The 144,179-nt window shown below is 37.3% G+C and overlaps 6 protein-coding genes, 3 long non-coding RNA genes and 1 pseudogene across 22 annotated transcripts; 2 read left to right on the top strand and 8 right to left on the bottom strand.

Annotated features, from left to right (window-relative positions):
• Window positions 1–35,758: 35,758 nt before the first annotated feature.
• On the bottom strand, window positions 35,759–36,999 carry LOC147493168 (uncharacterized). Its single transcript, XR_015199680.1, has 2 exons — window positions 36,793–36,999; window positions 35,759–36,071 (listed from the first exon to the last, which is right to left on the bottom strand). It is a non-coding gene; the product is annotated as an uncharacterized LOC147493168 (long non-coding RNA).
• A 3,033-nt stretch (window positions 37,000–40,032) lies between these two features.
• On the bottom strand, window positions 40,033–42,230 carry LOC147493169 (protein HEAT INTOLERANT 4-like). The gene is made up of 7 exons (XM_086567770.1): window positions 42,033–42,230; window positions 41,866–41,904; window positions 41,727–41,771; window positions 41,528–41,624; window positions 41,359–41,417; window positions 40,243–40,367; window positions 40,033–40,075 (listed from the first exon to the last, which is right to left on the bottom strand). The coding sequence occupies exons 1-7, from the start codon at window positions 42,228–42,230 to the stop codon at window positions 40,033–40,035; spliced, it is 606 nt and encodes a 201-aa protein (XP_086423896.1).
• An 11,412-nt stretch (window positions 42,231–53,642) lies between these two features.
• On the bottom strand, window positions 53,643–55,287 carry LOC147493170 (uncharacterized). Its single transcript, XM_086566695.1, has 2 exons — window positions 54,485–55,287; window positions 53,643–54,421 (listed from the first exon to the last, which is right to left on the bottom strand). Exons 1-2 carry the CDS (start codon window positions 54,503–54,505, stop codon window positions 54,032–54,034), a joined length of 411 nt encoding a protein of 136 aa, XP_086422821.1. The 5' UTR covers window positions 54,506–55,287; the 3' UTR covers window positions 53,643–54,031.
• A 1,669-nt stretch (window positions 55,288–56,956) lies between these two features.
• On the bottom strand, window positions 56,957–62,421 carry LOC147493171 (receptor-interacting protein). The gene is made up of 3 exons (XM_086566694.1): window positions 62,189–62,421; window positions 61,933–62,084; window positions 56,957–57,537 (listed from the first exon to the last, which is right to left on the bottom strand). Exons 1-3 carry the CDS (start codon window positions 62,289–62,291, stop codon window positions 57,370–57,372), a joined length of 423 nt encoding a protein of 140 aa, XP_086422820.1. The 5' UTR covers window positions 62,292–62,421; the 3' UTR covers window positions 56,957–57,369.
• Window positions 62,422–63,320: 899 nt separating this feature from the next.
• On the bottom strand, window positions 63,321–93,705 carry LOC147493172 (histidine--tRNA ligase, cytoplasmic-like). Of its 12 annotated transcripts, XR_015197629.1 has the most exons (7): window positions 93,575–93,704; window positions 92,314–92,575; window positions 92,045–92,179; window positions 91,487–91,591; window positions 74,622–74,682; window positions 74,467–74,548; window positions 63,321–63,768 (listed from the first exon to the last, which is right to left on the bottom strand). XR_015197629.1 is itself a non-coding variant. In XM_086564273.1 (6 exons), the coding sequence occupies exons 1-6, from the start codon at window positions 92,509–92,511 to the stop codon at window positions 63,736–63,738; spliced, it is 585 nt and encodes a 194-aa protein (XP_086420399.1). In that variant the 5' UTR covers window positions 92,512–92,884; the 3' UTR covers window positions 63,321–63,735. The 12 variants fall into 12 exon arrangements, 10 of the variants coding, with proteins under 10 accessions (XP_086420399.1, XP_086420395.1, XP_086420397.1 ...); XR_015197628.1 differs by lacking the exon at window positions 93,575–93,704 and having other exon boundaries at window positions 92,314–92,880; XM_086564273.1 differs by lacking the exon at window positions 93,575–93,704 and having other exon boundaries at window positions 91,487–91,562; window positions 92,314–92,884.
• Window positions 80,205–81,874, top strand: LOC147493173 (uncharacterized). Of its 2 annotated transcripts, XR_015197631.1 has the most exons (4): window positions 80,205–80,358; window positions 80,435–81,269; window positions 81,360–81,411; window positions 81,559–81,874. It is a non-coding gene; the product is annotated as an uncharacterized LOC147493173 (long non-coding RNA). The 2 variants fall into 2 exon arrangements; XR_015197630.1 differs by having other exon boundaries at window positions 81,360–81,874.
• On the top strand, window positions 84,071–91,172 carry LOC147493174 (uncharacterized; annotated as a pseudogene). Its single transcript, XR_015198227.1, has 6 exons — window positions 84,071–84,184; window positions 84,343–85,632; window positions 85,814–85,895; window positions 86,049–86,247; window positions 86,709–86,777; window positions 86,926–91,172. The product of XR_015198227.1 is annotated as an uncharacterized LOC147493174 (transcript).
• Window positions 93,706–95,276: 1,571 nt separating the features above from the next.
• LOC147493175 (uncharacterized) lies at window positions 95,277–101,087 on the bottom strand. The gene is made up of 3 exons (XR_015197632.1): window positions 100,906–101,087; window positions 95,885–96,121; window positions 95,277–95,779 (listed from the first exon to the last, which is right to left on the bottom strand). It is a non-coding gene; the product is annotated as an uncharacterized LOC147493175 (long non-coding RNA).
• Window positions 101,088–104,751: 3,664 nt separating this feature from the next.
• LOC147493176 (uncharacterized) lies at window positions 104,752–105,234 on the bottom strand. Its single transcript, XM_086567771.1, has one exon. It carries the CDS (start codon window positions 105,232–105,234, stop codon window positions 104,752–104,754), a length of 483 nt encoding a protein of 160 aa, XP_086423897.1.
• A 12,204-nt stretch (window positions 105,235–117,438) lies between these two features.
• Window positions 117,439–117,855, bottom strand: LOC147493177 (uncharacterized). Its single transcript, XM_086567772.1, has one exon. The coding sequence runs from the start codon at window positions 117,853–117,855 to the stop codon at window positions 117,439–117,441; it is 417 nt and encodes a 138-aa protein (XP_086423898.1).
• Between the last annotated feature and the right edge of the window lie 26,324 nt (window positions 117,856–144,179).

The raw sequence follows: 144,179 nt of genomic DNA on the forward strand, positions 1-144,179 counted from the left end.
GTAGGTGTCAAGCACAAATTACAATTAAATGAGCTTGAAGAAATCCATAGCGATTCTTTTGATCTCACGAAGGATTATAAAGCTAACATGGAACGTGTTCATGATAAACAGATTTTGCGTAAAGAGTTTGTGGTTAGTCAAAAGGTTTTGTTTTACAACTCTCGTTTGCATATTTTCCCAGGAAAATTAAAAACCCATTGGTCTAGTCCCTTTCTAGTTACTGAAGTCACCCTTTACGGGGCAATCACCTTGGTCAATCCCAAGGACAACAGTACATTACAAGTTAATGGCCAACATTTAAAACATTTTCATGAGTTAATGTCCCCAGATGTGGAGGATGTCCTTTTACAGGACCCTATTTATGAGGACTGACCTTTGATGTTTGGTGTACTTTCTTTCATTTCTAGATATTGGTAAGTGTACCATTAAGGTAACCGGGCCCTCCCTTTGGAGTATGTGGCTGTAAGTACCGGATCCTAAGTCCATGTTTAATGTAATTCACGCTTTCCACTCTTGCATGTTTTCTCAGTTTTTGAGTCATGTTTCTCTATGGAGTGATTTATGTCTTTATTGTTTTATTATTTTCCTTTGTATTAAACCTTATTCATAAACAAAAATAAAAAATATTAAAACCTTATAAACAATAATCTAGCAAGTATCATGAATTTGACTTTAAAACACCCACGTTTTTAAACAAATTTTCTAAATCATGTTTTCAAAAATTCGTTTGGGGGTGGGGTGTTTAGTCTTTCCATTCTTGATCGCTCAACTTCCTATTCCTGTTGTTTATACCGTTTAGTCGTACTTTGATATGGGTTGACACTGTCTATGAATTTAGATTTCTTTTAATCATATAACTTATGTCATTCATACATTTTGAGGCATTTTCCATCTTCTTATATGTCAACCACGGTTAGATTTGAGTTTTCTATAGATCGTTGGATTGTACTTTCTCTGCTGATCATTTTCATAGCTCATTCGCCAAAATCGGTCTGTTAACAAATAGGGAATTTTAGTTTTAAGTTTTACGAGGCATAGGACATGATGGGCATTACAGGATTTGTTTTGGGTTTGGGCCCAAACGAATTAAACCCTACGCGGCCCGCATGATCCCCTTTAAAAAACCAAACGTGATTTTTCTTCTTCTCTTTCTCGCCTCTATACTCAAGAACAAGCCTGAACCCAGAAAACCTTGAGCTCGCATGCCTTTGTTCCTAGACCAACTTGAGCGCGCCCGTGCCTAACCTCCACACAAACCCTATCCAAATTTTGATCGAGTGTTTAATTCACTCTCCCCCACTTTACATTCACCCCAATTTTCAAATCCAAAACCCAATGGCTCCTCAAACCCCAAAGATTCTTTCGGAACAAGTTTTTAATCAAACACAATTTTCACCTTTTTGGTATCGAAATGGTTATTAGGAAGTGGGAAAGGTTGTGGTATTCTACGGAGGATTTTTATCACACTGATTTGGTGTATGATTTTTATAAGAAAAGGGAGATTGATGGGCGTAGGATTTTTGTTAAGGTGAATGGTAGTCGGAGGGAATTGACTATAGCCGTGTTGTCTGAGATTACTGGCATTAACCAAAGACCCATCGTAGTCACAATACATGAATCTCAGCTTGGTGGAATCAGTCCTTTGATGACGGAGATTGTATTGGAAGGAATTTACAATCCGAACTCGCATTGTGTTCGTCAGACGTCTCTGAAAACCAACTAGCTGTAGCTCCGTGGGTTAGTAGGAATGTTATTGCCACCATGAAAGCCAATGACATCAATTTGAGTTGTCTGCACGTTCTCTGGACCCTTTAGAACAGGAGGTATGGGTTTTGTATCCTTGAATTTTTGTTAAATGAGATTAAGGCAGTTGGTAAATTGACTGCAGCCTTCCCTACATTGATTGCAAAGGTTATGTTGTATTGGGGATGTGTTCCGAAGACTGATAGGGTTAAGTTGAAGTGGCATGAAAATGCACGTATTTATTAGGAGTGTATTCAAAGGAATTGGCATTTGCCTGAGGTTAGGGATGCTGAGATGGTATCGAATGAGGAATATGAGGAAGACACATCATGTTTTGATGCAAACGCTTTAGAAAAGGCTACTACGGATATAGCCCGCGTCTCATTACTTTATCGTGGCCTGCAAACTCTCCATAACAAGTATGAGACGATTCGTTCAAGCCAACGTTCTCTGAGTGACCTCTGTGAGGCTATTCAGACTAGGCAAGGTACTATTGTCTGTAGCCAAGCAAACTTCTAGGCTAACATGGAGACTCTCGTCCAGAGTAATAATGCGTGTTGGGAAGCCATGGATGTTTTTATGGAGCAACAGTGCACGTTTCAAGTATAATAACTACGATGCCTGCCACCTCATGAGGGTGGGTTCTTCTTCTGCAGACTCTGGAAGGAATGAGCGTTGTAGACGTAGGACAGATGGTTCTGGCCCATCCTCATCTCGTGGCTAGTTCGTTGATTATATTATTGTTGTTTTAGGAAATTTCCCTATTTTTAGTAGAATAATTTTTTATTTCCAGTTGTTGAGTTAAGTAGGTAATTTTGGATTATATATTTGGTTGTTATTTGAATTTCAAGTTAGTTTAAATTTTGTCCGAGCATGCTATCTATTTTTAATGAATCCCACCTTCCCGACTTGTTTGGGGGTGGTATTATTTGTTTAGCATTGTATTTTACCCTATCCACCTGTATTTGGAATTTAATATTGCAAGGTTTTTAGAATATGGTTTGTGTGAGCATGTTGCTAATATGGTGTAGCTAGAATTAGCTGCTCTTAGTTTGTGCAGCCTCAAGGATTAGAAATTTGGATGATTGCTATTTTTAATTCCAGTCTAAAAGCTATAGGTTTGATTTTCGAACCTGTTTCTATTTTGGTTTTAGAAGCCTTTTCTTATTCCATCTCTTTCTGTATCAATTAGGGAACCTTGAGGACCTTAGATTAAGAAACTTGGGTTATATAAATACATGGGATGCTCTAAACTTCCCACAGCATCTCTCAAGTTCACCTCTCACTTCATACCACATATAGCACTCGAAGCGCGCACGCCGTCTCTATTGCCTTATAACAGAGCACGCTGGCAGCCAAGGACCTAGAACACAGAGTCAGAGTAGAGCGCACACGCCCTCTTCCATAGGCTATTCTGAGCGCACCCGTGCCCTTACCTCAACAAGACCTCCAGTTTTTAAATTTTCTGGGGTTTTCTACATTGACATCAAGGAGTTCAGTAGTGTATTTGTTTGCTATGAAATCTCCTCAAATCATACCGGAGCAGTCCTTTGAAGAATTGCTCGAGAGTGACACTTATGGATACTAGTTCCGCGATAGGATTGTGTAGTCAGGATGGCAGACTCTACTGGTAAGTACTGATAACTCTTATTCTCCTAAACTTACCACTTATTTCTATGATCATGGTAAGTTCTTTTATCGACCAGATGGGGAACAAGTGTTCTCTCTCACCATTGATGATATAACAATGGATTTCAGCAAGTTTTTGGTAGCCTTTGCTGTTGGGATGCATATGCCTACTCCCCAAAACTCATGGGGCTATATGTCTGATAATATATACCTATATAACTATGGGTATTTCCAAGAGACTTATGGGGCGGGAATTTTTCGTGTAGAGGACCAAAGGCATCTTAACGTAGCCCTTGGTAGCCTGTCCCTTAACGTAGACACTATCATGTTCTTTATCATGTTGAATATCTTAGGGGAATGGTGGTTTTCTTCTATGAATAACGCCGCTAGTGACGTCTTCCTTGCTTTAGCTGAGGAACGTATACTATATGACATCCCCCAGACCTTAGTGTCCAATTTAGCACGAGCTCATAGTATGAAGCATAAGTACCTTCTTATGCCTATCTTGGTTTGCTGCATCATGGTATGTTTCTTTCCTGATTTCGCATTCCACTACACGGATTGGGTTGGGTTAACATTATGCGACCCACAAATTGCATTGTACGTTATTTTCATGCTATGACTTGGCCGAGGTGAAGGCTACAACCTCATTGGGTTGCCCTTTACACCCCATCAGACCGAGTAACGCTTAACATGTTAGCATGGATTGATGATAAATGGCGTGAGGCCTGGCAAATTATCATGGCTTGGTAGGATGCAAAGGAACCTCACTTCTTTATAGAAGAGGAAGACAACGCTTAAACGATGGATATAAGGTAAGTTTTACTTTTTGTTAGTGTTTATGATAATCTCATGATTCATAGCTAAACCTCCATTAGAGGGGTTTGATTAAAGCCTTGATGAAGATTTGATGTGTTAGTATAGAATAGTTGTAGTAATATATTCCACTCTAAAAGGTAGTTAATTCACCATGAGAATGGGTTTCAATTACCTCACATGCTAATTATTAGTTGGTAGAGATATCATGAATAATTAGGGATAAAAAGACCTAACCTTTATGTGAAAACATAAAGATTAGGGTTGCAAAAAAATCTACACTAGCATATTAAGAATTAATCAAGGTGGAATCAAATCCCCCTAATCTCTTCTTCTCATTCACATCTTCTCATTAAATTGTCATAGTATAATTTAGCATATCTTAATTAGTTATTTTCACCATATTAATATAATTAAACCATTGCTCTCATTGATATTGTAGAATTGTTTAAGTTAGAGAAATTGCTACGTTTAAACAACTAAGAATGGAACGAATTCTGACTCCACGTTATTGCATGATAATAATTGAGAGTAGAACTTTGATAACAGCTAGTGTTAATTCATGTTTTTACTTTTGCCGAGTTTAATTAGTTAAGTAGGAGTAAGAGCGTGTATTTACAATTATCACATTTGTTTGTATATAGCAATTAGTTTCCAAAGCCAATGTTAGAACAATTAAGTTCCATATCCTATGAGAATCTAGCCAAAAGCCTCATCTGAATGATTATTGAGTGATGACATAAAGGATGTCCGGATAAAAAGATCACACGTCCACTTGCTTGATCACCACGCCATATCCTATGCATTGTCACCAAATACGGCGTTTTTTTGAAAAAAAACGCGTTTAAAACCCGAGATATTGGCAAGGCGTCTAGTTCCAGTTTAAAACCCGAGTTTTTAAAAAAAAAACGCGTTTTAAACGTTTAAAACCCGAGATTTTGAAAATCTCCCGTTTAAAACCTTTTTTTTTTCCTAAAAGAAAACGCTAGAAAAGAAAAGGGTTTTGGAGTTTACCTTTTTGAAGAGTGGGCGTTAGATTGACTTATTGAGACTGTTCTATTTTGCTTTGGACTATTAATAATTAATTGAAAATTTTAAAGTTATTAACTTATTTGTAGTACTTAATTATGCCATTATGGTTGGTAATTAGTAGTATCTTATTTTGAGTCGTGTTTTGGCACTGAATCTAAAACTTCTAGTATTTGGATGAGTAATGATAATTTGATACTTTCATGTATTTGAATTTTCTTTCATTTGTATTATTATTATTTTTATTTTATGTGTCTATTCTTTTTTCCACTCTTATAAAAAATCAAACTCCTTATCTATTATATTATTTATCATCAGTTTTTACTGTTTCTTTTACGTATTATACGTTTTAAACCTGTTTGACCATTTTAAACCCGTTTTTTATGCCCCACGTTTTTTTATGCTTTTTTCCGTTTTTTTCCTGAGACATTCCGTTTAAAACACGAACTAAGTTTTTTTCAAGTACACCGTTTTAAACCCGTACCGTACTTGGTGACAATGATCCTATGAGAGAATTTAGACCCTTTTTTTATCGATACAGCCAAATAAACGTTAAAAACCCAAAAAGATAGTTTTCCTAGCCTCTAGTTACCCCTCTTGAGCTTTCACCCTTTTTAAAAGCCTTTTTATTCTTCACCAAATTTCTAACCCGTTACAACACACAATAAAAAGCTTACCCAACTGACAAGTTGAGAACTAGATGGATATCAGAGAAAGAGATGAGAAGACCTTGTACAAAAACAGAGCAGCTATTTGCTTCAAAAAGAAAATAAAAGAAAGAAAAGAAAAGAAAGACCCATCAAAAACCAAAAACTCCGAAAAAATCAAAGGAGTCAAAAAATCAAATCTCCCAAAAGTTCAAAATAAAAGAGAGACGATATCAGAAACAAAAACAAAGTTAGAACTCCAAAATATTCAAAATCATATGGAGTCACAAAACCAAAGGGCTAAAAGAATGTATCATAATTCGAAAGTAAAAGAACAAAATGAGGTTCTTCTCTGGTTACATGTATCTTGAAGAACCAGTTCTCGACGTATCATATTTTATTTTTTCCCTTCCTTTTTCTTTCTAAACCATCACACTAGCCCCATAACTCCTAATAAAAGACCTCTAGCTTGATTAGGAATAGGATGGTGTGATAGTAAGTGGCAAGCGTGATCAATCGACCCTGGTTTCTTTGGACGTCATTTGAGTATGTGAGGAATTTAAGTGCCTGCTGAACTTTAGAGAATGAACCTTGAGTGAATCTATTAGAGAGTTGTGATTGCAATACACCCCTATGAGAACCCACCTTAAGAAAGCTCTCCAAAAGCCTTGGAAACAACACTGCTTTTGCATTTCATTGCTTATGTTTGTATATTTATCTTTAGATAACTAAATTACTGTACATATGTTATTCTATGTATGAACTTCTGAGAATAAATAAGGAAACAAGCCCCTTTGTACTAAATGGAAGAAGTTTGTGAGTACCTTCACTAGAAAACTCTCACGAGGTTTAAAGCTCATCCACTAGGAAATTCCTAGTGGTTTAAGGCCTTGTTGTATATGGTCAATGCAATCGCACTCTGCGAAACGAGATTAGTATAACTTATAATAAATCACTCAGTTGTGATCTTTGTTTTTTCTCTCATCCTTGCTTGATGACAAGTAATATGTTATTTGGGGGTGGTGATTAGCTCCCAAATGTGTGTTTTATTACCCGTATATTGTTACATTACAGTCCCTCTTATGCTTAATGAAAAGACAACTCATAGCTTTTATTGAATTTTTTCAGGTTAAGGAGTATTTCAGACCACTTATCATAAAAGCTACATCTTAGCACCAAAAAGAGCCTTAATCACGCTTATTATGAAGACCAGTAGCTACTATGGAAAAGTGCTAAAAATGTCAAAGTCAATGGTCAAAGTTAAAAGTCAAAGCCCTCAAATCAGAAGACCAGAGATGGAGGCCCTTATCTCAAAATATGATGATTTTCTCCCTAAACCTACCTTGGTTAAGAAGAAACCAAAAAGCAAAAGAAAAAGTGAAGTGTGAGGTGTCTAGTTTGTAATGGAAAAGGGCAAATCTGTAAAAGGCAAAAGTAGGGGTATATAAGCTAAAAGCAGGGGAGAGATAAACCATCCATTTTCTTAGGATCCAAACCATTTGGTTTGTTTAATTTCTTGTCTAGTTTTTAATTTATTGTTGTTTTATTTCCTTTCTATCACTTGTTATTTACTTATTCTTATTTCAATCAAACTTGTTATTTACTTGTTCTTGTTTTCAATCTTCAATCTTTTTTACTAATTCTTGTTTCAAGTTTTAATTAATCTTTACTTCCATGTTTTCCAGTCATTTCAATACAACAACCAAGGCTTTCAATGTTTTCATTAGCTTAGAACTATTCTAATCCATACAAGAGTTTACCTTTCTTCTTCACATCTCCCTCACTCAAACTCTAAACAATTTAGAATGAACCTCAATCTTAAACAAACTTTTTAAAGTATACGGACCACTAGCTAAAGCTTCAGCGACCCAGAAACTAAGTTCTTGCGAATATCAGGCACATATAACACATCATTCATAGTTAGTTCATTCCCATAAGTCAACCTCATCACCACTTTTCCTTTGCCTTCAACCTTTGACGTAGAAGTGTTTCCCATAAAGAAATGTTCTTCATTTTCCAGAGCATGATAAGTGGTGAACATCGACTTGTTGGAGCATATGTGGTGAGTATCACCAGTATCCACCCACCATTCCTTTTCAATTCCAACTAATAGAAATTTAGAAACCACAATAGATAGGTTCATGTCATTAACATTGTCAGAAAACTTCTCCATTGTCACATTTGTTTCAGTCTTTTGTTTCTTGTACTTCTTTGGCTTGTGATAAGAGAAGAAAAGTAGATATGAAAACAGGTTGTTTAACATGCTAAATTTATTCTATCAATCAATAATAATACTCTCTAAACATGTGTTGAAGAGGAAAGTAATCGTTTTCGATCCACTCTTACTTGCACGTACTTGACACGAACTTAGACTAAACAACCATTCAATAACTAGAGAGCAATTTATAATATGAAAACAGTAGATAATTATGCTAAAATAGTATATTTAATGATGATAAGAGATTAGAGAGGAGTTAATTCACCATGCAATTCGATTGACCATTAGGTTAGTTATCAAATTGCTTGTTTGATCCCTAGTGAACAACATACATCTTTATAGTTATTATCTAACTAGCATGAGAGATTAGCACCACCACAAATCTTTTTGATGGGTTTCTAATCTCTAGCCTTTTGTTATGAGTTCTATCTCTAGAAACTCACAACAAATGACTTGAAACTCTATTGCAAAAACAATGAAAAACTAATAACTAATCATCCTCACATGGCTTCATAAACCCTCCTCTAATGGAGGTTTAGCCTTGATTCATTGGAATCATACTAACTAAATAATAAACTAAAGATATAATATAAAAGACAAGAAATGAATTAATAACTAAAGCTTTTATTGATAAGATGTTCTAATGGAGGCTACACTACAAACTAATTAATTAAACCTAAACTAAGCTAAAGAGGGGGAGAGAGAGAAAACCCTAAATTACAACTAAACTAAAGTGGGAGTAGTTAGCCTTAACCCTCTTTTATATAGGAGAGGGTTATGGTTACATTTTCGTGCATGGGCTAAAAAGAGAGATTTGGGGCCTCTAATGTGAGCCAAAAGTCCATTAGGTTAAGTCTAAAGATGCCACAGCTACTGAAAACTACTTCAGTGCCCTTTTCATCCACTTTGACAGCTCTGATTGGGGCAAGTCTAGGTCCATTGGAAAGATTATTCCGAGCCGGTCATTTTGACATAAAGTAGGCCCAATTCTGAGGCCTATTTGAAGTTCTGTTAACTTTTTTACTCTTTTTCTACCCGAATTGACTTTGACTTTCCATCTTTGATTGGGCTTGAAAAAGCTTTTTCTTCTTGATTCTTGGGCTTTAAACATAGAACTCTTCTAGCAATCATCTTGACTCGTTTTCCACGCAAAATAGCATCTTTAAGCACATAATCAGCTTCAAGACCTGAAATACACAAAAACATGTAAACAATACTAATTATTATTTATTATAAATATAATTGGCCTAAATATAATACTATTAAAGGGTTTAAATTACACTTGTGGGTGCTTATCAACTTGCGACATTCACTTACCATATGTCCAACTTTACCGCAGTTGAAGCACTTGCCTTTGAACTTGTTAGGCACACTCCTTTTGCCTTGATTAATGTCATCTTGGCGCTTCCTCTTTCATTTAGCACTTGTGCCTTACACAATATTGACTTTCTCCACCATAGGATCTTTCCCCTTCGTCTCAGATAAATGATTATCTTTCTCTATCTTTAGACAGACGATCAATTCTTCAAGGTTCATCTCTTTGCATTTATGCTTGAGATAGTTCTTAAAATCCTTCCAAGATGGTGGTAACTTCTCCACCACAACAGCCACTTGGAATGATTCACTCATTCTCATTCCTTAAGCAATAACATCATGTAGGATTACTTGAAGTTCTTGAACTTGGCTTATAAGAGTCTTAGAATCCGTCATTTTGAAATCAAAAAATCTGCCAACTATGAATTTCTTCATGCCAGCATCTTCACTCTTGTATTTCTTATCCAAAGAATCCCAAAGTTTCTTGGCCATCTTGAACGCACTATACGCACACATTGTATAATGAGTCAGCCAACCCGCTAAGGATATAATTTCTACAAAATAAATCAACATGAAACCAAGCATCTTTTACTAACACCTTTTCCTTGTATGTTTCATCATGACTTATTTTGGGAGCATTATCCCACATAAACCTTGCCAAGTTAAGGGTGGTCAGATAGAAGAGCATCTTCTGTTGCCAGCGCTTGAAATCAGTTCCAGTGAACTTTTCAGGTTTCTCCCCATGAGGAACAGAATGGGGAACAGGAACAACAGTAGGAACAGGAACAGGAGTAATTGATGGTGTATCTATTTCTGAAATGGAAACAGACTTTGTTAATATTCGAAAATATAAAACACACTAAAACTTAAACAAATTTTGTTGATAACAAAAATTGCAGTTGAACTTGATTAGTAAGTATAATCGAAAAGAAAAGAATTTGTCTTAAGTTGTTAGGAACCACAACTCAAATATACTCACTTTTTACCAATTACCAACAATAGTACAAACCTTTCTCTCAAATGTACCAAGTACAAAAATATCAATCCAAGCCTAGTGAAGATTCACTATGTCCTTAAGATAGATTTTCCCCCTCACGGTGCTTCAAGGTTGGATGGGAAACTGTCTCCCAAGATAGAACATATTTTACCTTCTATTAAAAGCAGCATTTCAATTCCACAGAATCAACGAACTCAACATTGTGTTTTGACTAAGAACAGAGAGGAGAAGAGATGTTGAAAGGGATATCTCTTCTTGCAAAAACGTCCGATATTTATAGAACAATAGTATTTTTTAGAAACAACACAGCAACTGTTAGAACAGTCACACTTTTTTGGCATAATACAATGTTTCGAACCACTGCATCTTTTGGAAGGTCACACATTTTTGGCATAATGCAACGTTACGAACCGTTGCACCATTTCAGAAAGGTATTCTCTCTTTATTGTTTCAAGTGAAACTGTTAAGCCTTATGGGCCCAAACGGATTGGGCCTTGTCAAGAAATTGGTTGTCCAAAAAGAATATACACTGCACACCACCTAGCCATGCTCATGCCCAACCTGGCCGGCGATGCGTGTGTGTTTCTTGTTGAGTTTAACTACGTTCTGTCTCCACAAAAAATTAGTGGTACACCTTGAGGCCTAATAAGCACATAAATGCTACACATTTATGCCCATATTTATATTATATTGTCTAGTTAATTAGAATAAGGTCCTCTGATTAGTATGTTTCATTGATTTTACAGGAATTGACGTGAATACGACGAAAAGGGCTGAGACTGAGGACTTTACAGGGTTGTAAGATTCTCACAACTTGACTCTATAGAGAATACATGAAACAAGGTGGGGAATAGCATGAATGAGATAAAATAAAGCTACTGTGAAAAGTTGAGGTGTTGTTGTCAAGACGTCAGAGCGCGCCTGCGCCCTAAGAAGCCTATGTCAGAGTGCGACCCGCGCCCCCTTCTAAAAACGTAGAATTCCAGTGTTTTCACAACACCTTTCACAGCTTGCTTCCACCGCTTGAATTTGATTTGGATAGTTCCAAAAGGGATTAAACCACGGATAGGAAGTTGTCAAAAGGGATTCAAAGGCTTGTATGCCCTAATGGATCTCTATATAAACAAAGGAAGTAGAGAGCTCTTCCTCTCTCGCCCCCAACACACAAAATCGGAAACCTCAGGACAGAACCACTAGAGAAGAAGAAGAAGAAGACTCTATTGGAGACGAAGCCACTATACAGAATGACGGTTTTGTCATTGACTCCTCTTCTTTACTGTCTTGTTTCTTCCATCATGTCTATGAGTAGCTAGATACCAAGCTAAGGCTTTGGTGAAGCCTTAGACTTGCGTAGGATATTTTTATGTTATTGTTATTGTTCTCAAACCTATTTTAATGATTTACATATTATTTTCACACTGATGTTAGTGATTTACTTGCATTAATTATATCTTGAATGATTAAATTTCATATCTTGACTAGTTAATCGTAGGATTACTATTCCATTAGCATTATAGCATGATTTTTATTGTATATTGGATTTGTGAAGAGTTGTGCCATAATAAGACAACTCTTGCTAGGGATTCATACATTTGCATGTTGAAATTCAAATCGACTTCATGTATAGATGTAGATTAGAGCTTAACTTAACACATTTTCGAGGAAGCTAGGGTTTCCTTTCCCTCATGCTACTTGTAATTACACGAGAACTTTAAAATAGTGAATTAAGAGAACCTACAATGGTCTAGGGTGGAATCCTTAGTGTTTCCACCATTCATAGTTAATACAAGTTTCATAATTTTTTTTCATAGTATAATTAAAATAGTTAGTAGTTAAACACTCTTCAAATCAACAACCATAATATTCGGATTAGGTTAAGTAGTATTTTAGACTTCAGTTATTCCTAGATCACAATCCATGTGGGTTCGACCTTGTTCTCGCACACCTACTACAATAGACCTTGTGCGCTTGCAAGTAATAATAGTAATAGGGGTTAATTAACCTATTTATTTAGGTTAGTTAAATAGCTATCAAGTTTTTTGCACTGCTGCCAGGGATTGTAGTGGCATAATTGAACGTTAAAACACTATTTTTCGTATTTCGTAATTTTTCGTAGTTAAAATTAGTCATAGTGATAATTTAAGTGTCTGATTTGAATTTCCTGCATAAGACCATAGAAACAAGTTCCTGACCTCTGTGAAAAGTTTCTTGGAAAATTTGAAACCTACCTGTGAGAAACTTAGAGCGCGTCCGCGCCCTAGTTTGCCTTTCTAAGAGCGCGCTCTCGCCTTTCTCTTGTTTTATGCAAATTAAACACAGAGCGCGCTATTCCAATGTTTTCTGAGCACCCATGCGCCTTGACTTCTATACTGAGACATTTGATTTTTTGCAAGCTACTTCCATTTGATGGGAAGAACCTAGAACCTTGCTCGTACAAGTGTTCCAGTGCTGGCGGACATAGTGAAACTAAAGGAGGTATTCTTCTTACTCGTAGTTTAAATTTGTTTGTCTTGTGTTCCATGATAGTTAAATAAGAGTCCTAGGTTTTAGAAGTAGTTTATGGCAGAAACTCGGTCTGATAACACATTTTTTGCACCGTTTGATCCTGAGATTGAATGCACTCTCCATAGGAGAAGTAGATATCCCGAGTTAGAGGCACCTGTAACTTTTGTTGGCAATGCACATATTTTTGCTGACATGGAGGGTAATAACAATGACATGTTTGCCCAAGTACCTAGATCTATTAAGGAATATATATATCCTACTAGGATAACCCGACCATCTTGCATCATTCCCTCTGCAACCAATGCTAATCACTTTGAGTTGAAACCCATTCTGCTGGGGCTCCTTCCTAAGTTTAGGGGAACGGAGGAAGAAGATCCATATCTTCATGTAAGGGAATTTGAGGATATTTGTGGGACTATTAAGCTTCAACAATTTAGTGATGAAGCTATAAAATTAAAATTATTCCCATTTTCTCTTAAAGAAAAAGCCAAGAGTTGATTTCACACTCTCCCATTGAATTCCATAACGGGATGGGAAAAGTTATGCATTGTATTTTTATAAAACTTTTTCCCTAACCATAAGGCGACTGCTTTTAGAAAAGACTTGTCATCTTTTTACCAAAATGATAGAGAGTCATTATGGAAGTGTATGGAGAGGTTTAAGGACATGCTCTTGCAGTGTCTTAACCATGGCCTAGAGAAGGGTAAGCTAGTACAGATTCTCTATGAGGGTCTTGATTTTAGTTCTAAGGCTATAATTGAGACCATGGGTACTGGAGGTTTCTGTGATAAGACTGTAAATGAAGCGTGGACCTTTTTAGAAGAAGTCTCTAAGAAGGTCCAGCAATGGGAAACTAGTCGTGAGCCTAAGAAGGTGGCTAGTAGTACTACACAGAATTGTTTATTCCGCATTGACAAGGAATTTGACATGAACGCTAGAATGGCCGCTTTAATTAGAAGAGTTGAAGCTCTCGAGCTAGAAAAAGAGGCAAACTCTCTAGCTCCAGTTAACAATGTTGATGCCCCTGGTTATCTTTTGTGTGATAGTCTTGATCACATTATAGATAATTGCCCTGGCATAACTGCACAAGTCAATGCTTTTAATTCATACCAAAAGCCAGTCAATAATCCTTTTTCTAACACGTATAACCCTGGGTGGCGTAACCACCCCAATTTGTCTTGGTATAAAGGTATACATCAGGGAGGTCACGTCGGTAACTCAAACCCGGTGCAGTAGTATGCACCCTAACCACCAAAACCCTCACCTTTAGAGGAAACCCTTGCCCAGTTAGCACAATCGGTCACCAAGTTGGAAGTTCAAATGGGTCAGATTACTAGTAATTTAAATGAGAGGGAGAAGGGTAAGTTTCCTAGTCAATTAGTGGCTAACCCAAGGGGTCAGTTTGAAATAGGTTCTAACTTGAACCAAGCCCACCAGGAGCAAGCCAAGTCTATCACTGTTCTTAGGAGTGGTAAACATATTGATAATAGGGTTGAGATGCCTAGGGACGCTAATGTTAGATCTGATCCTATAGAGTGTGAGCAGGAGGAGAGTGATGTGAGTAAATCTGATAGTCATAATACTTCTAGGAAGGGTGTAGAACCTCCTACTTCTGTGGAGACTAGCCTTGTGCCAGCTTATATACCTAAAGCTCCTTTTCCTCAACGTTTGATTCAGGCTAAGAAAGGTTCTAATCTTAATGAGATAATGGAGATGTTTAAACAAGTTCAAATTAATATTCCATTACTTGATGCTCTAAAACAAGTTCCTTCCTATGCCAAGTTTCTTAAAGATTTGTGTACACAAAAATGTAAGTTGAATGTGCACAAGAAAGCTTTCCTTACTGAGCAAGTGAGTTCTATTATCCAAAAACCGAACCACGCCTAAGTTTAGATATCCAGGATGCCCTACTATTTCTTGTGTTATTGGTGATCATATGATTGAGAAGGCATTACTTGATTTAGGCACTAGTGTTAATTTGTTGCCTTATTCGGTTTATTTACAGCTTGGTCTTGGTCAGTTGAAACCTGCGCCAAATACTCTTCAATTGGTAGATAGGTCTATTAGGATTCCACGTGGTATTGTTGAGGGTGTTTTGATTCAAGTAGATAAATTTTATTTCCCTGTTGATTTTATTGTTCTAGATACATAACCTGTTCAAGACCCTAAACACCATATTCCGGTCATCTTAGGTCATCTCTTTTTAGCCACTTCTAATGTTATTATTAATTATCGTAATGGAGTGTTAAAACTTTCTTTTGGTAATATAACTACAGAACTTAATGTGTTTAATGTGGGTCAAGAACCTCCTGAACTTGATGATTTTTGGGATGTTAATCAAATTGATAGTATAGTTCACGAGACTTTCTTGGAGAGTTATTCTGATGACCCTCTTAAGTTTTGCTTAATTAATTCTGGTAGTGGTTGTGATGTAGATGATGTCATTTATGAAGTTAATACATTGCTTGATGCAACCCCAATTTTAGAAAATGATACGTGGAGAGCCACAATAGAGCATCTGACTCCATCTGTGTCTACCCCAGCTTCTTCCATAGAGAGTCCTCCTAAGCTAGAGTTGAAACCATTACCTGATACTCTTAAGTATGTCTTTCTAGGACCTGATGATTCTTTACCGATTATTATTACTTCTAATCTTGATAGTGAACAAGAGGGTAAATTGATTAAGGTTCTTAAATAGCATAGAGCAGCTTTAGGGTGGAATATTGCTGATATTAATGGTATAAGCCCAACTGATTGTATGCATCATATTCATCTTGAAAAGGATGCTAAACCAACCCATGAGTTTCAGAGAAGGCTTAATCCTAACATGAAAGAGGTAGTGAGATTCGAGGTTCTCAAGTTGTTAGATGCGGGTATCATTTATCCAATCTCTGATAGTAAATGGGTGAGCCCTGTTCAGCTTGTCCCTAAAAAGTTTGGGCTTATTATAGTTGAGAATTCAAAAGGCGAGTTAGTTCCCACCCGTATGACTACCGGGTGGCATTTTTGCATTGACTATCGTAAGTTGAATTTGGCCACTAGGAAAGATCATTTTCCCCTTCCGTTTATTGACCAAATGCTCAAGAGGTTAACCGGTCATAAGTACTATTGTTTTCTTGATGGTTATTCCGGTTATTACCAAATATATATTACACCTGAGGATCAAGAAAAGACTACTTTTACTTGTCCTTTTGGAACTTTTGCCTACCGTCGTATGCCTTTTGGATTATGTAATGCACCTGGTACCTTCCAACGATGCATGCTTAGTATTTTTTCTGATATGGTAGAGAGGTTTCTTGAGGTGTTTATGGATGACTTCTCCATGTTTGGTGATTCTTTTATTGAAGGTTTGCACTATTTAGAATTAGTGTTAATTAAGTGTAAGGAAAAGAATCTTGTGTTGAATTAGGAGAAGTGTCATTTTATGGTTCAACAAGGTATTGTTCTTGGTCATATTGTTTCTAGTAAAGGAATTGAGGTCGATAAGGCCAAGGTTGATGTCATTTCTAGTCTTCCACCACCTAAGACTTTGAAAGATATTAGGTCATTCTTAGGTCATGCTGGATTTTATAGGCGTTTCATTAAGGACTTTAGTAAGATTTCTCATCCCCTATGTAATTTACTTAGTAAGGATGTCGCTTTTGTCTTTGATGATAATTGTTTGAAAGCTTTTGAGAAGCTTAAGCATTTATTGACTACCGCTTCTATCATATAGCCGCCTGATTGGAGTGTGCCTTTTGAGTTAATGTGTGATACGTCTGACTATGCAGTTGGGGCTATTTTAGGTTAACGGTTTAACAAGTTTCCCCATTTTATTTATTATGCTAGTCAAACTCTTAATGATGCATAGATAAACTACACTACAACTGAGAAAGAGTTGTTAGCTGTTGTGTTTGCTTTAGACAAATTTAGGTCTTATCTCATAGGGTCATTGTCGTGTTTACTGATCATTCGGCTTTGAAATATCTTCTTACTAAGAAGGATGTTAAAGCGCGTCTGATTCATTGGGTACTCTTGTTGCAAGAGTTTGATATAGAGATTAGGGATAAGAAGGGTAGGGAAAACGTGGTAGCTGACCACTTGTCTAGACTTATAGTAGAGTCTTCTACTGATATTTTACCTGTGAATGAGTCTTTCCCTGATGAGAAACTTTTTGCTATATCCTAGTCGCCTTGGTATGCGGATATTGTTAACTATCTTGTTTGAAAATAGTTTCCCTCTCATTGGAGACAACAGGATAAATCTAAGTTTCTTGCTGAGGTTAGGAATTTTTCTGGGATGATCCATACTTTTTTAAGTCATGCCCTGATCAGATTGTTAGGAGATGTGTCCCTGAGAGTGAGTTTCATAGTATTCTTTCTTTTTTCCATGACCATGCATGTGGTGGTCACTTTGGTCCTAAAAAGACGGCTGCAAAGGTTTTGCAGTGTGGTTTTTATTGGCCTACTCTTTTTAGGGATTCACATGAGTTTTGTTTGAGTTGTGATAGATGCCAACGTACAAGTAATATTTCCCATAGGAACATGATGCCTTATTTTAGTTGTGGAGCTTTTTTATGTATGTCGTATAAACTTCATGGGTTCTTTTCCTCCTTCCTTTGGTTATCTTTATATCCTTGTTGTCGTAGACTTGTTTCTAAGTGGGTTGAGACAGTGCCATGTAAAATGAATGATCATAAAGTCATAGTTAACTTTTTAAAATATAATATATTTTCTCGTTTTGGTACTCCTCGTGCAATTATAAGTGATAATGGTACTCATTTTACACACCAAACATTTGAATCTTTAAGGAAAAAGTACTCTATTACTCATAAGCTTGCTACCCCATACCATCCTCAAACTAGTGGCCAAGTTGAAGTATCTAATAGGGAAATTAAGCGGATTTTAGAAAAGAATGTACGACCTGACCGTAAGGATTGGTCTCAACGTCTTAATGATTCTCTTTGGGCTTATAGAACTGCTTATAAGACTCCAATTGGTATGTCTCCTTATAGGCTTGTGTTTGGAAAGGCATGTTATTTGCCTGTAGAATTAGAACATCGTGCTTTTTGGGCCATTAAAACTTTTAACTTTGATATGCGTAAGGCAGGTTAACAACTTAAACTTCAGTTGAATAAGTTAGCTGAGTTAAGGAATGCGGCATATGAGAATGCCAAGATTTACAAAGAGCGGACTAAGATTTTTCATGATAAATCTATTTTTCGCAAGTCTTTTGAACCTAATAAAAAAGTCTTGCTATATAATTCTCGTTTGCGTCTTTTTCCTGGTAAGTTACGTTATAGGTGGACTGGTCTTTTCATTGTTAAAATTGTTTTTCCTCATGGTGCTATTAAGATAGAAGATCCTACGGATGGTCGTGTGTTTAAGGTAAATGGTCAACGTTTGAAACCATACCTTGACGATTTGGCCGGGCAAGATATGGAAGAGGTGAGTCTTATTGATTTTGTTTATCATGACTGATTTATTATAATTTATGTTTTATTATTTTTCGTTTCTTTTTAGGATTTGTTTATTTTCTCTTGTTAGAGTCGCTACGCATTGATTCCATGTATTTCATTTCATTCCCTAGTATACTTTAGCTTGACATAGCGCTAATCCAAGAATCGATTGTGTGAAGCAATCGTCTACTAGAGACGTTAACTATAGCGTTTGTAGGAGGCAACCCATGTTTTTTTTGTTGAGTCTTGTGTACACATATCTCATGCATTCCACTTTAACACCTTTTCTCTGTCTTTTTGGAGACGTGTAACTCTATGGAATGAGATACGTGACATATTTTAGTCGTTGTAGTAATTTTGTTCCTTATATATATTATCACTGTTATATCTTTGGTAAGGTACTAATTTCTACAAGTGACTCGAGCTTTATTTTTAGTTCATGGAGCTTTTAGTAACCTCTTTCCTTTATCTTTACTTGTCCATGTTGTTATCTTTTTAATTTGAGCATATATGTCAACATTGAGGACAATTTTCATAAGTTTGGGGGTGGGAACAAAATGTTTTGTTAGCAAAAAATAAAACTTATACTATGCACTTAAGGACAGTGGTATTGTTTCCTTTTCGGTGATGATTATATTCTAGAAGTCTCATTTAGCATTATAATTAAGAGTAGTTATTAGAAACTTAGGTTAATATGCAGGTAATAGTCATTGCATCTTTTCATAAATGTCTTGCATGAACATCATGATTCTACTTGGTAGTATTTTTCTGAGACCTAGGTTAGAGTGCTTAATTTATATATCATGTGAGAATCTAGCCTAAAAGCCTCATATGAGTTGATATCTGAGTGATGACACAAGAGAGAAGTTAATTCCGAATAGAGAAATCACACGTCCACTTGCTTGATCACCATACCATATCCTAAAAGAAAATTTAGGCCCTTTTGGGATCGGTATAGCCAGAAATTCCAACCTAAAGAATATTTTTTCCACTAGTCGCCCCATTGAGCCTTTCATTAGCCTTTTCATAAACTGCAAATTCCTTGCCCTATATATATAAAAAAAAATATAATAAAAAAAAAAAAAAATCAGCCTACCCATCTTAAATGAGTTTGAGAAATAGGATGAAATGAAGAAAAGAAAAGAGAAAGGCATGTGGAAAACCAATAATTTGTTAGTTTCTTCAAAAGAAAAATAAGAAAACTAAAAGAAAGTTTCCATCCAAAGAAAAGAAAAATAAATAGAAATAAAATAAAAAATTAGAACTCAAAAACATAATCAAAGAAGTCAAAAGCCAAAACAAAAGGGCTAAGGATGAAAACAAAGTATAGAAACAAAGTAAGAACAAGGCTTTCTCTAGTTACATAATTTGAAGACCTTATTTTCTTAGACTTGTGTATTTTGTTAATCCATTCCATATATTCTTAAACTATCACCTAAACCATCCATAACACCTAATAAAGACTTTTAGCTCAATTAGGAATAGGTTGGTGTGATAGTAAGTGGCAGATGTGTTTGATCGGCCTCGGCTCCTTTGGATGTCATTGAGATTGAGAGGAAAAGTGTGCCCACTACACAATGGAGTGAGTGAAACCTAAGTGGAAAAATCAGAGTATTTTTGTCTTGACACATTTGTGAGGACCTACTTAGGGACGCTATTCCAAAAGCTTCAGAAACAGACCTACCACTGCATTTCATAGTATTGTTCATTGCATGTATGTTTATTTTTAGATGATTTGATTATTATGCATGTATTAACTTAGGTTTTAAAATGAGTATTCTTTATTCCTTGCTAGTGAGATGTACAGAAACCTGAGATTAAATTAAGGAAACATTGTTGTTATTTTTTAGTCATTATAGTATAGATGAAGTTTGTGAGTATCTTCTCCGAAAACTCTCACGAGACTAAACTCCTCCACTAGGGTAAACCTAAAGGTTTAAAAGGCTTGTTGCACATGCTAGGTTTAATCATGATTCCTACGAAAGTGAGTTAGGATTTTCTAATTTTTGTTATTAGTTCAAAGTTAGTTTGCTCGAGGACTAGCAAAATGTAAGTTTGGGGGTATTTGATAAGCACATAAATATACACATTTATGTGCATATTTATATTATATTGTCTAGTTAATTAGGCTAAGTTTCTCTGATTAGTCTGTTTCATTGATTTTACAGGAATTGACATGAATACGACGAAAAGGGCTGAGACTGAGGACTTTACGAGGTTGTAAGATTCTCACGACTTGACTCTATAGAGAATACATGAAACAAGGTGGGGAATAGCATGAATGAGATCAAATAAAGCTACTGTGAAAAGTTGAGGTGTTGTTGTCAAGAGGTCAGAGCACGCCCACGCCCTAAGAAGCCTATGTCAGAGCGTGACCCGCGCCCCCTTCTAAAAATGTAGAATTCTAGTGTTTTCACAACACCCTTCGCAACTTGCTTCCACCGATTGAATTTGATTTGGATAGTTCCAAAATGGATTAAAACACGGAAAGGAAGTTGCCAAAAGGGATTCAAAGGCTTGTACGCCCTAATGGATCTCTATATAAACAAAGGAAGTAGAGAGCTCTTCCTCTCTCGCCCCCAACACACAAAATTGGAAACCTTAGGACAGAACCACTGGAGAAGAAGAAGAAGACTCTGTTGGAGACAAAGCCACCATACAGAACGACGGTTTTGTCAATGACTCATCTTCTTTATTGTCTTGTTTCTTCCATCATGTCTATGAGTAGCTAGATACCAAGCTAAGGCTTTGGTGAAGTCCTAGACTTGCGTAGGATATTTTTATGTTACTATTACTGTTCTCAAACCGATTTTAATGATTTACATATTATTTTCACACTGATGTTAGTGATTTACTTGCATTAATTATATCTTGAATGATTAAATTTCATATCTTAACTAATTAATCGTAGGATTACTATTCCATTAGCATTATAGCATAGCTTTTATTGTATATTGGATCTGTGAAGAGTTGTACCGTAATAAGACAACTCTTGCTAGGGATTCATACGTTTGCATGCTGAAATTCAAATCAACTTCAAGTATACATCCATATTAGGGCTTAACCGAACACATTTTCGAGGAAGCTAGGGTTTCCTTTCCCTCATGTTACTCGTAATTACAAGAGAACTTTAAAACAATGAATTAAGAGAACCTACAATGGTCTAGGGTGGAATTAAATACCTTAGTGTTTCCACCATTCATAGTTAATACAAGTTTCATAAGTTTCATAGTATAATTAAAATAGTTAGTAGTTAAACACTCTTCAAATCAACAACCAAAATATTTGGATTAGGTTAAGTAGTATTTTAGACTTTAGTTATTCCTAGATCACAATCCCTGTGGATTCGACCTTGTTCTCGTACACCTACTACAATAGACCTTGTGCGCTTGCAAGTAATAATAGTAATAGGAGTTAATTAAACTGTTTATTTAGGTTAGTTAAATCGCTATCAGGGCTAAACCCAACAGGCCTTATAAACTCAACAACTCTTTAGTGTTCTTCCCATGTGGGACTAAGTGTTTTTCACTCATTTCTCAACTTTTTCATCTCAAGTGGGATAATTTGGGAGACAAATTACTCATTCATTTCTTAATGGAATGGATTTGTACAAATTCAAGTTCCATGTGTTCACTACACTTTGAACTTTTAATTACACACCATTTTTTTTTAAATAGATTTATGAAAAATGTAAGTACCCTCCGTTCTCAGATGTTCACTACATCACACGTGTCCAACCTATCAGGTTGTATCCTCACAGCTCGTATACCACCAGATCGTACTACGCCACAAGGACGTAATCACGACCCAAACTCAGGTCGTCCCAAATATCTGATACAGCCATACATGAAAACAAATGATCTACCGCGATCCTAAAGTTCAGTCAACGCACCAATGAAGGAGACATTTACTTTGTAACAGTAGAAGTAATGACGGATCATCAAGATAGCACAAAATATGGATCTACACTTGATAACGGCCTTGAGCAAATAAGGAAGGTCAACTCAAACATCTATAAGTAGAGAGAGATGAACTACATAAGGCTCGATTCAAGTTCACCCAAGAAACTTGATACGTAGGCAACTCTTATCCCAAGAAAGAGTGCAGCCATTCCCTACCAACCTCAACATTAGGTCGTAGATACAAATCCACACCTCTACATTGGTGCCGTCTGCCGATTCGTTTCCTTAAGAAAAACACCCACACTATTTTCTCAAGCCCACGAAACTGGTTAAAAAATCACCGTGGAAGAACAACTAAAAGCTCTAGTACATCAAGTAAAGTTTCTCCACGAATCATTGACCACACTCCAGCAAGAGAACCAAGCTATGTGCGAACAAACCACCTCCAACACCAACAACCTGCCTCCAGACGCAATTGACAACAACACAGTCACAACCCTCACTATAACCACCAATCAACGACTAGAGGACTTCGCCCAACGGTTGGAGAAGTCAAGCGAAAAAGCTAGAGCAGTCCAAATCGTACAGAAAATGCTCAAAGCGTCACCATTCACTATAAAAGTAAGGGACAAATAGCCTCCCACTGATTTTATCCAACCAAAGTTCCCGTTGTACGACGGTAGCTCGTGTCCAGGCCAGCACATAGCTTGTTTCAGCCAAATCCTGGCATTTTACAGTGCTCCAGACTTTGATTATCTCAAATGCAAACTCTTTCCAGCCAGCTTGAAGGACGGAGCATTAGACTGGTTCTACACGTTAACTCCTGATTCAATCCACAACTTCGACAAGCTGGTCGAGACATTCGCAGCAGAGTTCGTCCATAACAGGAAGAAACAAGCTAACCTAGACTCGTTGTTCCAGCTGAAGCAAGCACATGGCGAGACTATTCGCGCTTTCTTAGGACATTTCAAAAAGGAACTGATATCAATGGAGCCATGCCTCAAGGACAGCTTTGCAACCTCGGCATTCACCAATGCCCTTCTAGATGACTCCGAACTAGCAGAGTCTCTCATGCGCAATAAGCCAGAATGCCTAAACGACCTGTACCACAGAGTCGATAAGTACATGAAGTATGAAGAATGGATGGCCCAGCGCAAAGGCAAAGAAGTCCTCGCAGTAAGCGACAAACGGGGGACCCAAAGAAAGCAATAAGTACTCAGGCAACAACAAGGGCAGCAACTCTCAAAAGCCATCGTACACCAAAAGAGAATTCTCCAACTTCTCCAAGAAGCCAAGCTATATCCTGAAGAAGATCTATACATCACCTTACTTCAAACCAAACATCAACAAGGTGATAGCAATACCAGGACGTCCATACTACCACTTCCACAAACTCCATCACCATGACACAGATGAATGTTGGAGCCTCAAGCACTACCTCCAAGACTTAGCCAAAGAGGGAAAGCTGAAAGAGTTTCTGCCAGAAAGCGACCTCAAGCATAAACTGAATGGCCAACCGCAACAGAAGCAGGAGCCGTAGTCATGAACGACTTGCTCGCAGAAAGAGCAGAAGCAGAACAGCCCGACGATCAAAATCTCCAAGTCGGTCGAGGCACAACAGAAGACAGCATTCCTCCGATCACGACGAGGAAAAGGTAATCCATATGTTTACAGACACTTCCAACAACGAGACTTCTAGTCGTGAAAAGCGCAGGTGCGTAGGAGCACTACAAGAAATCTACCACCTATCCCACAAAGCTGAAGTGATCACTCCTGCCAGCTCTCAAACTACAACTGCAATATCATTCACCGTGGAAGATCTCGACAAGGTGTGCCTACCCCATAATGATGCTCTGGTAGTGCACGTCAAGATCAATAGATGGACAGTCAAGCGGGTCCTAATTGATCCAGGCAGCTCCTGTGACATCCTTTTCTACCAAAGACACAAGGATATGCACCTGCTAGACTTAGTGATCATAGAGTCAAATGCACCACTCTACGGGTTCAATAGAGACCGCACAGATGCTATTGGAGACGTCATCTTACCAGTCTCCATTAGAGAAAAAAAGGACATGGTTAAGACCTCAACACGTTTCAGTGTGATTAATGTCAAGTCATCATACACTACCATCTTAGGACCCAGGTAGATTCACAAGATCCAAGTAGTTCCATCAACCTTACACCAAGTCCTACGGTTTGCCAGACCCTGATGCATCATGGAGCTTAGAAGCAACCAACTAGAAGCTCATCGATGCATTCAAGTAAGCACAACAACTAAGGCCAAAAGTCAGGTCGTCCAGACAAAAGACATCCCAAAGCTGCAAGATCCTCAAGCTTCCAACCCTCCAGCATCAGTAACAGACAAGTTCAAGAAAAAACAAGTACAAGTCAAACGTGGAGAGAAAGTAAATTTGGGCACAAATGATGACACAAAATTTGTTTATGTATGGGCTGATTTAGACCCCAAGTTCAAGAAGTGACTTCTCAATTTTCTATCTCTCAATAAAGATGTTTTTGCTTGATCGTATATCGATATGCCAAGAATCGACCCTTAAGTCGCTTGCCATAAATTAAATGTAGATCTAACTATAAAGCCTATCAAACAACGATCTAGGAAAGTAGCACTCAAACTTCAAAAAGCCATCAATGAAGAGATAGAAAAGCTTAAAAAGGTTGGATTCAACAGAGAGGTTGAGTACCCGACCTGGTTAGATAACATTGTAACCATTCCTAAGAAAAATTGATAGGTACGACTCTGCATAGACTTTACCAATGTCAACAAGCATTACCCAAATGATAGCTTCCCCCTACCCAGGATTGACTTACTGGTAGATCAAATTTGCGGTCATTGATAAAAGTAAAAACAGGTGTTTTACCTACTCTTAACTAATTATGCTAAGAATAAGTAAAACGTGGATTTATACTAGTTTGTTATCAAAGTTCTACACTCAATTATCTTATAATAAAAAGAAGTCAGAATTCGTTCCACTCCTAGTTTCGTAGACGTAATAATTTCTCTAAATTAACAATTCTATAATATCCGTGAGAGCAATGATTCTAATAGAACTAATATGGCAAAAACTATGGTTTAATATATTGTAGTTTTTAAACTTAAACAATTGAATGCTAAAATTGAATATGATAAAAAGAGATTAGGGGGATTTGATTCTATCTTGATTAATTCTTAATATGCTAGCATAGATTTGTTGTAATCCTAATCTAGATGTTTTCACATAAAGGTTAAGTCTTTTTAATCCCTAATTATTCATGGCAATCTCTACCAACTAATAATTAGCATATGAGGCAATTTAAACCCATTCTCATGGTGAATTAACTACCTTCTAAAGTGGAATATTTTACTACAATTTATTCTACACTAACACATCAAGTCTTCATCAAACTCTCTAATGGAGGTTTAACGAAGATTCATTAGACTATCATCAATAGAAAAATAAGAATAAGAATAAGGCATAATTGAAACAATATAAATAACTTGGCTTTATTAATGGTGTTTAGGATAATAAAACAATAACTAGGGGGGTTTAACTAAAGAAGAAAACTACTTTATTCTCTAAGTTATTAACTAAAAGGTTCTATATCTAAGTTATTAGGAGAGACTTAGAGTTTTGCCTTAGTTCTCTTTATATAGGAGAGGGCTAGATTTATAATTTTGTACATGGGCTTTGGAGCTATGTTTTGGGCCATTAAATCAAACCCAAAACCTAATTACTTAAGTCCAAAAAGGGTTTCTCTGTTAGAAATTACTGCAACAGCCTTTTCATCCCTATTTACTCCTCTTATTGGATCAAGGCCTGCACCATTAGAAAGCTCTTTCCGTGCCGGTCATTTTGACATATATTAGGCCCAATTCCGAGGTATGAGTCCAAAGATACGGCTTGCGGAAGTTCTGTTGACTTTTATGCTCTATTTCTACCCGCATTGACTTTGACTTTTCAGCTTTGATTGGGATTTAAAAAGGATTTTTCTCCTTAAAACTTGGGGTTTAAACATAGAACTTCTTAGCAACCAACCTTTGCTCCTTTCTCTTGCAAAAGTCACATATTTCTTCACATATTTGACTCCAATACCTGAAATACACAAAAGCACGTAAACAATACTAACTCTTATTTATTATACACATAATTGGTCTGAATGTAATATTATTAAGGGGTTAAAACTATAGTTTTGGGCTCGTATCAAACCACCCCCAAACATCATTTTGCTTGTCCTCAAACAAATATTATAAATTAAAATTAGTGACCAAAAATGGAGTTCTAACTAATGTCATTTCGCTAAGTGCGATTGTATTGACCATATGCAATAAGGACTTAAACCACTAGGAATTCCCTAGTGGACGAGTTATAGCCTCGTGAGAGTTTTCCAAAGAAGGTACTCACAAACTTGATCTATACTACAACGACTAAGAAATAAAAATTATTATTTTCTTATTTATTCTCAGATATCTATACATCTCACTAGCAATGAATACAGAATAATCAATTGGAAACCTAAGCTAATATGTGCATAATAATCAATCATCTACGGATAAACATATATATAAGGAACTATACTATGAAATGCAATAACAGGTATGTTTTTGAAACTTTGGAATAACGTCTTTAAGTAGGTCCTCACATATATGTCAAGACAAAAACACTTTGATCTTTCCACTCAAGTTTCGCTCACTCCAATGTGTAGTGGGCACACTTTACCTTACAATCTCAATGACGTACAAGGAAGCCGAAGTCGATCAAACACATCTGCCACTTACTATCACACTAACATATTCATAATTGAGCTAGAGGTCTTTATTAGGTATTGCGGGGATTAGGTGATGGTTTAAGAAAGAAGAAAATGGATATTCAAAAGGACAAGTATGAGATAATAGATTCTTCAAAATATGTAACTAGAGAAAACCTTGTTTTACTTTGCTTCTACACTTTGTTTCCATCCTTAGCCATTTTTTTCTTTTTCTTTTGGCTTTTAAGTCCTTTGATTTTGTTTTTGGAGTTCTAACTTTTTATTTTTTTTTTTCTTTTTATGAAAACTTTCTTTTCTTTTCTTATTTGAAGCAACTAACAAATTTTTGGTTTTTCACAGGTATTTTTCTTTTCTTTTCTTCATTTCATCTCTATTCTCATACTCATTCAAAAATGGGTAGGATGATTTTATTTTTATTTTTTTTTTATAAAAGGGTAAAGGATTTGTGGTTTATGAAAAGGCTAAAGAAAGACTCAGAAGGGTGACTAGCGGAAAATAATTTCATATAGGTTTGAATTTTTGGCTATATCGATCCAAAAAGGGCCTAAATTCTCATTTAAGATATGGTATATTGATCAAGCAAGTGAACGTGTGATTTCTCTATTCGGAATTTATTTATCCCTTGTGTCATTACTCAGATATTTCACTCATAAGGTATAACAACCCCAATTTTTAAACAACACAAATTACATTATTTGAATTGAAAATAACTATTATATTATGAAGCCTAGCTTGTTCTAAATTTTTTTTGGCTGTTATTGATTTTTTCAAAATTGTTTTTACTTTAATTTGTTTGTTATAACTTTTGTGGGTATTTTAGAATCATTTTTGGGCTTGAAAACATTGTTAAAATGTACTCATTTATATAAGTATGAACCTTGGGTGTTTTTAGACCCATTTGAGGCTCATAGGTTAACTTAAACATACTTAAAACCTTGAATAAAGAATACTTGCGAATTTTTCTCTGTAAAAAATCTTATTATTCAAAAACAAAACCCTAGCCTCCATTAAAAAGAATATTTTTTATTGAAAGAAATAAAAAGAAGGGGAAGAAGAAGAAAAAGGATTAGAAAAAAGAAAGCATTGGCATTCTTTTGCAAATTCAATTTCAGGTGAGTAATCTAAACCTTATTATTTTTAAATTTAATTGATTAGTTATCATATGAATTATATTAGTGATGTATTGAATTTATTTATTGGAAATTTGAAGTGAAAAATTGTTATGTTGATCAAAGCCAAAAAAGAAAATAAAAGGGCATACTGTGTTAAGTTACTGACGTTGAGATTTCTTTTGATATAAATGAGTTTATACGGCCGGTGGTGTCTGCATCACTTATTTTCTTTTGAAGTGGCTTATAGATATGAGAATAAACATTTGAAGTGTCTATGAATTAGAAATGGCTTATATATATATATATATATATATATATATATATATATATATATATATATATATATATATATATATATATATATATATATATATATATACTAAGTAGTTGAAGCGCCTATATGAATTATTTGCTACTGAAGTGTCTTATATGGTCGGTGATGATCTTAGGAATATTTTATTCTAACAACTTGTGCTAACCTTCATGATATTTTAAATATAAAATAAGTGGTGATGATTATGTAGGAATATGTGGACTTAAATTATGTAAGTCCAAGCAGGAACTGTTTTGACTACCTAGGAGGTACACCTTAACTTGTTGCTTACCTAGTTATAATAAGATTAAGCTAAACTAAGTCAGACATTAATATGCATGGGCCTTAACCTATTTATTAGTTTTGAATCTTTTTAACTATTGGTTCCTTTATGTATAATGAACCTACAAGTCAGACTTATACAAGGCTATAAGCCTACCCTTTACATCGGTTTTAAACTTATCTCTTAATTTTCTTTTAGTATAAAAGATCTACCTGAGCAATGAACCCTTCTATTAAATTAGATAAGTATTTAAATGGGCGTACACTTAGTTCCAATATTGATGTTGTTTTGTTTCTGTTCTAGTTAGGAATTTTGTCTGATTTGGAGATGATTTTCAGTGTCTTTAGAAATTGATATAGGTTTTGATTAAAACATGTTAAGTAAGTTTTAGGTGTCATATTTCAAACTCAAAAAGCCCCATAGCATTTCGGTTTACATTGAAGGAGTTACACCCTTCGGAAGTTGGCACGTCAGAATTTTCTGACTGCAAAAATCCGGTCTGTGTCTAGTTTGGAATCCAGTTTTCACATAGTTAGGGTCAGATTCAAACTCTCACCAAAACATGAAAAAGTGAGTGTTCTGAGTCTTCTTTCCAATCCAATTGACCTTATCACATTCCGAGGTCTGTGGAGATAGATATAATAATGTCTGGAAGTTTGGTTGACAGAAAATAGTGCGTCAGAAATCAGTTTCTGTCCACTGTGTTCAAGTCCAGTTTTAAAATAGTTAGGGTGAGAGTTAGAATTTTTATAAAACATAAAAGAGTAATATCTGGAAGTCTGTTTTCTATTCCAATTGGTCTCATCGCATTCGAAGGCCTATGGAATTAATTATGACGTCTGGAAGTTTGACTGGCAAAAAATAGTGCGTCAGAAATCAGTTTCTGTGCACTGTGTTCTAACCTAGTTTTCGTACACTTAAAGTAAGATTGAGTATTTTTGTAAAATATAAAAAAGTAATTTCTGTGTGCTAGCTTTTCAACACAAAAAGTCTCGATGTATTTGGATACCTGTGGAAAGAGTTGTGTCATTCGGAAGATAGTCCATCAGAAATCCAATTTGCTGAAATTAGGATTTTTACCGTTTTCAACCTAAGTTTTATTTTAGATGGGCTGAGGTTGGGACTTCGAGTTCTACATGAAAAGGTATGTATACATACCCTAGTTTCTAAATAATTAAGTTACATGTCATTTGGATGAATGTAGGAAAAACTATAGCATTGACAAGTGGGCTAGAAAACCTACCGTGTTATCCTTTATGTGTATGAACCTATTTTGGGAAATATGTCTAGTAATGAACTAAGAGTCTCTTAAAATCTTCTTGGGTGTTTTATATAGTGTTTGTAGTCTACTTTTAGACTGTGGTTTTGTTTGGAACCAACATGGTTCATAAGATCATTTTTTTTAAATCAAAAGTAGAGAAATATCCATTTGTGAGTTTTTGGATTTAAAGGTTCATAGTGTATCTCTAAGTATGAAACTTTACATATATGATAGTGGGAGTATTTGAAACTTATTTTATGTGATTCTATATAGTATAAATTGTTGTTTTGCTTAAAGGTACATACAAGGATGTTGATAGTTATTGGTTAAGAGCTACGTAAGGCTTGATTCTAATCTTGAAAGATTGGATACGTAGGCAGCCTTATGTACAGATGCAACCACTATATTATATATATTATATATTAGTATTTGTGATAACTATATGTGTATAATGTTATTATTTAATTGTGTACGTGATTGTGGCTGTTTGAATTGTATTTGATTGATAACCATTCATGTTGCATTCCATGATATTTAATACGTGATTGATTTGCATTGATGTGTGAAAATAACTATGCATGTGTGATCAATTGTTGTGTATGATTAATGTTAGTACAATGATAAGTGAGCTAAGAATAATATTTTCAACAAGTCGACCACACCTTTAGAACTCTCCACACCTCAGGATTTGGTAATGATATATTATGACTTGAAATGTCATGTGATAGGAAGGTATTCATTGAATGTGCCATGAATGACCTATTAGTGTTATGATGGGTATTCCTTGAATGTGGCGGGAATGACCCAAGGTATTTATTGAATGTATCATGAATGACATGTTAGTGTTATGATGGGTATTCCTTGAATGTGGCGGGAATGACCCAAGGTATTCATTGAATGTATCATGAATGACCTGTTAGTGTTATGATGGGTATTCCTTGAATGTGGCGGGAATGACCCAAGGTATTCATTGAATATGCCATGAATGACCTGAGATATTGAATGACCATAAAAGGCTGTGATTATGCAAATGGAAAGCCTAGAGATGGCTATGACTCACAAGTTACGAGTTTTCAAAATGTAAATATGTTCCTGGAGGCGATATCCCCGCTTGGGACATATGTATTGTAGTGGTACTTGGTGTGAGAGAGGCACACGGGTATGTGTGATTTGGCAAATATGTGAAGTGCAAATCGTGGAGTAGGAACTAAATGTGAGGTCAATAAATAAGTGATTAATAAACAAGATACATTATGGAATTGAATGAACTAAAAGTATGTGAATTTGTGTGATGTTATGGATGTGAAGTGTGACTGTGAATAATATTAGTGAATGCTGGTGATCTTTTATGTGATTGCGAAATGACTATAACTTGATATGTTATTACGAAAATATTAATGACTTGTGATAGTCTGAGATCTATGATTATGCACACAAAAACTTTATGACGTAATGATATCATGTGAATGACTACCCTTGATATAGGTATTATGATAAGTGGTATTCCCCGAATATGCGGGACGAACCAGGTTGTATCAATTAGACTTAAATGTCTTAAATGAGGTTTGATTATGAATGGAAATTTGACTGGCTGAGATAAATCATTTTATTGTGATGTCTAACTCCGTTTTGCAGGAGGGTATGATCTATTAATCTTTTATGTAGGGACGTAAATATCCTACCCTAAGACGACGTATTGGCTTAAAGGTAAGGTGTATCAAACTCATATTTAATTAGGTTATTATATATGCATTTAATAAGTGGAATGTAAGTAGTATTTATGTTGTGAGTTATTTTGGAAAGTGGGAATGATGAGTAATGTTATATGAGATTCTTGGAATTTTATATTGGGGGTGAAATCTTACTTGGGAAGAAACTACATGCTGTTTTGAGAAAATAAAACTAACTTGTCTTCCAAATTGAAATGATTGTAATATTATATTCTTTTATTTGAAATATTAAACATATTGTTTTTATATTTTTAGTCTTACACATAGCAGCAAATTCAATTTGCTGACCCATGTTTGCTTTGTTTTGCAACGTGGGTGTGTTCTTGGAAACATAGATGGTGGAGTGCAGTGGATAAGGACACGTGGTTTGAATTTGCCTTTGTAGTCTCTGGTTTAAGTTTTTCTGAAGTATACGGTTTTGTTTTGAGACAGATATAATAAAGTTGGTTAGTTTCTTTGTAGTTTAGTAATGTGATTGAAGGATTGTTCCTTTTGGTTTTAAATTTGATCTCATATTTTAATATCGTGGTTGATAATATGATAATATATAATTAGGGTTTCGTTTCATCCTGGGCTTTCAAATGATTGAATAGGGTGACGATTGAGATAATTATATCTTGGATAATTCCCTATTTTAAATTTTCTGAAAATTTGGGGTGTGACATAAGGCTTTTTATGCTATATTCTCACAAGATTTGTAGAATAAGTACTCTAGCCTAGATTTCATAAATTTACTACCAATACAAACATAGATGCTCATGCAATATATTTATGGAAAAATGCAATGATTATTACCTACATATTAACTTAAGTTTCTAAAAATTATTCTAATTTAAGAGCTAAAGTGAACCTTCTAGACTACTATCATCACAGAAAAGGAAACAATACCAATATTCCTAAGTGCAAAATATAAATACTTTTTTTTTTTTTTACTAAAAAGTAAAGTGCATATTATACATATATATCCTAAAAGGTTTAATGCCTAATTTTTGCAAATACATTTTTATCCGGAGAATCGTGCCCCCCCAACAACTTCCACAGACTTTTAACACTTTGTCCTCAAAGTGTAAAGAGATAAGGAAAGAATTTACCATAAAAAAACGACTTTGGTAAAAAATAAAGTGTTAACTCTTACTTATTATTCACATAATTTATAATAAGTAATGATTATTATTATAAAAGATAGTATGATGGAAAAACATGATTAACCACAATTAAAGTTTCTAAAAATTACTAATTTAACTAAAGTGAAACTTCTAACTAATCACAGAAAATGAAACAAATACCAATATTCCTAAGTGCAAAAATATAAATACTTTTTTTTTTTTTTTTTTTTTTTTTACTAAAAAGTAAAGTGCATATTATGGAGCCTAATTTTTGCAAAAACATGAACACTTTGTCCTCAAAGTGTAAAGAGATAAGGAAAGAATTTACCATAAAAGGTAAAATTGGCAAAAGATTTGAAATGAAATACCAAAATACTAACTAACACAAATTCCTTGGAGTATCCCCAAACAAATTTGAAAACTCTTTATAAGTTTGAAAATTTTTGTGGCCTATACTCCATTAAGGTGGTATTTTGCAAAAAAATTATATGGGTCTTTTAAAGTCAGATTCCCCTATACTTAATGTGGGGTCGTTTTAAGTCAGATTCTCCTAGACTGTGCACACCCCTAAACAAACAAAAAACTGAGGTGGCACAAAATAGATGATGCGTGGTCAACTATAAACTAATAGTCGAAAGAGTTGGGGGTATAGCCATAAAAACATGATACTAAATGCACCCTCAGACAAGATGAAGTTGTATAATTGGAAGCAATCATGTAAAAGAATGAATGAAAACTTATGCAACCCATCAAACAACATATGTAAACCATCATGTTGTAGCTGTTTTAAGGAGTTAGAATGACCCAAAAGATTAATTAGTGATATTTTAGGTGAGAAAGGAATGAAGTATGGATCCTGATGTCTTTTATGAGGCTCAGATAAGGAAAAATAAGACAAACTAGGTTTCTCACTACACTCGGTCAAAGTTTGGCTCTCAACTACAAGAATGGTGTACTCTTGGAATTGTATGATAGGCAAAAACTCTTCACCGTGAGGTTTGAAAAAATTATAGAGGGTCTCTGAGGCAATTGGCTCAAGTGCAAATTCGAGGTTCCTCCGAAATGGTGGGTGAATGGATGGCTTAGTTGTGGTAGATGGTTGGATTTTAGGAGGTGGTAACTCAGGTGGATGGTGGTCGGTTGGTGGTTCATCAGTTGGTAGATCCTCAGCTTCCAAACTAAATTGAGATTCATATCGCTCTAAAGATGTTACTTCCTCTTTTTCTTGCACATTAACTTGTTCATGCCTTAGATTATAATTGTTAATCTCTATTTCCTCACCTTCTTCCTCTAAAACACTATAAGTATCCTTAATGGAATCATTCAAATGTGTCGAGGAATTGTCCAGCCAAGTGTGGTTAGCAAACACAAAAACCTGGACATGCGCAACAGGAGGGTACATATTAAGAGAATGCCAATAGTTATCAAATTCTTCCTCCGTCACATCTTTATAAATATCTTCTAATATGCCATCATTATATTTATCTTTAGATGGATCAGTGGGAGGTTCCTCGGAGGCATCTCTCAAATTTGAGTGGTCATCCAAAACAAGTCCTAAAGAGTTGTCTTCATGAATTTCCTCATCCAGGTGGGGTGTGGAGTCAACAAAATGGTTAATGGGAGGGTCATGGAACGATAATGTTTCATGAAATTCAGGGTAGGTCTTAACTAGGTCGAATGGTTTGATTATGAAAATAGGTTGTTCTATTTGTATGTCGATCTCTGGCAAGGTTGAAAGTTCTGTGTTAGGTGAGGGGATCATGGAAATCATTTGGTCTAGATTCTGAAGCATAGTTTGGGTTTTGGCATTCTGTTCTCTAAATGATTTTTCATTGTTGGCTATTTGTTCCCTAAATGTTTGTTCAGAGTTAGTCATTTGTTGGGAAATTTGGTCTAGGAAGGGTGGTGAACTATATGGGTGGGTCATTTCTGGCATGGTAGAAGGGTCTGGCGTAGGTGAGGTTAGCATCAATCTTGTCCGTTCTAGGTCCTAAAGTATTTTTTTTTTGGGCCATTATTTTTTCAAATGTCGTTAGCGGAGGGGAAGTTTGGTGGTGTGGGTCTAGTTCTAAACAAATTGTGCGCGGAAAAGTGTTTGATTTTGTTGTACACACTCATCACGGAACTAGAAGTAGACGACACTGGTTGACTCCATGTATAGTTTGGATGACTAGAAAACTCTTGATTGTATTGGTTACTATGAAAATTTGAAAATTGAGGCTCATAATTATTATTATATCTTATAGTAGGTCCAAACTCTTGGTATGATGGGCGCTGAGAAGCCCAATGGTAAGGACTACCACAACATAAACATGGTGAAAAATTTGCATAATAACCACATGATTGTTAGTCTACATATTGATATGCCATATTGGTTTTAAAAATATATTCTAGGACAATTAATATGCAAACAAAACTCTAATTGTAAATATCTAGATAGGCGTGTGCTTTGATATTTATGATAGACAAACCTGATTATACTAAAATTACACTCCTCAGACAGAAAATGCGAGGAGTGGAAGAAAGAGTACCTGAATGTCTCCTTACTACGCGTATGAGTAGCGTCTTTGATATGCAATCTCAGTGTATACACCAAAACAACTTTTTTGTGACACCAAAATGGCGTCACAAATAATTTTAGTGACACCATTTTGGCATCACAATTTGGTGTCAATTATTTTTGTGACGTCATTTTAGCGTCACTATATTTTGTAATGCCATTTTGACGTTACAAATATTTGTGACGCCATTTTGGCATCACTAATTTGTGACGCTATTGGGCATCACAAATTTTGTGACGGCGTTTTAGTGTCACAAAATATATATTAGAAAAACATATAATAATTGGTTGCTATCCACCAGAACCAATTATTATTATTATTATTATTATTCAAGGTACAACTCTTTTAAAAATCAGTTCATTCCATAAAATACACAATCACACCGCCAATCCCATTCAAGAATAAAACATTCATTCCATCACTCAAAATTATCAAGTCACTTGTAAATACTATGTACTTCAATTTTCCAAGCGAAAAGTACAATACAAATCACTTGTAAACACCAAGTACTTCAATTTTCTAAGTGAAAACTACAATACAAATCACTTGTAAACACCAAGTACTTCAATTTTCCAAGCGAAAAAATACACTACATTATGCTTACAACTAGCTAGAAAGAAAGTCTTCTTATTAGAAAGTGTCCAAGTGGCAATATCGACTACCTCCATCCTTCAAGGTCGGCAACAAACAAATGCCACATGTATTACCTGTTTCATTTAACAAAAAAGTTTAGATAGACTTCTACTTTAAAATATAACAAGAGATAGTTTAGTTCTGATATATTTTACACTAAAGACAGTCAAGGCCTACTAAACATAAAACATGTCCCTTCTCTTCTACCCAACCCTTCCATAACATGTCTATTCTCTTTTACACTAGTTTAAAGCTAAGTTAAACTGACACAGACAAGTGTGTCCGTATCTAACACGAATACAAAGTGATGACACGGACACGGACAAGTGTTTAAATCAAAATCAGCATACATTAACAAGTGATGAAAACTGAACACTTGAAGTCCAACAGTTGAATGTGATGGAAAGTCTAGTGCGACATAGAGTGGTCTTTCTATAGAATTAGATTCACCACCACTCCCCTAATTTATTAACTTGCAGCACCAATATCTAATAGTATATGATTCTAATTTTCATTAGACAAACATCAACACTAAAAACAAGAATTCATAACAATTACATCACAAATCTTAATTGATAAAGGACCATCAGCGACGCAACGACAATTCATATCTTTGGGTGAATGAGACAGCACCAGATGTCTACATTTCTCCGGTTATTACGATTCAAAGAGTTTACAACTTTACACTGGATTTATTTTTACTATTTTGATACATCATTCTATGAACAAGATGGTCTTGTGTAAATGATATTGATTGTTAAATTAATTTTCTTCAAGTACTACCAATTTACTTACTTCTGTGACGACTTTGCACCAAAATAATGCCATTTTTCGAAGGGTCTTGAAGCTTCTTATTATTTCAGACAGTCTAACAACAAAACTATCTGGAGAGGCACCACCAATTTCTCTTGGAAGAGATGTCATCACTGAACCAGAAACATTCTTCCTTCTGGGAAAAGGTCCCTCTGCGAATATCTTGCAAATATTACAATGAAAGTGAAAGATCACCAAGGGATTATGCACGGATACTAGATGAGAAAATCAACATAGGAAACGGAAGGAGTTGTACAAAGTCATTAAGTATATCTTTACGGGATCAAATAAAGATCTGGTTTAACAGTGAGGAGCTCATCATCATCACGAAACTCGGATGTTGACTTATCCTCCTTCTCACGAAGCACTAGAGATTTCACTGCTGAAAAACTTAACTTGACCCTCTCTCGACGGTGAAGAATTTCAAGATGATGCCGGAGATCTTTCATTGAATTAGACTTCACAGATCCGTCAAACAAACGTAAACGGAAAAAACGAAACTATTAACTTACTGAGAATCAGCAGATCTCGAGACACCCTCTTTTCTTTTCTTCATAGAGATCGGTACCAAGGCAAAGATAGTATACTTTACACCAGAACATACAATAAGACACAATGGAAAATCTCCTACATATAATTAAACGGACACATGACTTGACGTCTAAAGAGGGAGAAACACTTACTCAATTGTTGTTGCCAATTGCTTAATGATAGTTGTAGAAAGTACCGTATCCATGTTTGACGCATTTAAGTCTTCTTCTACGTAGGGAAAAAATTCTCTTTTTGACCCCTGAAATCATTAATTAATGTCTACACACCATTGACTACAATTTATAATAATATTTTTTTTTTTATCGGTAAAGTATAACTTTATTAATATAATTAAAGATAGGTACAAAAGGATGAGATATCCTCCATTACATGCATATAGAAAAATAAAATAAAAGAAAAGAAAAACCATAAAGTGACAAGTCTCTTAGCTCGATCATCTCATTATGGACTCCCATCGAAACACAAACGCCTCAAAAGGTATGTCTCGTGTCTCAATATGCACTTTTGACCAGAAACATAAAAGAGCTTTGATTGCCAACACAACTTTCTCCATAGGCTTGATTGTTCCCTCAAAGTGTCTCTGATTCCTCTCCAACCAAATGCCCCACAGAATCGCAAAAGACAACATGCTCCAAAGTCGTCTCCCCTTCCCACAGTGGACTCTCAAGTCCCATGAGGCTAATAACATCGTCACTGAAACCGGACAAACCCAAAAAACCCCCGACTCTAGAATAAAATGACACGCCATGAAAAAGGACAGAGCAAAAGAGTATGATTCACAGACTCCCCATCCCTTAAACACAACGGACAAAAGTTGACAAGAACTTCTTTGACACGTCTTTTTCTGAGATTGTCAATAGTCAAGATTTTACTAAGAGATGCACACCAAACAAAAAAGACAACTTTTGACGGAACTTTAGAACCCCAGATAATATGACCAGGAAATTTAGGAAGGGCATTAAGATCATGACGGGAGATTAGAGAACAAAGCTTAAAGTAAAATGATCTAGAAGAAAACCTCCCTTTCTTGTCAATAAACCAAAGCCTCTTATCTCTGTCCGGTCTCACAGAAGGAATAGAGTCTAACATCATCGTGAGAGCAGCCACACTCACTATATCCCTGTCAGAGAGAGCACTATGAATACCCAGGTCCCAAGCAATAAAACCATTATGTTCCCTCATGAATGATCGAACTGGCAGGTTCCTTAAGTCAGAAACGGCATATAATCTAGGGAAAACGTGTGACAGAGGCCTCTCATCTAGCCATATATCCTCCCAAAAGCGGATGCTATCACCTTTGCCTAAAGCAAATCTAATATGTTTGTAGAACGCCTCTCCCACTCTCTGAACACCTTTCCAAATACCACAGCCATAAGGTATGGCCACAGGACCACTCTTCCACCACAAACCATGTTCTCCAAACCTAGACACAATCACCTTCCTCCAAAGGCTCTCCCTTTCCTCCCCGAACCTCCAAAGCCATTTGCCTAGCAAAGCAAGATTAAACTCTCGTAAGCTTCTAATACCTAAACCACCTTCCTGTCTAGAATGACACACCTTCTCCCAACTAACCAAATGAAACATATGCCTCTCCTCACTATCATCCCAAAGAAAATTTCTAATAATCGCCTCCAGTTTAGCGGCAACACTCTTAGGCATGTGGAAAAGGGACATATAATAAACAGGAAGACCGGAAAAAATGCTTTTAATCAAGATCACTCGATCACCTTTAGACAAAAAACGTCCCTTCCACCCAGCTAGCCTACGACTAAATCTCTCAATAACCAAATCCCAAATAGAACTCGATCTATAACTCGCTCCCAAAGGAAGACCCAAGTATCTAGAGGGAAGAATACCGATGTTATAACCTACAGAGGACGCCAAAGCATCCAAATTATCCCCCTCACTCACCCCAAAAATAGTACTCTTTGCCATATTCACCTTAAGACCCGATACAGCCTCAAAACAGCAGAGGATACCCCTAAGATACCTCATTTGCTCTAAGTCCTGCCCAACAAAAACCACAATATCATCCACAAACTGAAGATAAGATATCAAAACCTGGTCCTTACCAACTCTAAAACCAACTAAAAACCCTAATCTATTAGCCCTCTCAATCATTTTACCAAAAACCTCCACAACCATGAGGAAAAGAAGCGGGGATAAAGGATCCCCCTGCCTTATACCTCTAGAACTCTTAAAAAACCCCGCCGGCAACCCATTTATGAGAATAGAAAAAGAGGCCGATGAGACATATCTTCTTATCCAACCCCTCCACTTAACTCCAAAACCCATACGCATCATAACGTAATCTATAAAATCCCAGCTCACATGATCATATGCTTTAGCCAAATCGATTTTACATAAGATGCCTGGGTTGTCGCTCCTCTTCTTGTCATCAATAGCCTCATTAGCAATTAACACCCCAATCTATGATAATATTCAGTCTTACCAATAAAATCAGCATTCCCCCTCACCAGATTATGAACTTAAAACACAAATAATTAACTTTAGGAAATATGAGCCATATGAGCGATAAAATATCACAAGAAATTGTCAACTTACTTGATCTTAATCATATGTACATTACTAAATTGATAATTGATAGCACAGGAATACAAAATCCATGGCTGGGAAAAATGAAGACCATAGTACCTTCTTTGAAAAAACTTAAGATAAAAATCGAGACTTCAATCTATCCACTTGGCTATCCCTGTATGAAAAATCAATTGAAACAACATATAAATATATCTACTGGAAGGATAGACTATAGAGTATTGTAAACTCGCATCAATTCAGAAACAGCTAAGAGATAGAATAGCAATTTCAAGAAATGATAATTAAGGTCTAATAAAACAACAAAAAGTTAGGATAGAATACCTATATGCTAGTGGGATGTATGGAACCCAATCCATTTTCATTTTCTTCATGGGAAGTATTTCCTCGGCCTCCCTTTGAACCGAATTAATACCGATCTTATCGGAAGACGGCAAAGGAGACACAATCTGTCAAATAGAGGTAAATGAAGCATTGCATGAGATACAAAATGTATATTAGCTGGAACACTTTTTTTATGTGATCCTGCACTATGTCACTAGTCACTACTACATATTTATTGAATGAGTGGAACATATAAAACCAGTGTATGTTACAAGATACTTGAGTTACCCACCACGGTTATTGTCTATATATGATCCGTGAGAGAAGCACACAAGCTTCTTGTGCTCACAAGAGTTATTGTGCAATAGGAAGTTCTGCGATTAATGCTCTTAAATGTCTACAGTTCCAAGTTAGAAATGGTACTGAAGTGATCCTGAGATAAGTCATTTTGCAAGCTTCTACTTCAACTTGCTTAAGCTATAGAGATCTAACGTCAAAACAAACAAGAAAACAGACATTGGAATTTTGAAGACAAAATATATTCCAGTCTTTATAAGTAAAAAGGCCAATACTTATCAGTAAATGCCACCTCCCTCTTTTTTCATTTACCTCCCTCTTTTTTCATTTTAGGTCTTATAAATGCATTTATGAGTATGCTAATACTTACAAGCTACATAATAACGATTAAATCCCAATCAAAAAAAAAATAACGATTAAATCATCTCCGGACTTATAAGTTTATTCATAAGCAGATATCAAATTGCCTGATTTATTTCCCCATTCAACAATTTATTTCCATATTCATTATCAAAAATCATTTGAGTTGTTCTTTAATGCCAAAAAAGAAACACATAATACTATTTTAAGCGCATTTTTACTATTATAAGTTTACCCGTTTGTATTAGAAATTATAAGCGTTTCACTAGTAATTCCACAATGATCTTATCCAAATTTGACCCCAAGTAATACCAGTCCCATCACAATTTCTGAAAGTCTATTATAAGCAATAAAAGAGAAAACCGCAAACAGCAATTGTCCTATAAAACATTCACAGTTTCAAAACGAGGAGTTAACTCAATGATGTCCATAAAAAGAATGTTTGCAAAGGGAACTTACTGCCACCACCACAGGGATGCATATTACTTTATTTTCACCGTTCACAGGTACCAATTGAGCTGAAAAATAGAAACGTGAGACCATTAGTATAATATAATAATGAAGGTATTTACGATAGATAGATATCGATGTGCATATTAAAATGCATATAGATAAGTTGAGACATAACCTAAGTAGATCCGAAAGACATATGAAAACTTATGCTCGATAACTGTTGAAAAGATAAACTTTGTTGCCATGAAGCACTCCATTCTCTTCAAAGGCATCTGAACAAAATATGTTTTTATTAGCGTTAAGTTATTAAGGCAAAATAAATAATATAAACTAATCCAACAAAAAAAAATATATAAGGAATTTTTCATACTCACTTCTAAATTTGAAAAGTTCCAATTGAACCGATAGACCATATCAAACTGATCCCAATTGCATTAAAATTACATAATAACAAGTTTTTCCTTTGTAATAATAAATAAAAGGGCGAAAAATTTAACTAAAACAAAAGCGAACCTCAGTTCCAATAGGGAAAACATCTCTCCATAAATCTTCCTGCAAAATGAAAACCGAGGCTTTGATTAGATGAATTTCAATATAAAAACGTGGGTATTTGTGAATCTGAAACGTCTCACATTTCCAAGAGAAACACTAAAATTGAATATTGAAGAAAATTATTATACCATGTTACGTTTCTCTTGGAAGAATTCGTTGGGAGTAGTAGGAGCCTTAACACGCTTACGTCTACTTGGACCAGTTTGTTCTTCTGGTGGATCTTGTTCAGCCACCTTAACCTTCTTATTATTATTCTCTACCACTACTACTACTTCTGCTGCTGCTTTCCTTTTCGCAGCGGTTGTTGCCCCCCTTGCTTTTCTCATTATTATTGTTTTGTTTTCAAATCGACTCAAGATACAAACTCTATTTATTTTACCCTATTTACATTTCTACATTTCTTTCATAGTCCTTTATTTTGATTAATCAATTTAACCATTTTTTTTTCTTTGTCCTGAAAAGAGTGTTAAAAGCAGCTTCAAGAAAGAAAATCAAAACGTTTATCGATCAATGAAATAGAATGTAAGAAACAGGTAATGACAAGCAGGGTTCTAAGCTATTTTTCTAACAGAGAAAAAAACTAAATTATGTCTTACACTTTGGCAATCACGTTTACAAACACTAGCTAACTTCATATATCATCTTTTAACTGAATCTTGTATACAGCTGCTTCAAATTGATTAAATTTACTTAGCAACTGTCAAGAGCAATGTCAGTGATTTTATAGTTAAAGGACATTTTCTAGTAAAACAAAGTTGTTTAAACCATATATAGGCCTGCGAGAGAGAACATGCATCAAGCCTTGATAAAACTTATTTAAAAGCCAAGAAAAAGAAAGTCCTGACAGCTTTGAATGGGATTCCTATTGCATACTACCCCATTGCTACATGTACTAACTCATGTTCGTAGCCAATGTTTTGTTGAATGGTGTGTTTAAACTGTTGATAGCTAAATCGGTTTCTTACCCTTATGTTAAATAGTTTTTGTTAAACCTCATGCGTAGAATACCCTACATATTCTAAATCTCACTTTTCTCTTCTTCCCTAATAAAAATGTATTCAACTAAAATAAAAATTCACGCACATTTCTCCAACAAAATTCTTTCTCAATTGAAAACAACAATATTTATTGCTAATTGGAAGCCATTTTTACCAATATTAATGTTGATTCTCTCTTTCCACAGTTGAGTTGTTGTAGACCGACACTTAATTCTTAAGTTGCTACTATGAAGCAACACTGTTGTTGTTGTTGGGATGAAGGAGCAGGTTTTATATTCATCATCTTCTTTAATTCTTTTATTACCAATGACTTTTGAGGTCTAAGATAATCTATTCCACTACCTTTATATGTGGGCTTAAGGTAATCTATTCCACTGCCTTTATATGCGTTAATACAAATTGGGCTTTCATCATGCATATAGAATATTCATCCACCAGAATAGTGTTTTATTTTTGGCAATGAATTGGCCATGTTCTTTGACACCATTAATAAGATTGTGCCATTGGTCACGTACTACCCAGCCCTTTTACAGCACATTGTGGACCAAACGTAATTATTCATTTAATTAATCATTCAATGACTCTTGAATTTAGGGTGTACGTAATATATGGAGCTACTCCATGTCGTCTCACATGGAATGTATGAATTGTATATTCATATTCTATTCAAAATTGCTGAAGCAGTCATCATTCATAAATAAAAAGAGACCTCAGTATCCATAATTAGTCATTCTACGGTCTTTTTGTAGTTTAAGAGTGACATTTCATGGGTGGCCAGAGGCCATCCAATTTTGTTCAACTCTATATTGAGTCGCAATAGTAGGTTGTTAAGTAGATCTGAGTAGCCCTGGGTAAATATGCTTCTTAGTTTTATGGATAATCAAGGCAGCATAATATTTTTAAGCAATCCATTCAGGCTACTTAGTTTCTTACCACTTTCGAAATTTTCGAATGATGTTCCTCAGGGGTAACGATTGAGTTACATGAAAGAGGTGGGAGATCGGAGTTTAGGATTTGGCTCCTTCTATTGAAAAACAAGTATGGGATGCAACAACTATTGGATACTCATTAAGGTAATCTATCTTTAGTTTATTTTAATAGTTGTTACCATTTCATTTCCACTCCATCTCCCTTAGAGTTAATTACTAATTATTTTTAAGTGTTGGTAAAATATAACGAGACATGAGGTCAGGTAGTAAGATTGCATGAACACATATGTCTCAACATGGGTTGAGTTCTATATAATAAAATTGATAATTTACCATGTTCCATTGCCTTGGTTTGCAATCATCATATACATTATTTCATATATTTTTATTGCTTTCATGTGTCATTTACTTATTTCACGAAAATAGGTTTTGGCGTGTCTATTATAATGTCATACTTAAGTGCTAGCTATATAGTAGTACATCTAGATTCTAAAAAGACATTTTGTTATTGGAACACAAATCGCCTCGGACAAAGGTACTTTGCACCTGCAAGTCATATATTTACAAACTAATCTCACATTCTCATTTAGTACTATTTTTCCACCAATGCCGGGACACATGCACGCCGTTTACTTATAAAATTCTCATAAACATGTCTTTACCATTTGCATAGACTTGGGAGATCATATATGTTTATATACCATATTCTCTTATCTCTTAATCTACTTACTTGACATCTTCTCATAAGGAAACAATATCTTAATCGACATGTAATTTTTGTTTAGGCGAGTAATAGATGCACAACATGGTTGTGCATGGGGAGGAAAACCTGAGTTCATAATGACTTCACATCCTCTCCATTTCTTTTGATGCTATAAACTTCCTGTAATTATGTTACATTGAGTCACAAATGTTGTAACATATGGCAGAAATAGAAAGTTGTATTTATATTAGTTGAGTGTTGCATATTCATTTTATTCTATGGATGCAAAATCCGTGTTTCTTTATGATCGATAAATAAAAAATTGATTTTTATGATCAGTCAATAGAAAATCGGAAGACGTATAACTTACAAAACTATGTTCTTGTATAAAAATCCTGTTTAGGTAGTGTTTCATAGCTATGGTCATTAGTAAATTACCATATTGAACGGTAGAAGTTTAGAGTGAATATGAGTGGTATAAAAGTCCTATCTAGGTAGTGTTATTTCACAGTTGTGGTTAGGAAAAGTACCAAATTTTATGTTTCCTTTTATTTCATTACGTAAAAAAAAATACAAAAAGATTAATGTTTTCCTCATGTAATAATAAGATTTATATATAAATAAAAACATCATCTATCTAATAAAAAGCAATGGTGTGGAGCCCACAGAGACTCCATCCAATGGTTTCCATTGTCTTTTCTAAGTTGTGACATGGCAGATCAAGTGTTTGGAGAGTTTGTATAATTTTATTAAGTGTAATCAATACTATGGGATCTATCCAAAAATCAACCAAAAGTCAACAGACTTATAAATTGTTGGGCTAGCCCATAAACTGTTAGCGCCTCCAATTGATTTGGGCTTATAGATAATGGGTAATTGGGATGGCCTTGTGGCTGTATTTATAAATTGAGTTGTTTTGCTGGTCTTGTGCCGAATATTTTACGCCTAAGATAAGTATGGCCTTTGCGAAGTAGCGATGAGTTGTCGGGATAATGTCGCAGGAGCGTCGAGGTCTCGCTGGCCGTAGGCACGGGCATACCCTAGTCATGTATAATTAATAAATGTTCATTGGCTTTGTAAAAGCCAAATATCCCAACAATTTCCCACTTGCTTTCAAAACCACATTGAGCAACTACTCTAAGACCTATATTATCCATGTGACTCTCAAAAGAATTGATAGGCAAAACTTTAGTAAAAGGGTATGCAAGATTCTCAGTTGTAGGAATCTTTGTAACTGCAATATCACCACGCTGCACAATGTCACGTATCAAATGATACTTACGCTCCACATGCTTTGACCTCTTATGATACTTAGGCTCTTTGGATTGAGCTACTACACCACTATTGTCACAAAATAATGTTACAGGGGATCGTGGCTTGAGGCACTACTCCTAATTCCATAAAAACTTCTTAAACCGGACTACCTCTTTTTCTTTGCTTCACTAGCGCAACATACTACTGCCTCTGAAATTTGAATCTACAATACATTATTGTTTTACACTTCTCCAACTAACTGCTCCACCACCAAGTGTAAACACATATCTAGATGTAGACTTTCATCAATCGTGCTAAGATTTTACCAACTATAATTGATGTATAAATATGGTGCACATAGAACTCTTAAAAGCAATAGCCAACTAAAGTTCAAGGCCAAGTGACCATGCACAAAAAATGCAATTCTTGGATGTTACAAAGTAATATATAGTTTGGAGTAGATACATAAACTAAAGTTTATTTACCGTCTATGATATAATTTGTTTATTAAATTTTGAAAGTATACCCGGCCGACCACGTTCCAAATTATTGTTTGTTAATGGGTAATTTTTTGCAAATGTTAATTAAGATGAAATACTTCGGAACATTCAGCAACCATGATTGTATTATCATGGCTTCATGTCGATTATTTATTTTTGAGTATGTTCAATCGAGAAAAGAAAAAAAAATATATTATTAAGAAGAGATTCATTGCCGGAGAAGGGTAATCTTACTCCCATGAATGAAATTGTTTAAATTTTTGTTGTTTGAATTTTTTTAATTCATGCTATGCAGAAAATTTTAAGTAAATTCAAAATGTTTAGCAAAAAATTATTTCATTCTTGGCAGAAATTATGGCTAAGTTCAAGACGAGGAGAATATGAATAGATCAGTTAAAGAGCATCATCTCTTAAAGTATAAATGTCTTGCATAATTATTTATTGCTTATCATTTTCTTTATTGTTTGAAGTCTAGGACAAAATCTGGCAAATAATTGGCACTGGAACTTTGACCAATTAATTTACTGTATGAGTTTTTATATAGTTTGGAAATAAGATTTTTGATACATAATAATAAAATGAAAAAAAATTATATAAAAACAGTCTCCGTTCGTTGAACGGGTCCAAAAATCTAGTAAATAATACCAAAATCTAATGTGCCCAGACTATAGGTGTGTGTGTCAATCGAGGCCACTCATCAGGCAAGAGTGCGTGTGTATTGCTCCAAGATGTACTGCAATCAAATAATACAATTGTCTTATAAAAAAAAAAAAAACCATTTGTCCTTTCACAATTTCACAATTTGAATTACATCAAACAAAGCTTAAACATGATATTCAAAATTATCAGAGATGCATTTTAAATTGTTAAAGCTGTATTAAAATTAGTTGTAATCAACATACATTTTTTCCTTTTTTGAAGTTGATATTTTCCACATTGTTTTGGTCTCTCCAGAAATTCATCTCACTTTTAATTGGAATTTTGTAGATTTCGAATGAATTTTAGTTATTTTGATTAACCCACTACTCTTTTGGTAACTGATTTAGTTCGTAGCTTTTTTTTTGTTGGTAGTTGGCTCCTAGTTGGCTTCTTTAGTTAGGACTAATAAAAGAGGTCAAAATTGTAAAAGTCAGTCTGAAATTTGAGACAGATATCAAATTTCAGTTTTTATGGAGGAAAAACAAAAAATAAGTTTGTTATTTCCTCTAAACTTAAGAAATTTGCGTATGTGTACCTATACCCAATTTTTTGGAAGGGTTTCTCTCTTGAGTTGAGGTCGAGAAGAAATCCAATTCTTTGCAGACAGTTCCGAGTTTACACCTCATCTTGTTGCATATGCCCATCACGTGCATTATTATCTCACGCCTACTTGTCGTCACTATGTTTTCTAAACATTTCTAAAAATAAACAAATTAATTATTTGACTTATTGTGACTACGAAACCCATATAGTGACATTGTTATGGCGTCACAAATTTTCTGACGTCTATTTGGCGTCACAAAACAGAAAAAGCCCCTGTCAAAAAAAAAAACTGTTATGGTGTAGTATTGAAGAATTCAGAACACTTAATATAAAATAATTTGAACAAAAATAGAACATGTAACTAACCTATGTTAAAATCGAGCTATCTTCAGAGGGGCGTGGGCGCGCTCAAGGTACTGTTTGTTTTTTTTTTTTTTTTTTTTTTTTTGATGAACAGTAACAAGAAGGCAGGCGCTCTCCAAAAAATTTGAAATTTTTACAATAGTTTGCTAAGATGTCTAGTAAGTAGCCTTTAAAATTTCAAAATAATTGGAGTTATGAAAGTCCTTCTCCTGCCCTGCAAAGTTTGTGAAATAGTTTTCGGACACAATAAAAACAAGTGAATGGTTAACCAATCAAAATAGAGCCAAAAATATCCATAATTTTACTGGAGGCTCCTGACAGATCATGCGTGTTCCTGTAAAACATTTAGAGCAATTGGAATTCTACAAACCTTTCTTATCGGCTGTTGTTCCAGAAATTAAGTGTTGCAAAACTGCAGAAACACGCTGGAAACAATCCACTAGTTAGGTGGTCAAAACAAATAAAAAACTCTTCATATTTTTACTGTAAACTCCTGACTTATAAAAGATACTCCTGCAAAAGGTTTAGAATTTTTGGAACTGCCTAAGTAACCCTACTTGTGTGTTTTTCCATAAACTTGCGGTTTGGAAGCTGAAATACAGTGGTGTAAATATGATAATAGTTCACTAGGTAAAACAACTAGGAAAAATCTGAAATAAATCCAATAAATCAACAATACCTTAAAGATTATTCCTAAAAAATTTTAAAAATTTCAAAAATTTAAAAATACCTTTGCCGTAGTATTCTTCATTGTGAGTCCGTAGTCTTAAGGGAGCGCAAGCGCGCTCTTAGTTTAAAACAGTGAATTTCAAGCTTTAACAGTAACGAAAATAAGATAAACAAGAATGAAAAATTAAAAGGGTGGGTGGGTAGAGAATGGGGGATTGCCCCTTGGATTCAACCAATTGAATTCTTGTCCTAAATGAGTTTAAGATGGTAGCGGCATCATTTGATAACCCATAAAAATAGGTGTTTTACCTACTCTTAACTAATTATGCTAAAAATAAATAAAACGTGGATTTATATTAGTTTGTTATCAAAGTTCTACTCTCGATTATCTTATAATAAAAGGGAGTCAGAATTTGTTCCACTCCTAGTTTCGTAGACGTAATAATTTCTCTAAATTAACAATTCTATAATATCCGTGAGAGCAATTATTTTAATAGAACTAATATGGCAAAAACTATGGTTTAATATATTGTAGTTTTTAAACTTAAACAATTGAATGCTAAAATTGAATATGATAAAAAGAGATTAGGGAGATTTGATTCCACCTTGATTAAATCTTAATATGCTAGCATAGATTTGTTGTAATCCTAATGTAGATGTTTTCACATAAAGGTAACGTTAGGTTTTTTTAATCCCTAATTATTCATAGCAATCTCTACCAACTAATAATTAGCATGTGAGGCAATTTAAACCTATTCTCATGGTGAATTAACTACCTTTTAAAGTATAATATTTTACTCCAACTTATTCTATACTAACACATCAAGTTTTCATCAAAGCTTCATCAAACCCCTCTAATGGAGGTTTAGCTAAGATTCATTAGACTATCATCAATAGAAGAATAAGAATAAGAATAAGACATAATTGAAACAATATAAATAACTTGGCTTTATTAATGGTGTTTACGATAATAAAACAATAACTAGGGGGGTTTAACTAAAGAAGAAAACTACTTTATTCTCTAAGTTATTAACTAAAAGGTTCTATATCTAAGTAATTAGGAGAGACTTAGAGTTTTGCCTTAGTCCTCTTTATATAGGAGAGGGCTAGGTTTGCAATTTCGTACATGGGCTTTGGAGCTATGTTTTGGGCCATTAAATCAAGCCCAAAACCTAATTACTTAAGTCCAAAAAGGGTTTCTCTATTGGAAATTACTGCAACAGCCTTTTCGTCCCTTTTTATTCCTCTGATTGGATCAAAGCCTAGACCATTAGAAATCTCTTTCCGAGTTGGTCGTTTTGACATATAGTAAGCCTAATTCCAAGGTCTGAGTCCAACGATACGGCTTGCGGAAGTTCTGTTGACTTTTATGCTCTATTTCTGCCCGCGTTGACTTTGACTTTTCAGCTTTTACTGGGATTTAAAAAGGTTTTTTCTCCTTAAAACTTGGGCTTTAAACATATAACTTCTTAGCAACCAACATTTGTTCATTTCTCTTGCAAAAGTGACATATTTCTTCACATATTTGACTCTAATACCTGAAATACACAAAAGCACGTAAACAGTACTAACTCTTATTTATTATACACATAATTGGTCTGAATGTAATATTATTAAAGGGTTAAAACTATAGTTTTGGGCTCTTATCAGTCATGAACTTTTATCATTTATGAACATATATAGCGGATACAATCAGATACCACTTGCAGAAAAAGACCAGGAAAAAACGTCATTCATAACCGAACAAGGAACATTCGCTACAACGACCTACCGTTTGGCTTGAAGAACACCGGTGCGACCTACCAGAGACTTGTCACGAAAATGTTCAAAGACTTGCTGGGCGACACTATGGAAGTCTACATAGATGACATGGTAGTCAAAAGCGCAAAGGCTGGCGATCACATTTCTCACCTGCAAGAAGCCTTTGAAAGATTGCGCCAAAACAAGATGAAGCTCAACCCAACAAAGTGTGCCTCATTTCACAAAGACGCATTGAAGCAAATCCAGAACAAATACGAGCTCTCATTGAAAACCAGAACCAACTTCCAAACAACAAATTCACAAACTATCTGGCATGGTTTCAGCCTTCAACAGATTCATTTCACGTGCATCTGACAAATGCAAACCGTTCCTGCAAATACTAAAGAAGGGCGCAACATTCACATGCACGGACGAATGCCACAAAGCATTCAACGACCTGAAGGCTTACCTATCAACTCCACCCGTCCTATCTAAACCAAATGAAGGAGAAACATTGGGGTTTTACCTTGCGACTACTGATTTTGCCTTCAGCTCGATCCTCTTTCGCAAAAGCGAGGGAATCGAAAAACTAGTCTATTTCACCAACAAGACATTGGTAGATTCAGAAAAGCATTACTCTCCAATTGAGAAAACAATGTAATATTTGTTATACTCTGCTCACAAGTTTCGACCATACTTCCAGGCTCATGACATCAAGGTTTTAACAGATGTACCCATCAAGCAGGTCTTGAGTTCTACCAACAAAACAGCCCGCATGGCTAAATGGGCTAAAGAACTCGGAGAACATCACATCGAATTTTTTCCCAGAACGTCTCGCAAAGGTCAAGTCATTGCCGACTTCCTTGCTGACTTCCCCGTCAAAAATATCAACTAGGAACCCGAGCCCATTACTTCACTCCATCAACCAACCACCCCAGACACATGACACCTCTACGTAGATGGAGCTTGCAACAACAACAGTAGTGGACTGGGGGCTGTGTTAACTTCACCAGAAGGAACCCATCTATAAAAGTCAATTAAGATCGATTTCACAACATCCAACAACGAGGCGGAATATGAAGCGTTAATCACAGGCCTCCGCATGGCACAACAATTACAAGTCCAAAAGCTCAAAGTTTATAGTGACTCGCAACTAATCGTCAAACAAATCACCAAAGAGTATGTGATAAATAGAGCAAACTTGGCCAAGTACACTCAAGTCGTCAATGATATCATCAGCTCATTCACAACATTCTCCTTGGAATACATTCCCCGAGAGGATAACAGACATGCAGATAGCATGGCTTTCTTAGCCTCAAAAATCCAAGATGCATGTCCCAGCACAGTTTACATTGACATCCTAGAGAGGCCCGCCTACCAACATGAAAGTGTCAACAGCCCCACATACTTCCAGCCTTCATCCGAAGAAGAGATCACTCAATCTTGGATAGGCCCATTTCTGAAATTTATCTTACATGGCGAGCTCCCAGCAGAGGCAAAGAATGCTCGTGCCATACAATTTTGAGCTCCTAGATACATCGTGATCAACGGACGATTGTTTTGTAAATCCGCAGGATGACCCCACCTAAGGTGCATAACTCCACGTGAAGGCTAACTCATCTTCGATGAAATTCACAAAGGCGAATGTGGCAACCATACATGAGCAAGATCTTTGGCTCATAAAGCAGTCGCCTATGGGTATTATTGGCCAGGCATGCACATCGAGGCCAAGAAGTATGTTCTCAAATGCTACCAATATCAAACATTTGGCCACAACCACCTAAGTCCAGCATGGGAGTTGATCAACATAGTCAGCCCATGGCATTTTCATATGTGGGGGCTAGGCATCATGGAACCATTTATCCCACAAAAGAAAACAGGACTCAAATAGGTCCTTGCAGCAATAGATTACTTCACCAAATGGGTTGAGGCAATCCCACTTTTTCAAGTCAAGGAAGTCCACGTCATCAACTTCATATGGACCAATATCATCACAAGATTTGGTCTACCCCACACCCTCATCATGGACAATGGAACCCAATTTGCTGGCACACAACTCAAGGCATTCCTACAAAAGTGGCACGTCACTCAAGCATTTTCTACACCTAGATATGCACAAAGCAATGGCCAAGCAGAGGCCACAAACAAATCCATCAAAGAAAACCTCCAAATGAAGTTGGAGAGCAAGAAAAGCCAATGGCCAGAACAACTCGAGAACATCTTATGGGCATACAGAACAACAACCCGAGCCAGTACCAACGAGTCTCCTTTCACACTTTGCTTTGGAACAAAAGCAATCATACCATCAGAACTTACAATCACAACCACACATTCTGACATCGTCGAATCAGGAGAAAATGACAACATCTTAGCCAAAGAAGTCGACCTCCTAGAAGAGCGAAGGGAAACTACTGCAATATCCCTAGCTTGGTACCACTAAACCATCCAACAATCTTACAACAAGAAGGTCGTCCCAAGATCTTTCCAAGCTGGCGACCTAGTCCTCAAAAAGACCTTAGCACCAGCCAAGCTTGACCCAACGTGGGAAAGACCATACATAGTGCATAGAGTCGTTGGAAATGGAGCTTACTGGATCAAAACTCAGCTCGGTGATGTGCTTCCCCGACCTTGGAATGTAGCTATACTCAAGCGCTTTTACCAATAATTTTTTCCCTAGATATATCAATCAATATGAATAAAATTTCATCAGCATTTCGTATATAAGTGTTCTCCTTGCATTACATGAGTACCACGCATCTTGCACTCGCTACCCAATCTAGGATATCAAAGTAACCGACCTAGCACCAACGCCAGGGTTAAGCACGAACTCAACTATAATTACCACGCAAAGGTTAATTATCAATCAAATTCAACCCCCAAAAGGATCATAAATCAACTTAACACCAACGCCAAGGTTAAGAACGATTCAACTATAATTACCACGCAAAGGCTAATTATCAGTCAAATACAATCCAAGGTACCCCCAAAAGGACCACAAGTCAACTTAAGGCATTCGAAAGGGTTAAGTTTGACTCAACTATAATTACTACTCAAAGGCTAATTATCAGTCAACAATCAATAAGAAGTTCCCCCAAAAGGAACCACTTAATCAATCCATACACACCTAAGGACACGAAGAAACCTAGGTGCCAACTACGCGCATCTATCAGGTCGTGCAAAAATACTTACGACCTAAAAGCATCAAGCGATCTACCAAAATATGACAGGTCGTCGAGTCTAATACTATGCAACACAGGTTGTCAAATAACAAAACAAAAAGCAAGGGAAGCAATCACATTCGTACAAAATTCACAGACAATCTCATTTCAAAACAAGTAAGTAATTTAAATATTTTTATTTACTACAAATTCGGTTAGATACTAGAGGCCCCCAAGTTATCATGGCAAAATGACCTCAGCATCCCCATCAAAACTAGAAGTTATCAGTATCAACAATAAAAGAAAATATAGTTCAAAGACTTCATCTATCATCTATCATCAATCACATCACAAGAAAAAAAAAATCAGTTGACACGAGGCAAATTCTCCACATTCAAGGGGTCCAGTTGGCAGCCCTCTTCACCAACAGAGCCACTAGCCAGATCACCACTTGCATTAAACACTTCAGTGGCAACATTTTCAGTTGGCTAGACAACTATAGCAACACTCAGGTCGGTTGGTAGATCAGATCGTCTACTAGCATCTATAACAATACTTTCTACAGTTACTGTTACAGCCCCACTTTCAACAGACCTTTTGAGGGTTTGTACTTACATTCTAGTTCCATGTAATCATCCACTATAACATAGACATCACCACTCTCTACCAGATCGACCAGGTTGTTGTATTCATTCTGAGCTCGTTCAGTAACGGCCTGCGATTGTTTGCTCTCAGCAATCCAATGTGCTACCTCCACTCTTGAAGCATAAAGAGATGGCTGTAATAAGGTCACTTTCCCAGCCAAATCCCTGACCTGAGCCCTTAGCCCCACCACTTCAGCCCGTTCAACCTCTTGCACAGCCAACAACTTGTCATAAGCCTCCTTGGCAACCTTCATCTCCTTCTTGTACAGGTCAGAGATAGTTGCCATCTCTCTCAACTTCCTATACATCGCCAAAACCTGACGAGATAACAAAGTAAGTCATAAAGCATAATACAAATAGTAGGTCGGAGATAAACTTACAAAACACAGCGAGCGATCCATGTCTTTCAGGTTCGCCTCCTAATCCTTCCCAGTCTCCAGCTGATGCCTATCTCCATCTAGGGCAATACTCTCCAGCAGTCCATTCGCAACCAGTGAAGACTTGAAACTACAGTCCCTATTCTTCACCAGCCGCGTCAACCCACTCACTAGGTCGTAATAGGTAACCGTCTTATCCAGAACGTTAGACTCCCTAGCCTTATCACCTTGGAAAGCACTTCCAGACCCTCTACACTTCTAGATAATAGTCTCAGCAGCACTAGCCTTCTTCTTACCCTTACCATCTGCCACAACAACATCAGCCGCCAACTCCTTCAAATCCATTCTTTTCAGAGGAGCCCGATTTTATGCAGAACGTCCACCCCTAGTAGCAGGTCGTTCTTCACTCTCAGCCTCAGGTCGCATTCTCTTAGCCCGATCTGGCTTATCACCTTCAGTTTGTCTCTTCAACATAGGCTTCCGAACTGAAAAAATACCCTCACCTCCCTCCCCAGCTTGTCTAGACACATCACGACTCCTAGCAGCACGACAACCTTTTGGACTCCTTCCCCTAGCATTTGACCTTTCATCTCTCTCCATTTTAGTAGCTGAATCTGAATCAGAATCAACACAAATCAACCGATAAGCCCTCTTCTTTTGCTCAGCCTTCTTCAAGTTTATCTTCACACCACCTCGTCTTTTGAAGTAGTGTGCAACCTCCTCCAACAAGGACACTTTTTCTTCCCAACTTAGCCTCGCAAACTCTTCAATAGCCCCCGTAGAAGTACGACCATGAATTACGACCTCTGCAAAACAAACAAATATATGTCAGAACGTAATCATATCAACTCATAACCAAAACAAATGACCTACACAAGTAAACAACCTACACATGAAAACAACCCACATAGATAACGACCTACTATCAGTCCTCACACAACGACTCTCCAAAACACATCCAGGAGGACAATAACTCCCCACAATCAATAGAGGTCTATGCCACCGTTCCTCCTTACTTACACCAACAATCACCGATGATTTACCCCTCATCACTTGTAAACCAAAGTTCATAGCAGAAGATATTTTCACAGTAAAATGCTCTAGCATGTCAGACAAACAAATATTGTAACCCCTCTGTCTCAACAGATCCAGAACATGAAACACCCTCTAACTATTACCCACAAATTGCAAAGGTGCATTCCCACAAAAGTTCAGAACGTACAAGGTCAGACGTGAGAACAACAACTTAACCTCAACCCCGCCTTCAGTTGGCCATACGTAATTACAACCCCACCATCTCGAGGAACATAATCTGAACCAAAAACGTTCTTCTCACCACTCAGGTCGTATATCATCAGATCGGAACTCTTAATCCCAAACTCCCTTCTCAAATCCCCAAAATTATCAAACACCAACCAAGATACCACCTCCTCAGTCATCGTCTCCAATGAGGAAAACGATGACGTCTCACGTCTCCAATGAGAAAGACGATGACGTCTCATCTTCACTACAACCCCTAACGACACCATTGTCACCACTTCTTTTCATTTCTCTCAATTCAAACATCCCTACCTCACCACTAATACTTTCAGAAGTAATAGACATCGAATTTTTCTATAAACAAAATCAAAATCATAGACAAGAAAAGAAAAAAAAGACAAAAGCACGCACCTGTTTTGGAGAAGAATAAGAAGATGGTTAGTTTAAGTTTTTTCTTTCTTCACAACTGATGGCAACTGAAAAGTCTTGGAAAACGAACCAACTAATAACTGCACAAAACCCAAAAGAAAAGTTGGCGTACCCAAAAACCCAAAATCATTACATATACTGACCACGCCAACAAAAGCGGCGTGACTTGGGCACACAAATCAGAAATTCCTTTTTCCCGCATAATTTCCAAAATTTTTGATTTTCAAAAGCCCACCAACTATGCGATACGTGTTTACTGTTTCAACTTTATTCTTTTCAAACCGTCTCATCCTAACGAGTCAAACAGCCTGTAAAGAATAAAGAGGGTTGTGTAAGTACCCTCTGTTCTCAGACGTTCACTACATCACACATGTCTAACCTATCAGGTCGTATCCTCACACCTCGTACTACGCCTCAAAGACGTAATCATGACCCAAACTCAGGTCGTCCCAAATATTAGATACAACCATACATGGAAACAAATGATCTACCGCGATCCTAAAGCTCAGTCAATGCACCAATGAATAAGACATTTACTTTGTAACAGCAGAAGTAATGATGGATCATCAAGATAGCACAAAATATGGATCTACACTTGATAACGGCCTTGAGCAAATAATGAAGGTCAGCTCAAACATCTATAAGTAGAGAGAGATGAACTACGTAAGGCTTGATTCAAGTTCACCCAAGAAACTTGATACGTAGGCAACTCTTATCTCAAGAAAGAATGCAGTCATTTCCTACCAACCTCAACATCAAGTTGTAGATACAAATCCACACCTCTACTAAAGAAAAATGATGAGTGATTCAATCATTCAGTGTCAAGAAAGAACTGAAAGATTCAAAGATCTATATGGTACAATCAATGCAATTAATGTTCTAGATACAAAGACTGTTGGATAAGGTTATTACTGAAGAAATGTAATAGCTGCCAATCTGCCATAAGAATAAGTTAATAACCAATTAAGCTATATCTTCAATTCGTTAATGAGATTGTAAACTTAAAGAAGTTTGCTGATGGATAAACCAATGACAGCAAAAGTTGCGATGCATATGACAAATCTCCTCAATTGTAAGTTTATAATCACCACTGTAAGAGAATGCAGTGATGGGTTCCACCTTTTTTCATTGTTTGGGCTCCACCTTTGACATCTTGTGCTGTACCATTGAGCCCCGGCCCATCTTACAGAAGTGACAACCTAAATTTGGAAGTTAGAATCATCCCATTGGAGTACTGCAGAATCCAAGTTCTGCTCTCTTTTCAGTTTATCCTTAACAAACCAGTCAGTAACCCTCCCGGCATTTAGCTCTTCAATGGGAAAACTTTCTTGTTCTGAGATCACCTTGAGTAGGTTCAGTGAAGAGATCTGAAAACACAAGTATCACATTACATCATATCAACCAGCTAAGAGAAATGTTAAGCTAGTAGGTAGAAAGATTGATAGTGGGATGTGACGTACTCAAGGTTTTTGTCAACCTTTAACATCATTTGGTATATTATAATCTCAATCGATCTTCGAGTATATGAAGAGTACTCTGGGCTCCTAGTGAAGGCTCATGGAGTGCATATATGTTGGTTAAGACTCAACAAAATCCAAAAAAATATGGGTTAACTGCCCCCTCCCCCAATTAGGTATCCCCTACAAAAAAATAAAATAAAAATCAAATTGAGTTGACAGTGTGTTTTTTGTGTGAATTTGGAAGAGACCCTAATTTTCCTAGTGGGAAATCCTAATTGGCCTCATCTAGTGGGGTAATGCTACTTAACCCAAAAAATATTGTATTTCCGGCCTCTACGTTCTCAAACTTGAGTGCAATAACGCATTCCCTGTGGAAGATAATACATTCTCTACGGACTCTACCAGTTTTCAAATTATTTGAGTGCGCAGTATGGAAACTAGTGGCTGTTTTTGGCAGAGTAAAATCCAATAAGATTTGTGAATCATGCAACAAAATAGACATTGCAAAAAGCGGCAATTCAAGAAGTAACAATAGTAACAACCAAATGCATTTTCTCCCTGTACAATTAGTTGACAAATCAAACTCAGAGGTTCATAAGGGTGGAAAACATACTGTGAGGGAGTAATATTCACATCTAATGAATATTAGAGACACGGTCCAAAGATAAAAGCGAAGTACCACACCGACCTCATGTCAACGCCCTCAAAGCTTGCTTCATAAGCAGTTCGCCTCATGTAGGTGGTCTACTTCAGCTCGCTCCAGGATAACGGAGGTCAAACAGACGATCTCACGCAGAACGCCTCGACTTATGACATCATCTCTTATCCATATGCGATCATTACCAAAGGTGTACTTTCACAAACCACTGCCGCAAGCTACTTGTCCAGACTGCCACTACCTATGAAGACAGTTTTCACATGCTCTCCTGATCTCCACCCCACGTTTGTGATACCCTTTACACGTGGTGGGCAAGAATACACTCTCAACATCTATAAATACCACCTACATGAACTACGTCAGACCTGATTCTTCGCTCCCTCACAAAATCGAGAGCAAGATACGTAGGCAGTTCGCTCATCAACGAACTCGGTCTTATCAATATCCAATCCTCTTCCTCTTCCACCCGTATATGTAAGGGGAAAACACGTCTTTACATTGGCGCCGTCTGTGGTCTCGATTACTTGAGAAACCACTTTTACACAACTCAAAAACTCAAAAACTCAAAAACCAACAGTTCTCAAGCCCACGAAGCATGGAAAGCCTCGAAGCTCAAGTCTAGAGTTTAGTCGGTCACCTAGGCATAATGAACGGGCACATTACCCTGCTCCAGCAAGAAAAGTCTCCAAATTAATAGTTTTTTTTTTTTTTTTTGTTCTAATTTCTTTTGGATATTAGTTCGATCTAGTGCAGGTCAATCAAGCTCCATGCACACAAGGGGCTAGCCACAGCCATTTCCGAACTGGGGCTAGTCATTATCATCTCAATAGGCTCAATTCAGTTATTATGATCCATGCATCTCCAAAATTACTACTATTAGTTCGTACTAACTCTTTGGTGCTAGCTCGCATTTTTATTTTTACAGGTTAATGAAGCTCCAAAACTGGGGCTAACTATAGTCACGCCAATTCAAGGCTAGCTATTGACGATGATCTCCAAAGCAAGATGCCCACGGACTCACTCGGGTCACAACACCCAGCTGAATATAACGCTCATTCAAGCTCAAACGCTACATAGCGTCACCACTTCTCTCCTGTTGTCAAGACCCCGTGAGGTCGCACTCAACTCCTGCCGTTAAGATCTCCATCCTCCCGGCCGAAACAATCACCTAAGACCCGACCGAGGTCGCTTCATCTTCTACGCTAGTTCAAAGATGAGGAAACCACTCACGGCTCATTCTCTACGTAACAAAACACTCTTAGGAGTTCAAAGCGTTTCAAACGTAACGCCTCGAGCTTCTGGGCTCATAGTTTTCTCCGAAGTCTCGCTAGTTGAGGACCTATACTCCTAGGATCAACTCCGCGAGAACGCCTCCAAAGAAGCGGCCGCCCTCGGGGGGCTACATACGCCTTCCGCGAGCAAAGCGCCGGTAAAGTAGCACGGGGGCTGGGCATACGCCTCAGGAAGCAAAACGGGCCGGGGGGCAAAGACGCTCGGGCTGGGCATACGCTACCTCTGGAAGCAATGGGCGGCCCCGGGGGGCAAAGACTACGGGCTATATACTCTCGCAGCAAAGCGCCCAGCCGCAAAGACATTCGGGGGCTACATACGCTCTCCGTGAGCCATACGCTTTCTTAAGCTAACACGCCCTGGGGCCGAAGCAAAGACGCCTCGGGGCTATACATACGCATACCGCGGAGCAAAGCGCCCTAAAGGAGCAAAGACGCCCTCAGGGGCTATATACGCTCTCCGGAAAGCAAAGCGCCCCTGGCCGAAAGCAAAGACGCCCTCAAGGGCTACATACGCCTCAGCGCAAAGCACTCCGGCCGAAAGCAAAGACGCCTCGGGGCTACATACGCTCTCCGCGAAAGCAAAACGCTCCCGAAAGCAAAGACGCTTGGGGCTACATAAGCTCTCCGTGAGCAAAACGCTCTCAGGAGCTTACAGGCTCATAGCCTCTCCGAGTCTCGCTAGTTGAGGACCTATACTCCTAGGATCAACTCGCGAGAACGCTCCCAGCGAGCAACACGCCCTCAGGGGCTAAATACGCTCTCCGCGAGCAGAACGTTCTCAGGAGCTTACAGGCTCATAGCCTCTCCAAATCTCGCTAAGTTGAGGACTATACTTCTAGGATCAACTCAGTGAGAATACTCTCCGTGAGCAATACGCTTTCATAAGCTAACATGCTCTCCGCGGAACAAAGACTCTCCCGAGCTTTATGTGCTCCATAGCCTCTCCAATTCTCGCTAGTTGAGGACCCACATCTCGGGATTAACTTCGGTGAGAACGCTCCGGAAAGCGTAACGCTTCCACAAGCGCTACAAGGTCCTTGACCTACGCCTCCGGCGAAAGCGTATCGCTTCCATAAGCGCTACAAGGTCCCTTGACTCCACCGGAGCAACACACTTACATACGCTTAGAATGAACACTCGAGCTCTCTAAGGGTCCCTCGACCTACGCCAACTCAAGGCAAAACGCCTCTCACGAGCCAACCATTTATTCGAACTAAAAACTCTCTTCTCCAAAGACTATATGCTTTCAGAGCTCCAAGGCTACTTAACTCGCTACAAGACTCTCAAAAGTTATGCTAAACACGTGCCAATCACGTGTTTGCTTCAATCCACCACCGCTTTGCTATATAATACCTGAACGATCTCTCCAAATACGGTGACTATTTCTATTCACATTTGTTCGCCTCCTCACATATGCTAAACACGTGGCACCATTCTTTCTCGCCAGATCACTTCTCAGGTATATAAAGTTTCCACCAAAAGGGGGGAGTGTGAGGGAGTAATATTCACATCTAATGAATATTAGACACGTGTCCAGCATAAACAGAAGTACCACACCGACCTCATGTCAACGTCCTCAAAGCTTGCTTCATAAGCAGCTCGCCTCATGTAGGTGGTCTACTTCAGCTCATTCTAGGATAACGCAGGTCAAACAGACGATCTCACGCAGAACGCCTCGACTTATGACATCATCTCTTATCCATATGCGATCATTACCAAAGGTGTACTTTCACAAACCACTGCCGCAAGCTACTTGTCCACTCCACATCATCACAGCAAACCTATGAAGACAGTTTTCACATGCTCTCCTGATCTCCACCCCACGTTTGTGATACCCTTTACACGTGGTGGGCAAGGATACACTCTCAACATCTATAAATACCACCTACATGAACTACGTCAGACCTGATTCTTCGCTCCCTCACAAAATCGAGAGCAAGATACGTAGGCAGTTCGCTCATCAACGAACTCGGTCTTATCAATATCCAATCCCCTTCCTCTTCCACCCGTATATGTAAGGGAAAAACACGCCTTTACACATACGAAAATATTTAGTTTTTAAGCTTATAAATGTCACATAGAGCTACAACTTATTTGATAATTGTGTATTTAATCACCTTTGGTGATAGACGTCTGTGATTAGCTATGATATTAGAGTACACAGGATAATATCCTGACATCACAAGATGCTGTAAGTGGTAAGGCTGTGATGGAAGAACTAACAAATTTATCACACACACTCGATATTTCGTTAACGGCTTTGAGATGAGGCCATGAGGGTAAGGTAATCCTAACAATTTAACACATCTAAAAATCAAAGACATATTGATATCTAACAAACAGTAGTCTTACCGTTAATCGACAGAGAAATCGTTCGTGAGTGCTCAGTCCTGACATATCTACCAGACCAGCCTCTTCAAGAGACAAGAAACTTTTCCTTTCGTTATTTCCTTCTCCTTGAGATACTTTCACCACAAAAAGCTTTCTATTCACAACCCTTCTTCCTGTGAAGGTACATATTTTCTTTCCAATGTATACTCAGAATAAGCTTACACCAACTATATAAAGAGCAAAATAAAAGTAGGAACAGAGTTCAATTGGCATATACCTTGATGAAGTGGTTGATGAGTTTGCTGCTTTTGAAGCTTCAATAATGGATGGATAACTATTGGTGAATGTAGATGGAATTTACAGGGCTTTAGTGAAAGCATGTTTTAGACTGTGGCCTTCGTTTGGAGGGAGAAGAGAAGAGAGATTATGAGGGGTGTATGGCTGTTTGGAAGCTTCCAAGTTTTAGAGGAGATAATGCTTGATATCTCTAGACAGGAAAAGCTAAGGTGGTTGTTTTTGTTTAGTTACTAAGAAGGCTACGTTCCTTGCTGAATAGGACCAAAAACAAACAAGCAAAGGCCACAAAACAACCAGCACATTCCTTGCTGTACTAGACACTAGACAGTCTAACAAAACTAACACTATCACCTCCTTATCCATTCCCTAATCCCAATTAATTTTGGGCCATACCAAGTAATGATAATGCTAGCAGCTGATATAGTTGATAAACTGAGAAAGAGTCCTATATAGAAAGTGCACAGAGCAGGACACGCTTGAGCCATTTTGGTACTGAGGCTGAGTCCAATGGCTCCCTATCCCCATACAAGGGGAGTCACTTCCGGTGGTTTTTATTCTCTATCTCCAAATTACTCTTTCCATATAATGAGCAATTGGTTTTTACTCTATCTCCAAATTACTCTTCATATATAATGAGCAATTTAGAGAATACAGAGTACGTTTGACGCAAGTTGGTTTGGCATAAAATAAAATTATTCTTCATTTGGCGCTAATTGATCTGGCGAATATATTTTTTTTTTTTGGTTGTGGGGCCAGATGAAAGATGAAGTGGGGTAGAAACCGTAGAATTATAGGGATCTCATTCTACGCCATATGAATTGACTTAATATTGCTGCAACCATTGGACACAATATTCAATTTTGTATCTGTAAAACACTTTTTTTATGGGATACAGATGCAGAGTCCAAAACCATGGAATCAGCCAAACCAGTGGCAAGCAAATTTTGTCCTCTAAAATTATGTAGACTCAAATATTCTCATACATGGGGATTTCGAGCTTAAGGGTAGAAAACTCGAACCAGTAACAGTCTTCTTGTTTGTTTTTCAACTACCCTCGCCATATATATATATATATATACTGTTTAAAAGAAAACAACAACAAAAAACAAAAATGTGTGAACTGGCAGTCTGGCATTCATTTTACCCAATTGTGGTTCCTGAAATATCCACCTTAACAACTCTCTTGTGAACTATGTAAAAAAGTAAGAATAAATGCCATTACAATCAAATACATCCAATTGTAATGGTTTGTGCAATGGTGTGTTCTTCAAACGCTCGCTAAGCTCCTCAACCATCGTCCCTGCTCTGATTTTTTTATCCGTTTTTTCTCAACATCCTTTAAGGTGACAACACCTCCGTTTCTTTCCTCATCACCCTCAATTATCATCCATGGAATACTCGAGTCTACAGCACGATCAATCAGTTTCTTGACCTTTTTATTGACCATGAATTCTGCTTTCAAGTTGGAGCGCCAGAACTCACTAACCAATTCAGTAGCTCGAGGCAGGTCATCCCCAACAATACCAACTAGAACCTGCGTTTTTGTTTTGCTTGGACAGCCTGCCAATATGAGAAATAAAAAATGAGAAGACAACCTTCAACATTAAAAAAATTTGGTACCCGAGCACAAACGCAGAGGATAATGGCTCAAAAAAAGTCTTCAGACCTCAACAAAAATCAGTTAATCAATCCACACGAAAGGGTAACACCAATTGCCTCGTACACATAACACAAATTTACAAACTATATGTACAAGCAGAAGGACGTGTAAGTCAAATAAGTCAACACAGAGAATAGTTCAGAAGCAACGCCATAGAAATAACCAATGTTCTAAAAATTGCTAGGCGGTAGTCGGACGGTAGGGGAGCGCCTAGGCCTTAGGCGCTTCAGACGGCTAAGCGCTTAGGCGGTTTTATTTAATTAATTATTTAAATATATATGTATAATTATTATTTTTTCTCTGGATAAAACATGTTATTGGAATGAAATGATGTCACTAAAATTTGGAATAGTGGTATTAAGGTAATATAGTCTTTCTCTAGAAAAGTGTGGTTATAATTTTTGTTTTTTTTTGTAAGGGCACGTGCACGTGCACAGAGACTAGTTGCAAATCTTTATATATATATAATAGCAGTCCCTTTTCCTGGTCTCTAAGGGTGTCCACGTCAGCAACTTTTAAGTACCCTTTTTACTCACGAGAAATTAGGAGATGGAAAAAAAAATTGCGGGAAATAAGAAGAGAAAAAAGGAATTATACGGTGACTCCCCCACAAATAAGATTCTAAACCCCACGAGTCCCCGAAAAGTTTCTTTCTCCACCTCCTCAATTCACGAGAAAAGCTCCAAATTGTGAATTCCCTCAAGGGCAGCTTTGTCCATATTTTTGGTGGAACTGTAGTAATTGCTCTACTTCAAACCAAACACTTAAACTTATGATCTTTTCGATGATATTATTCTACTTTCGGGACGGACATTGAAGCCAAGGGTTTTAGATGTCCCGAAAAGAAAGGATTCTGACTACTCAACCAATTACATTCTATTCCTATCATTTGAATTATAAATTTTGTGCGCATTTTTAGTTGTCAATTTTGTCAAACTAAGTAGAATGTTAAGATCCGACTGTAATTCTTCTCATACGTAACATCAAGAAAAGAAAGACCAAGATCTTGGGCCAATAAAGGCTTAACCCTATTCCTATGTTTACGTCCGTGAATTTTACGACGATTCCGGTCGTTCCATGTTGGCCGCAAGCAAGGGCAAGAACTCAAAGACCCCTTTTGACAAGAGAAAGAGCCACCCCCGGCCGCTTCGACAACTTTTGAGTATGGTGTCAAGAAAAAGAGCTTTTGAAAGCTTGCTTTTCAAGGGAATGGTCAGCTGATGAAGAGGAATTCCTTTGTGTATATCTTCAAAATGATGCAAGTGAGTACCTAAAATTTGTAATCCATCATTAGCTTATATCGATGTAGTTCTCGTTCGACGTAAGAAATTTAACTAAATTAAGTCCGGTTGTGTTCGAAAGTTAGCGGCCAATTGAAATTATTGTTGTTTAGCAAATTCTTTCAACACAATGAAGACATGAAATATGAAACAGCTTATTTAGAATTGTTGTTCTATGGGCAATCACCGAAAGCGCCTTTGTTGGCAGATATATTGAATGACAATCGGTTAACGGAGAGATTCCAACCACTTTGGGAGTTGTTAAGACTCTCGAGATTCTCGTAAGTTGCTTTTCGATCATATGTGCTCACCTTTATATAGTTTGTTCACTTCTTCTCGATCTATGTTGGTTTACATGCCATCGTTTCTCCGCTTCTTCAACAAATGGAATTTGATAGGAACGCTCTAATCGGGACAGTTCCTTCCAACCTTAACAACCTTACTAGCCTCAACGAATCGCGGAGAAAACTATGTTATTGCTTGAACCTCGTAGTAGTTCTCACGCATGTTGGTCGAGATTTCCGACAATGTTCCTTTTCACTATTCTCTTTTTTCAAGGCAATTAGCAAACAACCGCCACAGTCCAAGACTGATCTAACAGAATAAACTTCCTCAATTATGTGTAAGATAGAGTTTATGTTAAATAGATCCGATTAAATTTGATGTTTTTTTTTTTTGCATCCCGTTGTCTCCTTCTTACAGCGCCTAAGTCTAACTATTGGATGCAGCCTAGCTTATTGTTTGTTTATTACCCGGGGACTTGAGCAACAACTCATTTGATCCATCCGAAGCTCCAAAATGGTTCTCAACCATACACTCCCTCACGACTTTGTGAATTTTCTTTCGCACTTTCTTCGGATACTAGGAATCGAAAGTGTTTGTACTTTTACTCAATTATCTATTGATTGAAACACCTTTTATGGTGAATGACCGGGGTGATGGAAAATGGGAATCTTCATGGAGTTGTGTCGCGAAACTCTATTTAGCTTTCCACGCCTACGTAAAGTGTAAAATTTGCTTTTTACTATTTTGTTTTTGTTTTTTTTTTTTAAAAAAATCAATCGAGTAAGATGCACAGATCTTAAATTTGGAGCATCCAACACAAAACCCAAATTGTTCTTGGAACTTAAATATTATTATGCAAACTTTAAATTCCCTCGTGTGGGATTATACTATATGTATCACAAGTACCAATATATACTGACTAGAAGTTTTAATATATATGCACTAATATAAAAGCTAATGCTTTTACAATTGAGGAATGATGTATACCCTCTTAGAAGTCCATTTTGCCAACGCTTCTACTACCCATTTCCCCACCACCTCATCTCGATATCTTTTCACTAACAATGTGAATGTAAAGCCCAACACCTAAAGATGGTTGGGTTTATGAAGTTCAATGCACTTCACCACCTTCTAAGGACTTCTCATCAGCCTCACCTCTTTCAGGTACGTTTCTTTCTCTTTCTTCTTTCTCCTCAAATTCAAATGGTTCTTCTTCAAAAGTTCTTAATAAACCATCTAGGAAGTAGGAAATTTTAGCCCCAAAGGAAGCCAACCATAAAAAAAAAAGACTAAATCCACATACTGCTCCAATACCAAGAATTTGTGGTAAAAAGCAAAAGACAGGGAGTAAATCTTGATAAATTCAAACCAATTTTCTCGCATGACATATCATGTATATATCTTTGAATAATTTCATAAGTTGAGTTACAATTATGTGGCAATTGCATGTCATAATACCAACTGGTGATTCGGGTTAACGTATGTGGGTACCCATTCTTTGGATTTTAGTCCTTTGGTTTTTAGCTTTTGTTATCGATCAAAAATGGGGGTAGTGTTATGTGTTTTGTTTCATTTCATTAATTTTTATATTCTTATAGTACTTAGTGTCCTGTGTTAAGTTGGATGCTTTTGAAATGGGTTCGAGATGTAGGACATCATTGCATTGGCATTCATCCTTTAATTCTAAATATACATCAACAAAGCAATTTATATGCCACTTACATCAATAGTCCCAACAGAGTCATACTTCTTCATCTAGACGGATAGAATTAGTCATCGCTAGTATGTTGCCATGAGCTATGTATATACATCATCGATCCGCTTTTCATACATGTATAGTGCAACTTGGATTTGTGGTTGCTCTATTTATGCATAAAAATCACGATCTATATTATAGTTTTGTTTCGACCAAACTAACTAAGCCAAAAGTACTATACTTGCTTTCTCTCTTTCTCCCCCGCTTTTGCATTTCTATATGATGATGTATTTTTCAAATTCAAATTTATATAATGATGCTTGATAAGGGGTGTTCTATGTACTTGGTGTAAAAGCATGAATTCTACTTCTATTTTTGGCATGTAAGGTAGTCAAAGGTAACCGCAATATAATATGTGGTGAGTGGATGCCTAAAACTATTGTTACGCCACGCTTTATGATACGCCTTCTATATTTTCAGCATGCTACGGTTCTACACGATAGTGATGAGACTTCAAGTACCTTCAATGGAGACTTAATGATGTTCCATGCCTATTAAGGTACTTGGTGCCTATTTAATTTGGTATAACCCGAGTCTTGAACTTGAGCTTGAAAGTGTGAATTGGTTTAAATCAACGCAGTTGTATCCCGCGGCTTATAATCTATTGTGTAATTTCTTTTATTCTATAGTTAAGTATGTGCTATAGAGCAAGAAACCATGAGTTGGTCCTCTTTTCAGCTCAAAGTGAGGCTATCCACGCCAGGGGACGGGGATTACGAAATCAGGAAGATTAAATTAGAAGTCTTTAACTGAAAAAGGAAAGCTAAACCCAACAAAAACTCAACGATTTAATTTATATCACTTAAAAATGTTCCTTCTCTGCTCCACAAGTGATAAACTAAACCCTACTCTTCACTATTTTCCCTTTGATATTGTGTCGTCCATGCTTATATTATCTATGAAGTAGAGAAGAAGCATAGAGGTTTGGCATCATCAAAGCACTCGCTCTCAAACTGGATTAATTAGCTGGACGTTCTGCCTTCTAGGTCTGATTTTCTCTCTTATTTCATTTTTGTATGAATTAAATTTTAGTTCCACTGGGAAATTAACAAACAAGTTTCCTAATTTGTTCTTTGGTGTTAATAAGTCATAGGTTATTTAGTTGCAAATTAAAGTAGGTATTTTGAATTTTGTGGGGTTGGGTGCCGTTTGTATCCATTGTAGATTATGGTCAAGCCATGCCTTTTCAGAGTTGTTACTTCCTGTCATTCGTTTAGTGTTTAATAAATATGTCAATACATACATTGTATAATGCACTCTTTGAACAATGAATCATACATTGTAAAATTCACTCTTTGTATTTATGGGTTTAACTTTGTTCTTTGATGCTTCTTTCATTAATAATTAAGATAATTTTTGTGAAAATTGATAAGATGATAGTAACATTATTGATAGATACCTTAAATGTGTATGTATGTAACAGAGATTATATGCTTAAAGAAAAGTTTTTTGATGACCGTGTGCAATTAATTTTGTTTCTTAGTGTCAAATTGCTATATTATATATTTATATTTTTCTTAATTATCGTGTATGTGTATGCATGTGTTTAGCGAGATTTGATACTTTAACTTTAGTTATATGGAATCTACAATGTGAATGCTTTATATACTAAAGAAACTACTTAGCTAGGCTCAAGCTAGATGGTTTCAAGGATCAATTTGAATATTTGGATATGCTTGAATGCAGGGATACGATTTATACTTCAAAAGATTGCTTTCGAGAGGATCACATAAGAAGATGATGAATGACAAAGTAGGCATCTCTCTCTCTCTCTCTCTCTCTCTCTCTCTCTAGCGTGCTTGCAAAGATACATGTTTTCAGGGCAATTATTGCTCATTTTGTTGCCGATCGAATAGATTCAGGGCAATCTACATTACTAACAATTTTCTTAATCACGTAACAATCGCAAATTAGCCACAAAGAAAAATCTTCATAGTGAACAGTTTTGATCTCAATCGGGGAACAATCTCAAGTCACAAAAATCTGACATTTATCATAGTGGCAGCTTTGTAACTGGGAAAATCAGTCTCACGCCTCGATGAAGCATTGCATGAAACTATCAATACGTAAGGCTCCTAGAGGAAACCATTTGATGCATATGGATTACACTGGGAATGGAAACTGTAAGAGAAAGCCTCCAATCAACAACTATGTACCTACGGACAAAGACAGTGTGAAGCCATAGACAAGCCTGTTAGGCTCAAAATTTTGTTCCGTAGCAAAAAGTCACTTCAGTTCAAATATTTAAGTAGTTTTTTGTTTTAGCTAAGTTATAAAAGCATAGCAAGGTTGTTATGGTTATTCTCTATAAAGATGAGCACTGTAGAAAGCGTACACTAATGTTGTACATCAAATAGTCCTTTATGTTTCGGCAAGTAAATTAAATAGTTATTACTTTCTAAGTTCTTCTCATCACCCTCACCCTTAAATAATCAGTTTCAAGTCTTTTGTGTCCAAATGAAATAAATGAAGAAGCCTGCTTTTGAGAAAGTTGTGCTTACCTACTTATTGATACCTAATAAAGCAAATTTTAGTTTTCTTTGGACTATAATTTAAAATATGTTATAAGATTATTTTGTGCATTCAAATATCTCTTCAACGTGTGCTCAAATATAAAATATTTTTTTGTCCGTGACAATTCCCCTCCATATAGCATTATGACGTGACAAAATTAAATGACTGAAAGCATAAGAGGTATTATTAATTACTATCATTACGTTTTCTTACTCGAATTTTTTTTAATTAATTTTGATAACTGTGATATGTAAATTAAACCCAATAGAAAATTGTCGATTTTTTGGTCTATAAAAATGTTATATATCGACATGGAAAACATAAGAGGTGTTACTAATTATTGTCATTAGTTTTTCTTACCAATATTTGTTTTAAATAATTTTGAAACTCTTTGCATGTAAAATCAACTAAGAAAATTATTGATTCCTACTAAGACGCGTTTATAACTTGGGAAATGCTAGAATTTCACTTAATTAAAATCACAAAACATACACAATATGGAAAAAGAATCACAGATTAATTAGAGTATGATGCTATTACCTATCACATGTTATTATATTATTTCAAGGTATTTTTTTGAGAATCCCACAAAGTTAGAAATCGAAACCGGATGCAACATTGCAACCGATAAAAAAAAAAAAAAAAAAAAAAAAAATTAACGGAAATCAAAAACTTGATGCAAATGCATTGAACTAATATCATAGAATAATGGCTTAACGGAATTGAAATTAGAACCCGTGATATAAATCCATTGAACTAATCTTAAAGAATAAATAGCTAGAAATTGAAAATTGGATGCAAATACATAATTAACGGAAAATCAGAAAATGATGCAAATGCATTAATCTAACTTCAAAGAATAATTAACATAAAATCGAAAATTGGATGAAATTGCATTAAACTAACATAAAAGAATAATTAACGGGAAATCAGAAACTAGATAGAAATAATAATTAACGGGAAATTGAAAACTCAATGCAAATGCATTGAACTAATCTAAAAAAAATAATTAACGGGAAATAAAAAAAATGGATGCAAATGTATTGAACTAACGTTAAAGAATAATAATTCACAGGAAATTGGTAACTAGATGCAAATGTATTAAACTAACTTCAATAAAGAATAATTAACGGGAAATCAAAAATTGGATGCAAATGTATTGAACTAACATCAAAGAAGAATAATTAACGGAAAATTAGTAACTGGATGCAAATGCATTGAACTAACCTTAAATAATAATAACTAACCGAAAGTCAGAAACCGGATGTAAATGCATTAAACTAACTTCAAAAAAGAATAATTAAAAAAAAAATAAAAAACTAGATGCAACTGCATTGAACTAACTTTAAAGAATAATTAACGGGAATTTGAAAACTATATGCAAATGCACATTAAACTAACCTCAAAGAACAACAATTAAAGGGAAATTGAAAACTAGATTTGCAATTGCATTGAACCAACCTAAAAAAATAATTAATGGGAAATCAGAAACTGGATGCAAATACAATGAACCAACCTCAAAAAATAATTAACATGAAATTGAAAACTAGATGTAAATGCATTGAACTAACCTCAAAACACAGTTGTATTGGGAATGTCTCGACAAATATAGTTTTACAGTACCGAACCGACTCATAAATATAACCAACCAGAACCGACCAGTTCAATTCGGTTTGGTCGGTTTGGTCGGTTTTGTCGATTCAGCCAGTTTTATGCACACCCCTACCTCATTGGGCATTCTTACAAAACTTTAATCGAACTTCTCTTATTAACAACAAAAAGAAGTCGAAATGTTTTATCAAGGGTGGGCTCTTTCTTTTTTATTGAGAGTGAGATTTTCACGTTGCAAGAAATTTAAATGAGTTTTACAGTACCGAACCGACTCATAAATATAACCAACCAGAACCGACCAGTTCAATTCGGTTTGGTCGGTTTGGTCGGTTTTGTCGATTCAGCCAGTTTTATGCACACCCCTACCTCATTGGGCATTCTTACAAAACTTTAATCGAACTTCTCTTATTAACAACAAAAAGAAGTCGAAATGTTTTATCAAGGGTGGGCTCTTTCTTTTTTATTGAGAGTGAGATTTTCACGTTGCAAGAAATTTAAATGAGTGATGAATATAATAATATGGGGATATTTATATCTCATAACTCTGCATAATTGTAAATATTTTTCAAAATAATTTAATATAACGACACCCGTTTGTAAGACGGGTTCGAAAGCTAGTAATCAACTAACATCAGCTCATATGCATCAATGCATGCCTCAAGTTCTAATCCGCGCCGGTAAGAATAAGATGGAGTAATCTTTATTTCAAGAGGTATTCCAAAGATAAAATTTCAGATTGATGTAAAATCCAAAGATAAGGATCACAAAAACTATCGATCTGGATCGATTTGAAGGAATTTGAATTCAATTCAATCACCCATATTTGTTTTTGCTTCCATTTTCAATTGAGGTTGAAACCAGTGCACGATTTACCAACTCTCTCCAATTTCTTCCCACTCATTTTCTTTCTTTTCGACACACCCCCAATTCTTATTTCAATTTGATCTCATCAGATCCGATCTAATTTGGACTCTATTTTTCTTCAAATCGATCCGATTTCAGCACCCTAACTCTTTCTTTCTTTCTCTTCCTTGAATCTCTCCAAAATTTCTTTTCAGAACCCGAGAAGAGAGACTACCGATTGATTTTGTAAGCCCTAGTGGTCCTTTTTAATTTAATTGGGCTTGTAACATTTAAGTCTGTCTTTTTTTTTTTCTTTTTTTTTTGGACCCTCTAAACCGTCCAGTCCCGCCTGGGCCGCCTAGGCCAATTAATCACCCGCCTGGGTCCTTCTAATCAGACCAACGATTTATAAAACGATTACATACAAAAACAGTTCGGCCAGGCACCGCCTAGCGCCTAGGTGCCGCCTAGGCCGTTTTTTAGAACACTGGAAATAACCAGCAACAAACCTTTTTTTTTTCTTTTTCCTTTTTTGCATGTTTTAGAAGAAACTAACAAAGGTATAAATCTGACTGGTAGCACGGATGAAAACACCAATGGTTACTGTTTTTACCGGCAACAGAAGGGGGTCATGAAAAAGCAGTAGAGTAAAAGAGATCAAAGGTTCTTCTTATGGTCTCGAATATAGTAATATTCCATGGCAATAGCACAAACGAATGAAGAGTCCAATGCATCTTATATATTTAGTTATTTACCCTTCATTTTCTATTTTGATCGGCAAAGAAAATTTAATTAAAGGACCATACACGAGGAAATTGAGGTAACCTACAAAACAAGCAAGCAAAAAGAAACAAATTTCCCCACCCCGACTGAAGAAATAAACCAGCCCCTCTCCCAAACAACACTGAATTCTTATCTAGAAATGAAACGATAAAACCGTCAAACCGATTATACTCTCAGGACCATGCTTCATCTCTCAGTCCTTGCACCTAAATTTAGGCTTATGGCCCCAAAGAGAAAAATCTATTTGATAACCACCTGGAATATGCTATATAGTTTTGCAATTATGCCTCACGAATTTCAGTAATTTCTCTTAGGATTCAAACTAAGCAACCTACATACTAATTAAGCTTGAAATTGTGCATAAAAAACCCAACCATCCATCTCTAAGCTAGAGCACTTGAGATGGAAATACACAGCCATATATTAGCAACAAATCTGTTTTCAAGGCTAGATCCTACTTCATCAAACCACCCAGTTTGCTTTCCAAACAACTATGTTGCATGGACTTCACCAATTCAAGACTTGCACACAGAAGTTTAGATCTACCTTCAAGTTGCTTCCTTGTTGAATTGGCTCCTCCACTACACCATTTGGGTGAATTTGCAACAATTGGGTTTTTTCATTAGTAACACTTATACAGCCGTTAGGAAATTAGTCACATATATTATCCGTTGGCAATGCAATCAACCGTTGCTTAAATAGTTGAATTATTTTGTAACATTTCTTTAGATATTTAGCAACGTTTACCCACCGTTAGAAACTAAGAAAAAAAAAAACAAGAAAAAGAATATTACATCGGAAAAAAAAAAAAAAAAACCGGGAGTATTTCACTTCGGGGCCATCGAAAAAAAAAAACAATAGAAGAAAAGGGAAAACAGATCAACTAAAGCTTCGACGAGTGGTGCTGCCCCTGCTGCCGTGAACTTCTTCTTCACTCGGTGAGTTGCTCTATCCTCGTCTTCCTTCTCGTTCGTCCTTCTCGTTCGAGATTTTCATTTTTTCGATCTACTGAAGAAAAGATTCTCATTAACCGAGGTGAGTAGTTGATGTTTAGGGTTTTATTATCTCATTTTGAACATATTTAATTTTATTAGTTGATTGTTGTTTATTATGCTGATTTTCAATGGATCAGTACAAGATTGTTTTTAATATGTAAAAGAGTGGATTTTGATGGTTCTAATTCAGATATCAAGTTTAGCTAAAGAATGATTTCTCGAGTTTTCTAATTAACAAGTTTATCTCTATTTCTAATGGTTCTAATTAGGATATCAATCAAGTTTGAGAGCTTTATGATTTCTCTCCGCTCATAAAGTATTGATTACCTTTTTTTTGGTCTGTTATTTTATGATTTTTAATAGTTTGGTTTGAACCAATGGTTTACTTTTAATCTCTTCTACAATGAGTAGTCAGATAAATTAAACTTGACCTAATCAGGTTTGTAAGTTAACGCTACCAAAGCACCAAGCCCTAATTCTATGTTCAACATTTCAACTATTATATATATAGCAATGATAAACAATACATACCGCTCCGATATGATGCTTAGCTCGAGATGAGCCTCCAGTTTCCTCAAGCCCAAGCCAAGCTATCGGATCAATCTCCAAATACCTAAAAAGCAATAAATCCTAAAACTCAGATATTTCGATATCAACAAAATTTGTGTGTGTGAAAGAGAGAGGACCTAAAAACGGGGCGAAGCAAGCCAGAAGATTCATGAACCCAAAGCTGAGGATCTTCTGAAACTGAGAGAAGAAACAAAATTGAAACCAAACATATAAAAAAATTCCACTTTGGCAAATAAAAAATTTGTTTTTTAATTAAAGGATCAAATTTTTTTTGTTTTCGTTAATGTAATGATCAAACTCTCACCTTTAAAGCTCCTCCTTTGTTTTTGTTTCTACGAGAGATTTACTTTATTTCTTTTTTGAGTTATTATTATATATACCTTCGTTGGTTGTTTCATACGTGTTCCAACTTAACATCCCGGTCTTCCCTAATGTAAAAAAAAGGATTGCGTTTGTAGGATTTATCGACAAGCCACTAAAGAAACGCGAATTGAACCGGGAACCATTTAGTAAAAATGATAGCCAAAGACTTACAAACTAATCTTATTTTTTTGTATAGCGTTTTTTTTTTTACATAAGCTATTAAACAAAAGCTATCTATGTGCCTTTTTCTAGTAGTGATGGTAGTTGATAGTACATATGAGTGTTTAAGTGTTACCGTGACGCTTGCATATAATCGGAAGATTGGAACTTATTTGCTTATTTTGTCTTAAATTCCTTAACTATATATAAACATGTTTTATTGTAGAATGAGTGAGCAAATTCAGAAAGTTTGGATGGACGAAAAAACAAGAGGTCCATACTTTATGAAGACGGGTTAGGGATTTTGTTTCATTTGCCAAAACAAAGTTGGGCTGGATGCTTTGTCCTTGCCCATGTAAAACCGTAGGAATAGGTTCCACTAGAATATGATGTGGTCGAAGATCATTTGAACCTAAACGGTATAGATCTTTCATACCGTGTATGGGTTTTACATGGTGAAAGACGCTTTACAAACTTCGATGGAGCATCCGGTGGTGGGAAACATGGAAGAAATAAACACCGAGGAAGAAGGGCTTGGAATAGGGAACTTTGTTGATGCTTATATGGGCCATGGTATTGAAATAGGAGATAATGAACCACCGCTTGTTCCTTAACCAGACTTGGGTAAGAGGTATCTTGACTACAAAAAAAAAAAAAAGTTTAAAAAAAATTGTATCCTTCTTGTGAGGGACCCGAGACAACACTTTCAGTAATTGTTGAACTTCACAATTTGAAGAAACAGTTTGGGTGGTCTGGGAATAGTGTGACAGCATTGTTGTCCATGTTGAGGAGATGGTTACCCAAAGAGAACACATTGCCGCTGAAATATCCTATAATGAAGCAAATGTTGAAAGACCTAGGGATGAAAGCCAAGTGCATTCATATGTGCGAAAATAATTGTATGCTATAATCGAAACTTGATTTTAAAATTTGGAGGAATGTCGCCATTGTAAAACCCTAGATATAAAGTCATAGCAGCAAAGGAGGGAAGGTTTCAAAAGAGCCTAACAAAGTGTTGAGACACTTTCCTCTCATTCCGGAGACTCAAGAGGTTATATACAATACCATGGATAGCACGCGGACATGACTTGGCATGCTAGATCAAAATCTTCATGGGATTATATGAGGCATCCAAAAGTGATTCTCGCCAATAGAAAGTATGTAAAGAGAAGTATGAAGAATTTGCAGAGAAGGAGCGTTTAATGTTTGGCTTGCTATTGCAAAGGATGGATTTAATCCACGTGGAGTTCATCTTCATCGGTTACGCTTGTTGGGCCTGTCATCACACGGTGCCTTATAATCTCCCACCATCCTTGTGTATGAAAGCAGAATTCCAAATGTTGTCTCGGTTAATTCGGGCGAAGGCACCGAGTCAAGACATTGATGTTTTTCTCGAGCCACCGTGATGAAGAGTTGAAGCAGTTGTGGGATCATGGAGTGCCCGCTTATGACATGTATAAAAAGGAACATTTCACGTTGAGAGCTATGTTGATGTGGGGGATTCACGACTTCCCGGCTTTTGGGAACTTATCCGGTTGTGTAACCCATGGATATAAAGCTTGTCCAAAGTGTGGTGACAATACTCCATCTCTTCATCTACCTATTAGCAAGAAAATTGTTTACACAAACTATAGGCAGTTTCTTAATAGTGATCACCCTTTTAGAGATGGGAAGTACTTGGGGCTCAAGACAGTGGAAGATGGTCTACCTCCAGAACCACTAAGAGGGGAAGAACTTCTAAAACATCTAGATTGTATCGACTTTGTAACTTGGAAAGACAAATGGAGGGCAAGTTTAAAAAGAGCCGAGGTAAATGTTGATGATAATGATGATGGTGGTGAACTTATGGGGCATGGTATAAGAAGCCAATCTTTTTGGTATGGAGTAATTGGATAGACCATGAAGTCCGCCATGTTCTTTGATGTGATGCATACCGAGAAGAATGTTGCAAAACATTTACTAAACACGATCCTTTCCTTGAGTAAAACAAAAGATACCGTGAAATGCACGCTGGAGGATATGAGGCTTTGGAATACACACGGTGGGGGTGGATGCAAATTGATTCAAACACGGGGAAAAAAAAGGTTAAGCCACATGCTTCTTTTGTTTTGGATAAGAATGAGAAAATGGATTTCTTAAAAACTTTGAAGTACTTAAAGCTCCCCTTCGTGTTTTTCTTCTAACTTGAGCAACATTGTTAGTCTCAATACACCTGGTTTGCTAACAATGAAGTCGCATGACTATCATGTCATCATGGAGTACTTATTACCTGTTTTACTTCAACATGCCTTTCCGAAACACCGGGACTTACGGAAAGCTATTCACCAGATAAGCTTATTCTTTAATTTATTGTGTTCGAAGGTCTTGATCAGAAAAGACATTCAAGAAGCCAAGTTGATGGTTGTCGAGGCATTGTGTGTGTTAGAGAAACACTTTCCGCCATCCTTTTTTGATATAAGCATCCACCATGTAGTGCATTTGGCAGATGAGGCTTTGCGTTGTGAACCTACCCAAGATCGGTGGATGTATCCGTTCGAACGGTAATTCACTTTTATTTCAATTGTTTGACTTCATTTGACGTGTTTTTTAACTTAAAATTTACATGTGTAAGTTTGGAATATTTGATTCCAATAGGTCGATGAAATAGTGTAAAGATATTCCTAGCAACAAACGATATGTTGAAGGTTCTATTGCAGAATCCTATCTTGTTGTTGAATCTGTTAGGTATGCCATGGAGTACATGTCTAATCCACGAGCCGGTAATCACAAATATAGTCAAGAAGTCTTTTTAGATGAAAATGGTGAGTACAGTGATGAAGGGCCTATCCTAGATGGTAAGGATGTGTTATTATCCCCTCATCAATTTGTACAGATATCGCCGACAGGCCGTTTTCGACTTGAAGTCGAAGAGCGTGATACATTCTACAGGTCTGAATTCTTTAATCCTTCACTATGTAGGCCTGGAACATGTTTTGTTATTATGGTTTTGTTATTATGTAGATACTTCTATTAAAGCATGAATGAATAAAATGCAGTGAGTATTGTGAGTCATTGCAATCCGGTTCACGATGCTAAAGGAAAAGGGATTGCAAAAACAGAGGTAGAGATACGCACAAATTTCATTGGATTGGTTATATAAGAAGGTATTAATTTTACAAAAACAATATAATTTAAAAATGCTAAGATAGTTCTCTTTACTAGTCATGTTTTTAAATTGTTTTCTTGTGTATTATTATAGTTGTTGGAGGACGATGCCACTAATTCTATGTTGTGGCGTTAGTCAAAGGGCCAACTAAAGCTAAGACATACAAGAAGTACGGCGTCAATGGTTTTGTCTTCTCTCCCAAGTCTCATGATGTTTTACCACCACCCAAGGCGATTGGTGTTTTCATGAGGGTTGTTACTTTTTTTCGCAAGTAGGAAAGACAAGAATCCCATTGATGCAACAACGATGTGGTATGGGGTCATTAAACGATAATCGAGGTAGACTATACCGACTTTCAAGAGGTGGTCTTTTATTGTGATTGGGTGAGGGTGGAAGACAAGACTAATGGTCGTAAAATCTGTCCAGACTCAAGCTTGGTGATGGTCAACCTCAACAAACTGAAAAGTTCAAGTAACTTTTTGGATGAGCCAGCCATTCTTGCTAGAGAGGCATATCAAGTGTTTTATTCACAAGATTTGAAACATCCTGATTGGTCAGTGGTTATACATTCTCCAAAGCGGTTAACTTGTCGAGTGGATGAGCTAGATGTACCAACTGACTTCCAATCTACTCTTGAAGACCAGCCCAATTTGAGACCCTTGCTAGAAAGACGACGTTAATTAATTGTCTAATATGTTAATATAACTTTTTGCTATGGATGTATCCATTTGTGTTTAGTTTTATATTGGGTGAGTCATGATTTTGTGCTGCAAGTTTGATGATTGTACACTGAAATTTATTTGATGGTTGTGCCTCAAAGTTGAATGTGATTTATTTTACGTTTTGAAGTGTAGTGATTTCACTTCAAGATTAACATATGCAATTACCCAATATATGCATCCATTATAATTGTCACTATTTGCGGGATATTTTAATGGAATCAAGTGGTCAATCATCGTCCTAGTGCCTTGCAGCCCCCCCCATCAGTCAAGCAACAACCCCAAAGAAGTCAAGCAACACCCCAAGAATATCCGAATCATCCGGAGCACCTTCATCGATTAAGGCTAAGATGCTTGTCTTGGTGTCTAGTAAGGGCACTGTTGTTGGTCCTTATGGGGCAAAATGGGCAACCCGCTTGGGGCATTTTATTCGAGTAACCATCCCATTGAATTACAAGGATTGGAGGCTTGTGAAACAATCCTTTAAGGATGCAGTGTGGGAAGCTTTGGCGGTAACATTCAATTCTTGTTAATAATGTTATCATTTTAACTTCACCAAAATGAATTTCTAACTATTAAAATTCTTGATAGGGTGAGTTTGAATATGATGTGCCCATGGCTTTGGCTTACAAACAACTTCGAGGGAGTTTTCCTCTAAATTCAGAATCGCAAAAAGCAACTATCTAAAAGAGATCATAAAGAAAGCCTTAAGCAAGAAGTCGCTATTGCCGCTTGTCCGGATGGTATGAATCCAACAATTTGGGCCGAAGTTTGTGACCCGTGAATTCAGACTGAAGTCGCACAAAGGAATGCAAAGAATGCATCAAATAGGAAAATGAACGCTATTGGTCATACTCTCGGGCGACAAAAAATATGCCCAAATACGTTACAATAAGGTACCGCCCTATCTCAATGTCTTTATTATTAGAAGTGGTCGTAGTATCATTTTATATATTTTTGTGTAGAAACAAAAGAACCCTAATGTCAAAGTACGCCGAGAGGACGATTATTAACCGTCCTTAACGCCGCGGATGGATCTGCTTTGGAGAGTGCTCGTGTAGCATATGTAAGTATTTATCTTTTCTACATTTAAATGTGTTGAGCTTGTTGTTATGTAAGTATATATATACATGGGTGTCCTTATTTGGTTGTGCTTGTTGTTTCGTGAACAAGTGAAGTTTGTTAAAGAAAGGAAAGCTATTGAAGCAAAAGCGCTGTGGGGAGAGGAAGATATCGACGAGGTCATAGACCTTGAAGGTGATGTACTAGTTGAAGTTTTGGGAAGGACAAAAAGGGCGACTCGTCTTTGTTGGCTCTCAAATCTCACCTGCACAAGTTGAACATGCTGCGGTTGGTGAGTACTTACTTGAAAAAGCATTGTCATCATCTGCTAGTGCTAGTCCCAACGTCGAGAAAGAGTTGGCTGAGGTTAAAGCTTCCATTACCAGTTTGACTAACTTATTGTTGGTGAGTTTGTAATTTCTACAATTAGGCATACATATAACTTGTATTTTTTCCTTACATGTGTTTTCTATTATCACAGGCTCACATTGCACCGGGAATTGTCCCCCCATAGTCTGCGATGAATACACCTCATGGTTCAAACTCACCACATCATCCATCTCCAATGTCTCCTCAAAATTTAGCTTCTCATTTTGATGCGACAAGTGCTCGTGTAGGATTGTCTGACCAGCCTAGAGTTACCCTATTGGATAGAGAAGGTAATGAAGTAGCTAAGGGGTTAGTGGTGACCGATCCTATGCACAAAGATGTTTGTCATGGCAGAAGAGTGCTTAGAGGTGAAAAAAAGATCAATATTGAGGAAGTGTTTATGGGTGATGCGTTACTCTATGATGGTCCCCAAGATGGAAATAAAACCCTTCATGGTTATGTTGCTGGAGGGTGGTTGATTTGGGCTGATGGGCGGTTGAAATATGATTAAGAATGGTTGATTAGTGCTAATCTTTTTGGACATATTGTTTAGCAAATCTTTTTGGACATATAATGACAAAAACATTAAGTATGGTTAATGTTCTAGTTATAATTTAACAATCCTTTTGGACATATGGGCTGACAAAAGAATTTAGTATGGTTAATGTTCTAGTTGTAATTATGTAATCTTTTTGGACATTGGATAAGGGTTCTAGTTGCAACTTGTTGAGCCTTTTTTGTATATATGTATATAATTTTCATTATTGTTGATTGTATTATATGTATGCTTGTTTGTTTTGCAGGTTTGTGAGCTTTCTAACCCCTTTTTAACTCCGCCAATGCAAACTTATGAAATTAAGTTTTTGCATTGCCGGTTCCCAGCCCGAATAAAGGAGGAGGAAGAAAGGGATCTCTTGGAAGTCTAGGGTTGGTGATCCATTTCAAAGGTAAACATGTCGTCTGGTTTTATTGGTATTTGTTCAGTATATAGACTGATCTTATATGGGAGATGACGATGTGTTCGGATTCGATCTTAGTGATGACCAACTGAGAACAACACTTAGGCACATGTCAAGCACGCCTTGTCAGGTATGTGAATTTGCACGTTCTCCTCTTCCTTGTGTTTGTGCCTGTGTATTCATGTTATGAGAATGCAATTTGGCTCTAATTAAGTTTATTTCCTTCATTTTTGCTGGGTGAATAATTCTAAACTCTACTATTGTGTGCTAACTGCAGGTTATATTTTCCATGGCTGATGAGTATGTGCCTGAATACGTTGATAAGAAAGCCGTAGTTGAAAGGTAGGGACACTTTTAGTTTATCATGTTTATCCAAACAAAAGAGCTAGAAAATTTAGTTTATGTACTATACTCGATGTCTCCACCAAATGTTATCGGACCTCGAGAGACACTAGACTGTGAATACACGCACAGAAAAACAACAAAAGTATTTTTAGTCATAAGCGCAAATTCATGATGCTTGTATGTCCTCTCCTCCATGTGTATCTCGACAAGTAATGATTAGTTTGATTGTTGGTCATTTGTAGATTGTGTAGAGCTCGGGAGGAGGAGCAGAGAAAGTTGAGATCGAGTGGGGAAATCATTCTCTATCTAATAGAGTTGAAGAAGCAGATGAAGGTCATAGTAAACTTCATTAAAAAGTGAGGGACCAAAAGGTTGGGATGATCCCGGAGCTAACTTCGATGTGCCGCTTTTATTCTTTTGTCATGTGTAGGGTTTAAAGGTTCTTGATATACTGTGGAAAACATTGCATCGGGAGCATGGAAAGCATTAGGCAATGCTTGGAAAGGGGCTCAAGCTTTGTTCATAAGTATGTTAAGCCTATATAACTTCGATGTTGTTGGTAGCAGTTTTTGTCAATTGCTTGTTTACTTTGCTCAAGAGAATAATGATATGAGTCCATATTTCACGACATGGATACTCACATATTGTCACAAAGAGTCATAAAAATCATATATATCTAAATTTAGTTGTTTTCAACGATGATGCCACTTGTTAGGAATTTTTATTTCATTTTATGTTCTATATCACAAACTTGGACTACGAGTTTTGTATATTTGAACAATGAATCCAGGCATTTTTTTCTCGATTGCTTCGTTTCCTTTCGAGTTATGGATTGTTTCAAAGGCTCATTCTTCTCACTTCCATGACCTAAACAATGATGAGGTAAATATTTGTTCTGATGCATAAATTTTGTGGGTCACTTGTTTCTCTAATTCATAGATATTAGGTGCCAAGAAACTACATAACACTATATTGGTAGTTTTTCCCCTCAACACTTCTTTAATTTTCTTTGTTTCATATAGTGATAACCTTGCTTCAAACTGCAGGAGCTTAAAGGTAGCATTCGCGTCTTCTGCAAAGTGCGACCCATGTTAGCGTGATGATGGTGCTAGTGTAGAAGCCTCGGTTATTTGTTATCCTACATCAACGGAGTCTTTGGGTCGGGGGCATAGACTTGTTACAAAATGGTAATTTAGGTATAGACAAATCTAGTCTTACCGCAGTTCAACTACACTTCGTATGTTTATTGAATGGGGTCTTATCGTGATTGAAACTTTGTATGAACATGTCATATTTTATTGTCTGCGGGGCAAAAAAACACCATTTTACTTTTGATAAAGTCTTTACACGACCAGTCTTCACAAGCAAGATGTTTTGTAGAAATCTCACGGCTTGTTCAGAGTGCCCCTGGATGGTTATAAGGCAAGTACATGCTTTGTTACTTGGTCTTATCTATGTTAACAATGATTACTTTGACGACGCTTTACACCTTGTTTGGATTCATTCTTTGATGTCAAAGAGTGTTCTCGAGCTTATATAAATGCTCATTTTGAGGTGATTAACATTTGTCTAATTTTTTCAGATATTTCAATGTAGTCAATCTCTTGTATCCCGTGGTTGGAAGTATAAAATGCAGGTTACATTTCCACTCTTCAAGTTTAAAGTCTTTACTGTATTACTCTTTTAACTAATCTAAATGTCTTGCCTAAATTTTCTTAGGCCTCAATGTTGGAAATATATAATGAAACAATTCGTGATTTGTTATCAACAAATCGGTGGTAGTGTGGACAATAGCACAGACCCGGTAGGCAATATACAATCAAACGTGACGTGAATCGAAATACACATGTTTCTTATATGACCGTGGTAGATGTCTGCAGTTTGAAAGAGGTTTCCTCTCTTCTCCACCAAGCTGCACAAAGCAGGTATTTTCTTGCATTTTATGATAGATGAAAATTTTTTTCCTCTCAACCTCCTCCTTCACACAAAACTTTTTTTCTTCTTCTTCTTTCTTTCTTTCGATCCAAAGCCACCACAACCATGTCCTCAAATCAATCATCCGACGTGGATTCCATCGCCGATGATCCCATGGACGCGGTTCCAACAAAGGGTTTGATGAAAACCGCTCACCAACTTTACTCACAACGGGTAATCCATGTCTCGATTTCTTTTTCCATATACTTCACGATACACCATCACAAGATTTAATCCAACGTCTAGAATTAGCATGGACTCATAATCCTTTAACAAGCATTAAAACTCGTTTCAATTTACGCATGGCGTTAGAGTCTTGGTAAGTCGATAAACAAGGGTTTTATGCGGTATTTGCATTGTGGTTACATGAACACCACCCTAAGACACTAGCTCTTAATGTTAGATGGTTTGCGGAATCCGGTATTTGAAAGATTTGCTTGAGATTTTGTATAGGATACTTGAAGGGTTAGATGTTGAAGGTGGCGAAAGAGGAGAGGAAAGATCATGTGGTGTATTGGAAGAGAGGGAAAAGGATTGAGAGAACAGAGGAAGTTACTATTTGGAAGAAAGGTGAAAGAGTTAAGGTGAATAAGAAAATTTGTAAGAATAGAAGTTTGAGTGGTTGTAAAAGAAAGGTTGAGAACCATTGTTGAAAGATTGGGTTAATGAGAATATGAAGAATCTTACTATTGAAGAGAAGAAGTAGAAAGGTGATAAGGATCGGGAGAAGTTGACTCGAAAGTGCTTAGAAAGAAAAAGACTACCGCTATGGGAGGAAAAAGCTCTTGCAAGGTATACTAATGATCCCAATTATCGGTTCTTGCATGATCAGATTTTCTCGCTGTTTTTCGAGTTGTTGAGTTCGGATATTAAGTGTTTGAAATCTGAAAAGTATGGTAAGGTTAGTTTGGCTGCGAAATGGTGTCCATCTCTTGATTCTTCCTATGATCGGTCGACTCTTATATGTGAGAGCATTGCGAAAAAAAGTTTTTCCAAGAGACTCGATCCGAGTATGAAGGGATTGTAGAAAGTCACTATGCTTTTAAAGTCCGTAATCGTCTGAGAAAACAAGTTCTCGTCCCTCTTCGTCAAGCTCTAGAACTTCCTGAGATTTACATGGCTGCAAACAAGTGGAACTCTCTTCCTTACAAAAGGGTGGCCTCTGTTGTTATGAAAATTTACAAGGGACTCTTCATGGAACATGACGAATCGCGATTCACTGAGTACCTTGAAGATGTGAAGAAGGGAAAAGCGAAAATCGCTGCTGGTGCATTGCTTCCACACGAGATTTTGGGCAAAGTGGTGGCTAGATATACATATGGTGGTGAAGAAGAAGAAGCCGAAAAACTTGACGAGGTTGCTGAGCTACAATGGAAGAGAATGGTAGAAGATCTTTCCGTTAAGGGCAAATTCAAAAATTGTCTTGCTGTCTGCGATGTGTCTGGTAGCATGGACGGGACTCCAATGGATGTATGTGTTGCCCTTGGGATTTTGCTTTTTGAATCGGGCTTAACACCCATGGAAAGGGAAGTTAATCACATTCAGTATGAGACCCACTCTTCAAACAATTAAAGGCGAAACGCTTGAAGAAAAGAAGCGGATTTGTCCGAGACATGGATTGGGGGCAAACACAGATTTCCAAAAGCCTTCGATTTAATCCTTGAAGTTCTTTGTAAAAGGAAAGTTGAAAGCATCCAAGATGGTTAAAAAGGTGTTTGTATTTAGTGATATGGAATTGATGAGGCTTACGCCAATGCACGGGAAACCGATTATGAAGCCATCATAAGGAAATTCAGTGAGCAGGGGTATGGTTCGATTTGTACCGGACATTGTTTTCTGGAATCTCGAGAGATTCAAGATCCACACCGATGAAAGAACACAAAAAGGAGCTGCACTTGTTAGTGGATATTCAAAAACTTGTTAACGTTGTTCCCGGGGATGATGGACAATTGAATCCGAGCTTATAATGGAATCGCCATCTCCGGAGAGGAATATAAGAAGTTAGTCGTGTTCGATTGATTCAAAGATCAAAGTAATGTTTCTTCTTATGTTTTTAAAAAAAAATAATAATAATCTTCAAATGAAAATGTTATATTTGTATTGGCATCTATCTTGTTCAAAAGCACAACCTTTTTATTCTAATAAGATTGGTTAAGTCATCTGTATAAGACCAGAAAAATATTTGTAAAACAAATTATGTATTTGTATTTCAGGTTTGTCGGGAAAACCCAAATGAATGAACAGTCCTCTAGAAGCCATTTTGTCTTCACATTACCAATTTATGGTGTTAATGAGGTATAGGTTTTTTTTATTGGGCATTTTTAAATTTCAAATAGTTTATGTAGTAACAAAACGTAGTCTTGTCTGATAGAGCACCGAACAACAAGTACATGGCATCTTAAATTTTATTGGGCATTTTTCCAGTGCTTTTAATTTTGTTATATGCAGGAGAAAGACAAGTGTTTGGGGAGCAGTTGTACCATTTTATCTGATGAGGCCGGTTGGTTGGGGTTATGGGGTTACTAGTCTGTGACTTCTTGATTCAGGGAAGCTATGAGGATCATGATCCTCAACTACCACTACTAGGGGGAAAACAAGTGAAACTGTAGCTTCGACAAACCTGGTCTGACTCTTCTAACTTATTAAAGTAAGCTCTTTTATATATAGTAAACTCTACAAATGTTTGTTGTGCATATTAGAGTAGAATTGCAATTGTTTTTTAAATGGGGGTTTTGTATGTGTAAATGCTGCCACAATCATTAAAACATGTTGTCAGAAGTTAAGAACTTAATTTTGCTGATTAGTCTCTCTTTAACTTGTACAACTTGTGAATGAGAAGGACTTAATTCTGATACTTCAAGCATAGATTACGTGTCTGATGAAGAATATTATGATGAGAGCATGTTTTCTACTCCACAATCTCAAGATTCACGTGTATCCAGGGCTAGCAGTTTCTCTAAGTATGATAGATGTCAGTCTCGATGGTTCAAATACATTTTCTCGTGGATAATGTGGCCTATAACATTGCATTATTAATGGTGTATTTTTTGTCATTTCCTTATGATTTTCTGTATCTCTTACAAGTTTCTAATATGAACCCTATCTCAGGTATCCATATGAAGCTATTAGTGTGGTTACTTCTGATGGATATGTTCTTCTTTTGGAAAGAATTCCACGGTATGAGAAGGAAAAAAAACTAATTCCTCTTTCCCCTCATTAGCCGTTAAACTCCAAAAGTATTTCTCTTTGAGTTTCATACTGAAATTTCGATAACAAAATTTCCTTGCATACATTATTGCCTGACACCCGTCACCACATGTTGTAGGCGTGATGCAAGGAAGGTTGTCTACTTACAACACAGAATAATGGATTCATCGATGGGGTGAGTTTCTATTCTATTTTTATTTCCTGAGTGCATTTTCTTTGTATCATTTTCTTGTTATGTTTTTTTAGGTATGGTTTGGGGCAGAAAACCCTTACCGTTTTATTAAATAAACGAAAAGAAAATTACAAGATAATAATTGGAAAAAGACTCGAGAGAATAAATTAATGATGTAATTGCAATATTACATAGTAAAGGCCTAAGCAGCTAGAGATTGAGCCGATCTAGAGAATGTATATTCTTTACTATATATATCAGTTAATAGCACAGGTATTTTTTTGGGTCAACTGGCTTATACAGCTACTTTCTACCAATTATGTTAAAACGATAAAACTTGTTTCAATGCACAATACTACGCTGTCATTGATCGTTCTGTTCCATAAAAATACTTCTTTCTGATGTTAAATATTATTTCTTATGAAACTTTTTTAATTTTCATTTTTCTTTTTCGCCATTTGGGTATCGAATGGAGTTGTTGGCTCTCCAAGCGTTTGCAGCGTTTGATCAAGGTACTATTACTTTGTTATACTTGGAGAATTAGTTTTTCGACTTGGCCAAGATTAAGATCAATGCACACTCACGGCTTAACCATACCAATGTTATAACTTTTAGAAGATGTTGGTCCCACAGATAGGTAACACAAATTCTCTAAATTCCAATTCAGGATGTGGAGAGATACCATTTAAGGGAGATTCATTGATAGTGAACAATGGCCTTTATATGAATGGATAATGCGGGGAGGTGTATAGCTAGGACCATCACTCACGGTCGCAATAAATCTTATCTTCATTATGTTTTTCCCGCCAAGAGCCTCACAAGTCCTAGATACTTTAGCCAACATCGGTCTTTTTTTCTTGTTTCTCTTCCTAGTCGGCATAGAATTAGACCCAAAGTCCTTACGTCAAACTTGGAAAGAAAGCCCTTGCCATTGCTATTGCAGGGGATCGTTGTACCATTTGCTTTAGGAATTGCAGATTCTTTTGCTCTCCATAAAATTATTTCCAATGGTGTGGACCATGCTTCATTTCTTGTCTTCATTGGCGTAGCTCTTTTATATCTTCCTCTTTTTAGCCCGTATACCAAAAAGGCGTGCTCTTTTCATTGGATACCATATTGCAATTTCATCTCATATACTACACTCTCATCACTTAATGAAAGTTTTGACAAAAGCCATGAACTCATTGAACCATGCGGTAGCGCCATTTCCCAAGGACTTGGATTCGGACTTCGGACTTGGTGTTGCAAAACCGTGATGGAGTTGGGTGTTATCTTTGTGTGATGGAGTTGGGTGTTACTGTGTGTGAAATGATGGAGCTTGGTGTTGCTTGAGACTTGCATAAACAAATTGGTATACATTGATAAGGTGTTGGGTGGGGGGGCGGATATATATCAAGTCGTTAGAGGTTAGTTTGAGGTTTATTTGCTTGGCTAAAGTGTTGGACTGTTGGTTGTCCTTAATCGATGTTGACAACTTCCTATGCTAATGAATTTTTTTATAGTAGCTACCATACAATACTTTGTTTTGGTGTTGTTACTTCTGTATATGTTTGGACGCGGTGAAAAAACTCTTTTGTAAAGGTGGCTCACATATAAAAGGGCCAGAGAAACCAATTTTTTTTTATACAATGAAAATTCGTTAGTAACGGATACGGAACCGTTAGCAATAAATTTTTTTTATACAAAGAAAATTCATTAGTAACGGATAGTAAACCGTTAGCAATAAAAATGTTTTATACAAACGGATATAAAACTGTTAGAAACAAAAATAAAGTGTCATTTATATCCGTTATTGACAAAGAATAAACAAATTTGGTAACCGTTACTAATAATTTCTAACGGATAGGTATCCGTTACTGAAATTAATTTTAGTGACACTTTATAACCGTTAGTAAATTTTGTAACGGATAATAAGCGTTACAGATATCCATTAGTAATATTTGTCACGCTTTTGTGTCAACGCAAAATAACCGTTACTAATATTTTTTGTAACGGATGAGTATCCGTTACAAATAGGCTATTATGGTGTAGTGCTCAAAAAACAAACTTTTGAAGCAAAACAGCTTCCCAAATGCTCAAGAAAAAATATGGAAGAGGCGAGCCTGCACACAAGCTTCACTCAACAACTATCCAGACCAAGGGAACACCCTAAATCCCAATAGGGAGAGTGGATCTTCAAATTTTTGAACAATCAATCCGATCCAACACTAGAGTTTCATATGAGAAGCTCCAAACCAAGCAAACCATAATCAAGAAGGAATGCTTAGAGGAAAGATCCGATTAGAAGTAAAATATGTGATAATCTTAGATTGAAACAACGAGTGCGAGGAAGGCTTTTGGAGAGAACCGTAAAAATCAAAAGTTATACCCTCTCGTCTATGAAGCAACCGACATCGTCCCCTAAGGGTGAAGTATCCATGTCCGATACGTGTCCGAAACGGATACGCCCTGATACGCATCTGATACGCGATTTGGAGTATCCGATTTTATAATTAATTTTTTAATTTCCGACACGCGGGGGATACGTGGGGGACAGTAATCTCACACATACAAGAAATTTTTTTGGAACTTCAACAAAAAAAAAACAAGTGAAATAAAATCCAAGTTAAGAAGAGATGCAAGAGAAGAAAGATGAAGTGAATTCAAGTTATACATGTAAGTTGTTTAATGTGTTTGAATTGGTCATTTTATGAAGTAAAATTACCATTTTAATTTGAATTTGGTGAAAAATGCTCAATTATATAATATTTATATAAATATTATTCAAACGTGTCCATGACATATCTGTGTCCTATATTTTTCGCGTATCCGTCTCGTGTCGTATCCGTGTCGCGTATCGGTATCCGTGCTTCCTAGTTTACTGTAAAGTGGACTTACACAATGAGTTAATAAGTGCTTTTTGGCAGAGACGATCCTACTACGGATATCATCTCCAAAAAAAATCAGCTAATTTCAATATGCCTAGACTTGTCAAAAATGTTTTAAGAAATTAAAAGATTGTGTGATGTGGACATGAGTCAGGTCCAATAGTCGAGTCAAGCCCATGGGTCGTGTGCATGTTGGATTGTGTGTGCAATTAGGAGTCTACTAGTTTAGTTGTTGCTTTATTGTTATTAGTATAAATAAGAGGCTTGTAGTTAGGGTTCCTCAGAGTTGATGTTTATGATTTGTGAAATTCAATAAAAGAGTTGTTTTTTGTTTGTTTAATTCAAGAGTAGATTGTAATAAACTGAAGCTTCCGCCAGTTTAAATCTACATTATTGTGGCTAGTTAATCAAATCACAAAGGTTAGGCTTTCCATTTAGCTAACTTTTTTGTGTAGATGATATCCATTGTCCACCAAAAATCAGACAATAATTCATTATGTAGGTCCACCTTTTTATAGGGGTGTCAGTCCGCGATGTCATTTAGGGGTGTGTAGGTGTAGGTCCTACACATAATTCGTATAGCTCATAATTCGTATAGCTCCTCTTATCCCTTCCCTTTGTTCTTTCACGATGTCTCTACATTTACTTTTTCAACTACTGTTATGCGTTAGAAATTCAGGGCTCAGGGCACCAAGCAGCAAAACATTTATTTGATAGCCACCTTTGACTACAAAATCCTCCATATTATTGGCAGTTCCTCAAGCAATAACTTATATATGGGTGGGGGCATGGGGCTCTATATTTAGTTGGGTTATACAAGCATATGAGTTTGTAAGGTACAAAGTTGTCCAACAACTAAAGCTGGAAGTATGTGGAGCAAAACCCGCCTTTTTTCTTGAATGGTATGAATTCTCATATCCACTCTTCTCCTTTCCCCCTCCATCTACTCGTTCTTACACTGCTTCTTCTCTTACCCTTGCCTTTATTGCTACGAATTAGATTACAAACTATATTAGCATTCCAAATTAAAGTAGTTTGTCTTGATGTCATCATCCACTAACTATATTAGCATTCCGAATTAAAGTAGTTTGTCTTGATGTCATCATCCATTAATTAACTCGGCTGGTCACACCCTGGTGGTTGTACCAGGAGGCCTTGGGTTGATACCCACTTACACCGGGTTGGGGGTTCTTCATTTCTTTAACAGCCGAGTCCAACTCATCAGCGGGAGTTACTTTGGGCAAGTTCATCGCATAGAAGTGCTACATGTTTGGTCCCTACATCATACCCCCAACACCACACAGACACACACAAACACAAATGTCCTCGTTTCTAAGCATTCTTTAATCATCTGTAAAACAAGTAGTGTATAACCATGTACATACTGTTGATGAGCAACTGTAACAGGTTACCCCTCCCCCCAAAAGCCCTCTTTTCTACCATGCTTGTTTTTTTTTTCGGTAAGTACTATAAATGGTTATAATCAAGTAGTTCCCAAAAAGTAGGAACCATGCAGTTCGATAAACAAATATAACTAATATAGGCATATTATTATACAACTCTGTAACTGTAGCATGCTTTTTGTCATGTATTGTGTGTGTGTGTGTGTGAGAGAGAGAGAGAGACAGAGAGAGGGAAACCTGCTTGCTGTCTTTTAAAAGCTGCTCCATTATAGTAAATACTCGTTCTATCCCAAGAGACACCAACAGCCGGGACCTGCTTCGAATTTTGAATATAACAGACATCTGTATTGTAATTATTTTTTATCCAAAAAAATATAACAGACGTCAACTACTAGAAGAATGAAAAAATAACAAAAATATACCAACAAGAGAAGAAGAAAACTTTTTCAAGCAATAAAAGAACAATTTACAAATCCAAAAATTACTTTAAGCATTATAATTCACCCTATGCAGTCTAATCTAATTAAGAAAATCAAGTAATACTTCTAAAGAAATTTTTTGTTAAGTAGCCACATTAAAAGTGATGTAATCAGGCTAAGGCACCACTATTTTTACTAAATTACTCTATCCAATTCAATTCCAACAGCATTAGTATCAAAACTTGCAGAGAAACAGAGTCGGTGCTACGTGATTTTGCATGTGTAATAAAAGATGGAACTGAACATCCTGTCAACAAGATGCATACAAGCAACTACTAAAATGTCATCCGCTTCTAAGTGGTATATGTATTCTCACCATCTCAATAGAAATCTGCTCAAAGGATTGCTTATCCAACTTGTCAATGCTTGAACATATAGTTCTGAATTTTTCAGGGGGAACGCCACATATCTCCAATATTCCATCCAGCAACTTCCGATGATTCAACTTTATCTATGAAAGCAAAGATAAAAAGAAAATATTTTATATGAACACACACTTTGAAGATTGTAAAGCTGAAATAAAAGTTTGAGTAACAATAGATGTACTATTCATATAGACCCTGTGAACCAGGTAAAAGAAACTACCTCATAGTCACCGATGTCTAACTCATCCAATTCAGTTAAGACTTTAACAACCTCAAAATCATGCCCCATCACTTCAAATTGACCAGCAATATCAAAGTCGCAATGATGAAATTTACGATATTGCCCCTTAGATGGATTATCCCTGCTGTATACTTTAGCTATTTGGTATCTTTTCAATGGGTTGCCACCATTGACCATTCATAGCTATGTATCTGGCAAATGGAACAGTTAGGTCATAGCGCATAGAACACAGCTCACCACCCTGAAAGCATGTAAATAATCAATTGCAAACTCATTACGAATACGACGAAAATCGAACAACTTTTAGTTGAAAACAAACAGAACAAAAAATGTTAAGCAGCTGTATCCCTATAACTACTAAAGAAATGTAAAGAGAGAGAACTTTATAGGTCAAGACTGCTTGTTAAGCAGGGAATTCAAAGGTTATAAAGGGCAGCCAAGTTTTGTGGTCAGTCCTTTGCAAGGTAAAAACATTCATTTAGACACAATCTCAACATGACACAACATCTGGTAAACATTTAATGTGGTGTGAGCCTGTATTGTATGAATTATGAAAACACCTTCAAAAATGAGGTTGTAAGCAACTAAGCGTGCAACCTCCATAAACTTCTTGAACTTTAGACTTTAAAGCACAAATGAATTATTAGTAAAATCTACTTTATTTAGTCAGTGTCCACACAAGTTTTCTTCTAGATTTTACAAAGAATTTCCTGAATTGGCCTTCAAAAAAATCAAAATTGTCAAGTTCATAAATAATTTAATGCACTCGGTAAAACAGAACTTTATTCGTAGAGTGTGAACATTTGACAGAGATAATCGTACTCCACCCAAAGAATACAGACTTCAATTCACCCACTATTAACTATTCCAACCCAAAAGCAACACGGCCAACACCCAAAGATGGAGAATTCAATTTGCCCAAACTCTCCTAAGTCAACAGTAACATATCAATAGTTCAATACTATATCCTAGTCTATGCATACAGAAGTATCATCGCTTTTAAGCTTCTCATACGCAAATGTCAAATCTCATATAATTGTTGAACATCCACATGCACTGGTGTCCTGATCTACAACATAGACAACGTTTCAGAGTGTTACTTCCTCTGTAAGACCTATACCAAATTGGGATAGCAATAAAGAAGAGAGCCAAAAAGAGTGACTGCTAGACTCTGTATCCGACACGGTGACCTATATGAGTAGGACATGGGGACACAACTAATTACTGAGAAAGCTATTACTATTCTTCCATGTTGTCAAAGGCGTAAGGCAGGGCGGTAGACCAGTTTCCAAACGCCTTGGCCGCCTAAGCACCACCCGGGCAGTGCCTTTGGCCAATCAAAAGGAGCAAACCTATGTTCCTACAGTACCATATAATACATGTCTACATCTCAATAAAAACATTTTTTGCAGTTTGTTTACTCTTATATTCTTATGGTAATAAATCATATTTCATAAACAAACACTAACAGTGTAGGATTTTCATACAAATTACAAATTAAATAATGGTAAATCATGTTTAGAATAGAATAGAAGGTCGAGAGTTTTTATTAAACTGTGGGTTTCTTTTTTGGGCTTAAGAGCTTTGGACTTAACTTTTAAGCTTTTTGGTGGGCTTTTATTTTTATTTTTTAAGTTGTTTGTACTTTTAACCACCTTTCCCGCCTTATAAACCACCCTGCCTTGCCAAAGGCGGCTGCTGCTGGTCAGGTCATGGGCGGACTTTGAAGCAAACGAAGTGTTGGTGTGAAAAACCTGCCCAAGCATGGTGTCTTTGACAGCATAGCTATTTTTTAGTTACACCACTAATTCTTGGGCCTCCGACCTTACAAAAGTGCCTCCTTAATTAACAATAAAAGTGGCATATCATCATGGAGTTGTAACTACGTTAATAGATCATTTTCTTAGTCTTTTAGGGTATAGAAGAAACACTAGTTTGAAATCATATGCACAATGTGTCCGACACGAGTGTCCATGTGTTTGTGTGTCCGACACGGATTTTTTAAAGAATCCATATTATTTAGCTTTTAACAAATACTAGTCATTTGGCCCGGCCTATGGCCGGACTTGCTACATAGATAGCTAATGACTCAAAAGCTTAAAATCTACTTAAATAAATAATATGTATATATTGATAGCTAATTCATTACTTATAATATATATGTATATTTTGTTTGAATGGTTTATATTATTCTAATTTTTTTTTAGAAAGGTTTTGATTCTATTTTTTGGGTTATTATTATCTTAAATAACATTTTTTATCATCCACATCTATATAAACTATCAAAATATAACGCAACAATCAAGAAATAGAACACTCAAAACATACCATATGTTTAAGCGATAACCAAATTATATTCATTGCCCACAATGTTCTTGTTGTTGAGTTGCACATAACCTATGTCATATCTAACTATGAGTCAATAAGCGAATATTGAGATATATAGAAATTTTATATCCAAAACATCAATGAGTAAATACTGAAATTTAACCAATAATAACAAAGCTCAAGTTGAGTCCAGTACAAAAGTTGGAGTCTCTATGAAAGCTCCAAAAAATTGAGTCAAGAGGGTATAACTATAATATATATCTAAGGATATCGGAATAACGTGAATCATAAATAATTTATTTTAATTATTCAAGAGGACCACCTAAAAACTACCTATATAACTTATTATTGAGTAAATTGATAGATGAATCAGAAGAATAAACGAAATGTTTGATAATAAATGATTTAATGACGCATTGAAATAAACATATTCTACTTTAACAATGCTTTTAGCCTTTTAGGAGTCATGCATCTTCATCGAATTTCATAATTTTGGCGTAGCTAGACTTAGGTACATGCATAAACTCATACCGAATTGCTACGCTGAAACAATTTTATTCTTACCTTGTCTCATCATGGCTTAGATCATATCCATTCATCAGCTAAATTATGTACACAATACAACATCAAAAGTAATATTTCTTCAAATGTCATGTACCCTTGCGTTATACATCAACACCCCCTGAATAAGAAGGGTCGTTGCTTCATTTTGTAGTATTACACTTAGGATTACATATCAATTGCCCCCCTAACAGTTGAAACCATGCTGATTGCTATGGCTAACAAACCAATCATAACAATTGACATGCTCCCATTTATTGAGAAAATAGTACAGAAGAAATTTACAGTCCGGATAAAAAATAACTGCACCACCATCCACTACAATCTACAGGTTCCATATGCCCTCCAGACTTAATGAATCACCCCTTCAATGTGACACCATGAAAAATTAAAGGACTACAATTGTAGCCATCGGTCTCTGTTAATAAAGTTCCTGTTAAAGTTCCTGTCCAGAAATGGTCTCGCTTTCTCATCTCTGAATGATATGGCCCATGGCACTTGCCTCCTTAAATCGGCTCCTCTTCCCTTGCATTTGTACTCCCCTAACCACACAGTCCTGTAGATTTTAAGAGAAATTAGTTCTAAATAAAAAGAATTTATAAACGAAATTTCGGAAAAATAAATTATACTCCTGGAAGTTTATTAAGGGAAGGATCATTACCCTATCCTTGAAGGGTCTCCCCAGTCCATCCAGCCCGAAGGGTTTATAATGCCATCCAAGTCACAGAAGGAACATACCACTCTTGAAAATATACCCCAAGCTGTTCCCAAGTATATCGTCTCAGTCTTGTTTATTGTACACTTACAAAAGAAAACCTTGTGTCCTCTCCACAGTCGAACTCCTATGCGAAGCTGCGATTGCTCCTGATCCTGTAGCTGTTGAACTAAGCGTGCATTCCTGATTCTAGAAACCACCTTCTATATCAAAAAATTGCGAGAAAAAACTGAAAAACAGCAGCAAGCATAAACTATTATATTTTTCAAAGAGTTTGAAAAAGTCGGCGAATATGCACCGAGTCAAAGCATCATCGGAAGAACTTAAGCTTGAATACTTTATTTACGCCAGAAGAACTTGTTCTTGCAGTTGGCTATATATGGTCAACTGATTCCTTTGAGCTTGGGCTTGGTTGTGCATTTGGCATGCCTGATTGAGCATAGTAGGTTTCTACTTGGGTCGTCTTAGTGTAGTAGCTCACTGGGGCCCTCGGTATCCCGACGTTGGAATAGTCCGAGGGTTCTTGGTATTTATAGATCCTCCCAACTCCGATCCCAAGTGGCAATTCAATCAGAAAAATCGAAAGTCGGAGCTACACGGCCAAGAATACTACATAAAAGGTTGCAAGTCCATGACCGTGTTTGGGAGAATGACTTGGCTAGAGGGGTAAACACTTGCTGAGTATGTCCATTGAAGTTAGTCAATTACACTTACTGACTTACTAATGCTTAATTGATGCTAATATGGTGTGTCACCTTATAGAAAAAGTAGTTGCTCAAGATGATGGAGATTGTCGTAAGGGAAGATTTTGAGTGTTGTATTACACAAATTTATCTTGTTCCAGATCTTAAAGGTCTTCTTTTTTGTATTTTTAATTGCCAAATAAAGCTTTCAAAAACCTTTATCCATTTCATAATTTCCACTGTTCCACTTATCTTGATTAAACCATTACAATTACATTTGATAGATTTTCTACAAGTTTTTCTTGTTCCTACCTTCCACCATATTTAAACAGATTTTCTGTTATATGAAAAAATCATAGACAGTGTAAAGTCGTAAAGAAATCATGAATATGCGAGAAAGAGTTTCACATTTTCATATACAATATTGATGGAAAGATAAACATCCGAATATGATTTGCATGCATAGAATAGGAAGTTACATAAAGTTTTTACATAACGGTAACTTCTACAATATATGATCTCAGACCATGTACACTACCCTTAAAATGCCAATCCCAAATAAACACACATCAATCAATCCCTTGACACCAAAACTGACCTGAGACTTTACCCCTAAAAACTTGTCTATACCACCAATATTGTGACCACTTATAGCCAGCTTTATTTTGAAGTAGGAACTGGAACTCTTATCTGTCTTGGTTGCACAACTTGCAAATGGTTGCAGCGTAGGGATTGAGATGGGCGCAGTGGTTGCAAAACTATGAGTCTGGGTTACCATGCCAGTCCACATCAACCAAAGCCACTCGATTGTTTTGAACCAAGTTCTTGAAGTAATTATGGGTCATGCTGGTCAGCTCACATAGCTTTGTACGGAACTCGTTGAAATATCCAGGTGGGTCATATCCATGAAGGTAAAACGGTAACTCTTTCTTGATGAAGCCGTTCTAAATAAAACTCCGCCTGTTCTTGAAGGAACTCAAAAAACTGCCTCTTCTTTTGTTCATGCTCAGCTCGAGTAAATAGTATCCATAGGCATAGGTCCATTTAAGAACGCGCTTGCATTCAATTATCTGCAACCAGGCCTCTGTTGTGAACCTGAGTTCTGCTTCCGATACACATGCATTGTGTGTACCTTTTTTTTTTTTTATATAGGATCACATTGTGTGTACACCAGCTTCTCGAAACTCTTACCTTTCATTTTCTGTAAATCCGTGATTGCCTTTTGCCTTGACAACTGATTGGCTGCCCATCTTACACTTTTAGTCAAATCTCTTGAAATTACATATGCTGGTCATAAGCATGTTACCTTGGTTTTTCTCAATTGGCCGCTTGCACTTTGGACAGTACATGCAAGCCTTGGTATTAGCTAATTTCCAGACCATATTTTCGAACTCATCCTTATTCTTAAATATCCACTTGCCCACGGTGTCGCAGTCCACTGGACTATGAGCATCCTCGGTACAGTTCCAGCAGAAGCTATGTGTGTAGTTGCAAGAAACATCGTAGTTTTGTCTACCACGCAACAAAAAATATTATAGCAGAATAACAGCTCGGCGCAGCGCACCACTTCATCATAGAGCTGCTTACTTTGTAACCATAATAAGAGCAGTAAAATGGGTAGACATATGATTTTAAACCATTACTATAAGCTCCTCTGTACTTATCAGCAAATCCACATACCTATGAACCCCACATTGAAAAACGCGGCTCCTTTGCCATATCCTTTGAGAGTAAATAATTGTCTTAATAAGGATCATTTTTTTACACACCTGGAACAGGGTCTGATATTGATTTGGTAGGATTTGAAATACTGTGACCGGCTTCCGAAAATGGAGTCGATGACATTAGCTTTAATGGTGGTGGATCAGAGGCATAGTTCTTGGAGGCAGGGGAGGCATCACAGTTGACAATGTATGGACCAATTTCTTTGGAGGCGGTATGTATGAAATGTTTCTGAAGCTGGAATCCTCTAAAAGTGGACCTGGCTTAACAAATTCTGAATTCTGCAGTAAGTTTTGAAAAACAAAGCCAATATTTGAAAAACAATAATATAAGTTACAGTTAGAGGGGGTGAGCCGTATGATATAAGAACATCCCTATACAGACCCAGAGGCAATTCTAAATCTATACATGCAACACCTCGTGCATTGATCTGGATGTGGGAGAATTGGAGAAAACAACAATACAATTTGGAAAACCAAATGTCAATCAGCTGGAGGCTTAACAGAATGTGATGGGACATTTGAGGGATACAACCAAAGCGTCGGGGATAATTGGGTATAACTCTTACGTTAGGGTTAATACCAATTCAAACACGCACAATGTTTGAGAAGCTAAAGGGTTGGTTTATCAAGAAAGAAGAACCGCTACGGAGACCATTTATCCAAAGTGAATGTGATGCAAACAAAATAACTATGGGCTTGGCTCTCCGACATTTTCAAGGTAACTCCAATTATCAATCGCAAGGTGTGTCGATTTTGCGACAAAATTCCTAAGCCCAATCGAAAGGACCTATGGAATTCAGGTGTTGCTAGGAAACAAAGCTGTTTTTGCGTTCACCTCCGTCATCTTCAAAGCAAGTCCTGCAAATGTCGTCTCCCACGGATAATAGCAATCAAGGCCGGTACATCCGGTTTCTTCAAGAATGCCCAACAACCGATTCTTCCATTAGGTATGTTCATCATCAATTTTTCATTAAAAATTCTATTATTGCAGTTATTAAATTTTGTCTAAACCTTTCAGTTTCTTGATAATGCAATTTGATAATTACGATAATGTCATGTAATGAATACAACTCATCGTTAAATTCAAAGAAACAAATAATTCAAATCGACGTTAATTTTCACTTTTTCAACTTTTTACGTTTCTTCAAAAAGAAGATACACGCATAAAAACTTTACTAATTCAAAATTCAAAATTCAAATATTCAAACAATGAAGAATTACCGGAACACAAAGTTCATCAGACAATTGATTTGGGTTTTTGTTTCTCTGGTGTGAATTGTGTGGTTTGGGTGTTGTAGTACAAATTCTGTGATTCCATTATGGGGAATTTTTAGGGTTTATAGAGTTGGAAGAGAAGAAAAAGAGTATAAAAAAGGTTTTTATCTATTTTGGATTACGAACAATTGAAATTGGCAAAAAAATGCGTAGAATTCCTTTTTTTATGTAAAATATGATGTGTTTTTATGTAAAATATGATGTGTATTAATGGTCTTAGATAAAAAAAACACGGCGTATTGTAATTAACTACTCCTAGTGTATGGGATCATTCCAACAACTTAAGATTAATGAACTTTTAGATAGTGTTTTTATTACAAAAACACGAAGTATTGTAATTAACTACTCCTAGTGTATGGGATCATTCCTATGCAACTTAAGAAATAAAAGAACTTTTCTTCGTTCGTGTTTTCTCACTGCAACATAAAATCACTAGTACCCTTAGAAACAAAGGGGAACATTGTGGACAAGTTGTTCTTTTAGAGTGCGAAGGGTGCTGTTTAATTTAGGATGGGGCGTGGGACCCAGCTAGAAAATAGGAAATAAAGCAAGAAACGACAAAAAAAGTGACGAACAGACACGAACGGCGGCTACTCACGCCTCATATATAGGTAGAATAGATAACCAATCATTCATCAAATTCTACTAATTCACATCAATAAGACTGATCGAAGCGGAAATATGACAATAGATTTGAAGCAATATGCATAAATTGGCGAAAGATTGAGCGCCATTAACTTATTTTAATCTGTTAGAGAAAGATTGAGCACCATTAACAAACTGGTAGAGAAAGAGATGAGATCAAGCGCCATTAAACACCCTAACTGAAATGGTTTTTTTTTATGGATCGGTTATAAATTGGTTGAAGCTGTTGTTTTTTTTCTTTAATGGAAGATGGATCTTTACAACTTGGTTGGAGATGGTTTATTTTTTTGTTGGGTTCTTGACTTCTTGATCTGGTACAGAAGCTGGTATAGCATTAGGATCCGTTTCATTGCTAAGCAGGAACATCAAAGCTGTTTTTTATGTTCTGGCTCATGCTATTCTGGTTCCTAACTTCTATTCAGTTTTATGTTCATGTTCAGACCCTGTTCTGATTTTGATGAAGGGTAATCGGACCATTAATAAAGTACCAACGTCCATCCAGTTACGGTTGAAGGACCAAAACCTAATAAAATCGGGAAAAAATGTTTAAACCAAAAACCCTATTACCGATAAGGGCCTAAACCTAAAAACCAATATAAATCATATACACAACAAAAGGTTTCACAAAAAAATGTGTTACCTGGTCAGCAAGGTCATATATCAACTTTGAATCTTCCCCATACTTCCCCATAAGAATCTCCCTCATTTCAAAAAACAGGAGTGTCTAATGATGTGGCTCCGTGTTTCTCGAATGCATTCTATATGATTGAGAACGCTCTCTGTCTAATAGCCATTTGTTCTTTTGCAAAAACACGTGTACCCTAATAAATGCACGAATGATGGAATATAAATACGGGTGGAAAGTGTACATCTTCATGAATAAAATAATATTTGTAAAATATGTTCACATTCGTGTGATGCATGGTTTAATCTTACCTTGGGAAGTTTGGGAAGTCTTGTAGACTCGTTGCTTTCTTACAGTGCCTTTCAATGTCTTCAAAAAAGCATCAAGACTCGGACTCGGATTGAAAAACAAGGATAGATCTCTTGCCCACTCATTCTATTTTTTTTTTGTTAACCAAACTAATTTATTAATTGCTTAATTACACCAAACGGTATCTACACACACCAATAGCGTCCATACTAAGAATATTACATAGTCTTCAAAAAAAAGATGGAGGATTGAAAAACAAGGATAGGAGAACCAAAGTTCACTATAAACAAGGAGAAAGGGATAAACGGGGAGAAAGGGATAGTCTTCATTATGTATGTAGTTGATGAGAGGATGACCAATCTGGTTGTTGAGCTCATGTCGATCCCATTCTTGCAAGACAATCTGCTCCAGAGTTACACTCACGATAACAATGTTGAATCAAAGTTTGTGGAATTCCACTTATCAATTCCCATATATCTTCCACAATTTTCTTAATTTCCCATGGAACTTGGCTATTTTGATGATTAAGGAGATCGCATAGGAAACTGGAATCCGTTTCAACAACTATTAGAGGAATTCTAAGTTGTGAAGCTAAGCGCAGTGCTATTCTAATAGCAAAAGTTTCAGCCATCAAAGATGTTGCATAAGGAATAGGAATAGACCCTGCACAAATGAAAGAACCATCATCCCGTCGAAATAAACAACCAGCTCCACTGGGACCAGGATTACCAAACGAAGACCCATCTGTATTTATTTTTGTCCATCCATTCTTTGGAAAACTCCAAAATACTGGAAGAAGAGTTCTTGAGTGAAACTAATTCGTCGAAACTGTAGTCTAATTTAGAACATTCTATACTAGTGCATTAATCGAATGCAGAGTACGTCTTATATCAGGTTGAGAACCATCAAACCGACTTTCATTTCGACATTTCCATATCTACCATAAAGATGCTCCAAACCTGAAGATATAATCATTTGTCTGAAGTTTACTTAAGGATATAAGAGACTTCAAGACATTCTGAAAACACTGGGAGAAAGACAGAGCTTGAATATTTACAAAGGCATGTAGTTGCTGTTGCAGCCAAATTGCCCGTGCAAAAAGGCATTGCAAGAATATATGGTACTGAGAATCATCACCATGATTACACAATGAACACGAGCTATCCACAACAAAACCCTTGGATGCGAGTGACTCAGAAGTAGAAGTAGGAACAAGTCCTTTACAACACTGCCAGAGAAAGAACCTAATTTTAAAGGGGAGTCTTATTTTCCAAATCAACTTTGTCAACGAAAATTCATTTCTGTCTCTGTTCTTGAGTTGTCATAGTAGATCATATGCAGATTTAACCGTATAGCTGGCAAACTTATGTGGCGCCCAAATCTGCCTATCTGCATGGGATTGAAACCTGAGGGGAATGAAGAGGATTTTTGGAAGAATACCCGAAGGCCAAAGAGCTGACACAACTGCCCAATTCCACTGTCTTGTTTGGAGATTTATAAAGTCTACCACTCTTTCATACATGCATTCTGGTGGTCTTGGAGGTAGAGTGAAACTGGAATCTAAAGAAGGTATCCACCTGTCTTTCCATGCATCTATGGACAAACCATCACCAACTTTCCAAATAAGACCATGACTGAGTATAGGTTTCATCTTCCAAATATTTTTTAAACATGGTGATGCAGTCGATGGTAATCTAGCTTGCATAAATGACGACGCCGGAAAGTATCGAGACTTAACATTTGAAGCCCAAATAGAATTAGGTTCCATTAGCTGCCATGCTTTCTTACCTAACAAAGAATAATTCTTCAATTGGATATTGCATAGTCCCAGACCTCCGTAAGACTTGGGCGTGCATACGAGCTCCCAATTAAAATAATGGAATTTATGTTGACTTGTATCATGCCCCCATAAAAAAGCTCGTCTTATGCGATCCATCTGATCCAGCACACCTGCAGGAATGAGAGTGCAAGCCATCAAATATGTCGGGAGTGCAGATAGTACTGACTGTGCTAAAGTTAGCCTTCATCCTTTTGAAAGTGTTGCTGCTTTCCAGCCAGCAAGTCTAGACTGAAACCGTTCAATAAGAGGTTGAAACTTATCTATTTTGGATCTCCCCAATAAAGATGGAACCCCTAAGTAATTGGAGAACTGAGTCGTTGCTGGAACTTTTAATCTCCTGGATAAAGCATTCTTGAACAGTCGCGGGAGGTCTTTGTTGTGAATAAATTGTGACTTAGAACGGTTTACTTGTTGACCAGAAAATTCACAAAATTTATCAATCACATCATTCAAAATATGGGCTTGCTGTAAATCACACTTCCCAAACAACAATAAATCATCAGCATACATCAATTGTGATAAGGAGCAACCTTGACGAGACAATTTGAGGCCCGTGAGTTGCTGACTTGCATGAGCTTGGTGAAGCTGGAGAGATAAGACCTCTGAGCATAAGATAAACAAATAGGGAAATAGTGGGTCTCCTTGTCGAAGTCCACGAGTTGGCTTGAAGAACTCGAAAGAAGATCCATTAAGTAAAACTGAGAAAGACACCGTAGAAACACAGAACATTATCTTATCAACCCAATCATCTTGGAAACCGAATCTCAACAATACCGCTTTCGGAAAATTCCATTCAATTCGATCACAGGCCTTTTGCATATCAACTTTAAGAGCATATATTCTCTTATTCCTGTTCTTTCGAGAGCGGATGAAGTGGAAAGCTTTATGAGCTAAAAGGACATTGTCATGAATATCTCTGTCTGGCAAATAAGCACTTTGGTTTGGTCCAATTAGCTTACTGAGAAGAGGACAGATTCTATTTGAGATAATCTTCGATATAATCTTATAAGAAACATTTGCTAAACTGATTGGACGAAATTGTTCAGTTGTAAGGGGATTTTCCACCTTAGGGATGAGCACCAAAAAAGTGTGATTTATATTTTGAGCAAAAGTACCATGCGAGAAGAAGTATTTAACCATGGAACATACTTGGGCACCCACAATATTCCAGTATTTAAGGTAAAAAATTACCTGAAATCCATCAAGACCTGGTGATTTGAAGTGACCCATCTTTTTAAGAGTAGAAAAAATCTCTTTATCGGTTACCGGTGCTAGTAACTGCTGATTCTCTCCATTTGATATTACAGATGGGACAACATCTAGGTAGGAATCATCTATGAGTGGATCTTCCGTTGTCATAATTCGGGTATAGTACTGCACAAACTGGTTCCCAATTTGCTCCCTATTAGTAACCTCACTTCCATCAAGTTTTTTCAGGTGAACTATATTAGACTTGTGACGTCTCCTAAGTTCACCCTGAATAAACCACATTTGACCAGATTTTTCAGCCCATAAAATCTCTTTTTGTCAGAGTAGTTTATGGTGTTCTTCTTTGTAGTAAAGTTCTTCTTGAAATAGAGCATTTGGAGGATTAGGTAATGAAGCTATTTTGTCTGATATATTCTCCAAATAATATGCAGACCTTTTAATTGCCACATCTAGATGGCCAAAAATATTCTTATTCCACCATTTAAGCTTCTGCTGACAAATCTTCAATTTCTCTGTAAGGACATGAGAGGCGGACCCCTTACAGGTGGTTGCCAAGCTTCAGCAATAACTTCTTGACATCCTGTCTCTTCTAACCAGAAGGCCTCAAACCGAAAAGGTCTCGGGTGATATTGTGTTGTTGTATTTGGCTTAATAACCAGCATCTTGTGATCAGATTCAGTACTATGTTTATGATAAAGACAGTCATTTGGGAAGCATAATCTCCATTCAACATTTGCCAATGCTCTATCAATGCGCTCATGAGTTCTGTTCCATCCTTTCTGACCATTACACCAAGTAAACACCGGTCCTTTGTATCCAATATCAAACAACTCACAGTTATTCATTGCTTGTATAAGCCACTGTGCTTTAGAAGGACTGAAAGGGACCCTTCCTCGTTTTTCTTCTGGTTTAAGCACCTCATTTAAATCCCTATACACAACCACGGTTGTCTGGATGGTGGTTTGAACAGATGTAATTGCTCCCATTGTGTAGTGTGAGTTACTGGATCTGGACTGGCGTAAATACCCGAGAAGTACCAAACTTTCCCACTTTCATGAATTTCAGCGTGAATAATCCATGAAGATTTATATAAAATAGTTACCGTACACAAATCAGACCACAGTAACCATAAACCACCAGACAATCCCTGAGAAGGAACAATACATGCATCAGAGAAACCAAGCTTTCGGATTAGTCTACCTGATTTCTTCCACCCTGACTTTGTTTCACACACAAATACAAGAGATGGTCTTTCTACAGTTATAGCATTTTTTAGTTCCTGTCTTGTTGAATCAAGACCTACACCTCTGCAATTCCAACTCAATACAATCATGGCGCTTCTTCCCTTGTCATAAACAACTAAGCTAACAGGATCTTTCCAAAACAAAACAATACTCCAACCTAAATGAATTCAGACCCAAAGACCAATCTCACCCACCAATTTCTAGTCTGAAAAACGGAACAGTGATAATTCCCACTCTGAAAAGTAGCAGTAATGACAACTACAGACAAACTGAGCGAAACCCAAAACCGGAGCCCAGCTGTACCTGTAACAGTGATGGAGATGTATTGAAAGTGGGAATGCTGGATCAACTCGCACAGTCACACTCCCAACTACTGCCCTTCAAAAACCACATACTACAACAGTGAAACTAGGTTCTTGTTTGCACAAATCTGTTAGCTAGCTTGACCATCTACTAAGACCTTGAGAGAAAGGAAATCAAAGTTACTCAGACAAAGGTAAAAATCGGTCGGAATCGGTTAAAAAACCGGTTAGAATCGGTTGGAATCGTTTAAGAATCGGTTAGAGAGAGAGAGACACGAGCCCATCACTATAAAATTAGAGTCCAACCAGAAAAAATAAAATAAAGAAACACAGAGAAAACTTTTGTTCTTCAATTTTTCTGGAGGATTGCTAACGTCCTGCCCCCATAAGGGGTAGGATCAAAAAATATTAAGTGGACAATTGTATAACCAAACTGTCAACCGCTTCACCGTCACTGTTCTTCAACCTGTCCATAATAATTTCCCTTATTTGACCAGTTCCCTTCTTTTTCTTATCACTCTTTTTGTTCACTTGAATACTCGAAGAAACAACAGAAATCCCTACAGGCTTCTCCCTTGGGTCAATTTTGTCAAGTAGAAACAAAGTCAAAGCTCCCTCCCAAGAAACAATTTCCCTAACCTTCACCAATAAGTTATACGCCACATGAAAATAACTAGTATAATCTACTCCAAATAATTCATCCAAGTTACGATACACATCATTCAAAATTTTTACACTCTCCTCAAACATTTTCAACACATTAGAGCATAAACTCTCATGGCTAATAATCGAGTCACAAATCAATTTCCCTCTACCACAACTACTCTTACCTAACAACAACAAGGATGAAGCTAAACTCGAAACTTTTCTCCCCAACGCATCTTCACTAGGTGCACTAGAATTCAAACCACCACACATTCCGTCCCCAACGCCTCACACGACAATGCTGAAGACGAATGGGCAAGAAATGAATTCTCTAAAACATATAACTCCACATCAGTTAAACATTTATCCTCAATCTGTTGTCTAACGTGTGGAGGATTAAACGCGGGATGTCGGGTCGGATATTATTAATACTAGTTCGGATTAATTTGTTGAGTAGGACTAGTAAAGAAGCTCTTGATTCTTGTTTTAGCCAAGTTGTTTGCGACGGCGTAAACGGAGGAAGAGGTGAGATATGAGTCTTTGCCTCCAATTGTTACTACCATTTCACTATATTCACAGACGATAAACTCAAACTCCCCCTCACTTCAATGAAGGACCAAAATATCGCCGATATATCCGATATATATCCGTATTTTGGTATATTGATATCGATATTTCCGATATATATCCAACGAATATACCGAATATAAAACCCTTTTTTCTCCGATATATCGGAATTTCCGATATAAAACTTTATATCCCCAATATAATCGATATATCCAATATATATATAGGTTGACTTTTTGACCATTTTTTAATATAAATCCGATATTTCCATTATATTTCCGATATTTTAAATAGTTTGGACTGGTCACAAAAAAATAGATATATCCGATATATATCAGTTTTTGGATACACCGATATATTCATTGATATCGATATTTTGGGCCTTGCTTCAATCAACCAAGTTTGTTTCTCGACCGAATTTGATCCCAGCGTACAATGACCCTTTTGCCCCTAAGCCGATGTTTATGAATATTGTTCGATTGATTTGCCCAATGTGTAGAATGTAAAGAAAATGAAAACCACCATTTTTTTTTTTTTTTTGCTAAAGGTAATTGTATTAATAAGAAACACCATTTGGTTCTCTAATATTTTATTTGATCATCCGATCATATTTACATTAGCAGAGCAATGGTGGCACACCATACACACTTTTCACCTCTTATGATAAGATTATTGGTATAAAGAAAATGAATTTTTTTTTTTTTTTTCAACTTTTAAGAAACACCATTTGGTGTCGATCATCCGATCATATTTTTCGAGTGTGGGTGAGAAGAAGCCGATTTTATTTGATTGGGGTATTAAAGTGGGCAAGTGTGTACATGGGAATATAAAGGGTTAACGAGTGCACAAAAAAACACGGTCAACCCAAGTTGACTTTTTTTTTTGTGTACTTGTGGGTTGAGGGAGACCCTAATTTCCCCATCTTGCCCATCTTGGGGGAGCTAATTGACTCATCTAGTGGGATTAATACTAGTTCACCCAAATATAAATGGTAGAGGATACATTAAGAACCTGGCCTTGAGAGAAATATACATGCACCCATTAATTAGATGAGGATTATTGTCTGAAACATCAAATTGATATGCTATACTTGGCGCAAAACTCAAAGGCAGAGGATGAGTTTATCAAGTCTTTTCTGTTATATTTTTTGGCCCAAGCGGGTTTCACGACTGGGGAAATCTCGGGTTTGGGTTGGTTGATTAGCATCTTTGGTAGACCTTGATAACTTGGATGATTTTGACTGGGGTGGTGCTTTCATGACACATCTTTATACAGGTCTTGATTTGTTTGTGTAGTCAAAACAAATGGTGCAACGGGAATACGTAGATACTATAGGAAATTTAAGAGAATTTAAGTTTTAAGATTTAAAATTTTATTTACTAGTTCAATATTATATAGTTTAAGTTGAGTACATTTTCTACCAACGAATCTATTTTTATACGTTGGGCCTTTGTCTATATATTCAAAGTCATTTTCATTCCTCACTTCAGTTTCTCATTTTCATTCTTCATCTTTCTTGCCTTCAATTTCTATCTCAACTTCAACTAGCAATATAGGTGGATCAAATATTGTCATGATTTCTGCATTCAAGACTTGTCACTGGTGTAAAAAAGTTAGTCATTATGCTAGTTCATGTCCATACATTATATAAAATGTCCAAAACCTGGATGCAACGGCATGATGATAGTGGTTATAAGATACAATGATGATGGAACATTGGAGAACAAATTTCTAAATTGTGATGTTCATAATTGTCCTTCAGATATCAACATCTATCATTCAAAAAATGTGGAGATACATGCATGTCATATTTGCAAGGAAGTAGTGGATTTCTGCCCTAGGTGTGGCTTGTGCGATCAATGCAATCCTTCAATGTGTGGTAGAGAAGCAAGTACCTATTAGAATTTAAGTCTAGGATATGTAATATCTATGCATTGATTTTAATATCGTGGTGTATTGTCTTTAAATTTTAAGATGTTTTGTGTTTTTATTTCTATTGACATAGGCTTGGGGACATATATGTCAACAATTTCCAAATGTATTAATTTCAAATTAAGTTGTATTGTTTTTCATTTGTAGTTGAGTTGAATTGTTTTTAATTTTAAGTTACAAACAAAACATTTTTTCAATAAAATACACTTTCATTAAGACAAAATACAATTTTATTTAAACAAAAACGTACACTTAAACGATAAAAACAAATTACAAAATAAAATATAAAATAATTTCCAATGCTAAAACATAGATTAATACCACTCAACTACATCTTCAAAAATTTCCAAACAACGTTCATGAACAAATTTTGCTCCTTTAGTTTCTAGAAATATGCATTTTGCCACAGTTTTTCGCTCTTCATCGCTACTGAAAACACCAACAATCTTAAGTGCATGCTCCAAGGTAAAATATGTATTACATTTCTTATAAATCCTCAAAAATCGGTCCAATAAGGCTTTACTGTTTTTGTCTCCACGATTGTCATTGTGTCTGAATATTTACAAGTTTTATCCCAAATTAAATAACTCGTTTACGTCCATAATTTGACAACACAACGACACTCCATTCTAGCAATTGCTATAATATGTGCTTGACACAATAATTCATCTTCAGTGAAGTTGAAACACAAACTATGTGTCGAACGAGGATGACGTTCCATAATTTGTGAATTGGTGAGAGAAAGATTAGTGAATTGTTGCTCTGATAAACACAAAAACAGTTAAAGCATAAATATTAATGATAAACATCAATACCTAATCTAACAATGATTGTGTTTAGATGAATTTCATACTCTCTAAACATAATCATGCAATATAAAGAGTATGAATTTCGTGATGTGAATTTTACTACGATGATTATACTATGAATTTGAACTTATACTAAATTAAACTAATCAAAAGAACAATGAATTTGATGAATGAAGAAGATATAAAAGAAGTATAATCCACCTATATGATTGTTACAATTATTTTCCTTAGTCATTGTATTAAAGTTTTAACTTTTACAATGTCCCACAATATTCTAGAATAAATATTCAAACTTGTAAATCCCTAATCAATTCTAGTTATCTCTAAGCAGAGAATGATTAGCATGAGAGAATTAGCACATCTACAAATATCTTTGATGGAGTTTATAATATCTAGTTCGATTTTTATGATTTCTATCTCTAAATTTCACAAGAACCAAACTTAGAATACAAATAACACAATAACCCTCACATAGGCTTCATAAAACGCCCACTAGTTTTATCAGATTCAATGAAACAAAACAATATAAAAGAAACATAATTAAAGGAATAATCAAGAATTGAATTGAAATTAAAGGTCCTTTAATGGAGTTTGGAGGCTACAATATAAACCTTAATTAATTAAACTAATGGGGAAGAAGATCTTTAGGGTTTTTCCTTAATCCTTTTTATATCACCAAGAATTTGGTTACAATTTTCTTGTATAGGCTTAGGAGCACAACTTTGGGCCACTAAATCAAGCCCAAAGCCTAAATAATTAAATAAAAAAGATCCAAATTATTGAAATTTACTGCACTACTCTGTTCGTCTACTTTTACTGCTTTGATTAGGCTGAGACCTGGACCATTAGAAAGCTCTCTTTGAGCCGATCATTTTGATAGAAAATAAACCCAATTCCAAGTTCTAAGCCTAAAGATACAGCCTGTTGAATTTATGTTGAGTTTATGTTTTTTTTCCTGCTCGAGTTGACTTTGATTTTTCCAGCTTTGATTAGGCTTTTTAAATTTTTTTCTCTTTGGAACTGCACCTGGATTTGTTGTATTGATGATAAACCGTAAAAACTACAACTAGATTTCTCTAACTTATTCTTACGTTATTAATTATTTATTTCCTACTATCACATATATATGATAGGGTACGGTTATATACTAAAATCATTACTTTTGTATTAACTCTAATTATTTATATTTTGAATGAGAATCATATGGGCAAATATTATGTGCGCATATTATATATGTTATTAGTTATATGCATGCGTCTAATACTTTATGTTGTAGATGATATAATGTGTGGTGACACACATAAGATCATATCATCAGTATCATATAAAATATAAGTAAACGTTCACAACCTACATAGATTTGGACAAACCATTGGTATGGTTGTAGTATAATCTGGTATTAGTCTATCTTGACTACAGGATTACACTAGTACACTTTGTGTGTATTGAATAGGGCCGGTGAGGTTGTTTCTCTTTATATTGACTATATAAGAGAACAAACACTTTTGTTATTATGGGTGCTTGCCTTCTTAATTTGGATATAATAATGGGCTCTTACGTGCATTGTACATTGCTTTAAATCATTAATGAGTGAGATTCATTTGTGAATCAACAAACTCGATGAATTGGGTAATGAGATTGTATGTAAAGTGTGATGTTGATTATAGAAGGAATCTGTGACCCACAAGAAGTCGGGTTGATGATGTCCCCTTGAGGAGCTCATAAGGATTGTCATGTAAACCCTGCAGGTAGATTTAATCCGACATGACAATGAGGTTGAGTGGTACTACTCAAAGACATAAGAAGTTGATTAATGTAGTTGTCAGTAACTTGACTTAATCAACGGGCATTCGATATCTTAACACGAGGAGATCAACGAGTATATAATATGGAGCTCATTACCGTAATATACGTAATTTGGGATTAGCGCGGTAGTGCAACAATGCCCTTTAGTGGAATAAGACATTTGTTGACGGACTTAGGCCGTGTGTTCTGGGCGAACATGGGAAGCCCAAGCCCGTCAGGAGACCTAACCCTAATTTCTCCTCTTGGTCCCTGTTGTAGCCTATATAAAAAAACCCTTTTCTCTTGGCGAAATATATATTAAGTGATTGTTCAAGCAAGATTAGTTCCAAAAATTCGGTTATGACCTTGTGAGTAAGAGAGGCAAAGAGAGGAAGAAAGGGCTGGTAGATCGTTGCCCACATAACATCCATTCCAAGAATATGAATACAACAAAAGATTAAAGAGGTTGTTGATTCGTAGAGCTTGGATTCTCAGAGATATCACAGCTGATCAAAGGTATGACTCCTAACCAAAATCATGAACACCCTTATTCCACTGCGCATGGGTTTTCACGGTTTGTAGTCGATGACATGCAACCATAACGGTTCCTATAATATATTCATGCAATATATAGAGTACGGAATCATTCCACTCTTAACTCTTTAGACTTAACAAATTCAACTAATGAAACACAAGAAAACAATGGTGAGAGCAATATTTATGGATGTGAATTTATACTACGAAATTAAATATATGAATTTAACTTATACTAATTTAATTAAAACAATTGAATATGACTTGAATAAAATATGGAGAAGAATAGAGAGAGATTGAAATCCACTTTTTAATTTCTTAACATGTTAGCATAGATTTGTATAGAAAACCCTAGTCTAGATATTCTCACACAAGGTTAAAATATAAAGACTAGACTTTTAATGACCTCTAATTACTTTATACTATCTCTAGACATAAACTAATTGGCATGAGAGAAAGCTTATTCCCATTCTCATGACAAACTCACTATTCTCTAGTTTAAAGTTAAACTCTTCTTATCTCTAAGTCAAGAAAAACCTAACAACAATCTATACTAACAAATCAAGTCCTTTTAAAGCTTCATTCAAACTCCCTCTAATGGGAGTTTAGCTTTGATTTATGGGACTATCATGAATAAAAGAATGAGAAAAAGACATAGTAAAAAGAGAAGTAATTGAATTGAATAATAATAATAATTTGAAGGTATTTTAATGGAGGTTTTATGGATGCTACAATTATAAACCCTAATTACTTAAACTATATTAAACTAAAGAAAGGGAGAGAGAGCTAAATTATTCTAACTAATAGGAGGGAGAGATAATAGAGTTTTGCCTTCATCTTCTTTATATAGGAGAGGGTTAGGTTTATAATTTCGTGCATGGGCTTTGGAGCTGTGTTTTGGGCCACTAAATCAAGCCCAAAACCTAATTACTTAAGTCCAAAAAGGGTTTCTCTATGAGAATTTACTGCAACACCATTTTTGTCTACTGTTACTACTCTGATTAGGTCAAGTCTTAGACCATTAGAAAGCTCTTTCTGATCCAGTCGTTTTGACATATAATATGCCCAATTTCGAGGTCTGAGTCCAAAGATACGACCTGCGGAAGTTCTGTTGACTTTTTGCTCTTTTTCTACTCGCGTTGACTTTGACTTTTCAGCTTTGACTAGGCTTTAAAAAGACTTTTTCTCCTTAAAACTTGGGCTTTAATCATATAATTTCTCTAGTAAGCAATTTGACTCATTTCTCTTGCAAAAGTGACGTATTTCTTCACACAATTGATTCAAAGACCTGAAATACACAAAAACACATAAACATTACTAACTCTTATTTATTATAAACATAATTGGCCTAAATATAATATTATTAAGGGGTTAAAACTACAGTTTTGGGCTCTTATCAAATGTGCCCAATGTATATTTACACCAACAATCATGTTAGAACAATCATACATTGGGTGCAATGCAACAAATCCAGGTGCAGTTCTATCAGATTCATAACTTGGATAGAGTTGTCCATATGTTGGTTTAGGTTGTGGTGCGCCATAAGGTTATTGATCAACCCCCATCCAATATCCTTATGAGGAACCATATGACGCACTACTTGCAGGGTGACTGAACATGCCACTAGAAAAATTGTTATCTCTTGCTTAGTTGTATCCCTAACCACTACCATATACCCTCTCATTGTCATGGTCATGTATCCCTGAACTCATACTCATTGCTTCAAAATTAAAAAAAACTGAATCAATATCAACATCATCTCGTATAATGTGTCTTCGTTGTCTTTTTTGACTAACACTTCCATGGTATGCCCTGGCTCATACTTTCTTTGGGAACTATCATTAAGAACTCCTCTACCACTATTATTTCTGGGTGCAACCTCATATACTTGTAGGTTCAATGGAGTTTCCTCATCAGTTGAGTCATGTAATTGAACGTTAAAATTACCTCCACCACCACCACCACTACCACTGTTGTCACCATCACCATCACCACCACCAATATCATCATCATTATCATTGTAGGGGATTTTTTGAGTATCCCCTGATCTTCTTCTATGCCTTGTGATCTAGAAGCTTTAACTGAGTAGAGAAGGGATGAGATGATTGTGAGTTCAGAGTTGAACCACCTGGCGGCTACCTATGTATCTCCTTGTTTATTTAGGAGAATAAAACCCTATTTTGCGTAGTTCCTAAGAGCGAATCCCTATGGTTTATATAGGAAGAGCTATGAGAGTCCTCACCGCTTGTGAGTTCCCCTCCATCTTTGAACTCTACCTTCCTACTAGGATTCCTCTTCTTATAGAAGTCTGGATCTAGACCATATCTTATGAGAGGTAAGTTTCCTTGTTGATCATAATGTCCTATCGTGTATGGGAAGATTATATCTAAAAGATAACTCCTAAGATATGTCATCACGATTCCTTTCTTATCATCATAGATTGCCATCTTCAGTTTCTTTCTATTCATGAACTGTCTATATCAGTTCCTAACAACTTGGAGAATTGTCATACTTAGAGGCGGTTAGCCATGTGTCTAGCACATGTTCACTAAACACTCGTGCTAAGCATGAGATCACTTATTCACAGAACTGATTCGATGGTCCTCATCTCATTCTGGACATCTATAGTTTTAGGTTATTTCCCATATATGTGTCATCTGTTCATTGATGGGAAATCCCCCTTATAGATGTCCTTTCTCGTGCCATTTAGCATGTGGGTACTTGAAGCGACACTGCTTTAGGCGCGAGAATCTTTTTCCTAAACTATTACTGGAATTGCTAACATATCTAACTAATTAAGGCTCTGAAAAGATGGCTCGAACAGGCACACTGTTTCCCGAAAAAGGTAATGATGGCAGTTCCATCCCGAAAAGACACAATGCTTGGGCTAATCGTAACCGTCCATCTTATCTGTATATAAAAGATTTGGTGAGAGAGCTCCCATTATCTCTTCTACTCCTTTTCTCTGCATACTGAACCTTTTGATCTCCCGTTAGGGTTTAACTAAAACTTGAAACTTTCTCTCTTTTCAGATCATGAATCCCAACTGGTCACTTGTAAACTTCGGAGATCTTTCCTCCCTGGAACTGATCCGAGAGAAATTTCACATTCCTGATGATATCGGCCTAGAGTTAGGGAGGTTATCTGATGAGTTGGCCTATAAGGAAGTGGCGCTCATCACCGTTGGTCAGCTTAGGGTCGGACTTACTCTTCCCCTCCACCTATTGCTAAGAGAGTGTCTGATTCACTTCAATCTTGCTCTTAGTCAGGCAGCACCCCTGTTCTATAGAACTGTCATGTATTCTGCCCTTCTTGCCAAGAGACATGGATTCGCTCTGAACCATTGGGTGTTTGGTTACTTTTATGAGGTCCGACATATTTGAGACCAATCATACTATTATCTCATGACCAGAGATAAGAACTCTCCGATCGTCTTTTTTGAGGGGAAGCAGAGTGATGAAGGTTGGGCTGATCACCACCTTCGTGTGTTGCGTGATGCATAAGACGTTCGTCCTTCTGATGCTGATGGTGAACCAATGGGAATTCCTGTTCCCATAAAACACACCCATGCTCCAACCAGCAACTCTACTTACTCAGAAACTTTGTAATTTAATATAAGAGTCTTTCACCTAAATTTCTTTGCTATTATTCCTTAGATAACTCTTCCCCTTGGAATCAACTATCTGCTACTGATGCTACAACAGTGGACTTCATCAAGAAGATCCCCAAGGAATAGAGGATGCCTTGGGTGATAGTTCTTGATCCCACCCATCTTTTTGAATATTTTAACATGTCTATTGAAGAACTGCTGGCTCTGTCCCCTGGCTTTTCCCATTTTGGGATAAATATTGTGAATTATGGGCGTACCGTACTTCCCCCTCCTGTGGATCAGGATGTAGGACTTCTTCCTCCTCCAGTTCAAGACGAATCCTCCTTTATTACTAGAAGGAGAGGAAATCGTAAGGAGAAAAGTTATGTGGCCGCCTCTAGTGATGCTGCGACATCGGGCCCAGTTCAAGAGCCTACTGTCAGTGATGATTGTGTGATCACTAGTGGGAGGGGCCCTGAACTGCCTCATGAACTGCTGGCAGCTAGTAATTTTAAAAGGGAAGTGCGTACGTCCAACTGTCATAAACTGAAGAGAACTGATCCTGCTTCTGCTTTTGATGTTGCCCCATCTGGTAAGAAAATGAAGTTTTGCCCTCTCTTTGTTAGTGAAGAAACACTTTTTATGGTTCTTGTGACTATTCCCCATTCTGGTTTTGAGAAAGTAGTTGTACCCCTACCAGTTCCAGATCCTCCCACAGGTTCTGAACAAACTGGTGACAATGTCTCTTTGACTGTTGACCCTTCCCTCCCTGACAATCGCAAGGGGAATGGCATTGCTGAAACAACTGCTGTAACTATCGCTCTCCCTCCTCCTCGATTCAGTGATAGGAGGGGGGGTGAGTGACGACATTCCCTTCTCGCCAAGATCTCCAGATTCCCCTGAAAGGGAGATGATTGTGGAGATGAGGCGTTGGGGACGAACTGATGAACTACCTGCTACCAACAAAAACTCTGTTAATGATGTTGATATCGTGCTTGGAGTTCTGGAAGTTGCGCGACTTCTTATTGACAAGGGTGAAGCCAACATGGCTGGGAGCCTGGACCTGTCCTATCACCGATCTGCTGTTCACCTTGCCAAGGTAAGACTTTCTTCTCTGTTCAATGTTCGGTTTCTCTCATTGTGTTACTTACACATCCTATATTCTTTTCCAGTTAGTGAATAACTTTTTGGCCATGAAGGAACCCATCTTTACGGCCTTTGCCGATACATCCACTGATGTCATGGCTACTAGTGAGCTGATCTGGGTGAAAGAGGCTGCTAAGAAGAGCTCTAGGAACTGGCATATAGTTCAGGCTCTCAAGAACACTATCTCTTGTTCTAAGTCAAACTAGCATACAGTTTACTGAACAATTATTATGGTTCGATTCCATAAAGGCTTAACCCATCGAGGATAATTGTAGATTGAAAGAACTGGCGAACAATTCTAGCTGCTTGGGGATATGGAAGGAATTGGCATACAGTTCAACTTTCCCATACTCAGTATCACTGGTTTGAAAGCAAATTGGCATACAATATTCTTGAACAGATAGTGAGAAGATAATTCCCTAAAGGCTTAGTCCAATATGGATCATAAATAATGAACTGATGCAAGGAAGAAATTCGATGGCAATGTAGATAACTTTATTGATGACATAGAGATGAGTAAACAATGCATAAAGATGCATAGAATAACAATTTACTGATAGTACTTGCGAAGGTGCTATGCGTTCCATTGTTTGACAAGAACGTCCCCTTCAACAGTGTGTAGGTAGTAAAAACCAGTTCAACCAACATTGTCAATGATGTATGGTCCTTCCCAGTTGGGCCCAAGCTTGCCGTTGGGCTTTGGGATCTCGCACAGAACCAGATCTCCAAATTTGAAAGATTGAATCCGGACTCTTTTGTCATATGATCTCTTCAGAATCTTCTGGTTAGCGGCTAAGCGAAGTGCGACACCTTCTCGCTTTTCATCTAGGAGATCCATTTCTCTACATAACAACTTCTCGTTGTCCAGAGTGTGCACAATGTCTGACTTCTGAGTGGGAGCTACCAGTTTAGGAGGTATGACAGCCTCAGTTCCGTATGTCAGTGAAAATGGGGACTTACTAGCTGATCGTCTAGGTGTAGTTCGGTATGCCCATAAGACCTTAGGTAGTTCCTCGACCCATAATCCTTTTGCATCATCTAATTTGCACTTCATGTTATCCAAAATGACCCTATTAGAGGCTTCAGCCTGGCCATTGCCTTGTGGATACCTTGGAGTTGAGAACAGATGAGTAATGTGAAACTCCTCACAGAGTTCAGCGACCATTCCTCCAGCGAATTGTTGTCCATTATCTGAGATGATAACCTTGGGTATGCCAAACCTACAGACAATGTTGTTCCAAATGAACTTTCTGACGTCTTGTTCTTGAATGTAGACAAGGGAACTGCTTCTATCCACTTGGTGAAGTAATCTGTTGCAACCAGTAAGAATCTGATATTGCCGGGCGGGTGGTAAAGGTCCTATAATATCAGTTCCCCACTGTGCAAATGGCCATAGGCTGGCCAATGGGTGCAGTTCCATTGCTGGAGCATAAATAAGCAGAGCATATTGCTGACACTTTTCACATTTGCGGCAAAAACATGTGCATCCTTTTGCATATAAGGTCGAAAGTATCTTTACCTTAGGATCTTGAGAGCTAGTGTTCTGCCCCTAGCGTGGTTACCACAAATTCCTTCATGAACCTCTCGCATAACCTGTTCAGGGAGGACTGGGGAGAGACATCTGAGATGAGGTCCAAGAAATGACTTCTTGTACAGATCATCTTCAATGAGGGTGAATCTTTGTATCTTTGCATGCAGATGCCTTGCTACATTTTTATTCTCAGGGAGTGTCCCATCTTTCAGGTAGGACTTGTATGAATCCATCCAATTTGGAGCGGTGGTTGGAATGACTGTTGTAATTATGAGTGCTTAGATGCTGGATTTCTCTTGGAACTCTATAGGGATGGAACGAGACTCGCTATTGCCTAACATCGAGGCAACATATGCCAAAGCATCTGCGTGCCAATTTTCGGATCGAGGCAGCTGATAAAACTGAATGTTCTCAAACTTGCCTTGAAGACCCCGCACCAATTCCAGGTATTTGGCTATTCGTTCGTCCTTGGCCTCATATCCTTTATCAACTTGTAACACAACCAGTTGTAAGTCACTAAAAATTATGAGGTGTGTTAGGTTCAAGTCGAGAGCCATTATGAGGCCAGCAAGTATTGCCTCATATTCTGCCTCATTGTTAGAGGTGTTCTAACCCAACCAGATGGATTTCTCAGTCGCATGTTGTCAGGAGTAACTAACACAGCTCCCACTCCTGTACCTCTGTCATTTGAAGACCCATCCACAAACAGTCGCCATCCGGAGTTGGACTCTCATGGGTCTGGACGGGTGATTAGAAGTTAAGGTAGGATGCCCTCATCTGAACTGGGGGTTGTTGAGTCGTACCCTTTGTAGGTCATTGGGAGATCTCCTAAGAATTCTGCTAGTGCCTGACCCTTCTATGAGATTCGTGGAACATAGATAATATCATATTCTGATAGTTGCACGGACCACTTAGCTAACCTCCCTGACCTGTTTGGCCTTTCCAGAACTAATCGTAACTGGTATTCTGTGATTACCTTGATAGTGTGGGACTGGAAATACGGTCATAACTTCTCTGCTGCAAAAACAAGGGCTAAAGCAACTCTTTCGAGTTTAGGATATCTTGTTTCTGCTGGTAGGAGCGTTCGGCTCAAGAAATAGACAGGTTTTTCAACCTTCTTTTCATCCAAGCGTATTAGTACAGAACTAATCCCGTAGTTAGATGAACAGAGATAAAGACCCAAAACTTCTCCCTAAATTGGTTTGGAAAGGATTGGTGGTGCCCCCAAGTATGTTTTGAGCTGATTGAATGCTTTTTGGCATTCTTCCATCCATGCAAAGGAGGTATTTTTTATGAGTAGCAGAAACAGAGGTTTGCACTTATCAGAACTCTTGGAGATGAACCTGTTCAGAGCTGCTAACCTGCCTATAACCTTTTAAACCTCTTTCATATTCTTGGGTGAAGGCATTTCTATGAGCGCCCAGATCTGATTTGGGTTTGCCTCGATTCCTTGCTTAGTAACCAGATACCCTAAAAACTTCCTTGACGATATGGCGAAAACACATTTCGCAGGGTTGAGTTTCATGCGATACTCTCGGAGAACATCAAATGCATGTTTCAAGTGGGAGAGATGATCTCCCCATTTCAAACTTTTGATCAGGAGATTGTCTACATATACCTCCACAATGTCTCCCATTAATTTTTCAAACATTTTGTTCACCATGCGCTAGTACATGGCCCCCGCATTTTTCAATCCGAATGGCATACCTGATAACAGTACATGACATCCTTGGTTGTGAAACTTGCATGCTTGTGGTCTTCCTCATGCTTATGAAACTTGCATGCTTGTGGGGAGATCCAACTACCCGTACATGCGGGTGGTAGTTGGATCTACCCAACCGTCAGAGCTTTGTCCCCACTGAATCCATATAGGTTGGAGTTGGTGGCGACCATTTTAGAATCAGGAATATGCAACTTCTTGAATGCGTCATAGTATATCACATCTGCTAAGCTACCTGGATTAACCAATATGCAATGCAAATCATAATCTCCAAAAGGGAGTGTCAGAACAAGTGTATCTTCATATGAGCTTTGGATGCTACAACAGTCGGCCTCAATGAAGAGGATAAACAGATCTTTGTGGGGTATCGGATTGACCTGTGCACCCATAGTCAGTTTGCTGTTCATGATCCTCATTTTCTTGGCGATGCACAATTGATGTCTCGCACCCTTTTCAATGACCTGCCCACTTCGTTTGCTTGCCTTTTTGAAAATCATATTTAGCTGGAGGCGGCCATTGAGCGGTCCAGTTCCTGGGGGATCCTGAACTGATGTATTGATCTCCTCAGGATGTACTGCATTTGCCTGTTTGTGTGCTATAAACTGCTTCTAATACCTCCTTTCAATCAGATCCTGTAGTTCATTTTTTAGGGTCCTGCAGGCTCTGGTGCTGTGACCCTCACTCTTATGAAACTTGCAATAGGTCACTTGGTCTCTGGTACCCAAGGAGCTTAGCTTAAGCGGAGCTGGCCATTTGAGGTAACTCTAAATCTTGATGGAGTTCAGAACCTTGATAAACGTAAAATTGAATAATTTACCTACGAAATGAACAATAAAACTCAAAACGCAAGTGAAACTAAACTTAATTACGCGTTGCTATCAAAGATTCCTATACTTTCAATTCTATCGAAATAGAGTGGGGTAAAAAGTTCGTTCCACTCTTAGTTCTTTAGCATTCAAGTTTCCTAGATTGACTAATCTATTCAAAGTCTAATGAAAGCAATGGTGGGAATTATACTACGATGTGAATTAAAACTAGACGTAATATAAAGATTATAACTTATTAAATTTAACTAACCAATAATTGAATTCTAAATTAATAACTAAGAATTGAATAACAACAACTGAAATTAGATCTAACAATTTTAAATGACAAAATTGAAATGAATAAGAAATAAATATTTTATTTATCTAATCAATGAAGAACTATGATTCAAGGAATTAATCTAAAACAATGTATGAAACTAATTAATTTAACTAATTGAATTCAAAACTAGATCTACAAGCTATTTTAATGGCTATTTTTTATTCTAAGCTATCTAACTATCCATATCTTAAGAGCTAAGTCTTGTTTTTATGTAAAGGAGGAGACCAGATCCACAATTTCATGCATGGGCTGAGGTCTCATGTTTTGGGCCGGAAAATCGAGCCCAAAGCCCAATTTCTTCAGTCTACAGAGTCCGTTTCAGCTGGCTTTGACTTCAGGAGACTTTTCGTCCACTTTTACTCCTTTGATTAGGTCAAGGATTGGACCATTGGAAAGCTCTTTCCGAGCCGGTCGTATTGATGTAAGGTAGGCCCAAATCCAAGGTCTGAGTCCAAAGATATGGTCTTCGTAAGTTCTACTGACTTGTGCACTGTTTCTACCCGTGTTAACTTTTCAGCTTTTGACCGGGTTTCATAAAGGTTTTGTCTCCTTGAATCTTGGCCTTTATCACAGAACTTCTTAGCAACCAACCCTTTGCTCCTTTATATCGCCAAAGTGGCACATTTCTGCACATAATTGAGTTCCATGTCTGAAATACATAAAAACACGTAATTAGCATTAACTCTTATTTATTATTCGCATAATTGGTCTAAAAGTAGTATTATTAAGGGGTTAAAACTACAGTTTTGGGCTCTTATCAAACACCCCCAAACAGCATTTTGCTTGTCCTCAAGCAAATATGAGAAATTGGTATAAGTGACCAAAAATGGAGTTCTAACTAATCTCGTTTCGCCAAGTGCGATTGCATTGACCATATGCAACAAGGACTTAAACCACTAAGAATTCTCTAGTGGACGAGTTATAGCCTCGTGAGAGTTTTCTAGTGAAGGTACTCACAAACTTCATCTATACTACAACGACTCAGAAATAAAACTATTATTTCCTTATCTATGTCTCAATTATCTATACATCTCACTAACAATGAATACAGAATAATCAAGTCGAAACCTAAGCTAATATATGCATAATAATCTATCATCTACGAATAACATATTTCCAATGAGTAATACTATGAGATGAACTAACATGTCCGTTTTTGAAAACTCGGAATAGCGTCCTTAAGTAGGTCCTCACATAAATGTCAAGACAAAAACCACTCTGATTTTTCCGCTCAAGTTTCGCTACTGCAGTGTGCAGTGGGCACACTTTACCTTACAAAACTCAATGACACACAAGGAAGCCGGAGTTGATCAAACACATCTGCCACTTACTATCACACTAACATATTCCTAATTGAGCCAAAGGTCTTTATTAGGTGTTGCGGGGATTAGGAGATGGTTTTAAGAAAGAAGGAAATGGATATTCAAAAAGAACAAGTCTGAGATAATAGAGTCTTCATATTATGTAACTAGAGAAAACCTTATTCTTTACTTTTGCTTCTACACCTTGTTTCCATCCTTAGCCATATATATATTTTTTCTTTTTCTTTGGCTTTTGACTCCTTGATTCTATTTTTGGAGTTCTAACTTTTTATTTTATTTTATTTTATTTTTATTTGGATGGAAACTTACTTTTCTCTTCTGAAGCGACTAACGAATTCTTGATTTCAAAGGTTATTCTCTTTTCTATTCTTCATCTCTATTCTCAAACTTATTTAAAAAATTGGGTAGGTTAATTTTTTATTTTGTTTTGTTTTGTAACAGGGTAAAGGATTTGTGGTTAATGACAGGCTAAAGAAAGGCTCAGAGGGGCGACTAGCGGAAAATAATTCATAGGTTGGAATTTCTGGCTATATTGATCCAAAGAGGGCCTAAATTCTCGCTTATGATATGGTATAATGATCTAGCAAGTGGACGTGTGATTTCTCTATCCGGATTTTACTTCTCATCCCTTGTGTCATTTCTCAAATGTGTCACTCATATAAGGCTTTAGGCTATATTCTCACAGGATTTGTAGAATAAGTACTCTAGCCTAGATTTCAGAAACTTACTGCCAACAATCATAGATACTCATGTAACATATTTATAGATAGATGCAAGGATTATTACCTACATATTAGCCTAAGTTTATAAAAACTATTCTAATGTAAAAGCTACGTGAGACTTCTAGATTATTGAGAGCATAGAGAAAGAAAACAATACCAATGTTCCTAAGTGTATAACATATTTTCTATTTATATTTTTAAAATTTTTGAATTTTTTTTAGCTAGAAAACAAGTGCATATTATACATATCTATATCCTAACAGATGTCTTAATTACACGTGTTTCTATGCCCCCCCCAAACAAGAAGCATGCTTTGTCCTCAAAGTATTTTAAATAAAGAGGGTAGAAAAATACCATTGAAACGCGTGAAATTTCGGAGCATCTGCAAAACAAAGTTATAACATACTAATATAGAAAAGAAAAACTGACGCAACTCTATAAGAGTTCCACCCGTTATGGGGTTAATGAGAAATAGATTGCTTGGGACATAAACATACACTAACTGAAATAAAAACTTACCTGCACTCCCGTTTAAACATTTTCCTCCTCATTTCCCTCTTCATCCTTAATAAAGAAATGAGGTTCCTTTGCATCCTGCCATGCCATGGTAATTTGCCAGGCTTCACGCCACTTATCGTCTACTATAGCTAACCTGTCAAGCGCCACTTGGTCGGATGGGGTGTAAGGCGCAACCTAATGAGGTTGTATCCTCCACCCTTGCCAAGTCATTGCATGGAACGATCGAATAATACAATTGGTGGGTCTCACAATGTTGACCCCAACCCAATCCGTAAAACGGGTACAAAAAACAGGGAAGAAACATAGCATTATACGACAAATTAAAACAGGCATAAGAAGGTACTCATGCCTCTTGCCATGGGCTCGGGCTAAACTAGACATTAAGGTCTGGGGAATATCTTAGAGTGTACGTCCCCCAGCTAAAGCAAAGAAAATATCACAAGTTTCGTCATTCACAGAAGAATAACGTCATTCCTCTCTAATGTTGAGCATAATCTAAATCATAACAGTGCCCACGTTCATAGACAGTCTACCAAGGGCGATGTTATAATCCCCTTGGTCTTCTATCCTAAAGATTCATGCCCCGTAATACTCATGCAAATCATCATAGTTATACATGTACATATTATCTACCAAATAGGCCCATGAGTCTTGTATTTTGGCCGGCATAGCAAGTCCAAGCACAAAGGCTATCAAGAACCTGGAAATTTCCATTGGTTCATCCCCGATGGTGATGGAGAACACTTGTTCTCCATCTGGTCTATCAAAGAACTTACAGTTATCATAAAAATAAAATGTAAGTGTGGGAGAATAAAGTTCATCAGGACTTACCAATAGTGGCTCCCATCCTGCTAGAATGATCACTTCACGAAACCACGCACCATAGGTGTCACTTTGGAATAAATCTTCAAATGACTGTTCCGGTATGATACGAGGGAATGTCATCCCCAATAAACTTCTTTGGAAAAGATCACGAAGGATCCGGAACAACCCTCGAAAACTGGAAATTTTGGTGCTTTCGTGGGTCGAGCGGGGGGTTAAGCTCAAGCTATGCCAGGATGGACGCAATTGGCGCCTCTGGTGATATTTGAGGTCTAGGCACTTGAAGCAGGTGCTTCACCGTTAGCCTGGGATGGGCACGGGTGGTGCTCGGATGAAAACCGGAATTCCGGTGTTTTGAAGCGCAGTAGCGTTACGGTTTTGAAATTTGAGTAGAGACGCAGTCGCAATTTTCGGTAGGATTTCTCGACAGCGGTGTTAGCGGAGTGCTTTCGGAGAGCTGATAGGCCAAAGTGTGAAGGAAAAATAAGGTAAAGTGGGAGTGAAACGTGAGAGATGAATGTGAGATGTAGTTGGGGTTGTGAGTGTAGAATGAATGCATTTTTTATAGGTTTTAAATTGCTAAAACGAATCGGGAAGTTGCCAAAAAGCTTTAAGGCAATTGCCGGAAATAATAAAATTTCCAAACCCGAAAACGGAAATAACTCATATTCTTGATTCTAAGACAACCCGAATATCTTTTAGGTTGAATTGAGGACAGAAACTGCCTAACTCATCGAGATTTCATCCTACCATAATATCTATTCATAGCGATGGCCATATCGGTCATATTCTCAACTCTCACTCCAAAACAAATTCTAAAATAGGCGAACATATAAACGAATTATGCTAAGCTATTTAATACCACCCCCAAACAATTCGGGAAGGTGGGATTAATGATAACAACCACGCACAATTCGAAAATAGCCAAATTATATTAAATTTTAATTCAAACAACATAACACAACCAAATTCAAATTTAATTACTTAACTAATATCCGACTAATAAAACAATAAAAACAACTAAATAACAACGAAACACAAAATTATTTGAACACCTAGCCATGTGATGAAGAAGGGACCCTGAGATGGAGATTGGTCATGGGATGAAGAAGGGCCCGATCCATTCGTTCTTTGGCGACGACGCTCATGCCTCTCAGACTCATCTGAAACCGATCCCTCCAAGGGTGGCATGCATCGTAGAATCTCTAATTGGAACAAGTGCTGTGCTTCCATCTCAGCCTTTATTGCTGTATACTGGGCCTGGTGACGCTGGTGGATATTCTCCATGTTAATCAAGATATCTTCCTGACCCTTTTCGAGTATTCCAAAACTCGTGTTAAGGTTCATTTATTTATTTCGAACTATAATCTGTCTATCTAGTATATCTTCACAAATAGCGTAAATGCAACGCATGCTAGTATGCAACACTGACATGTGTTCTGAATCAGACGTACACCTCTCCAAGGCATCTTCATCCAACCATGTCATGTCCTCCCCTTCCTCATCCGAATCCATTACCCTATCCTCCGGCAACATCCAAGTCTTTTGGATATACTCCTTATAACTACTTTCATTTGCATGTAATTTCAACATTATCCACTCAGTTCTTGGTTTATTCCCCCAAGACAACATTATCTTCGTAATTAAAATAGGAAATGGTGCGATACTCTTCCCAACTCCTCTAATTATATTTAGCAAAAATTCGATGATATAGAATTCATACCTCTTTTCTTGCAATATCCATAAAACGTGTAGACATGTGAACCCGATGTCGCTCACTTTCTCCTTCCCAATGACGTTCTTCCCAATCCATCGAAGCTCTGACCCGGTTGGTTGGGTCTTAGCGAGATGATTTGTCCGAGCACAATGAGAAGTCGTATTATATTGACCCTCCATAAGGGTATCGTTCATCAATGCAGGAACACCAGTATACTGGGATTCCTGCATGGTGGCTTCTATGTGGCGTCCAGGCGTAATGCCTAAAATTTTAGCCAACTTCTATTTCGATAATTCTCTCCGAGTCCCAGCCACTTTCATGAAAATTTTGTGATCGGCTAACTCTCTCTTCTTATAGAACTGTTCGACCAAATCGGAGTGGTAGAAATCATCTGTCGAGTACCACAACCGATTCCAACCCCTGCTAATCATCTCATCACCATAAAACAGCGCGAAGCGGTCGTCCGTAAACGCTTGTTCCGGCAACAACCTTCGTCTTTGAGCCATAGATATCTTAAAACAATTTGGGGTTTAAAAGGACTGTGGGAATAGAGTTTGAGGCTCCCTTACTAACAAAACAGTAGTGGTGGCGTGGTAGTTCGAATTTCGTTTGGTTTTGGGTGATTTTCGGTGGTGGAAATTTTTGGGATTGGTGGAAGAGTGTTTTGGAGAATAATCGAAGTTGGAATTGTATTGTGGGCGTGGGTGTATTGAGGTTTATTTTTATTGTTATTTTTGGTTAGGTTTTTAAATTTGGAAATGGCGGAATTGGAAAGAATCACGATTCAGTTTGTTTTGGAGGAAGGAGACGCACGCGCGTGCGTTGGGCCCAAGCCTAAATTGATTTTCCGATTTTTGTCGATTTTTTGCGCAATTTTAAACTAAACTTCCCGCTTCGTTACCGGTCCGATTTATGCGAATGAGATATGGAAATGATCAGGAGAGAATTTCCAATCTAATGATCCATAAAACACTCTATTCTGACTGTGGGTGACATATAAGAAGATGAAAAATGCCTCGAAGTGCGTGTATAACGTAAGTTATGCGAACGAATGAAATCTAACTTAATAGAAAATGTCAATCCGAATCGTAATACCATTAAACGGTCTAACCAACACAACTAGAGAGTTGAACAATCCAGGATGGAACGAACACCCCACCCCCAAACAAATTTTAGACACAGAGTTGAGAAAATTTGTTTTTTTAAAAGTGGGTCTTTTAAAGTCAGATTCCTGAGACTTCTCAGCTTACTATGGTTGTGATTTTAACGATTTTTAATTTTTTATGAATAAAAGTTAATATAAGAAAAACAAGAAAGCAATAAATGCATAATTCACACCATAGAAGAACATGACTCAAAAATCGAGAAAACTTGCAAGAGTGAAAAACGTGAATTATGTTAACCGTGGACTTAGGATCTGGTACTTACAGCCACACACTCCATAGGGAGAGCCCGGTTACCTGAATGGTGCACTTATCAGTATACGAAAGTGATAGGAAGTACACCAGACAACTAAATGAGTCGTTTATAGTCAGATACGCAAGACTTTAACAAATAACTGGATATATATATATATATATATATACCCTACAGTTTCCATATATCAACAACTTAAAGAGTTGTGGGTCTTTCCAGAAATAAATAACATGGAATGTACCCCCAAACATAATCAGGCACCAAGATTTCCTACGGCGCAACCTAGTGGAATGAAAACGAAGTCTGATAGACCTAAAATGTAACCGAGCATGCACCTTTTTATTCATCTTTGAACGAGAGGTTATCCAAGTGAATGAGTGTGAAAAAATGGATGGTTTTGGAAGATATGGTGGATAAGGATAATTATTAGAAGGAAAGAATGAAAAGAATGAGAATGTGGGTTTAACACAAAACTCATTCATGGTGTAGGTAGGAATTGCCTCCATTATGAAAATGTAGGTGTCATGTGCCTTTTCTTCAGGAATTATATCCGTATTAGGCGAATTTAGAAAATCATTAAGCACAGAAGAAATAAGAGGGTCAAGTGCAAACTCCAGGTTCTTTTGAAAAGGTGTAGGATGGGGTACATTGATGGAAGGGGAATGATGTGAGGTGGGTGAATGGTTATCAATAAGAGGGGACTCTCAAGGTGGCGGAGAAGAGTTGCAAAAGAATTGAAAGGAATCTTCCTTAATTCCCTCCATGTCCAAGGAGTCCTTATTAAATTTGGAACGTCTAAAGGAAAGGAATTTGTGAATATGATTATTTGGAAACGTGGTTTTGACATAATCATGAACTAAACTCTCGATCATACTAACCTATCTATCGATATTGGTATCAGGAACCTGTGTGATCGGTTTAAATACATTGACCTCAGCGGAAAGATGGCCAAAAGATAAGGACATCGAACCATCATGGCAATTTATAAGCGCGTTGGCAGTTGCCAAGAAGGGGAGCCCTAAAATGATCGGGACAGCGTCGTTAGCGACTTCTGTATCGAGGATAACAAAATCCGCAGGATAGTAGAAATCTTGAACCTTAACCAACAAATTTTCCACTACACCCTTAGGATACTTGATAGACCTATCAGCTAATTGCAATGTCATTGTTGTAGGTTGCATTTCTTGTAGACCTATTTGTTTATATAAATAATAAGGGAGTAAATTAACACTCGCCCCCAGGTCTAATAAAGCAGTGGTCGTGTGAGTATCTCCTAATGTGCATTGTACAGTAGGACGACCATGGTCCTTGTACTTAACTATTCCATTATGTTCTGATAAAGTTGGAACTTGTTTAGTGAGAAAGGCGTCTTTTGGAATATTTGTCCTACTCCTAGTAATGCACAACTCCTTAAGAAACTTAGCGTGGTGAGGTAATTTTTTAATTGCGTCGAGAAAGGGTAGGTTAATCATTAGATTTTTGAAAATGTCCCTAATCTCGTTAAAGTTTGTATCTCTTTTTAACATAGCTAATTTATGGGAAAACGGTGGTTTCTTACTATGTTTAGCGTATGGTTCTACTAGATATCTAACATTTGCTTTTTGCTTCTTAGGTTGTGGTTTAACTGGTACCTCTACAGGGGTAGGATCTTCAGTTTCTGTTTTGGTATCTAGTATAATATCTGGTGTAGGACCTCCTTGTGGGGTAACTATAGAGATAGTTACTTTGTTATCCACCACTCTGCCTGAACAGAGAGTGGTGATGGAATTTATCTCTCCTACGTTTGTAATTTTGTCACTAGTATTACCGTTTACTTCAAAGACTGTGTTTGGTGTTTTAGGATTAGGTATTGTTTGTCCTAAAAACACACCTTTGGGTTGTACCTTATCTTGAGCTAACTGCTGTAAGAAAAGTTGGATGGCTTGTAAAATCTGTTGTTGGGTTTGCATAAAGGTATCAAAACGATCAGGTTGTGGAGTAGTATTTGCTACTGGTTGTGTGACAGGAACTATGTCACGTTGATTATTAATGAATGGATTTTGGTAGTTATTATTTATCAGAACGATACCTCTATTAGCATTATAATTATTATTGTTATAATTATTATAATTACCCTAACTTTGTGCTTGACCTTGTCGTGGTTGAGCTTGGTTATAATTGTTTGTTTGCCTAACATTTGGGTTAAACAACCTTGGAGGTTGTTGATTATTCCACCAACCGAAGTTGGGGTTTTGTCGCCAAGCTGCGTTAGGTTCGCTATTAATGGAACAAACGTTATCTTGTTGTGATTGTTATTGCGCATAAGTGAAAGGATAATAGGAGTCGGGATGCTCTGGACTCAAACAAAAATTACATGGATTGGAGTTGACATTCATGACGGGGATAGACATTTGTTGAATAGAAATAGCCTATACCTTTTTAGTTAGAGATTCAATTAAAATTTTAAGTTCCGGATTGGGTTTCATCTTAAACATACCGGTGGCCTTTTCTTGTTGTAGAAGAACTAGCAAGGGAGATATCGTCGTCACTACCTAGTTATTATTATGCTTAGTCTGATCTTCTAAAAATTTATAAGCTTCTGAGGCTCCTTTACTTAAGAAACTACCCCCATTCATTATGTCAAGGACTTCTTTATGGTGGTGTAGAAGTCCCTTGAAAAGGGCACGAACTAACGTGTTTTTCGCGAGGTTATGATGTGGACACTCTATAAGTAGATCGGTGAAATAATTCCAAGCCTCTGAAAATGATTCATGAGGATTTTGTCGAAAGAAATGAATCTTGGAAAGCATTTCATCGGTCTTCAGTGGTGGGTAAAGATGTTCCATGAATAGTTGAACAAGTTTAGCCCACGAGTCCTGTAATTAGGCACTTGGGCGAGTTAACCAAGACGCCTTTATCGGCTAAGGTGAAGGAAATACCCTTAGTTTAATTTGTTCAAAGACCCACCGTAGGATGGTGGAATGTAGTAAGGACTTGGTCAATCCTAAGTATGCCGATAGGGCTTTTCATGGTTTAACCCATGAAAAGCGGGTAACAAATTAAATATATTTGGGGATTCGAAATCCCCATCGGTCCGATAGAACGATGCAAGATTTAGGGCTATCGTTCAAGGCTTTGTAAAAGTTAGAGAGAGGAGACTCTCTTTCTTTCTTCAGCCATTACCGGTGGTGTGTGTGGTATACTAGAAAGACTTGTTTGTTTGCGTTGTCGGTTTAATTCGTTAGGTGTTTTTCTTCGGCCCAACCTTAATCTCATGCAAGGCTAAGACCAATATTAATGAAACACAACAACACTCCAAACAATCCTGATATGCTAGTATGAACCTCTAATAGAAGATGCGAGGTGTGGAAGAAAAGAGTACCTGAAAGCCTCCTTGCTTCTCTTATGAATAGCGTCTTGTTTACACGTGCTTAGTGTATATAACAAGTTAGAACACTGAAAACTTTGAAGAAATGGAAGTTCAAAACAAACCTGTGGAAATCGGGCAGGTTTCAGAGGGCTGGAAAAGGCCTCGAATATGCCTAGGCGGCAGCAGTCGCGCAAAGGCAAAAGGTAGGATTCCAGCGTGTGGGCAGGTGGCGCTCAAGTTGGCCTTGGTAGAGGCGCAGGTGGCTTCAGCCAAAGGGTGGGATTCCAGCGTGTGGGAAGTGGCGCTCCACTTTGGCTTGCCTGCACAAAAGGCCCGAAAGTAATTTTTCCTGGAAACTTGCAAAGCTGAAACAGACAACCAAAGTGAGAATCCAAACAAGGGTGGGTGGGTTATGGGACTTTGAAAAACTATCAAGTCTATAGAAAACAATACTAAAGAGTTCTAAGATGGCAGCGACGCCATTTGATAACGTAAAATTGAATAATTTACCTACGAAATGAACGATGAAACTCAAAACGCAAGTGAAACTAAACTTAATTATGTGTTGCTATCAAAGATTTCTATACTCTCAATTCTATCGAAATAGAGTGGAGTAAAAAGTTCGTTCCACTCTTAGTTCTTTAGCATTCAAGTTTTCTAGATTGACTAATCTATTCAAAGTCTAATGAGAGCAATGGTGGAAATTATACTACGATGTGAATTAAAACTAGACGTAATATAAAGATTATAACTTATTAAATTTAACTAAACAATAATTGAATTCTAAATTAATAACTAAGAATTGAATAACAACAATTGAAATTAGATCTAACAATTTTAAATGACAAAATTGAAATGAACAAGAAATAACTATTTTATTTATCTAATCAATGAAGAACTATGATTCAAGGAATTAATCTAAAACAATGTATGAAACTAATTAATTTAACTAATTGAATTCAAAACTAGATCTACAAGCTATTTTAATGGCTACTTTTTATTCTAAGCTATCTAACTATCCATTTCTTAAGAGCTAAGTCTTGTTTTTATGTAAAGGAGGAGACCAGATCAACAATTTCGTGCATGGGCTGAGGTCTCATGTTTTGGGACGGAAAATCGAGCCCAAAGCCTAATTTCTTCAGTCCACAGAGCCTGGTTCAACTAGCTTTGACTTCAGGAGACTTTTCGTCTACTTTTGCTCCTCTGATTGGGTCAAGGATTGAACCATTGGAAAGCTCTTTTTGAACCGGTCGTTTTGACGTAAGGTAGGCCCAAATCCGAAGCCTGAGTCCAAAGATATGGTTTTCAGAAGTTCTGCTGACTTGTGCACTATTTCTGCCCGTGTTGACTTTTCAGCTTTTGACCGAGCTTCATAAAGGCTTTGTCTCCTTGAATCTTGGCCTTTATTACATAACTTCTTAGCAACCAACCCTTTGCTCATTTATATAGCCAAAGTGGCACATTTCTGCACATAATTGAGTTCCATGCCTGAAATACATAAAAACACGTAATTAGCATTAACTCTTATTTATTACTCCCATAATTGGTCTAAAAGTAGTATTATTAAGGGGTTAAAACTACAGTTTTAAGCTCTTATCAAACCTCATCTGGCATTTTGTTCAAAGGGGCGAAGTTTCTGTCCATTAAGGGAAGAGCTTCTTCAGCTCCTTCCATTTGTAGCTTCTTCTATGATTTTCCATCTGTGCCACCGGTTACATTCTGGTACTGTCCTCTGGGCATCCGTCCCTTTGATGGGGATTCAGCCCTTTGGCGGCCACGATTACGGTCTCTTTTTGGCTTTTGAGGGGAAGCGTTCCCTTCTCAAGAGGCCACATGAGCTGCCTAACTAGCCTTTTTTGCTTCCTAACATATGTTTAGGACATCCTCCTCCCACCCCGTATGAGTCTCAACCCTGTCTAGGATTTCCTCTAAATCACGAGGTGGTTTCCTGGAGAGGGATCCGACTAAGGTGTTGTTTTCATCCAACCCTTATTTGAAAGCTATTATGGCAGTCTGTTCGACGCAAGACTCTACCTGGATTGAAATTTCCATGAATTGTTGCATGTAGGACCTCAATGCTTCTCCGTCCTTTTTCTTGATGTTGAACAATGCATTAATCCGCTTTGGTTGGTGCTTATTGATGTCTATGAAGGTCCTAAACATTTCTTCTGAGGACCTGATCAGTCGCTCAGGTAACCTATGGTACCACTGGAGGGTAGATCCAGACAGGGAAGCTTTGAACTCTTGACACATGACGTGGTCATACCTTTCATATTATCCCATAGTTGCTCGATATCTGAATACGTGATCCACCAGATCTGACTTGCCATTGAAGACTCTAAATTTCGGCTGCCAGTAGCCACGGGGTAAGGCTTTCTCATTATTCGAGATGCAAAAGGAGATCTGCCTGCCCCCATTATGGCAGATTGAACAAGGGAGTCTTGCAATTTTCTCCCCTTGCATGTCATCTGATGCATCGGCGATATCGGTCATTTTTCTCAGCTTCCCATGCAGCTTCTTTGTTGGAATGCTTCTTGGTCTGAGCTCTTTTCTTGTGTCTAGGGTTGACGTCACGATCCTGGTCAGTTGACATTGGTTCGGATCTCGTATCTAAGTCCTCATCTGAGTTGCTGTATTCTGACTCAGATGTCTCGCGTCGAGTTTGCCCCCCATGCCTTGGATTCTTTGCACGACCACCTTTTGGAAGGTCGTCATCATCGAGATCGATGAGTGGCTCCTTCCCTGTGTCAGATTGATACAAATGCCTTAGCAGCTATACTTCTCGTTCAAGATTGCTTCTTTGCTATTCCAGAGCCTGTACGGCTTGGCTTGCCTGAACAGACTCGAGGTTGGTGAGGATAACATTCCCACCATCTTGACGCTCCTCTTAAGCATTATTCCTGGGGCCTGCACTAGGAGCAGCTGGTCCGACAGTGCTAGTCATAGGTCTTTGGAGGGGTTTATTCGCGTTATGATGACCGATGTTCACCCCCCTTCAGGTATCTCATGTTCTTCTTTTCTCACGGTGACGCTGTGCGTGGTAGCGCCACCCTTTGTTTTCTTTGCTCCTGCCATCACAATGGTAAGAGTTTTTAAACTAAATCAGTCGTTTGAATGAATGTTTACCTGCTTTCGTCCCCACAGACGGTGCCACAAGATGTAGGGGAGTTTTCGAGTATCCCCTGATCTTCCTCTGTGCCTTGTGATCCAGAAGCTTTAACTGAGTAGAGAAGGGATAAGATGATTGTGAGTTTAGGGTTGAACCACCTGGCGGTTGCCTATGTATCTCTTTGTTTATTTAGGAGAATCAAACCCTATTTTGCGTAGTTCCTAAGAGCGAATCCCTATGGTTTATATAGGAAGAGCTACGAGAGTCCTAGGGTTAAGACTGTCCTCATCGCTTGTGAGTTCCCTTCCATCTTTGGACTCTGCCTTCCTATTAGGATTTCTCTTCTTATGGAAGTCTGAATCTAAACCATATCTTATGAGAGGTAAGTTTCCTTGTTGATCATAATATCCCATCGTGTATGGGAAGATTATATCTAAAAGGTAACTTCTAAGATATGTCATCATAATTCCTTCCTTATCATTAGAGATTGCTATCTTCGGTTTCTTTCTATTCAGGAACTGTCTATATCAGTTCCTAACGACTTGGAGAACTGTCATACTTAGAGGTGGTTAGCCACGTGCCTAGCACATGTCCACTAAGCACTCGTGCTAAGCACGAGATCACTTATTCACAGAACTGATCCGATGGTCCTCGTCTCATTCTGAACATCAATAGTCTCAAGTTATTTCCCATACACGTGTTATCTATTCAATGACAGGAAATCCCCCTTACAATCATCATTAGTATCAAGTTCTTGTGTCTCGTCATCACCAGAGATGTTCTCGGACAAATTATCTTGTGTTTGGAGTGGTGTGTCAAATTCTTGGCCCAAACTGAAATTAGGTGCATCGCCATCTTCTCTTATTACTCTGTCGACCATATCTTCAACATCTGGGTCAGGCCTGATTCCGTATCCAACACAGGCGCTAAAAGATTTTTATCAATAACCCAGTCATCTAATGGATCAACTTGTTCACTATCCATAAATACTTGGGTGAGGTAAATAATTTGATAATTATCTGTATTTTGCGCACGTCTTTGCTTCAAACGTAAGTTGTAGTAGACTTTCACCAACATCATCAATTTTGGTGTGCCAATATGGTTCCTAAGTTTCGTGTGAATTAGGCCGAATGTGCTCCAATTGCGCTCACACGCAGATGATGAAACTATTTGAGAAAGGATTTTGATCGCCAACTCCCTTAGCTCTTCTATATCACCACTATACAACTCCCACCATTTAGCTGCATTATTTAAACCGTAAAAACACATATTAATTATCTATAGACAAGGCATTTGAGTGATTGAGAGTATGCCAAAAATATTTCATTTACCAGGGTGTAAAATTGCTATTGCAGCCTGCGCTGCAGGTGTACCGAATTCTCCAACACGATCCCAAAACAAAATCATCTAATATACCAAAGTGTTAGTGACCCAGCATAAATGTAAAATTCAAATTCTACTTGAGAATATCAATATTCTTATTTTTACCTGATGCAATGCTTTTGCTTGTTTGAGACCATCACTAAATAACACTTTTGCTACTTTTCTAACTGCTTTCTTGTGGAGATCAGAGAATCCGAGAATTCGAGCTTGAATGTGTATTGGTATTCTGGGTTCAGATACATTGCTAGTAGAAATAATTAAACATAACTTCTAGGAATATTTGAAATAGAAATAATTTAATTAACTCAAACTAAATCAAGTAAACTCACCAGCTATGTGTAGCACATGTAGTAATTGTTTTGTCCATCTTTTTGTCGATAATATCAAGGAGCCAACCACATCCGTGGATTTGAGGAGATCTTCTCCCTCATTATTTCAAAGGCTTGTTGTACATATGGCATTGTTGGCTTCTTGTCACCATCCAACAACCTTAGGCATATGTATAAAGGTTCAAGAATTTGTACAACATAGTTAACATCATTCCAGAAATGCTCTTGAGCGACTTGCTCCACGACCATCATACCCTTTAATGTATTAGCTTATGGGGTGTCGAGATATCTTTGATCCACGAACATTTGCCTAAGCAATATCTTTCTCTGTTGGAGACTTTTGAGAGACAAGTAGTTTGTGGCGAATCTAGTTGCTGCAGGTCTAACTATTTCACCACCACATGTGTCCCTCATTAATGCTAATACCCTGGATGCATTGTAAATGAACTTTGTAACTGCATGAGATTTGCTGATACACTCGGCCACCCACTGATGCTTGGAAATATCTTTTAACATCAAGTTATTGCAATGACAAGCACACGGTGTCCAAAATAAATTATATCCTGGCGTCTTCATCAGCAATTGTCCAGCCTTTTTGTAGGCAGAACCTTGATCAGTTACTATCTGCACCACATTTGGTGCACCTATCTCATCAACAATCTCTTTCATGAACTTAAATACGGTTTTGTGATCTTTTGACTCAAGGGTGATATCGAAAGACTTCTTGAAAATTGTTTCCCTGTCAAAATAGACCATAAAGTTAATGAGGGACATCTTTCTTGTCTCAGACTAACCATCACACATTATGGTGCGTGCATCCATAAGTTGGATACTTCTCTACCACTTCCATTTTGAATTTGTCGATATCATCATTTTCCATCTTTAAATATTTTCCCAATACTTTTTCAGCAGTTGGTCCTTTCACTCCAGTAGGTCACTTTGTGATGAAATCAATAGTTGGTTGGTAGGATGGATTGTTTGTTGTTAATGCATGTAGAGGTACTCCGGCAAAATTGAACCATGCATTGATCTGTCTACCAAACTTCTGCCTCAATGTCTTCATTTTACCCACGTCTTTGACACTAGGTTGGTCGTGTCCCGGTTGTCTAATAGTGTATGGATCAATTGTTTGTTGTCTCATCGTTTTGGACCTCCGAAAACCCATGAATCCCTTTCCTTTTTCGCTTGATCCAGAGCCACTTCCTGGCTCAAAAGTAGTCTGATGCCAAAATTTCTTGCCCGTTTCTCCTTCCCTTTCTAGCTGTCTTTCTTCCTATTGGTCTGTTATAGAGCTTCTTCGTGCATGTTGCGTGCCCTGACACTCTTGACCCCTCCCTTTGTATGCTCTTGCTTCTTCTTCTGCGTCAGAATCATTGGAATCATCGTCCAAATTCGCGCACATTGTCTCCTTGACTTGAGTTTCACGTTGTCGTCTTTTAATTGTTTTATTTGTGCCATCCTGTAGTAGGTTTCGGATCGCATTGCAATTCTTACATGTCCGGGGACTTCCTTACACCTTGTCACTTGGTTACCAACCCCAGATAAGTGTTGTTTTAGGCGACTAACCCCACCACTATCAAATTCTAGTTGGCAGTAATTGCATCTAAACTTCGCCTTGTTGTTATCCAACGGTACACCATGAGACCAACCAATATTCAGTTTCCTAACTATTTTCTCTTAGACAAATATGTAACTACGAAACAGTTTTTCCAAACACGTTGAAATGTTGTACGTAGACAAATATAACTAATTAATCAAAATGTAAGACATACATTTAAGAAAGAATGTAAGACATAAAAGTAGAACTTGAACACTAAAACACGTCTACTACCAAGGCCCAAAATATCATCGAGATTTCTGAAATATCATCGATATATCTCGTTTTTTGGGTATACGAGATGGAAATATTCGATATATCTCCACCGAATATTGAATATTTTTTTTGCCAATATATATCAACCGATATATACGATATATCCGATATAAATTGTTGACTTTGACCGATTTTGATTAATATATCAACGATATTTTTGATATATCGACATACAAAACAAAATTTTGACCGATCAACAAAAAGATATATATCCACCGATATATCGATATATCCGATATGTCTCGGTTTTTGGGGTACACAATATATTGCTCGAATTCGATATTTTGGTACTTGCATCAAAATCAATTACACGCACAAAAACTCTAAAAGCAATTGTATGCCTCGGCCCCCAATTTTATACATGCGAGTCTAACATAAATTATGATCTCATTAAATTAATAATTTGCCTTCAACATTTTATTTACGGATAATAAGCAAGCCCACAATTTGTGGGTTTTTTCAACCAAGCATAAAAAATGACTCGGACCATTAATTATTTAGTACAATACATTATCGATCAAATGAGAATTTGCCTGCCCAAGCATAAAAAACCGACTAAACAGTTCAAAGTTGAAATTAAGTACCAAGGAAATGTCAACATTGGTTTATTTCGATGCACTTTTGCCATCAATATTAGGGTGTTTCTCTGAAGGTAAAGTTTGGTAAAATGAACTCTCCACATGATCGAAGTGTGTAATTGAAATCTGGTTGTTTGACTTAGTCTTTCACTCTTTTCATATTACATGTTTACAACTTGATCTTTAACTCTCAATAAAAGTTGATACATTATTCACAATGACAATAGCAGAGGTTTCAAAAAAAAAATAAAATAAAAATAATATATATATATAAAATCTAATTAACCCCAACCATCTTGACAAACTACAAAAGAATATATATTAGCATTATGTAATAGTATAGACTATAGAGTATAGACCATAGTCCTCATATCAAGTCATTGGATTAATGAAAGTAGTTGGAAACAAAAAGCAACTACAATTTTAGTTATGAAATTCAACGTACAAGATTGAAAATTAAACAAAATTGGTGAAGGAAAACTCACTAAAGTCTAAAGAACTATAAGAAGAAGATGTGTTGATTTGTGCTGATTGTCCTCAAACATTGATTGCTGCTACACGGAATGTAGGAGCTACGATTGTCCTCAAACCAAGACTCAAAAACCTAACAAGCGAGTGAAGGCGCTTTGAAGTGATGACTCCTTGACTTGAGTTTCGACTTTCAGATAAATAGTATAGTTAATAACTTAATATGAGTTAAAGAGTTTGATAGTGAAGGAAAACTCACTAGAGTCTAGACGTTGGAGGAAAGAAAGAAATAAAAGAATAAGAAAAGGAATGGAGTAGAATTTCTTAAATAGGGGGTAGTACAAGACTATAAGTAGTATAAATTATAAAAAACGTTGTGAGTCACATATTGGCGTATTAGATAGCTAGCTAGGCACATGCACTCATCAAGCCAATAGACTTTTTCACTCACCAAGATTCCAAATCACATGCACCTTCACTACTGAGTACTCAAAAAATGTTTTTGCACCGAAAATCAAGTCACATCACACTTTAGCGAATAATCCGAATATAAACTCACATCACACCACACTTTGCACCTAAAATTTACTTGCATTATTTATCGGATATTTTACTGATATATCTCGAATATATTTATATTAAAAATTGGTCAAAAAATCAAACGATATATATCGTAAATATCAAATATATTGGTTATATCGGCGATATAAAGATATATATCAGAAATTGCGATATATATCGTGAAAAAAAATATTCAATATTTGGTTGAGATATATCGGAAATTTCCATCTCGTGTACCCTAAAAAACGAGATATATCGGCGATATTTTGGGCCTTGCGTTTATGTATTGATGTAACCTATTTCTCCAATTTTGTAATTTGAGACTTTGAGTACATTATATTATGACATTATGGTTAATTATTTGTCAATATTTTGATGGTTTTCTTGATAAATAAATGTTGCTATTATGTCCTTCGATATATCCAATATTTTCGATAGTTTAGACTGGTCACAAAAAAATGGATATCTCCAATTTATCCGATATATCTCTGTGTTTGGGGTACACAATATATTGACCGAATTCGATATTTTGGTCCTTGCATGAAACTCCTCCCAGTTGTACAAGTTCATAACATTATCAACCACATATTCCTATGTATCGGGAGTGAAAAATAGAGGAATTCCTAAAGCCAAAGCTAACAAATCCCCGCACATCATAGGGGCAATTATTAATATGGACTTCAAAGCTTGTTCACCATTTGGGCAAGAGTAGAAACGAGTATTCTCATAGAAAAACGTAAAACAAAGGTTGGGGAATATAGTTGATCGGGACGTACCATGAGTGGGCCTTCGGACTTGATGAATAATAAGGTTCGGAAGAAAGACCCATATGTCTCGCTATTGAACAAATCTTTAGAAACTGCTTTCGGGGATCACTCGTGGAGCTGCAATATCAATTGGATAAATTAAGAATGGATCTACTGTAGTTGACCAAAAGAAAATTGTTGAAAAAGAACTGGATTTCCCAAAACCCTAGGGGCGTGCACCCTTGTGTTGTTCTTGGAGCGAAAAAAAAAGAAGGTGTGCCCGAATGCGAGAGAGCAAAAAGGGGAGTGTGCCCATGGATTGTATCTGTTAAACAAAAGGTTTTGGTGCGAGGTAAACTACGTACATGCCTAGACAAGTATTTATAGATGCACGGGTTGCTTAATCTATGTTCTGCGATTGCTTCCAAAATCGCGAAAAGAATTCGACTCCTAAATAGAAAACCTTGCCTAATTCAAATTAGAAATGGTTCAAAATAGGTGTAAAGGTGTGATGTGATATTCCTTACAAAGCAGTCTACGGGGGTATGGATGGATGGATGGGTGAGACCGGGAGTTCGGCTTTGAGAGCGAATCGCCTCGTATCTTACTCACGGGTTCTTGGGGTCGAGGAGTAGAATCAGTCTGGCGTAGTTCATAGGAGAGGTATTTATAGAGATTGAAAGTGTATCCTAACCCTCCACGTGTAAAGGATGTCTGGCGTGGGGTGTGGATCATGGGAGCACGCGTGAGAAATATCTACATAGGTCTCTTTGTGATGATGAGGAGTGGCGATCACGGGCAAGTAACTGCGGACGTGACCCGATGGTATTGGGATGGGATGAAGTGCAACCTTCACACCTTCAGTCATGATTGCTTATGGATAGAAGTGCGTGTCTTTGCTGGCGTAGTTCGCATGATGTTGCGATCTGTCTGTCGTGGCGCGATGTTGGCTCATGGATCACGACACGAGACCAGGTCGGTGTATTAGTTCCACCATGTTAAGCGGCGTCTTTGGATAGAGAATATCACTCCCTACACAGCCCCTCTCGGTAGGTTGTGATAACGACCTGCTAAGAGAAACGATTAACACGTGGCGTACTATGTGATAGGTGGGAATCTGCCCGATCGATCGGTGTAGAACGGCTAGTGTTAACGGCGTGAGCTAGTTGGTGCGATCGTGTCGTGTGGCGTGTCGCGACGTGGCGAGGATCTGGCGATTGCGAGAGAAGCGTGCGTGGCGCACCATTTTTGGGATGTGAAAAGACAAAGGCGGTTATTTGGAAGTCGTGTGAATGGCTAGGGCTAGGGTGTAATCATAATGCCTTGGAAATTGGAGGCGGTTGTTCAAAAATTTTACTTGCTATTTGAGACTTCATTTGGTACGCCGATGCGGTAGAGAGAACTTCATTAAGCGCATCAATCTTGAGGTTAGTTCTCGCCATTTTTGAACCCGTTTCCCTTGTTTGGTGCTAACGTGCTAGAGTTGTTAGGGTACTCTGTTAGATACTAGTAGCTAGATTTGTTAAGCTTTAAAGGAGAAAGATGTCGGATTCGATGACACTTTCGTTGAGCGAGGTTAAGTGAAGTTTCCCTCGGTTGGGAAGATGAGGGAGGAGACAGGCGAATCGGTTGGTATCTTTGGGTGAGGGTGATGGGGATGAGGCTGCTGAGAGGAAGGCGATGCTCGATCTGCTCTGTGGTTGCCGGCGTTAGCACCGGGGCCGGGTGAGAGGTCGTCTTCGATCGAGCTGCCGCCCTAGGGCTGTGGATAAAACACGCTTTGAGGCGTTTCCATATCTAAGGAAGAGATATGGTATAAGCGTGGACGGTTTGGAGATCCACGAGCTGGCGAAGCGATTTGGTCTTTGGCGAGAGAGTGCGCCCCACCGCACCGCGGGGTGATCGTCTGTGTGAGGGGCAGGTGGCGCTATATATGGCGATACCATTTTGAAGTTGGTTTGCGAATTTTTGAACCGTTGTGGCAAAAGCGCAATGCGATTCGTGGGTAACACGTGGCGGTTGTTGAAGGTGTTCGACTGTTGAGCGCCCGGCGGTGAATACCGGTCGAAGTCGCCGATATTATTGAGCACTTCACTTTGAAGCGATCTAGGGCATATAACTTTAGCTTGCAAACCCGAGCTACTCATGTCGCCCGTTGGATGGATGGTGAGTAGCGAGTCTTGGGATAAAAGACCGTTCTGTTTAGTCGGTAACTACTTGCGGCGGCCGGGTTTAGTGTGACGAGGAAAAGCGTGTGATTTTCTTGGTGGGTACCCGACGTTTTCTTAGGTTTCGCTGATATCGTTGATCTGTATTGATCTAACATTTGTTATTTTGTCTTTTATGCGGATACCGTCTGCCTGCGGAGAGCGAACGGCGATGTCGAGAGCTTAGCTAAGGCTGACTTCGCTGAGAAAAGGCGAAGTTGCGGAGAGTCGCCGGATTCTTTAAGGGCGTGGAGGGCCTGCCATTCGGAAGAAGAAGAAGGAAGCTCGAGAAAACAAAGGGCTCGTGGTAAGGGGCGTCAGGAGGCGTGTTATGGAAGCGTGGGAGTGATCACGGTGACCGGAGAGGATAGAAACCGGGGCGTCTTGGGGTGAAGCGACCCCAAAGTCTTTGGGGCCTCGGTGCGGATCGGGGAAAGTCGGGGAGGATGCTCCTTTTGATGTGGAGGGCGCTCCCTCCGACATTCGGAATACCGACCCGCTAAGGCTGCGAGGGTGGCCCCGGACCGCCGCGGGGTGGTGAGGTGCGCGAGCGGGTGGGAGGGCGATTTCGCAACCCGAGGTCGAGGCCGATGCCGACCGGCGTCCCTAGTTGAGGGCGGCCCGGAGGTTGCCCCCGAGGTCGCTCGACCCGGGTTGTTGGAGATGCCTCGAGGCAAGATGAAGGGAAGGTTGGCTTAAGAGATCTTTGGTAAAGGCGATCCGATCTTGGCAAGGGCGATCTGGGCAACGATGTACATTGATGAGGTGGCGGGAAGAAGCTATGTGAAGAGGTCGGACTGCTGGCTACAAGTCCGCACCCATAGCTGCTTGCTTGTTGGAGGGATGGCGCTTGATGGTGATAGGAAGGACCTTGATGCCAAGGATTTTGGAGTCGAATCTGAGAGGGTGGATAAAGGCGATTTATGCGGTAAGTGGTCGGCGTTATTCTTGTTTTGTGCTATTACTTATTGTACATTGTTGCTTATCGTTTGTTTGTGGTACTATAATGCGCGGCTGCTGCTGCAGCTAGTTCTTTGGGTATCGAAATTGAATTGAAACCAGTACTTTGTTTTCTTTGAGATGGAGAAGAAGGAGGTCGAGTCCTTGAGGCTCGAGGTCTCGATCTCCGGCGATAGCTCAATCGGAGAAGGTGGGCTGGATACTCGAAGGCCAACTGGTTATCTATCTCTGGAAGGGCGTCGGTACGTGTGAGCGAGGCGATTGGGTTGAGGCATGAGGTCGATGATCACGAAGAAAAAAGGTTATTCTTTGCTAATCGTTATTTGAGCGTTGTAAAATCTGCGATGGAGGCGAGGGAGGCCTATCTTGCTATCCGTCTTTGAAATAGAAGAAGCTGGAGGCGAGATCTGGCGACTGCCGAGAGCCCACTCATGGACCTACAATAGACCCGATAGGTCGATTCACTCGAGGTCGGTAGTCTTTGGTCTGCGGTCGTTCTTACTACCTGAAGGTGAGGTGGTTCGGATCGACCTCTGTTGTTGGCGGTCACGGGTGGGGCGTTAAGCGGAAGGAGTGGTGGCGTCTCCTGGTGATCTGAGCTGTTCCCAAGTGCTGGACGTCCCTCTTGTTGAAGGCTTCGATGATGTTATTTAGGAGGTCAATGTTTGGTTTTTGTGTTTGTACGCGGCCTCTGGCCTAAAACAATAAAGCATTTTCACAGGGGTTACAGGCGATTCGTCTTTTCTTTACTTGTTTTATGATATTGATGTTTAGTTGGGCTGGATTTCCTGGGTAGACCAATGACTTCGGCTTATTCGGTGACTGGTGTCGAATTTGGGTCAATTTCTTTGTTTTATATTAAGGGCGTACTATTGGCTTTTATATTAAGGCTATATTGTT

The sequence above is a fragment of the Coptis chinensis genome, chromosome 6 (assembly GCF_015680905.1).
Source record: "Coptis chinensis isolate HL-2020 chromosome 6, ASM1568090v1, whole genome shotgun sequence".
In the NCBI taxonomy this organism is placed as follows: domain Eukaryota; kingdom Viridiplantae; phylum Streptophyta; class Magnoliopsida; order Ranunculales; family Ranunculaceae; genus Coptis; species Coptis chinensis.

What these genes read in the sequence shown, in the direction of transcription:
- LOC147493170 (XM_086566695.1), bottom strand. Translation starts at nt 54,505, where the DNA reads ATGGATCGCTCGCTGTGTTTT. An exon ending in TGGATCGCTCGCTGTGTTTT is followed by an intron (nt 54,422 to 54,484) that starts GTAAGTTTATCT and finishes TTATCTCGTCAG; the next exon opens with GTTTTGGCGATGTATAGGAA.
- LOC147493171 (XM_086566694.1), bottom strand. Translation starts at nt 62,291, where the DNA reads ATGCTTTCACTAAAGCCCTGTAAATTCCATCTACATTCACCAATAGTT. An exon ending in TCATCAACCACTTCATCAAG is followed by an intron (nt 62,085 to 62,188) that starts GTATATGCCAAT and finishes GTACCTTCACAG; the next exon opens with GAAGAAGGGTTGTGAATAGA. An exon ending in GATTTCTCTGTCGATTAACG is followed by an intron (nt 57,538 to 61,932) that starts GTAAGACTACTG and finishes TTGTGTTTTCAG; the next exon opens with ATCTCTTCACTGAACCTACT.
- LOC147493177 (XM_086567772.1), bottom strand. Translation starts at nt 117,855, where the DNA reads ATGAAGTGCAAATTAGATGATGCAAAAGGATTATGGGTCGAGGAACTA.
- LOC147493169 (XM_086567770.1), bottom strand. Translation starts at nt 42,230, where the DNA reads ATGAGAAAAGCAAGGGGGGCAACAACCGCTGCGAAAAGGAAAGCAGCA. An exon ending in GGAACTTTTCAAATTTAGAA is followed by an intron (nt 41,625 to 41,726) that starts GTGAGTATGAAA and finishes TATTTTGTTCAG; the next exon opens with ATGCCTTTGAAGAGAATGGA. An exon ending in GCATCCCTGTGGTGGTGGCA is followed by an intron (nt 40,368 to 41,358) that starts GTAAGTTCCCTT and finishes TCTATTTGACAG; the next exon opens with ATTGTGTCTCCTTTGCCGTC.
- LOC147493176 (XM_086567771.1), bottom strand. Translation starts at nt 105,234, where the DNA reads ATGGGAGCAATTACATCTGTTCAAACCACCATCCAGACAACCGTGGTT.
- LOC147493172 (XM_086564269.1), bottom strand. Translation starts at nt 92,511, where the DNA reads ATGGTCAATGGTGGCAACCCATTGAAAAGATACCAAATAGCTAAAGTA. An exon ending in TAGACATCGGTGACTATGAG is followed by an intron (nt 92,180 to 92,313) that starts GTAGTTTCTTTT and finishes TTGCTTTCATAG; the next exon opens with ATAAAGTTGAATCATCGGAA. An exon ending in AGCAGATTTCTATTGAGATG is followed by an intron (nt 91,563 to 92,044) that starts GTGAGAATACAT and finishes AATTCGAAGCAG; the next exon opens with GTCCCGGCTGTTGGTGTCTC.